Genomic DNA, 112,676 nt, shown 5'->3' with positions numbered 1-112,676 from the left:
ATTTTGGGAAAATATTTTCACGAAAATTAATTGTCACGCACAACGAGTCTGTGTGCAAAATGTCAGCTCGATTGGATCACGGGAAGTGGGTTAAAAAACGACCGGAAGATTTGCACGGTTGTAAGCAAGCAAGCAAGCAAGTGAACTTAATATAAAGGATTTAAAAAATACTACGACACCGCAGGCTCCCAGTTCTGCCACCAGATATCCGCGGAGAGCATGCGAACAGCCGTGGGAGGTGACACGTTTCTTTGTCAACAACAACAACAACATTGCCTACCCCATTGAACAAGACGTCAACGATATCACCTCGCCGCCGACCAAAGTCTCGATCGCCCTTCTGGGATCCACTGCGGCTGTCGCAAATTCCTTGAATCTCAACCAGATCCGGAAGATCACTGTGGCGAGCGGAGACCTCCGAAATGAACACCGCGTTCGAGACAACCAAACGATCGCACCGACTCCCTGGTTCAGTGCCGGATGAAGCTAGTGAAGAACCTGTAGCATACGTCATAAAGGGGCCCTAAATAATAAAAAGCACAAATATTACAAGACAAATTTGAACTCGCACAGTAAAGTCATTGTATTTTTTCATTTGCTATCAAGCCAGATAATACAAAAAATCGCTAACCGTAAACATCCAGACTGTTCTTAAAAGTTGAAGGCGGTATAGTACTATAGTAATAGAGCAAGTGCAGAATCACTGAACCGGAATTGATAGCTTTAACGCAGGACCCGTAGCATTTGTAGCTACTTTTGCCCACTAGGATATTCTGGCACTGGGTGGATACATCGGCCGCGTCGAAAACATCAACGTGGCCGACGCACACGTCTCCTTTCATGAAGGGGAACTTAAAGACACAAGCGACCGTAGTGCGAGTGTGGCCGTGCAACCGACACTGTGGATCATACAGAGTTAAGCCACTGCAGTCTGCGCGCCTTCAACGGGGGAGGAGGAACAGCGAAACGAAGCAAACTCTCTCCTGAAACACTCTCGTGGCTCGCAGACCTCGAACATTGGAATTTAGCTCCTGAACTTATTGCCAATACGCGATAATCTAATCGAGATATTGCATTATTGCATGCAGCTGTATACGTGCGCGTGTGTTTGTGTTTAAATCGCATTGTGCGCATGTTTATCAAATATATCAGCATTCTGTGTTAATTTTCTTACAGGTGTAACTAATTTGCCGATTCATCTATTCAATGGGTCACTACTGACGATGCGCTCCCCAAATTTCACCAGGCTCACTGTTCATGAACTCTTGGAAGTGCTTGCACAAAGGATAGTAACATCTCATCCTGTGTTCTTTGGAATCTGAATGTAGTCTTAAACTCCACTTATAATACCTCCAATCACTTTTTGTGAAGAAAAAAAAAGAACAATCTATGATGTTTATCCATGTACGTTTGTTCCGTGTAATGGGTTCACGTGAATCCTTGCAGCCACGTGTGGCCGCTACGTTCACGGCGTTAAACGAGGCAGACACATCACGCATACGCATGTGCACTGGATCGCACCTACGATTCGCACGGTTGGCTACGTACGGTGCGAAAGAGGTTCAACATACTGTAAGTGCATTCTGTGATGCTTCACAACATGTGTTTGTCCTCGGCGTGATTGAACTTTGATCAATTTGAGCAATTCAAGCATTTTTATACCTAGCGATATAAATGGGCCCACTGCAGTCAGTTGGTTGGCAGGTCACGTTCAGTGGGGTAAAGTGTGCGTACTCCCACATTCTTTCAAAAAGTCAGGCCTAGCATGGAAGAGGACGGGAAAACACATTCCTGCGGAGGGAGCTGGTAGGAACGTTGGGTTGCTCGGTCAATGGCCAGGGTCAACGCCGGCGTGGTGTATTCCGCAAACATGGCCGACTGTGAGAGCGGACACAAGCCGGCGTGTGTAGGTTAAACGTTGAGTTTTATAAGGGCACCACGGGGTGACCAGCCCCTCCCCACCCAGCCCCACCCCTCACACCCCCCACCCAGCCCCACCCTCCCCACCCAGCCCCTCCCCACCCTCCCCACCCACCCAGCCCCTCCCCACCCTCCCCACCCTCCACACCCAGCCCCTCCCCACCCTCCCCACCCAGCCCCTCCCAACCCAGCCCCTCCCCACCCTCCCCTCTCCACCCAGCCCCACCCTCCCCACCCAACCCCTCCCCACCCTCCCCTCCCCAGCCAGCCCCTCCCGATCCACCCAGCCCCTCCCTGCACGACGGACACAATAATCCCCTATGGGCTGATGTAACCAGGAGGTTCCTACCAGTGTAACTTCAGGAATTGTCTCTGGAGCTCCTTCTAGTGGAGGCGCAACAGCGCTGTGGCCCAGCAGTTGCAGTGCTGCTCCTATCCGTACCACTGCGGACGACAATGTGTGGATGTGTGGCTGCGCATGTCAGAATGCGACGGCTAATGCGTGTGCGCTTGCGTCAGAGGTCGCAAACGGGTTTTGATTCCTTACCCGTAACCGTACCCTACCTGTACCCGGCCGGGTACGGGTAGGGTACGGGTATCGGGTACCTGATTGCGACCTCTGGGATGAAGCCATGTTGCAGGCGCAGGTGGGTTGATTCTAGGAACTTGAATTGTAAGAAGAGACAAGACGTTGGGAAATGAGTGACAAACAGTTACTCACCAGTGACTCACGGCCTACCCGTTCCCGTACCCGGCCGGGTACGGGTAGCCGGGTATCGGGTAGGGTACGGGTATCGGGTACCCGGTTGCGACCTCTGGCTTGCGTGCATTATGCGGTGGTACAAGCACGGGGAAGAGTAGGCCAAAAATACCCTCAAGGGAGGGCTTTCTGAAGCTCCCTCTCGTGGAGGCGTTATCAGCCAGCAGCGGCGTTAGCAAGCACGTGACCTTGACACATTGTCACTGACAAGCAAAAAAAATCGCGTTCCAACGTTGGTTTAATCCATCGTATTTCCATCGCAAGTGTTTGCTTTTAGAATTCTCTCCGCAGGGCACGACGACTCATTTGAGCAGTGGTCCAGGTGGCTTAAGTTTTACACCTCTCTGGGTCCCATAACCGAGCCCAGCACACCGCCATCGAGATGCTTAGCGTGAAAATGACGCAGTAAATCACGTACATTAGGGATACATCGCTTTGCCGCAGATGGTGTTCCATTGCAGGTTGTTAACAGCCGCATCATTATAAAGTGGGGGGGGGGGGGGGGGGGTGTGCTGGGCGTGTGTTCTAATTAAGACATCTTCAAGATCGCTCGTCAAGCTAAAATTAGTGGCACGTTAATTTACGGCACTGTACGAGGGGCCGCATGAACGCTTCCTCGATATGGGCCACGCTGGTACCATAAACCAGATATTTCGTTACCCCCCCCCCCCCCCGCAATGTTCGTGTGCCCTGCCCTTCACCTTGAATGGCCGTTTTTCCATTCACAGCCAGTATTTTAACCAGATAATTACATCTTTATATGTCAGCCGTGGTGGTGGTGGTGGGTGGGATGTGTCTAACGTGAGGGCAGGGTTGCAGAAGGGGGTCAGCGTCTCCAAATAGCCACAGCCACGGGGCAAGGACCTGGACCCTCTCCGGTTGCCACCTCTGGGGCTACAAAAACTACCGCACTTCCTGCTCGTGGGAAGAAGAACATCTGCCCAAATAATGGAAGAAGGGAGAACAGCGCGTAAATTGTCGTTTGGTTGCAACGACTACATTAGCGCCGCGCGGTTTCAGCTGAACAAGGACAGGGACGCGCAACTGACGAAAGCCGGGATCTTTAATGTCCCCATGGAAGTCGTGAAGATATCTCTGGACAGCGGCTTCTTCCTCAACAACACACAACAACAGAACAGGTGGCAAACGGAGCTCTTTATAGCTCCGCACCCTCTAGGCAATGCCCACTCGTGCGCTCTGTGCGTGGCCTGGTCTTTGTTTTTGGTCTTGGACGATCGGAGCTGACCGGGGAAGCTGCCCCCGCTGCCACAGAGCGCCCGTAAATGTGTTGGGAGGCCAAGTGCGAATATAACAAATGGGGTTGAAGGTCTGATTTACACGGCTGTTAAAGTTAAGGGCATGTGTAGCCCGCAATTGAGATGGCTGAGTGAATGAGCTGCAGACTGTTGGCTGCCTTCCAAGTTGACCTTTGGCACAATATTTATAGAGGGTCGTGGATTGTGGATTTTTACCCTTAGACATTTCGCATAATCTAGCGTGTTTGCTTACAGCTGTCGTTTAGTCAAAGGATTGTTGCTTTTTTTTTACGAGGGAAAATAAAATAATCCCATGTGCGCTTACATACTCATGAATACTGTGCATATCTCTGGCTGCATATGGTGTGGCAGGGAGGCTATAAAAATAATATGGGAAAGTGGCAGGGCACACGAATCGAATACTGAATTATGAGAAAATCAATCACGCCGCTACACTCATTATCTCACTCTACGAAGGCATGATCGGCTTTCCATCAGGAAACCCTTGGGGAAGGCAGGAGCTTTAAGGCTCCATCGCCACTCAGTCACACTTCACTCTATCGGCTGCATGGAGTGTATGAGAATCTCTAATTTCTACTGTACTGTGAGGGAGGCTGCCTTGTTGCGAATGGTGAGCACGCCGAACTTGCAGTCCAAAGGCTGTCGGTTTGATCTCCCAGAGCGGCAGGTGAAACGTCAGTATAAAATGGGTAGAGCACAGTTACTCTCACTTGATACAGCTATCGTGCTGTGACTGTTCCACCTGAAGACGGAAGCTTGTGTTGCCTCCGAAACGTCGTGATTTTTATTTTATTTTTATTTAACTTTTTATTAATTAAATTTTTTACCTACGTGACTTTACCGAAAAAAACCTAAGAATATGAATCCTTGCAGTCACGAAAGCTTCAAATCTAGAAGAGCACAGTTAGTTTATTGTCAAGTGGTGCTAATGGGAGGTGTGGAAGAGGAGGCCAGAAACACCATCGTGAGGGGGCTCTCCAGAGCTTCCTCGACTGAAGGCCCTTCTGTCAGCCATTGTTGAGCGAGCACTTTCAGGGCTGCGCTTTTACCTGAATGTGCAATTAACTTTTTATCATTCGAGTATTGCAGGATCGGTTTGATGTCAACGTGGAACACCAGTAGAGTAACGAAAAGTGGAAAATTCTAACTGCAAAAATGAAAAAAAATACATTTGTTTGAGCGAGAAAAGAAATTGTCATTATTCACGTATTAAAATATAAAATTGTGCCACTGAAGCCACGCGTACAGAATTGCCTGTGAGGAAATTGCAACGAATTCACATTTTTCTGCGAGTACAATGTATATTATTTAACAGGACATTGCCGAGCCTGTACGTGTGAGTTAATCTTGATTAATGCAGTTACACTGCTACGTCAAAATGTAGCTGATCACATGCTGCTCCTGTCTGGCTCAGCGAATTTCCACCCTGCTTGTGATATCTGGAATTCAGAACAACAAACCCTCAGCGATGCCGTTTTTTGTCTAAAAAAAATAGGTCACCGCCATCGCAAATTCAGGCCACGTTAATATTTCAGCTCTCTGACCCTCGGAGAAGACATTAACAGCATGCATTATATATGCAGTTTGAAAGCTAAACTATTGCTTGGCCTCATAATCACATAATTATTTCCCTCGTAGCTAGAATATATATTTACCGAACTTCACAACATGTTTTTTGTTAAGTTTACAGTTCTGTAATGTCAAATGTGAATCTTAAAAAAATGTGTTTATATCTTTTTTAATTTAAATACTGTAAGTGACCGTGATTATTAATTCACTTGCATAACTTATTAACTTTAAACACTTCGGTGTAAAATCGCTCGGACGCGAGGCAGCATGAATAATGGGACACTTTTTTTTAAGGTAATGTGGCTTTGTTTGCTCAGCTAAGAAAATTGGCATGCGGTGTCCTATTCCTGGAGGATCTTTAACAATGTGCACATGCAGCCCTTTTGTCCCTCTCACATGCCACGCAGGTCAGTGGGGGCCATTTGACTCTACCTCGCCACGATGGTCAGTGTGTCTTCGTGAAAAAGGTGCTGGGAGGGGGAGGACAGAACGACAACGAACTCCGCTCTCCACAATGCCCTCTGGTGTCCACAATGCCTACTACACCTGTCCGCTATACATGGTGGTTGCTCATCCAAGTCCTGTCCAGGATCAACCCTGCCGAGATTTGAAGGTCTGGCTGGATCAGGTTCATTCTAGGTGGCTTGGTCAAATGCTAATCGGGGTGAGTTATTGATAATTGCAGAAAGGTCTTACAACCATACACTGGTAAGACCACCTCAGCTGTACTCAACTCAGCTCACTTGGTATCGTTAATTAAGGACATCTCACTATCTGCAGGTGATTTGCTCGTTAGTTTCGATGTGGTCTCTTTGTTTACTAAAGTTCCTGTGCTTGACACCATTGCAATCATTGAAGATTTGGTCCAATAAGGACTGAATGCTGATGTACCGACCCTGGTGAGACACTGCCTCACCAACACTTACTTCACCTGGAATGGAACATTCTACAAACAAGTTGAAGGTATCCAAATGGGTTCTCCCTTATCTACAGTTGTAGCCAATGTTCTCATGAAAAAATAATTTGAGACAGATGCCATCCAGGCATCCACCCTACATCCTTCCTTGTGGAAGAGGTACGTAGATGACACGTTCGTCATCTGGCCACATGGCCGACCAGCTCTGAACCAATTCCTCAAACATATTAATTCCATACACCCAGCCATCAAATTCACCATGGAGGTGGGAAAGGATGGCACGTTACCATTCTTGGATGTTTTTATTGAAAAGAGACCAGAATTCCCTCATCAAAACTCTACACCATAGAGCTCGATGTATTTCCAACCGTCATCACCTAGCCAGTGAACTGCAAGACGTACACCAAACTCTCAAGATGAATGGATATTCAGACTACACAATCCGTAAAGCTATCACCCCAACTGTTGTAAAATAACCATCTGAGGACCCAATCAAAACCATCACCTTGCCATACATAGCAGGGGTCACTAAAAATATTTCCAAAATCATGAGCAAACACAAGATCCAGGTTCGATTTAACACAGTACAGAAAATTCATTAGCTGATCCCATCTGTGAAGGATGTGAACCCTGACATGCAATACCCCGGTGTCTACAAACTAAGCTGTGTCTGCGGCAGTAGTTACATTGGGGAAACTAAGTTATATGTCTCGGACCGTGTTCGTGAACATAAGGTAGATCTGAAACACGGCAGGACCAATACCTCGGCCGTGGCTGATCATTGTTTTAATGCAGTGGGCTCACACGAAATTGATTTTTCTAAGACGGAGGTACTTTGCAAGCCCACTGACTATAAACAAAGATTCGTTCATGAAGCCATCAATATATATAGACACAGACACAATTTCAACCGAGAAGATGGGTACAAACTGAGCAATCATTGGAAGGACGTTATCAACCAGTTTAAGTCATAACTGGCTATGATGTTCCCATCCTACCACCTAACGATGTTAGTTGTGCTTTACGCCCATTTCAAACCTGCGCTTTTGCAGTCACTTCACACGCCAACCCCTTGGTTGCGGCTCTGCGATCTGCCATTGACATGCTAATTTTCACCTGGCAGCCCTGTGATTGGTGGAAAACCAACCACCGTCGGGTTGGCTACCCACCACTTACATTATCATTGGCTGCTGACGTTTGGGATACGCCCATTTCACACCCTTATAAACAGTTTCCCTCGGAAGCTAACCCCCCATTTCCTGAAGACGACCGCTTGTGTTGCGATCGAAACGTCGTAGTTTTTTGTTATTTTGTTGTTGTTTTGTTTGAACCTATCTACGTGACTTTACCGAAAGACCCAAGCATATGCAGAAAGGCAGTAAAATTCAGTCCATTACACGAGCCTCCTCTATAAATGATGAAGTATCAACTTGGTTATCCAAGCTATCCTAGGATTTTGCGATCTGTAGACATAGGCACATAGAAGAATGGTATAATAAAATAATGAATGTTGCTGCATTGCTATCTGCTGCCAGCAATGTGACCCCCACAGCATATAAACACCGGTCACGCACGGCGTTTGTCCATCGAAGCAGTATCCAGTCTCAACTCTGTTGAGATCCGGCAACATACGTGATGTTCTGGTCATAGGCAATAATATTTAACGTCTCAGAGTAGATGGTGCCTCTGGCTCGTCAGTTCAGGTTCTTTAGCTGCCGTATGTCACGAGAGATTGTGGTTCATGCGAGCCCTCGCCCTTGAACTAGCAAGCCAGACCTCTGGCTGTCAGAAACTTTATTCCCTCCATGATGCCTAATTCAATTCGCGGCCATATGGACGGTTTTGTAGTTGCGTAAAAAGGTAGGGTCACCGCGGCGAAGGTACAAAAGAACCTCACGACATTCCATGGGAAGAATAAGAAAAATAATATCTCACAACACCAGAAGAGGGGAGAGCTACATGTAAATGCAGTCCATTGTTATGCTACTGGCCAAAAAAAATGTGGACGTTTAATGTCCCGGGAAGCCTTACAGATTTCCCAAGAGGGCTACCTCAAAAAGAGAACAATTCTGAGAAAACCGGGACAGGTGGCAACCCTAGTAAAACGTGTGCACAAATACATGTGCTGTCGTGGTGGATTGTAGATAACGTTTTGTCTACTGGGCCTGACTGCTAATGAGATGCCGACAGAGTTTGGCTGCCTCAATAAATGCTGCTGAATAATAATTTGTCCAGAAGGCTGATGGACTAAAGGGCGAATTTATATGGAGAGACACAACATTTATTTATTGTGGAAAAAATGTGCTTTGATATAAACTCGCCAAAACTTCAAGGGGGTAAATCCTTCTTATGGTATGCAGTCCTGCAATTCCTGACTCATGCCCCCGCCGGCAGAAGGGCCTCTACCACAGAGTGTTTGGCCTACTCTTCCACACCCGCCAGATATCTTGAAATCGGTGGGAGTACTCACACTTTACCCCACCGCATGTGATCGATCTGCAGATCGTCCCAGGCGGGGGAGCGGTGGCGGTGGGGGGGAGATGAATCAACTTTCAGCAGCAACCTTTCGATGACAAGTCCGGTGCTTGCTGACATCAAACATTCCATAAAGTGACAACGTCAAATATTCACACACACGCGTGAATGTGTATACGCATTTAATGAGCCGAAAAGATAACGCAAGTATAAAGACTAACCGTACACATGCCGTAAACATGCGGCCGGTTTTCCAATTATTAACACGTCTTTCCTGCCGCATTGGAACATCCAGTAAATATTTCCAACCAACGGGTTAAATTATAATGATGACAGTGAGAACGGCGAACGCTCTGGGACAAAGTTTAAAAGGCCTCTCGCCATTGACTGGCTAAAAGGAAGAAGCCGGTGTGGGAGCACGTGACCCAGCCGTATTAGTAACCCCAAGGGAGTCTTCTGAGGTTTCAGCATATGAGAGAGAGAGAGAGAAAACCCGCACACGCTATCTGTGCGAGCGGAGTAATAAAAAGGTCGTTGCACCTGCCTAATGGAGGTGTCCTATTAAATGACTGCGCGGGCTCCCTGCCCGCTTTCGAGTGAGGGCGGTGGAATATACTCCTCGGCGAGACAATGAACAAAGAGCCATTGCGAGAGGAAACATAAAAGTCGCAAAGACAACAACAACAACAGCAGCACTTTGGTCCCGCCAGTTTCTTGATATTTCCTCGTATTTCCATTTTTTTTTTAAAAATCTCGTATTTGAGAAATTCTGAATATGGAACAGCGTGGCGAAGTACAGTGTGGGATATGTCCTCATCCAGCAGTGGAATAACAGCAAGGGCTGTACATCATGTCTGTTCCATTGGTATGTTCTGAATGAAAGCTGTCACTGCCTGTTGTGCTTTTATATTAAGTGATGCAATGCAACGGGACATTCTGTAATGTCTCCATACATCAATTACAGTTATAAATTATACACATTTATTTTCTTGTTGATAATTACTATGTTTCTGAACCATGTGTCATGTGCAGTAGTACGCGCCGATTAAACGCTGTCTTCGTTTGTGCAAACAAGAATGGGGAGATGCATAATTGGAAGTACATTGGGAGGCAGACGCGAGAAGAGTACGTGGATTAAACTAAACTATTTAAAACTTTTTTTATTTTACCCGGTAAGGCCCACTGAGCTGCAAATCTCTTTTTCAGAAGGCACCTGACCACAAATGATAGCTCAACGAAGTGGCTTATCACGTGGACATTTGTAGCGGCCAAATACACTAAAAGCACGTGCGGCGAAAAGCCGGAGAACATGCAAACTACAAATATGCAGGCGTCAGGGTTAGGATTGAAGTTTACGACCTCCTGCATACCAGGCGAGGCAGGTAACATCTCCCCACCGCGGGGTTAGATAACATGCTCAGGCTAACGGCATCGATGAAACTGTTAATAAACAATAGGCTGGTTGAGGGTGGGAGGAGTCAAGGTAGGCCCTGAATATTATTTTTGTGAGGTTCGGTGCGGCTGAAGCACGCTGTTAGGAATGAGCCTTTGTTGTGTAAACTAGGTGCGGATGATGTAAAGGTGCCTGTAAAAGAGACTGAGCCTTTTTGTTATGTAGAGATGATGCGGCTGAAATCGCTGCCAGGAAATGAGTCTTTGTTGTGTAGAATGGTTGACTGAGCCTATTATTATGTAGAGGTGGTGCGGCTTAAATCGCTGCCAGGAAATGAGTCTTTGTTGTGTAGAGTGGTTGACTGAGTCTATTATTATGTAGAGGTGGTGCGGCTGAAATCGCTGCCAGGAAATGAGTCTTTGTTGTGTAGAATGGTTGACTGAGCCTATTGTAATGTAGAGGTGGTGCGGCTGAAATCGCTTGAAGGGATGAAGGATTAAAGTCCGAGTCCATCGGAGAGATGGAGCGATAAAATCAGCTTCTGTGCAGGTGGATTGTTACATCGCAGGCCAGTGACAGGGTGTCAGCTCGGGGAGGCCTTCATCCAGCAGTGGATTGACCATGGCTGCTGATGATGGTGATTGTGATGACTACAATACAACAAAAACATAACGGGATGCATCGGCAGTGGTGTACAATCACATACATATTGTGGGGGGGGTGGAATCCCACCACGTTCGTCATTGGCTACGACATGTATGTAATAGGCTGACAATTCTGGCGATGGCACTTGATCAGTTGTAAGGTCGTGTTAATGGAGAATGTGATTATATTTGTAGCGTAGTGGTTAGCGCGCTGCGCTGCGAACCCATCTTGCTTGAGTTCGACTCCGGCTCACGGCCAACACTAGTGGCGATTATCTGTGACCGGTCCTGGGCCTTCCCTAGGTCGACTCAGCCTCAAATGAGTACTGCGTGTGGTGTGTAAACATCGCTACTGGGGAGACAAAGTCGGTCGGGCGTGGTGCTGGCAACCCACCCCCTCGGGTATCCTGTCGGCCTTCATAGGTGCTCGCTTACAGCACTTGCCCCAACAGTCTGTTAAGGCTATACGGGGGATCTTTGTATTTATATAATTGTTTAATCTGTGCTTAGAGCAAAGTTAACAAGTGCCGTACCGTACGTATATAACAAGAATTATAATGTACGGACACTGCTGTTTATTGTCCCTGTGCTTTGATGTTATCAAGTTTGAAATGTCAAACTTATGTTTGTTGAACCAGGTGAGAAGTCAGAGAGAGAGAGACCACGACAATCTTCTAATTTCACAATCCAGGTGCAGGACATCCGACTTAGTCATCAGCTGTCACTTTGTCATTTCCGTACTTTCATGATTTTTACAAGCGGTTGACCAATTACGACAAACCCCATGGGCCGTAATTGTGGCATGTCGAATTAGGATTTAGAGTAACGTTGTCCTGTCGCAGCAAGTGACATATTCCTCCCTATAATGTGGAATATTGATCAGCTTAGCACCGTATTCTCATAGTCGCTGCCGGGCACTGGCTCAGCCACTCATGGCTGGGGCATGAGGCTCAGCTCACAAGGAACTCTGCACATCGCCAGCTCAACATTAAGCAACGGAGTTGGGTCCTGCGCGCTTGAGTGAGGGTTAGAGGTCGCAAACGGGGTTTGATTCCTTACCCGTACCCGTACCCGGCCGCACCAGGGTCGCAAACGGGTACCCGTACCTGGCCGGGTACGGGTAGCCGGGTATCGGGTAGGTGACGGGTATCGGGTACCCGGTTGCGACCTCTGGTGAGGGTCAAGCCTCAGCCACTGCCAATTCGAGCCTTGGAATTGCAATGCAGTGGCGGGTGGTGGCTTAGGGGCCGTCCATAAATGACGTCACGCGATTTTGGACGATTTTGACCACCCCCCTCGTCACACGGCGTCACAAAAAGTCAGACCCCCCCCTCAAATATGACGTCACAAAGCTCTGTCCCCCCCCCCCCAAACCATATTTCAATTTTGAAAATAAAACCTGCTTCAAATCGCTTTAAACTATTGTCATTGTAGTGCGTATTTAATGTGGTGCTGCACTCTGATGTTGTAGGAGTGTTGTTATAACAATTAGTGTTGTTATAACAATTCTAGATGTATTTAAAGTTGCGCATTTTGATGTGACGTCACACATCGTCACAAATGTCTGACCCCCCCCCCTCCCTAGGTGCGTGACGTCATTTATGGACGGCACCTTAAACAAAACAGTGCACACATGTTGGTGTTTCATGGGACATGTTTTGGTTGGTATATGAAAAATAAGAATATAATGTTTTGTTTGCACATTCACTACAAATACGTGTGGTTAACGCAGATTTGATTCCTTGCAAAAGGTATCTTATTTGGTCTGTTTAACACGTAGCGAGGGCTTTCGCGACCAATAGTGTTCATAATAAAGGTTTATGGGTTAGATCGCTTAAGTATAAATGTGTCGTAAACCTCCACCACCCGACGCAGCCATTTAGTAAAGGATTTGTCACGGAAACAAAACGCCAATTAGTTACTACTTCAGCCCACCGGTGTGTTGGAGAGTAAATCCACAACATTAACAATTTGAGTAGTACGACGTTTCGCTGGCAATTACATCAAGCATAATTGGGCGATTTGCCAGAATAGTGAAGCCATCCACCTGTTTCCGATCTTAAATAGAACAACAGCAAGACGACGTCATCACTGAACTGACGCGATCGAACCCAAAAAACCTTCATCACGAATCTTATTTGGTGTTTGAACATCTTAGCACCTGTTTTATTGCCAGAATAGGGTATTAAACCTATTCTTATTTTTCATATACAGGCAGTCCTCTACTTACGATGGAGATGCGTTACGACGACCCCATCGTAAGTCAAAAATATCGTAAGTCGAAGATGGCCTAGCCTACCCAGGAGTCTTAAAGAATCGTGATAATTTAGCAAAACAGAGCAATTTACCGTACCGTACTGTATAAACTAAAAACTGTATTTATTAATTACAATACTATATTGCACAGTAAAATGTAAAGTAAAAAAACAAGGTAAATTCTTAGCCTACCTATATGAGCTGCAATTTCATAGAAAGTTTTTTCAGGAAACAATCCTATCTGCATCACACAAGGCGGGAGATGCGTACAGAACATCCCGGCAGCATCCCAACGTACAGCATCGTACCTCGTACTCTGCTGCGTTTGCCTGCCGCGCGAAATTAAAAATATTTTATAATTTTGTCGTATCGCTATCGCCATCGTAAGATCGAAATATCGTAAGTCGGACCGTCGTAACTCGGGGACTACCTGTACATTGTTGGCGGTGGTGGTGGTCCGTGTGGATTTGCCTCGAGTCTTACGTTCGCTGTGCGGTGTTGCACTGCCGCCTTGTGGTGTAAAATGTGTTTCGCGCTTAGCTCACGAGAATACGAAAATCACCATCACAACATGTTTGTAAAATGACAGCAGTGTATTGGAGTTTTCATTGTAGTTTTAATCTGTATTTTATTTCAAAGCATTTACGGAACGGTACATGCATTAACAAAATGCTATTTGAGTGATTCTGCTTGTGTTTTAATTGTTACATATCGTATTGTTTTTTTTTTATCACATAAGCAGGCAGCTTGCCGGACTTTTCCACGAGCCGGGTCTTGGTTACCCCCTGTTAATCTGGGTAGCCGGGCGTCTACTGTAGCAAGGTTGCCACGATATAATGTTTCGCGATACAATAAGCATTTTTCACGATATCATCATGAACGTCATCTGTCCCCTTCCCATCGGCTCATTCGTGACGATGGGACCGAACGCATTGCAGCATCATCCATTTATTTAGCCAGTGTTAGTTTGTAAAAATGGTACTAATTGTATTTTATAATTGTATTGTATTTTTTTTCTGCCTTTATTTACAAGTATGAATGAAGCTTTACTTAAATTTGGCCGTAGTTCACGCAACACAAGCCTACCACGAATATGTCAATCAATACAACTTCTAAATCGACAACAGAGTGCTGATAAATGGAATGCCATGGTCATCCAAGAAATAATCGAACAATAAAATGCATTATGAATGTTTACATAGAGGGTCACCACTTGTCCTGCTGGGCCCATGGTCATTCTCTTGATGAGCTCTTGTTGAGGAAGTTGCTGTTCAGGAAAATCTTTGAGTCTTCCAGGCGACATTAAAAGTCCAGGTTTTGTCAGCTGCACAAAAAAACCCTAAATGATCCATCATGCGTCGCTCTTCCCTTTACCGGCACGAATAAACTTTCATCTTCCCGTGAAACGTCCGTTTTTTTATTATTAATTTAGAGCTCAAAGGTAGAAACTCTGAAATGTGCATGCTGATATTGGCATAGGCGTGATGTTACAGTGTCCATAATTTGTCAAGTGCGTTACAACGCGACATTTTGTAACCCGAATGTTCGCAAATCGAGGGATACCTGCACAATGCATTCTAAATGGTAAGACAACAACGCGCAAACATGGCATCGTCTATCTCAGACTGAAGGTCGTAACATCACTCCCGGTGGTTACCGTGCACTTCATCTCCCCGAAACATAGCACATTTATTGAAACCTCGCATAAACACAAGCGGTATTATGGCAGTGTGCAAAATTTAACTGTGAGGTTTTACGAAGGAGATGCAATTTGCGAGGCATCGTTGAAAGGTCAAATGTGTTTTTAACATCTTTGGAAAGACACGCTGTAATCTCGCCACCAGCGTTTTACACTATTTGGCTCCATCAACAAAGATGATATTAATCACCTGCAAAATTACAACTTATTCAAACTAATTTCCCGCTCAGTTAGTTCAGTTCCAGTTCCATTGATTAGGTGTAACCCTGCGAGCCATGCGGCTCTTGACTTGGGTGAGGCAGTGGTGTAAATTCCACACTCCTTTGGGGGGCTGGGTGCGGTGAGTTGGCGGGCGTGGGGATCCACCCATAGGACAACCACTCGCCCACAAATTACCACTTGTTTTTTTAAATCAACATCAGAAGAATCGTGGGCTAATTTAACTCACGACCAGGATTTGAATTTGCAACATTCCGAATATAAGCCGCTCACTCTATCGAGTTACCAACACAGCATTGCACGCACACAATTTTCAGGCTTATCCAGATCACCAGCTCAAAAGAACTGAATTTGTGGCCTCTTTGTCATTTAGGGCCCACCCACTCGCAGGGTTGAGAAAACGTGGCCGTCAAATTCTATTTGTTTCTAGCCGCTCGCGCTACCACCGAGGGGCCTGATACATGGTTAACATCATCACAGCTTTGGGGTTTAATCCACACGTAAAAAAAACATGGGCCGGTTCACTTGTTGGCAAATGTTCCTTTGTCCACTGGAGCTTGTTCAAAGAGTCTGCCAATATTCATCCCTAACATGAACAATTGGGTAAAATTTCCAAATTGATGTGTTTCGGACACTCTACGTGTTTAATGAAACGGCACACGTCATGGTTTTTATAATGGCGCACTGCTGTGGTGTAACCATCAGCACACTTGACTTAAAATCTGGAGATCGCCGCTTCAATATCCTAGTGCCGCAGATGACACAATGGTGTAAGGTTTTTTAAAATTGTTTTTTCTATTACAACTCAACGCGAGCCTGACACAAAGCGTCGATCGCCGAATGGAAGGGGGGGGGGGCAAAAAGTTCCACGAACAGTGGCCCCCGAGTTCGGTGGCGACAGGCCCCAAATGAAGGGGGGGGGGGGGACTGGGCTCACTGCACGTTGTAAGTTTCTTAAACCCGCCCACGTGTGTTCACCCAGAAGTCTATAAGGGACTCATCTACTTATGAACACTCGACTTACGAACTTTCAGAGATACGAACAAACTTAAATTTCGATTTAAAGCTTTCGTGACTGCAGGGATTCATCTTCTTGGTTCTTTCGGTAAAGTCACGTAGAAGGGAAATGAACGTCATTCAGACGCTGTCTTTCCGACAGCTCTGTTCTTCACCTGAGGACGGCTGCTTGCGTTGTGGCCGAAACGTCGTGAGAATTGTATTTTATTATGTTTTATTTTTATTATTTTTTTATTTCCCTTCTACGTGACTTTACCGAAAGAACCAAGACGACGAACAAACTTGTCCGTATGTCCACATCAGTTGGCTGTTTGGACCGATAATCGTAAGTTCAACCGCCACGCAATAGATGGGGGTGGTGGCACCTACATCTGCAGAACATGAAGAACCAGTGGCATCTACATCTACAGGAGATTATACAACTTTTAAAGCTATTCCCCGTGCTTAGTGTACATGCCGTACAACATGTTTAGAATCGACAGCATTAAAGTTGGACTTGCGAACAAATCGACTTACCAACAGACCTCTGGAACCTAACTCGTTCGTAAGTAGGTGAGTCCCTGTATCGGTACACCACAGTTAGTCGATGAAGGCAGGTCACGCGACATGTGGTGAAATATGGGGTCCTCCCACCACCTCTTCCAAGGCGTCTGGTAAGCTTGGAAGAAAAGGTCAAGTCAAATTCCCTCTAGAGTGGCTAGCGCAAGCTCCCTTGATGGAGGCCTTTCTGCCAGCAGTGACATTAGCGAGCAATTTCAGGGCTGCATCTTTACCTTTTATGCCATATATTTAGAGATAGGCCTCGGCAAGGCAAGGTGATTTACCCTTTTTACCGGGTAAATGGGTAAAGGTGTCGACATGCCAAGGGGTAAGGTAAAGGGTAGGGTAAAGGTAGCGCGGAAGAATTACCCGGTAAATACCTTGTTTACCGCTCGCTAAAAGCTCCGTGGCGCAGTCCGTGGCCTCCATTAAAAATATGAATCATCGAGAGTATTCTATATGAATAAAGCGCTCTACCTGGCATTTGCCCGTTATAAACATTTTTCATGTGTAGTAGTACCCCAGTAATTACCCTGTAATCGGGCAATATGTATGGGGTAAGGGTAAAAGGTAAGGTAAAGGTAGGCTCGTTGTTTTTACCTTTACCTTACCTTGCCGAGGCCTATTTAGAGATTAAAAAAAATCTAGTAATGTACAGGGTGCCCATTAAGTTATAATCCATTAGTAATGAAACTACGTCGATAATATAAAACACACACACAAACTTGGTAGTATGGCGATGTTATATAGATTTTAATGTTATGTCAGGTCCAGTGGAAGGTTCATCTGTTTGTAAAATTATATCATTTAATGCCAGGTCAACCTTTCTATACATTTTCACGTTAAATATAGTAGATACAAATTAAGAGAACACTGTATAAGGCATCCGCGAAAGTATAATCAGTTGGAGAATTCTACATGCGAGATGATGGCAATATTTCTCGTGTGCAATTAACATTTTTTACCAACAATCTTGGGTGATCTTTAACATTTCACGACTGAAGTATTCGAAAAAAACAATCACAAAAGCGATGCTGGTGAACGTCGGGGACTCTCAAATTTCTATCTGATTACAGCAGAGCAGCATCACTATTATCATTACACTTGATTAACCGTGATTTTTTTTAGAAGGGTCCTGGCCATGTTACATTTCAATTCGGTCATTTAAAGGTTAATTGTGAAACTTGGCAAAACTGGATCATGGCGCTGGCACACACTGGCATTACAGGAGCATCAACGTCCACTGTGAAACAAGCGGCGCGTGGTATTTTTACGGTGAATACACTTTTTATTTTACTAGATAAAGCTCAACTGAACTATTTAGCTCATTTTTCAGAAGCAACCTGGCCACAAATGATAGCTCAACGAAGTGAGTTATCATCATGTGGGAATTTATAGCAGCCAAATACTCTTCAGCGCACGTTTATAAATGCGGAGGGCAAAACCGGAGGGCCCGGAGAAAAATCCACGTGACCACGTGGAGAACGTGCAAACTCGAAATATAGAGGCATCGTTAGGGTCGTCATCGAATCCATGACCTGCTGTATACCAGGCGAGGTAGTCAACATCTTGCCACCGCGGCACCGCGAAGCTGCCGCTAGATTTGAACCGTGAACCTTTGCAACGAGCGGCGTACGGTGGACATATATAGAAGTTGAAGGGGTTGACCCTCTCATGCATCATGTTCATTGTGGTGGACTAGGAATGCTATGCAATTATACTAAACGTTTTCAACACATCTGTGGCGTTAATTTGACTCTTAAATTCACTTTCAACAAAGAATGCAAACATTTTGGTTTTAATGAGTCATGCATGAGATAATTATCTTATCTTATATGGATATAAGTAGCGCCTTATCCCAAAGCGCTTGACAACAATCTTAAAATTGTACATATGATGACAGTGGTTGAGATAAAGAGTGGGTTATTAAAAGTGGTGGTGTAGTCATTGTGACAGGAACACAGGTGGGAGTGGTTGGGGTAGTGATAGGGGTTGGGGTAGTGATAGGGGTTGGGGTAGTGATAGGGGTAGTGATAGGGGTTGGGTAGTGATAGGGGTTGGGGTAGTGATAGGGGTTGGGGTAGTGATAGGGGTGGGGTAGTGATAGGGGTTGGGTAGTGATAGGGGTTGGGGTAAGTAATAGGGGTTGGGGTAGTGATAGGGGTTGGGGGTAGTGATAGGGTTGGGGTAGTGATAGTGGTTGGGTAGTGATAGGGTTGGGGTAGTAATAGGGGTTGGGGTAGTGATAGGGGTTGGGGTAGTGATAGGGGTTGGGGTAGTGATAGGGGTTGGGGTAGTGATAGGGGTTGGGTAGTGATAGGGGTTGGGGTAGTGATAGGGGTTGGGGTAGTGATAGGGGTTGGGGTAGTGATAGGGGTTGGGGTAGTGATAGGGGTTGGGGTAGTGATAGGGGTTGGGGTAGTGATAGGGGTTGGGGTAGTGATTGGGGCTGGGGTAGTGATAGGGATTTGGGTAGTGATAGGGGTTGGGGTAGTGATAGGGGTTGGGGTAGTGATAGGGGTTGGGGTAGTGATAGGGGTTGGGTAGTGATAGGGGTTGGGGTAGTGATAGGGGTTGGGGTAGTGATAGGGGTTGGGGTAGTGATAGGGGTTGGGGTAGTGATAGGGGTTGGGGTAGTGATTGGGGTTGGGGTAGTGATAGGGGTTGAAGTAGTGATAGGGGTTGGGGTAGTGATAGGGGTTGGGGTAGTGATAGGGGTTGGGGTAGTGATAGGGGTTGGGATAGTGATAGGGGTTGGGATAGTGATAGGGCTTGGGGTAGTGATAGGGGTTGGAGGGTTGGGGTAGTGATAGGGGTTGGGGTAGTGATAGGGGTTGGGGTAGTGATAGGGGTTGGGGTAGTGATAGGGGTTGGGGTAGTGATAGGGGTTGGAGTAGTGATAGGGGTTGGGTAGTGATAGGGGTTGGGTAGTGATAGGGGTTGGGGATAGTGATAGGGGTTGGGATAGTGATAGGGGCTTGGGATAGTGATAGGGTTGGGTAGTGATAGGGGTTGGGGTAGTGATAGGGGTTGGGGTAGTGATAGGGGTTGGGGTAGTGATAGGGGTTGGGGTAGTGATAGGGGTTGGGGTAGTGATAGGGGCTGGGGTAGTGATAGGGGTTGGGGTAGTGATAGGGGTTGGGGTAGTGATAGGGGTTGGGGTAGTGATAGGGGTTGGGGTAGTGATAGGGGTTGGGGTAGTGATAGGAGTTGGGGGAGTGATAGGGGTTGGGGTAGTGGTAGCGGTTGGGGTAGTGATAGGGGTTGGGGTAGTGATAGGAGTTGGGGTAGTGATAGGGGTTGGGGTAGTGGTAGGGGTTGGGGTAGTGATAGGGGTTTGGGTAGTGATAGGGGTTTGGGTAGTGATAGGGGTTGGGGCAGTGATAGGGGTTGGGGCAGTGATAGGGGTTGGGGCAGTGATAGGGGTTGGGGTGGTGATAGGGGTTTGGGTGGTGATAGGGTTGGGGTAGTGATAGGGGTTGGGGTAGTGATAGGGATAGTGGTAGCGGTTGGGGGAGTGATTGGGCTAGGGCTGGTTGTAGCTGGGGGGTGGGGCAGGGAGTAACGGTAGGATGTGCTTGGGAGAAAAGATGGGTGACTTTACCGAAGGAACAAGAAGAAGGTTAAGTATTGTGGCCAAATGTATTATCAGACGGGTAAATCCGAGCATTGCACATGTATGGAAGCTCAAGGATAATTTTCTATGATAAAGTGGATGGGATGACGAGATAGACTATCTTCCACACAAACGCTTTGTAAAACTGTCATCATAATGTTACCGGTAAGTGAATGTGCAAGTTCAAATCCAACGCTTTCTGTGGATTGTGAGAACATCCATCACGCCAGTAAAATGTGTCCCATGTTCGAAACAAGCAGATTTACCAACACACAGAGGTTTGCCTGGGATGGCCACATGTTCAACTATTTTTAAGTTACTGGCCTAAATAATAATAGAGGCCACCGGCTCCATCGAGCCGGTGGGTTTAGGCAAGACTGAGCGCATTGTACAATTCGCGTCCAATGTGGTTGTCACACGACTTGCATGCAATGCATGATGGGAGTTGTGTCTTCCAGCTGCTTGTGAGCAGCTCACCTCTCTCTGTGTGTTGTTGAATCTTTCCTGCGAGTCGTGGCAGAGACTAGAGGTTCAATGTGCAAATGATTCCGATTTGTTTGCATCCCGTTTCGAGAAATGCAACAATTTGAAACTAGTTTATTCTACCATTTGAACCTCATATGCCAGTAAAAAATATGATAATTGTTTTTTTTACCCTTCTATCTGGCAACAAAACTGACACCTTTTTTTACAAGGAGTCATGTTTGCATAGACCACAATACCTGCAGTCATAATGCAAACAAAAAACATAACTCTGATAATGTGCACTGTCCTTGAAGTTGATTGGTCCACACCCGAGACAGCTTTCCTTAGAGCCTAGTCTCACATGGGTTGGACCAGATGACGCCAAAAGGGTAAAAAAGCAATTATCAGTGTTATTCTACCTTTATTAAAAAATAGATTTTTATATTTTTTTAGAAATACAATATTTTGCGCATTTAATCCTGAATTAGGGGGCGTGATGGCATGCAGTTGTTAGCGCAGTGTGCACTGAAACCGGCTTCCTGAGTTCAATTCCTGTCCATGACTGACATCAGTGGCACATACTATCTTAGCCGGTGCTGGGGCCTGCACGGCTTCTCCAATCTGGTCTGACCAGCGTGGTGATGTGTGTTCAATCAATGCCCACGACCACCGACACATCACGGGGAGGAAATCATCCAGCAGTGAATTGACGATTGACAAAGGGCTGTAATTGATTGTTGTTGTTGTCACGAACATTCCCAAAAAATGAGCAGGCTGCATTATTTTCAGGAGGTGCTGGGTGCAATTTTCGGTTTCGCTTATAAAATATTTATCTGATATACATATTCATCCTTCGTCTCTTACCTGGTCACAGATATATACTGATACACGGATGCCTTCATTCTAGGTGCTTGTACTTGGTGAAGAGATTGTACAGAACCCTCAGTGTGGACTTCAGGTCAAAGTTTACAATATCTGCAATGAATTCAACACAGGTCAGAGGTTACACTATCTGCAATGAGTTCAAGGCAGGTCAAAGGTTATAATATCTGCAATGAGTTCAACGCAGGTCAAAGTTTACAATATCTGCAATGAATTCAACACAGGTCAGAGGTTACACTATCTGCAATGAGTTCAACGCAGGTCCAAGGTTATAATATCTGCAATGAGTTCAATGCAGGTCAAAGGTTATAATATCTGCAATGAGTTCAACGCAGGTCAAAGGTTACACTATCTGCAATGAGTTCAACGCAGGTCAAAGGTTATAATATCTGCACAGGTTTACATGTTATTTTTACTACCCCTACCCCCCCCCCCCCCATTATTTCGAAGTGTTGGGTAGCCGTTCTGGCTCACCCAAAATCCTATATTACTTGAATGTTGCTTAGAGGCGTTTTATTGTGTCTGCATTGTGTGAACCACAGGTCAAGTTTGGCAATTATGTTTTTTCCACACACGGGTGAGATTCGCAGAGGGCACAGAAAATGTGAACACAAAGTTGCCGATAACAGAATTTACAGAATTTACTGATGCGCCCAAGGGAAATGCACACAAATAAGAAACGCTTTCTTTAAATCGGATTCTACTCCAGAGTCGTCCGTGAACGCGATGATAAAAACAAAACTGCCACGTTCAGACTTTGGAGTTGTAGCCTTCGACGTGTGGTGTACCCAATGCAGATATGGGAAAAAGCCTCACGAATATAATGTCACAGGTGACCCTCCGCGCACACTTGAAAGCCGAGTTTGAAATCGCAGTACAAGGTTGCATATTCCATCGGCAACACGGTCGTCCTCACCGATTAACCGCCCGCACCCAGTGTGGTATTTGCACTGAGTGGTCACCTCTGTAGATGCTTACAAATCCGATAATTTCACATAAGAGCATTGCCATCTAAATCTCACGAACATTCGCATATTTTGTAAAGCACAGTCAAGCATTCCCCCTCCCACCTCCCACCGGTCCTGCCTCATCCACCCCGTTTAAAACAGTTTGCTCTTCATTGTTGGTCCAGTCCTCTGTGTATTGCACGGTTTAATTGTCATTATCATTGACGTTCACACGTATCCGACCTTGTTCGCCGGAGGCAGATCTAAAACCTTCCCCAAGGAAGAGGGGGTGGGACAGGAGCAATCCTAATATTTCAAACTTCTTAAATATGGCCCTACAATAAATGTAATATTTTTATCTGGTAAAAAAAAACCCCAACTTTATGAATGCTGAAAGTGGGGGACTGCTGCCAAGCCATGCCCTCGCTCCACCACCCAGTTGCCAGAAGATTGTCTCTGGACAGACGCTCCCTTCCTTCGACTCTGATTTCCGGATATGTAAACGGCCTCCCTGATGAACACAATGTCAGCGAAATCACCGATTATGGCCTCTGGGCCTTCAAATGCCCCCTGAGTGCGCACATACACACGAACATCTCCTAACTTCACCGCACGCCTCGTAGAGACCGAGTCTTTGAGCGGTAGTGAACCAATGATTACACCGATTGGGTGTACTAATGTCTGATATGGCTATTGTTCACAATTGCACCAAATAATAAAGGGGGTATGTGGGGGGGTGGTCGTGCAATCGCTCCCCATCGCCCGCACGCTCAGATCGCCACTGCTGCTGCTCACACATCCGCCTATACCCACGGTGAACACAGCGAGTCGTCTATGCGATGCCGTACCTACAACGCAGGGGAGCGGTAGCGTAGTGGTTAGAGCGCTCATGGCCAACACCGGTGACGATTGTCTGCACCGATTCCTGGGCCTCGCTTAGGTCGACTCGACCTCAAATGAGCACCCGGTGCGGTGCGTGAAAACATCGCCACTGGGGAAATAGAGGCGGTGTTGCCCACCCCACCCCCTCGTGTCCCACAGTGGCGGCCTTCATAGGTGCTGCTCGCTAACAGCACTTGCCCCAACAGCCTGTTAAGGCTACACGGGGGATCTTTGTGTGTTCTCACCTTCTGGCCGAGCCTTGGGCCTGCACAGTCCGCCGTCTTGCATCAGCTCGAAGGAGAAGGAGACATTGTGCACCTGTGCAGAGGTCAGCGGCCAGGCAGTCGTGGGACATCAGCCACGTGGGTTCCTCTACCCCCCCCCCCTCCTCTACCTCTACCCCCCCCCCTCCTCTACCCCCCCTCCTCTACCACACCTCCTCTACCTCTACCCCTCCTCCTCTACCCCCCCTCCTCTACCCCCCCTCCTCTACCCCCCCTCCTCTACCCCCCCTCCTCTACCCCCCCCCCCCATCCTCTGTCCCAGTATCATCGTCCTCTTGTCGAGGAAGCTGTTGTCAAGGGAAATCGTAGAGCACGATTTAAATCAAGACTTGCACTGGAACAGGAACTGAAACTCGATAAGGCTTCCCGGTTTGCATTAATCATTACATATTTCGATGCACTTCCTGCCGCTTGTTGAAGGGTCACTCTCAAAGTGAGTGTTAGGTTACGTTGGGGCATTGCCGCAAAGCAGAATTGATCGGTAAAGACCATTGGCTTTCGTTATTAGGTTACTTAATTAATGTAGGCAGTGGGTTGTGGGATAAGCAGGAATTGGAAGTTGTTGGGTGTTACCTGCTGGGATTTTGGACTTTTTGTGATTTTAGTTTTCTTTATAATTTGCAAACCGTTCATCTTTGATGTACAATTAATTTGTTTATCGTGAATCCTATTGACTGTGATAACCTACGTAACACGTTGATCTCAGCGTTTAGCCACAGGCATAGAAATGCAACCAATGAATCGCTCATCCGAATGTTCTCATCATGGACAAGGTGCTCTTAGGGGTTCCCCGAGGCTAAAGATCCGCGCTCTGGGATGTCTCGTTACATTATGGGCACTTTTGTGTAACCGGGTGGGAACTTCAAGGGATGGTAATAGTCTCATTTGCAAGAGCGACCCAGGACACTTGCCTACCAGAAGGGGGCGATGCGATGAGTACTCTGTATAATCCCAATTCAGCAATTTGCGTGCAATTTTGGGAGTTGGCAAATTTGGACTCTTGACGCCGGCACACAAGGGCCTACTCTTGCGGATGACATCAAGGGCATCTTTAATGTCCACTGTGCAGTAGAGGGGGTGCGTAGTATTTCAGTTATTAAACACCGCGGTAATAATGAGGGCGGCCGCTGAATTTGCACCGTGAACATCTTCAACAAGTGGCAAATGTTGTACCATTTGGCCACGTAACGGTCGCAGTATATATGCAAGTACTTCATTTTATCATCATCAATGCCGTAAATGAACGCCACGATGATACTGGATGGGCCCTAAAGGTGTCGCGTTCTCACCTTCTGCTCGAAGCCGTCTGGGGTGAGGAAGAAGTTGTAGAGGGGAACAAAGTAGCCTTCAACCAGACCCATGAGCAGCACCAGGTACACGCCGTCCGCAAACTGCGTGGGCAACGACAACGGCAACGGAGTTTAAGAGGATGGCCCCCACACTGACCGGAGTCTGGGTGCACCTTTGGCTTTCGTGCTGCAGGGATACAAGGGGGCAAACTGAATAGTGTGTGGTGTCGTCGAACACAATGAATGAATGACCCCCGTGAAACCGCGTTATTTTCTATGTGGCCACGCTGTAGTGAGATCAGAGGTCGCAATCGGGTACCCGATACCCGTACCCTACCCGATACCCGGCTACCCGTATCCGTACCCGGCCGGGTACGGGTACGGCTATCCGTTTGCGACCCTGGTGCGGCCGGGTACGGGTACGGGTAGGCCGTGAGTCACTGGTGAGTCACCGTTTGTCACTCATTTCCCAACGTCTTGTCTCTTCTCACAATTCAAGTTCCTAGAATCAACCCACCCACGCCTGCAACATGGCCTCATCCCAGAGGTCGCAATCGGGTACCCGATACCCGTACTCTACCCAATACCCAGCCGGGTACGGGTAGCCAGGTATCGGGTAGGGTACGGGTACGGGTACCCGATTGCTACCCTGGTGCGGCCGGGTACGGGTACGGGTAAGGAATCAAAACCCGTTTGCGACCTCTGAGTGAGATGCACTGGGTTCCTTAGACGTTGCAATGCTTGAATCCCTAAACGTGTAAACGCTTCACACGTAACTGTAGTGTCACCGGTACATTTACTCTCCACGCAAGTGATTCCTGCATTGTGGAGACAGTTGGAAAGTTATCAAGGTCTACATCCTGTGTGGTGTGGGTTTCCCTCCAGATTTGCTTGGAATTTCTCTAATGGAATCCTCCTTGTTGTTGTAATAACAAATTACATGCTTTTTTATATTTTGCTGGAAAGCTCTGCGAAGGTCGTTGTCAGCCTATAACGTCTCACCTGTGGGCAAAAGCCTCCCCCACATTCTCCCATTACTTCCTTTCCTCAGTTGTTCTTGTTCAGTTTTATCAGTATCCACTCCAAAATTAATTATGTCAGTTTGTTCTCTTTACCTAAAGTAATATTTCTTACCTGAGATAATATTTAGTTAAAATATATAATGCACTAAACTTGTGGCTGTAAATGTACTTTTATAATGGCCGCTCCTTTTATCCCAGGCCACGGACTTCTTGCAATCGCACGCCATATCAAAATATCTAGGGGTGGTCAAACCGCAGCTTGTGAGCCGTAAGAGGGTCTTGGGCAGTCAAAGTGCGGTTTTAGGTAATGCAATACATTTTATAACACAACTTTGTGGGAAATAAGAAAAACATCTGCAGAAGCAGCAGCGGCCCAGGCCACTCGTCTGTGTCACCGGAGCCAGACATGGGTACTCCCAGGGATTTATCCCGCAGATTTTTACATTCAATGTATGCATGTATGTTGAACTTCTTTCGCACGATACCTAGCGACTTTGATAATCAGTTGGCCACCACCTTGAGTGAACTGGCCACGTGACCACCCCATGTGATCACCCCACGTGATAGATGTGTGCCTTGCGACACTCGGTTGTATCCATATTTTGGTGTACCTGCTTGTAGGGTCAGGAGCTTTGGCCACCCCTGTAATAATCATTGTAATAGCACCTATGACAGTCTATGTAAATAGCACCTACAACACTTGTAGTAGTCATTGTAATAGCATCTGTAACACCTGTAATAGTGATTGTAATAGCACCTTACCTGGGTCTCTAGTTCCGTGACCTCCAGGTTCAGCTTGCTCAGATGTTTGTTCACAAATGTGATGAGAGACTGAAAGAAAACTTGATGTTAATTATGGTCACAGATAACACTTATTCTAATTCAGCTCAGATGTTTGTTCACAAAGGTGATGAGAGACTGAAAGAAAACTTGATGTTAATTATGGTCACAGATGTCACGTATTCTAATTCAGAAAAACAATACATTTCTGAACGATTTCAATAATGTAAAATTAATGTTCTGCTATTTCTCTTAATATCCTCAATTAAAATCACGAAAGATTATCTGCAAGACACTGAAATATGAACTCTTAAGTTCTAAAACTCTTAAAATGGTTAATGTCGGAGTTCTCTCCCATCGTCTCTTCTGCTAAGGTCCTACAACCTTGCCCAACTCACCAAACGTGTGAAAAAATAAGAGTAGGTTTTACCCTTTCTGGCACTAAAATACCAGAGTCACACTAGAGAACGCCAAAAGGTGGACAGCACAAGGACAATGCCACTATCAGAGCATCGATAGCTCGGGGTGAGTAGCTACAAAATGGGACCTTTTTGCCAGTATCAAAGTATAAAACATAGATTTTACCCTTTCTGACACCATGTTCATCATCACACCGTGTTAAACCGACCGATAATATTTCAAGCAATTGACATTTTAGCCGTACCTCTGGGAGGCTGATTTAAAAAATTACCTTTTTTACGACGTTGAGTTTGTCCGGAGCGTGGTCGAACAAGGTATCGAAAGCGTCGCGCTCTGCATGGAAGACAAATTAATCGACGTTACCGCCAAAGGGATTAAGCGCTGCGAGATTGCGGTGTGGCGGCCGTGCGTTGCCGGGCAAATGGTTCTCTGTGCGCCACTTACCAAAGTGACCGGCCATCGATCTGCAAGCACAAGTTGTAAATGTTACCAAAATGAATTCGATTACATTTAGAGGTTCAACAAGCTGCGAGTGTGTAATACTGGGCCCTTGGTTAATGCATTGATTTTTGTTAAATTAAATATTTATGCTGGATTGTGTCTCATTAAAATACAAGCTGACGCGCTAGTCCACTAAGCAACCCTCAATGTTGTTCTGTGATTCCTAGTCTATGTTCTTGTATGTGTACACATAAATATGTTGAATACTTTAACAAATTAATATTTTCTGGGTGCGAGCAGGCTGGAGTAGGCAGCACGTGGCTGGTAGCCACAGCCACAGTGATTGGTATACAAGATGTGGTGTGCAGGGAGTGGGAATATTTTCTGCATCACTGACCCAGACAGCCCTGGCTGGAATTGGCTGGAATTGAGGCCCAGGTATACATTTACTCTGCATACAACTTGCCCAAAAACGATTGCTCTTGGTCAGCTGTGTCATATACATTTCATAACGGTTGGCTCGTGGGGTTTGTAGTTTTCATGAAAACTCTAATCAGTGTTCTACGGATTTACGGATGGGTGGACGTGAAAATATCGATGCTAGCTATCAGTATCCTTACGGCTCAATGAAAAATATCCCCCCAAAAATACACAAAAATAAAGCAAAAACATACTTTGTAGTGTTGTCTAATATGGGTTTTGTTTACTGCAATTATTTCAAAATGTTGACCATGAATGGCAATTAGCACTCTGCCTCACATTAAATAGCTAGAGACATTTTACCTTTTCAACTTTTTCCTGCGGCCACATTGCCCTAAATGTGCCCCATCTCGACAGCTAAGCTGGGCCGAGAGTCTGCGTGACCCCCACCTTCTCGCTGCATCTCAAGCCTCCCGCAGGCTTTCACCACCGAATATATAACCACAGTCAATATCTCCTGTCTGTACAAACAGCACCCGTTCATCCGCCGCCGCTGAATGTCAGCCCCCGTGCTACGCGACCTGTGACCCCCCCGCTTTGCGCCCTGCGTCCCGGTTCACGTCGCTTAATCTCGTCGCGGTCTCGGAGGCTAAGCACCAGAGGTCGCAATCGGGTACCCCATACCCGTACCCTACCCGATACCCGTACCCGGCCGGGTACAGGTACAGGTACCCGTTTGCGACCCTGGTGCGGCCGTGTACGGGTAGGCCGTGAGTCACTGGTGAGTAACCATTTGTTACTCATTTCCCAACGTCTTGTCTCTTCTCACAATTCAAGTTCCTAGAATCAACCCACCTGCGCCTGCAACATGGCTTCATCCCAAAGGTCGCAATCGGCTACCCGTACCCTACCCGATACCCGGCCGGGTACGGGTAGCCGGGTATCGGGTAGGGTACGGGTACCCGATTGCGACCCTGGTGCGGCCGGGTACGGGTAAGGAATCAAAACCCGTTTGCGACCTCTGCTAAGCACGCTCGAGTCTGACGAGTATTTTGGATGAGAGGCTGCTTGGGATACCAGGCTTGGTCTGCGAGGTGGCTACCTGATGGCAGTGCACCAACAGATTCTGCAATCTGTGCCACGTGTTGAGTGTCACTCCCTCGTAATGTGTACATTTTCTCCAGCTTCTACGGTGTCCAGCCTTATTACAAACGCTCATTAATTGAATTGGTCACACGTCCCAAGACAGGATCCTCCTGACAAAGAGTCTCAGCGTCTCCTAGATAAATCATCATAGTCGTGATGTTATGGTGGAGGTGTGTGCTCTTACTCCATGGTGGTCGTTATAACCTCCTGTGATTTCTGCACGAGTACTTTCCCTCCACGTTTCTGTAACAAGTAAGCATAGAGTGTATTCAAAATAATAGTAGTAGTAGGTTAAACACATACATTTTCATAATTGAGAAATATATATATTTTTTTATATTATTATTCTAAAATTTTGGTTGGTATAAGGAGCATTCCAATTGTATTGTTTGTAAGTTCCTTGGGTAAATTATGTTGAAAACGCTCATTTAACTGAACATTTCGATTTAAAGATTTCGTGACTGCAGAGATTCATCTTCTTGGTTCTTTCGGTAAAGTCACGTAGAAGGGAAGTAATAAAATAAAATAAAAATAAAACTACATTATTATATTATTTTATTATGTTTTATTTTTATTATTTTATTACTTCCCTTCTACGTGACTTTACCGAAAGAACCAAGAAGATTAACTGAACATGTTATTGAACAGTTCATACAGAACACTCCCAACCAGAGGTGGTAGCCTCCATAACCGAATGCAAGTGCTTGGCTTCAGAATGCTTGCGGAATTGATTGCAATTGGCTCTCGCGTTGACCATGAAAAGTCGTTATAAAAGTGCATCCCTGCAATTGCTTGCTCGCACTACTGCTGGCGGAAGAGCTCCTACTAGTGGAAGTGCAAGAGACTTGCCCGCCCCATTTAGAGGGCACTTGGCCTCTCGATTCCACGCTGGCCAGACTTCGAAAATTTGGAAGTACAGTACCCACATTTTACCCCACTACACGCTGGCCTGCCGATCGACTATAACGTTGGCGTTCCCCATTTTATACTGCTTTGTCAACAAAAGTGTGGGGTTTGGGGGGGTTTAAGAAACTTGCCCCAATTGTGTCTTTCAACTGCCACTCTGCCAGATTGAACCGGCGATCTCTAGATTGTTGCTAACCATTATAAACTATTTATTTTATTTTACCAGGTAAGGTCGACTGAGCTGTATAGCTTTTTTTTCAGAAGCCACGTGCCCACAAATGATAGCTGAACGAAGTGGCTTATCACGTGGAAATTTATAGCAGCCAAATACTCTAAACGCATCTTTATAAATGTGGGGGGGGGGGGGGTATGAAACCAGACGACCCGGAGAAAAACTCATGCGACCACAGGGGAGTAACATGCAGACCTCCTGCATACCAGGCGAGGGAGTTAACATCTCGCCACCGCGACACCCGCAGCAGCAGCATCAAAGTTCCGTAGCGTGTACGGTACCCAAATCTTTTTTGGGGGGGGGGGGGGGGGTGTGAGATGTGAAGCCTCCCACACGTACACATCCATGAGATACCTGTGGGTGACACTCACCTGGACGACGACGAGCTGCACCGTCACGTGGTCTGGCAGGTGAATGGGGGCGCGGAAGTGAATTGCGAGCGCGACCAGCAGGTGCAGGATAGCGACCACGTGCTTCGAGTGAATCACTGCGGGACAAATCAGCCACGGGCACCCCATGCAGCGTTTCGCGTGCGAATGAACACGATGTGAATATGAGCGAATTTGTATTTACTTAATTAGTTGGTCAATGTTATTGCACTCAATATATTGGGCCTAGCGAAGGGGGGGGGGGGCACAGCTTCCGATCTCTGAGATACAAGAAAAGTGAGACCATATGACAAGAAGGATATCTCTCAATATCGGATGAGGGGAGAACCATACATAATTGAATTGTGTTGATTGGTGTATTATCAGACAGCTGACAAAAACTGAACTTTTAACTTCCTTGAAAGACTTAGATATTTCCTAGGACACCTGCCTCACATAGAGGACTCATCATCGGAAAAGTAGGACAGGTGCCAATCATATGTGCACCCGGCAAGCCGAGTTTTATTCGCAGCCACGGCTAACATCAGTGGCGAGTGACATCTGAACCGATCCTGGATCCTCTTCCACCCCCTCCTCCAGTCCGTACCTTCACCAACCCGCACTGACCAGCCTGGTGAAGTATGCTCAAACGATCCTCCGTAACTGACACTACATCCAGCATCAGATCGATGTATAGGACTGTGCATCAATATTAGTAGAAAACAAATATTAGGTCCGATTCATATATCGATGAGTTAGTTCCTTTTTGTAATTTTTTTTCGTGAAAACGTAGCCACGTCTCAATTACTAAAGAAGAATTGGGCAAGTTGCCAAGGAGATTTGCAGTAAAACAGGTAAAGGTGCTGCCCTGAAATCGCTCGCTCGTGCCACTGCTGGCGAGAGGGACACTGCAATGAGCTTTAGAGAGCTATAGAATGTATTTGGCCTACTCTCCTCCACACTGGCGAGACATCTTAGAAGAGGTGGAAATACCTACACTTTACCCACAGCAAGCGGGCTGCCGATACCGCAAACCACATTGTAGCCATTCATACAGCTGGGTGAACAGAGGTGGGCAGATTTAATAAAAACTCCCCCAATTGTTCCAGCTGCCACACCAGGAGATCGAACCTTTAAATCCTGTGGACTGCAAGTCCAGCGTGCTAATCGTCACACCGCAGCAGTCGTGTTGACGTAACGCAATTAAATTTCGATTTAAAGCTTTCGTGACTGCAGGGATTCATCTTCTTGGTTCTTTCGGTAAAGTCACGTAGAATGGAAATAATAAAATAAAAAAAATAAAACATAATAAAATAATTTTCACGACGTTTCGGCCACAACGCAAGCAGCCGTCCTCAGGTGGAGAGCAGACTCTGTCTACTCGACAGACCTGCTCTCCACCTGAGGACGGCTGCTTGCGTCGTGAGAATTATTTTATTATGTTTTATCTTTATTATTTTATTATTTCCATTCTTCGTGACTTTACCAAAAGAACCAAGAAGGTAACGCAATTATTTCGGTCATTTCATAAAAATGCGAATCTGCCGTTTGTTCTCTTAACAAAACTCAAATGACTCCGGGTGCGTGGCGGGTGAGGAGGCGGGAAGTTGCCCGGGGAAAGTAAAACACGACAACGCTCGTTGCCGTTACGTACGCTCGACAGACCACCTGACGCCGCCCCCCCACTGCTGGGGCTTGAGTGTCTGGTTGACGGCCTGCAGCACCATGTGCAGCTTCTGCTTCTGCGTGATCTCGCACTGCGTCACCTCGGCCACGTTCAGCTTCCTGTGCTCCAGGGCCTCTGCGGCGATGAGCGGAGACGCACCGTTAGGACGAGGGGTAGGGAGCTACGGCTCGCGAGGACCGGTCTTTACAAGCGCTGCCTTAGGGGAATAAACTATAACACTTAAAAAAAAATGTACAAATTATTTTACCAGGTAAGACTCACTCAGCTATATAACTCTTTTTTCAAACACGACCTGGCTATCACAAATGATAGCTCAACGAAGCGGCTGATTGTGCGGAAATGTATAGCAGCTAAATACTCTAAACGAGTGTTTGCAAATGTGGAGGGAAAACGCGGAGGACCCGGAGAAAAATGTACACGAACACGGGGAGAGAGACAAGAAAACTCCAAATATACAGGCATCAGAGTCGGGGTCGAACCCACGACCTCTTGCACACTAGGCGAGGTGGTTAACATTTCGCTTTGATCTGTTCTTTTTTACATTTGGCATGGCTGCGTATAAACAGGGGGCGCGCGGTGGTGGGTCGTGTGGGGCGTGAGAGTAATGCACGCACGCGTAAACAAGCAGCAGCGAACACGGACGCGACTCGCACATGTTTGCGATAACGAATCGCTCAACTGGCTCTGCCGTTCGGCACCCGCTGGGAGCGTCGCTGCGTCGGTGCAGGGCACGGTGTGGAGCCGACGCATCCTCTCAATTACCGAGCAGCTTTTGCAGGACTTGCCCATCGTAGAGGTCGTCCTCCAGGTCTTTGACGATGATGCGGTCCTCGACCAAGACGTCGTTGATCCAGTCCTTGAGAACCTGCGCTGGGACCGGCGTTAGTTTCGTGGGGCCTACGGGGAAGGCCGTGGTCATCTGGGTTCCAAAGGTGGTGAAATGTTAACCACCTTGTCTGGTGTAGCAGGAGGTCGTGGGTTCGATCCCGACCCTGATCATTGTCGTTTATTTGGAGTTTGCGTGTTCTCTCTCTGCGAGGTCACGTGGATTTTTTTCCTGGTCTGCCAGGTATTTCTCTCCACATTTAGAATCATGTATTTAGAGTATTTGGCTGTTATCAATTTCCACATGATAAGCCACTTCAATCTTGACTTAAAGCTTTCGTGACTGCAGGAATTAATATTCTTTGGGTCTTTCAGTGATCGAAACGTTGTAGTTTTTAGTTATTTTCTTTGAACCCATCTTCATGACTTTACCGAAAGACCCAAAGAATAAAAGCCACTTCGTTGAGATATTGTGGTCAGGTTTCTTCTGAAAAAGAGCTCCATTACCTTGTTTTGTTTTGGTCGTCGTACAGGAATTATAATTGTAATTTACATTATAATTAATAATTATTATAATTTACATTATAATTTACATTATAATTATTATAATTTACATTATAATTATTACTGTAAGGCGCATTTCATCCTTAGATTCCAATGCGTGCTGTGTATGGAAAACAGGAAATAAACAGAACCATCATAAACGAGCAAAACTATGCGGGAAGAGGCCAGTTTAAAGAGGTTAGTTTTCCAGACTGACTTAAATATATCAAACAACTCAACTTGGTAGTCTTTGTTTAACTCAAAACGGTGGCTTTCGCAGCCAATGCTACGATTAACAACATTTTTTTTTTAGTTTGGCCACATATACTAAGCTGGCCACATTATCGTGATAATTGTCGCTCAGTTTACCGTGTGAGAATAAACAATAATATACAGTTGGCGAGTTGTTAAACACGTGCATGAGCGACACATTCATCTTGCTTAGCTCTGTCAGGTGGTGGAGGGTTTTACGACAGAAACTTGGGTCCAGGTAATTCAGTGGCCTATCCCAAAAATCTGTTTTAAATCAGTGTTAGTTTAGTCGACAGTTACCCATGGAATTTTAGACAAACTTTATTCTTCATAAGAAAGGTTTTATTCTGTGGATTTAATTTCGTCTCAAAGCAGAACACCTTTACTTATATAACAATGTCTTCTTTGTAGCTATTTAACACAAAAGATAATGAGAACCTGCGAATTGAGGATAGCAAAATGTAAACCATACGTGTATATGATCTTCATAAATGAGCCAAAGTTACCAGATTAACAGCACGGAGATATCAATAGCTCATATGAAGCATCCTTCACCGACCCGCGTTGACCAGCGTGGTGAAGTATGGTCAACAAACCGGCACGGTGTGTGGGGGGAGGCCCTCAGCCAGCGATGGATTGACGGGCTGTTCGTATGAATATCCTGCACAGCGGCAAGAGTGTTTTTTCCCTCTTCTGTATTATATCTATTCCCACTTGGTATTGTTCCAGTAAGCTTCAGACCGCACACACATGCTCAGGCGCACTCTAAGAGATTACTAAGTGGATTAATATTCCACATAAAGGTCCACTTGAAAGTACAGATTAAGCACTATTACATAAGGAACCTGCGAAACATCAGCGTCTGCGAATGCCGTAACGTACAAGCACCCCCACAACAGTGATGTGACTGAAGTGCGCGCAGGTTAAAGCATTGATTTTGGCTCGTGTCACCTTTCAATCCTAATTGATTCCCTTTCGTTTTCACAATGTGTTCCTTCTCCAACTTTTTAAACTGTCACTGGCCCACATTGGAATTCTTATGACTTTGGACACTTGCGGATGAGATATGGGTGTGTCATGCATCGTGCTCACCTTGATCAGTTCCTGCAGCTTTGGATCGTCTTTGTGCTTTGGATTGATGATGCTACGCTCCTCATTCTCTTCTGAAAAAAAAACAATGAAAAGTATAGACCATCATTACCATCATCATTGCCATCAGTATTACCATTATCATCATCATGATCATCGTCATTCTGAATCCTGAGTTGGAGCATGATGATCTATCTCCTTACTGGTAACAATTAAATTGCTTCCAGTGGTTTGATGAATAGACACTATTCAGGGTCATTATTCGTTTCAATAATCGATTATTTCATGCAACATTAGAGTGAATGGGTGTGCTACACTGGTCGAATGGTTATCACACTCGACTTGGAAGGCAGAGGTTGTCGGTTCTATCTCCCTGCATGGTAGTTGAAACAATGGTGCAATATTTTTAAACCACCACACTGCAGGTCACAGCAACTCACTCACCCACTCACCACACTGCAGGTCACAACAACACACTCACCCACTCACCACACTGCAGGTCACAACAACACACCCACCCACTCACCACACTGCAGGTCACAACAACACTCACCCACTCACCACACTGCAGGTCACAACAACTCACTCACCCACCCACTCACCACACTGCAGGTCACAACAACACACCCACCCACTCACCACACTGCAGGTCACAACAACACACCCACCCACTCACCACACTGCAGGTCACAACAACACACTCACCCACTCACCACACTGCATGTCACAACAACTCACTCACCCACTCACCACACTGCAGGTCACAACACACTCACCCACTCACTACACTGCATGTCACAACAACTCACTCACCCACTCACCACACTGCAGGTCACAACAACACTCACCCACTCACCACACTGCAGGTCACAACAACACACTCACCCACTCACCACACTGCAGGTCACAACAACACACACACTCACCCACTCACCACACTGCAAGTCACAACAACACACACACTCATCCACTCACCACACTGCAGGACACATCAATACACTCACTCACTCACCACACTGCAAGTCACAACAACACACACACTCACCCACTCACCACACTGCAGGTCACAACGAGTCACTCACCCACTCACCACACTGCAGATCACAACAACACACTCACCCACTCACCACACTGCAGGTCACAGCAACTCACTCACCCACTCACCACACTGCAGGTCACAACACACTCACTCACTCACCACACTGCAGGTCACAACAACACACTCACCCACTCACCACACTGCAGGTCACAACGCTTCTCTTTCTGTGCCTTTCCTCTCACGGCTCAAATTTGAAATGCTCTCCTCTCATCGTCTCTTTTCCCGAAACTTTTCTAATTTTTGCTCAATTCAAGAAAAGTGTTACATTAGTATCCATGGCAACATTAAAAGTGCAGTTTGTTGCTGACTGCTTGTCGTTTTTCAGGTATATCGACCTATGCTCGCCAGCGGTGAGTTAAAAAAACGTGCATGATTAAACAATTAACCATTGAAGATATAATAAATAAAACATTCATACTTAAAAAAAGATCAACAAGACCTGTAATCCAACATGCATACACTTGTAGTCAAGTGCGATTTACTTTTTGTACGCATCGCATTCCATCCTTAGCCTCGAGGGTGGAAAGACACTGCATGAAATAGACACGTGTAGCTAATTAAATTAGCGAAGAACATTGCCAATTTTGTGCTTTGTCAAGATATCGAATTGCAATAAAAAATATCAAGTAAGCTAATAAAGGAACCCAGTAAAGGGGGGTGTGTGGGGAGGGGACAAACGGGATTACTAATGATTGACACATCTGTGCAATGAAAGAGCTCTCACCAAATGGGATGACACTGTACTCAGTCAACCTGACTGACAGGATTTAGCTTTTAAAACACAGAATGCGTCACACACAGAGACGTACTAACAAAAGGTTCTCCCACCTTCTAAACCTGTGTCTCGATTCTCTGCTGTCACCTCCTAATGACCCTGATTACCACAAACCAGCGCACAGGAATTACAACCTGCACCACCGGGGCAATATCCGCATGACTAATCAATTTTAAAGGTCAAAGGTTGCCTGCCTATTTCTCCCTTGGCAAGCAGCTGCCTCGTTTTAATAAACAGATTTTTTTTTAAATCTTCCAGTGAAATCCAATTTGTATCGTCCTTACGCCCTCTTCAAATTACAATTCACGAATGAACGTTAAACGGTGTAATTCAATCTGAAAGCTTTCTCAACATTTGAGGTGCGATGTGTTTATATATCATGCTTCAGTGTCGAGAGGTCGATTGTTTTGCTCCATTGCCACTCAGTTCCATGATTGCACACGTGCATTGCAGACAATTGAAGGAACTGGGTCATCATTTAGGTAATCATCAAGTGGTGTTTACTCGGCCACAGTCTGCCAACAAATTAGGACTGGAACTCGGATGGCGACATAAGGGGGACCCTGCTGATAATTTTTCATGGTGCTGGATGTACTCAGACAAACAGCATTCTGGGATAGTAATGGAGTGGTCATTTTCAATTGCGTATTCTTTGGTTCTTTCGGTAAAGTCACGTAGATAGAAAAAATGTATAAAAAATAAAGTGAATACAAATAATAAAAAGAAAATATTAATTTTAATAATATTTTGGCAGTCTATATATATTCTCCAGGTGGTCTATATATAGACTGCCAGTACACTCACTCCGATTAAGAACAGTCTACATTAGAGTTGTCTCTTTTTGTTTGCATTTTGGCTGCAAGTGTTGTGGTTATTGCAAACATGACCCCTTGCATAAAGATGTCAGTTTTGGTGCCAGATAAAAGGGTAAAACCCTATTACTCTATCTTGTTACTGGCAAAAAGGTCTCGTAATGTTTTTTTGTTGTTTATTGTTTGTATTTTATTTGCATTATTTTAATTCACTTTATTTTTTTATTACTTTTCTATCTACGTGACTTTACCGAAAGAACCAAAGAATGTGAATTCCTGCAGTCACGAAAGTTTTAAATCAAAATTTCATTTGTGTGTCAAGCCACATTCTTCGTCTATAAGTAAAAGTGTATATTCTAAAATTATTGATAATTATTTCATATAAATAACCCAAATGGCAATAAATACCCATAGTCATTTATATGCATTCATTAATCCCCCCCTCACTTCGTGCAAGAAGGGCACACAAGTGACGTAATTACATCTCTCCCTCTATTCAAGGAATGGAACAGGAGGATTTCTCCACAAATCTGGCTGTCGCCTGATGAAGCTAGTTGTAATTACTGGTGAAACGTCGTACTCAGAATGCAAATATTGTGGCTTTGCCCTCCAACACACTTGGTTGTGCTGTACTAGTAAAGAATTGGCATATTTTTTTTCTCTCCGCCTGATGAAGGCCGCTTCTGTTGTGGGTTTTTTTTGCTTTTATTATTTTCAATTGATTATTTTCATTGAAAATTTTTATTTTATTATTTTTATTTTTTAGTTTCTATATACGTGACTTTACCGAAAGAACCACGAATATGGCATGTTCTGTTTACGTGACAAACCTTACTAATTTTCTGTGTTGGGTGGCGGCGGATTTAACGACACCTTTATATACAGAATGCTTCAAAACAATGTTAACACTTAAATGTGACTATCGTTTTTAATGGCAAAATAACGGATAACACACTGTAACATGATAACAAATGTAATGTTAATAGCTTCAAAAAGTCAAAGAGTCTCCACTTGTTCGCCATCATTGTCAACACGCGCCTGGAATCTTCTCCAGGTGGTCTCTAGAGGCACATTTCTTGCAGCATTGTTGCAAATTCTCAGAAGTGTTAAAATATTTTATTTAAGCACCCTGTATTTACGCGATCTAACCCCAAAAAACTGCATTATTAATTACTTCATAGCTCGTCGGATTCCTCATGTCTACGTTATTCTGATTCCGGAATGCTCCGTGCTCGTTGGAGCCGACGTAAATACTCACGGACAGCGCTATCCGCCAGATGTAAGCGGCCTTCCGCCAACAAGTGAATTGCGCACATGGTCCCTCAGCAGTTCTCCTTGGGTGTCTCCAATAAAGAAAAGTTAATTGAAATGTTCCAATACACAAAGTGAATTGAATTGTTCCAAGAAACAAAGTGAATTGCATTTTTCTCAAATAAACAAAAGTAAATTAAGTTTTGCGGAAGGTAAAGGTTAAAGCCCTGCAACTGCTTTCTCAGGCTACTGCAGGAGGAAGGGCCTCCACTAGACGGAGGTCCAGGAGATCTCCTCTCCAGAGTACCTTGGCCTACTCTTCCATGCTGGTCAGATGTCCTGGAAGGGGTGGGAGTACCCAGACTTTCCCCCACCATGTGACCTACCGATGTAATAACCGTGGTGCATGGTTATTACATCGGGGCGAGGGGGGGGGGCGCTGTTTATGAAACTTGCTCAATGTTTCAACTGCCACGCCAGGAGATCGAAATGGCACCCAATGCATTGCGAATAAATTTTGCCAACCCTGAAACTGTGGCAGCATTCCTCAATTTGCTGAAGACGTGCAATGGAATTGCGTTTTCTTTTTTAAATGTGATATGAGTCTCGAGGTGACTTGTTGCTGGAATATTAAACATAAAAAAATATGTTTTAAATATACAACAGCAAATGGCAATTAAATTTGGAAATAATTTACGTAAGCAGGTATTTCAAATGATGATGCAAGCCCAAAAAAGGAATATATCTTACCTTGTAGTAATGTACTGTAGATAGACTATGTTGATGAGGCTGTCTGACAAGTTTTAAGCTTCGTCAATGGCAACATATTAAAACCAGGGTCTGTGAGCTTTGTAAAGATGTTCACGGCATCAATGCGTCGATGTATTGAAGTCTATTGGAATGGCATCAGTGACATCACTAGTGCCATAATGACACGCCTGACCCAAACTTTTAGTATTCTCTCACTAATGAAATGTAAAAGTCATGCCGAACAACCAAGGACACACACTCCAATTCCGTGTTTATAATTTGTGAGCTGTAGACTTTTTGAGTTGCGTATTACTTTAAGTGACTCTATAAAAAATCATTATTAATGCAAATAGACAAACCGTGTTCTTTTTTTTTTTACTGACAGCCATTTGTCAATTATGCTGCTGGAAGAAGGCCTCCCAATGCCATATCAGTCACGTGGGGATGCCGGTCAGTGCCAGGTTGGTGAAGGATGGGAAGAACAAAGACGAGTTCGGATATTACTCGCCACTGAAGCGAACCATGGTTAGGAACATGAACTCGGGCCATCGGGTTCACTGCGTAGTGTACGAACCAATGCGACACCAACGAAGTGCTCCCTCCCATTGATTATTATTTAACAATTGGGGGTATTAAAAACAAAATCTCTCTGATGGCTTTTTTTAGATTTTACTGCTGAATTTTTAGTTCCTGAAGAAGCTCCCCAGTGGGCTGAGAGCGAATCTTCGGACACACGTGAGACGACCCGACAAAAAAAAAACATACACTTCGGAGAGGCACAGAGCACGGCAGCGGAGCAATCTCTGACGCCAGTGACCTCGGAAATGAAGAGAAGCCTCGTCCCACTGGTGGATGACAACATTACCGAGTCGGGCGCCCTCTTGGTTGATTTCCTCGCTTGTTGGGGAGAGCGCTGAGCCAGTTGATTTCATCGCCTCTTCCTGGAGCTCTGCGACTGGAGAGGAGCAGAGGGGGGTGGAGGGGAGCCGAGGGTCACGTCCGTCCATGAGATGGGCAGCGGTGGCAGAGGGAAGCCCCCGAGCGAGCCAGAAGTCAAAAGCGAGGGCAACCCCCCCCCCCCGTTTCATGAAGATAACAAAAATAAAAAGTGGAAAGTACCACGCAACAAAAATCTGCTCAAAGTCGTAGCCTATTTATACACCTATATATATGTGTGTGTGACAAAAAAAAACATTTATAGAACAAAAAAAAATACAATTGTAACGAGAAAAAATCAACGCGACCGTTTCACACAACGGGAATACAATTTAAGTTGCGTAGCTGCTCCAGCGTACAAAGTGTGCAGTTTCTGCTTAGCCCCCCCACCCCCCGTAATGGGTTAGCACCGTCGTCCCAGCGCAGTGATGGTGAGCAGCATTTTCCGGGCTAATTTGTGGAGGCCCGTGTGGCAAGCTGTGCCACTGGGGTGGTTTCCGCTGTCGCTGTGAATAATTCCACGAGCGCGGGACGTGGCGTGTCGTTGACCGGGTTCACGGAAAGGCAAACGAAACGAAAAATGAGTCTGCGTTTTTACAATTCAGCATTTTCAAACTAACAATAATGCTACCGAGCCTTACAGTTCACAACATTATGACGTTAAAGTCATTAGTTGATCAAGGTTCTGTTTGGCAAAATTCGTGTACTCTCCTTGCTAATTATTTTACGCTAATTAATACATATTCTTGGTTCTTTCGGTAAAGTCACGTAGAAGGGAAATAATAAAATAATATTAATAGAATGAAAATGTTCTTGCTGTGGATTTCACACCTGATGACGATTGCTTGTGTTGCAGTCGAAACGTCGTGAGAATTTTTATTGTTTCATATTTATATTATTTTATCATTTCCCTTCGACGTGACTTTACCGAAAGAACCAAGAATATGAATCCCTGCAGTCACGAAAGCTTTAAATCAAGATTTAATTAATACAGTTTCATTCAAGTACTGACAATCGGGATTTATCTTATTCCTCAGCATCATAATTTCCACAGATCCATATATGCTTTGTTACATTTTGAATGATACAGTGAGTTCACGGAAAAGGTACCAGCGACTGAAAGCTACATTTTTTTTCACAATTCAGCATTTCCTGGAACATAATCACATTATTTCCTTCAACAATTGAAAATGTAAGACTCGGCAGTGCGATTGTGGCCATGAAACCCAAACTATTGGGCCGTATCATGAACCACTGTACTCAACGGAGGAGGAAGAGCGAAACGACACGAACTCTCTACTGAAGCCCTCTTGTGGCTAGCAAACCTCGAACATTGACATTTAGCTCCCAAACATTCCCACTCACAAGAGTAGAATAGCTACAACTGAGTGCACCACAGCCTGACAATTCACAATGATACAGCACGAGTGAGAACATTTAACTGTAGAATTTTAATACAATAAGTCCGTAAAATTATTTCAACCAATTTTGCCTGAAATTTACATTTCATTGACATACTGACGGATACATTTAAAAATATATATATTTTATTCCACAGCAGTTATTATTTCTGTTACATTTTTCTCTGCAAGATAAAACCAATTATTTTATGCTTTGCTGATTTATTTTGCAAAATTGGTACAATTCAGCAGGAAGTCGCAGCTGACATTACATCACACATTCATAAATACTTATCAACTTATCGAACGCTACGCTGGTGTTCCATAATTGCCAGCAAAAACATGGATAAGTACTTACACATTATTCACCACATTAACGATTTGCCGCAAAAATGGGAAAGAAAATGTAATTTGCTCTTCCATCACACTTAACACTGTTTAACATCATCGCACTCAAGCTGTCACGCATCTTCCCCCAGATCACTCCCTAATTGAGCTCCATTTTATACGTAGCCGAACAGCTGTATTTAAATGCCATTTCCATCTCAGCTATAAATCTTTTCACACTCCCCCCCCCCCAAATGTATTTTTCGCCCGTGTAAAACTGCAGCCACTGCTGCTGCTGCTGCGTAAAGCCCGAAGGACACTGTTTATGACCGTTACGCACCGTTACAGCAAATGCGGCAATCCATTTCGACGATTCTTTGCGACAGCAGCATCAGCAGCCAGCAGCAGCAGCATCAGCTCCGGCTGCTCTGAATGCAGCCGGAGCGAGTGCAAGGCACACCTGGCTCGCCTTGCCAGCGCCGCTCGCTTGCCGCATGCCGTTGCCAAGGCATCCGAGCGCATCAACCATGACCGACAACTACGGCCAATTAGGAGGAGGAGGAGGCTTCCCTGGAGACGGCCGGTGAACGTGATCGGAGCTCGCTTCGTGTCGTATCGCAGGCAGAGCCCTGTCTTGGGATGGCTCCTACAACCGCCCCCACCCACCCACCCAATGCCTCCCCCGCCCCCCACCCACATGCTCCCCTCCCACACACATCCAACCATCACAATCACAATCCCACGACATTCACAGAACGACCCAGCCTGGAGCGAACGTCTCGCGACTGGAATGTCGTGAGTTAGAATCTTGGGCTGGGTTGGTTGATTCGGACCGTCGTCCCTTCGAGGTCGATAAATAGGAGCCACCTTATGGGGAAGTCAACATCGGTTGTCCGATGGATAGACTCTTCGCCGTCATAGGAATGTGGAATGTCCACTATTGGCTGAAGGTTGTAAACAGGAGACGAGCAATTGCTCGCCGCTTATTGAACAGGAACTCACTTTGACCTGTGTATTCTTGAGACTCGGTAAAGCTTTCCTGCCTTAGAGATATATATATGTACATGCATGTGTGTTTGCACAAGCACACGTAATAAATAACTCAACACATTTGTCAATAGCACTGCCCTAAAGATGACCAACAATACTCTACATTAGATCACATGTTGTCCAATGGCCCTTCTTCATAAAATAAATGTTGACAAACATATTGAGGTTTTGTTCATAAATAAATGTCACTAATATGTGTGGAAGGAATGCCACTTAATAAGGACATGCCACTTGTGAGATATATAAATATATATATATACAATTTAAATTAGCAATGTTAAGAATTTACAGCACAATTTTCTCCTCTCTTAATCCACTTCTGGATGAGAGGCCTCCTGAGGCCGTGTGGGTCGTGGGGATTGTTTTGACCGTGCATCAGTGTCAAGAAGGTTGTTGGTGGGTGTTCTGGGCCATCACTGATGTTAGCCCTGGCCGGAAATCGAACCACAGGTCACAGAGTTCACTGACCACTGTGCAGTTGAAGCAGCACTGTATCTTTATCGTGCCATTGTGGGTTTTTTTAAAATCAAGAATCACGGTTGCAATGGTCACACTGGTCAACACATTTTTTTTTCTGGCCTGGACTTTTGCAGCTGTTTTAGACTAATTTCAGAGTGCTGATTCCAAATCTGTTCTCAGATTTGCTCTATCACATCTCATTTTTATGCTATCGGCATACCCCATTTTCATTGATTTTACCCGAAATTAACTCTGTCACTTATGATTGCAAGTTGTTGCGAGTCAGTGACTGCTTTAGTGTTAAAATATGGTGCTGTATTTTTAGGATAGTGTGTTTATAATATCATTTTATGTAGATATCCACATTTAATTAATATTTTTCTTCTGCAGTTTTTTATTGAAAATGCAATATTTGATATCTCAAAAACCTGATGTGATAGACAAAAACTGATGCCAGATTTGGAATCAGCACCCCAAAATTACCTTTAAACCGTTGGAATACCTTATGGCAGAAAAAGTGTGTTGACCAGTGTCATCAGATGTTAAGGGGGGAATGCAATGTCAGTTGCACCTTATAGCTCTCGTGGGATTCTCTGTCAGCAGAGATGGAGAGTATAATAAAGGTAAAGGTGCAGCTCTGCAATTGCTCGCTCACGCCAATGCCGACGGAAGGCTTTCCACTAGAGGGTATTTGGCCTACTCTTCCACGCTGGGCAGATGTCTTGGAAGAGGTGGGAATACGTACACTTCATCCCAGAATCAGAATCTTTATTTATCCTGCAAAAATCCGATGATCTATGAAGCGAGGGGATTTAATTAAAGTAACCATTGTTTCAACATTCACACAGGGAGCTCAACCCGGTAAACACTGCATTGTGAGTCTCAAGAGTGATAAACATTACATCATCCCAGCATCCGGAAAGTTTCGCCGGAAATTGATGTTGCTCTTGTTTTCCATACCTGCATTCGGCATGCGTAATTGCCGCATTGACACAGCTCAGTGATAAATTGTAGCATCTTACGCAACATACATACGCTTGCCATTTATCTAATCAATGAGTACATACATACGTACGTAAATAATATATGTTTTTGTTAAGAAACGTGAAGATCAGGCCAGTTTAGATGTATTATATCAGCGCTGATATTCATGCAAAGTGCTATCTTTAATTTAAGACAACATTCAGAACGGTTTGCTAATTTCCGTGTGAAAGAAGTTTACCATATATAGCTACGTACAATTAATTATCACACTAGCTCGAATGTACATCCACTTGGACTTTAAATATTTTAATTATGCAAACACTGTCACTTATGAATCGTTGCTTCGAGGTGTGTCTGATGCATTTTACAACGTGCATTACAGTAAATCAACGTCAAAGTAAATAATGAAAGGTTGAATGCAGTAATTTTTTATCACGGTGATATTAATAACGACAGTGTGGCAATCACGTGGAAATATTTGGGAGGTATCCAGGTGGTTCAAAAGTCAGACACCTGAGCCAGCGCAACTGAAATCCTGGGTTAGAATCTGGGTTTCAGTCAACAATTATTAGCCTGAGTTCGCAAGCGGAGTAAGTTGATGGTTTTTTCGGTAAAGTCACGTAGGTAAAAAATAAAATAAATTAAAGTGAATAATTCACTACAGTAATTTTGGCTGTGGCGGTTCCATATGAAGACGGAGGCTTGTGTTGCTTCCGAAACGTCGTGATTTAATTTAGTTTTAATTTTAATTTATTTTATTTTTTACCTACTTGACTTTACCGAAAAAAACTAAAAGTATGGATCCTTGCAGTCACGAAAACTTGAAATCTAGAATTAAGTTTATGGTTTTAGGCATGCGACGAATGACTGGTCAAAAAACTCTATCATTACGTTTCCTTATCACTTAATTTGACAGAACTTCCAGCTGTGAGAATTAAAAATAAACTTTTGAATCGCCTGCCATGTAGACGAACATCAATATGAAGGCAAATGGGAAAGGACACCCCCTCGCGTGGCTAGGTGGTGACGTGAAAACATTTCAGAAGTAGTTCTATGATATCACCTTCCACGGGAGGTTATCTTGCAGCAGGAGATATCACTAATCTGAGAGCGTTCTGGATGGACATGCAGTCACCCAATGACATGCGGACCAATATAGCATCACTTGAATATAAGTAGAAATTGTAAAACATGATACATCATGGAAACGTAATTTTAATAATGCGTCATATTTTACTGGAGAAAATTCATCTAAGGCATTCGAACATTTATTAAAAATGCATGACTCCCTTAAAATATTTGCAGGGTACAGAATACGACTAGATGCAGGGAAATCGTGTTTATACTGTACGAGAGCTGGTGGTACTCATTCAGAACAAAACGATAACGGAATCGCTTCTGTTATCATACATCGCGATGCTAAAACCCATTAGTCGGGTAAAAAAAGAAACTTTAAAAGTCCTTTCTGTGCTACAATGTCAGATAAAATATTTATTAAACCGATATGTACTTGTTTTTCATCTCGTCTTGCTCACTAATGTAACTTTTGTTCCCTGGGAGGCACCTTCAAACGTACTGTTAAATAAGTAATCACCTGATAATTAGTCAAAAAGGAAACTCTTCTGTAATGCATGACATAGCCCTCCTTTTAAAGTGCTCAACTGCAATTTAAACGCTGTCCCAGGCGGCTCAGTGGCAGAGAAAGCGGCCCGCGAATGAAAATGTATGAGTTCAAATACCGGTTGGAGTTTGATTCAGCCCGTTATTTTTCTCGGCTAAATAGAATGATTAACACTTTTATGGAAATTGTTTCCATCACTGGCTCAGGGTTGTAAAGAGGAGATGCCTCGACGCTCATTGAGCAGGAAATGACTTTTAGCCTTTACGTTTATTTACTTTTTTATTCAGTACACGTAGTTTGCTGGAGCAATGCGCGGTAATTCGGCACGCGCATGCCATGCAGGTATGTAAGCGAAATAAAACAGCAATCTTACCTTTTTTACTTTTCTGCTTTCCACACAAAAGTCCATCCATGTTGGCCGTACTTTATTAACGTTATTCGCTTACGAATCTACCTTTTTCCAAAAATAAAAACGCACGTGCGGTTTTTTCCCCCGACACCCTACGCGGCACAAAGTTTCAGCAATAGGTCTCAAATCTATCGACGCTGAACGCCGCGCGGCTTTGCTGCGTGTAAGTCAAAAGGCGCGCATCTGAGCCGGACAAGTCGGAGCGTAATACTGACTCTGGGTCTGCCAGTAGTGCCAGCGTGCAGGCGTGCTCGCGCGCGTTCCTTCTTCTATCTTAGGCAAGAGGGTGGGGTGGTGACACGTGGGTTACCCCACTTGCAGCGTGAGAACAACGCTGCGGGTGACTTCGCCAAGCGGCGGCAATAGCGGGAGGCGACAGCTGAGAAAATCTTTTGAAAATTGCACCGCTGTCGTGGTCTTCTATTTGCGTCGGGCTATTTGGGAGGTCGTTTGGGAATCCGTGGGCAATGTGACACCGCCGGGATGAGCCGAGGCTGCTCTCTGGCCGAACGCCGGAATTTTTAGACGCCGACAAAAGCCTCCGAGGCACGAGCCGAGCGTGGCACGAGCCGAGCGGTCCGTTCGTGTTTGGGAAGGTTCCGTTCCATCGTCAGGCCGATGAAAGCACAAATCGGATTAACACCCAAGTCAGCGGCGGCTCCGTCATTGCTTAAGGGTGCATCGATTCACTCTTTGCAGTGATTCAGTCATTTTTTATGGCCTCTGTTGTTCTTGCAGAGAGGCGGGGGTCACGTAAACCCCTTACATACAGCATAGACAAGTATGACGACAATGTACAGCGGTTGGTCATCCACTGCTGGATAAAGGCTTCTCCCACCCTGCTCCCACCTCTCACTGTGGAGGTCGTTTGAGCGTCGTTCACGGCGGCCGTCAGTGCATGATGTTGAAGGCGGTGGGGTGCTCAGGAAGGGGACCCCACATCGCTCGCTTCCAGTGGCTTCATTTGCAGCAGCAAGAATGGTCTGGAACCCACTTGGCCACGCCAAATCCGTCCCGTGTTCCGAATCAACGACAGACCACTCCAAGAAAACAACTCAGTCACTCGGTAGGACGATGGCACAAGACCGACTGACTCGCACGCTGTGAATGTCCACACACCCCACAGTTTTGGAATCTTTATTTATCCTGAAGACATCCGATCAGCCATGAAGTCCTTTTTCACAGACGTTCAGTAAGGGGGGCCATCCATTGAGTAGGTACGCAAAAATCTGTCAAAACTTGACCCCTCCCCCCCTCCCTGTACGCACGCGCACTTTTTACACACACCCCCCCCCCCTCACCTGAATCCTATAGAACGGCCGATATCTAATCCACGCAGAAGCGATCAAGGATTCATAATATGAACGTGTTTAAGCAAACAGATCGTCCACCACCGGACTGTCTAACTCAATTGAAGGCCAATGTAGACACATTATTATCGAGGCTTCACCCTACCCCCCCGCTTCCTATGCGTACATTGTCAGTAGACCCCCCATACGCAAGCGTACACGTTTGGGTTAACCCCCCTCTCTCCCCCCCATGCGTACGTACTAAATGGATGGCCCCCAGGCTGTTGGTAGTCGTAGTTGTGTCCGCATGATGCTGTGGTATCACTGGATTACAGCATTACAACATTGTGGAAAGGCGTTACTTGTGCTCTAGTGGTAGTGCCTTATGCCGAGACTCCCTGCTCCAAGGCAGCCTAGCGGCATTGTTGAAAACATCGCGTGAGAAGTGAATCTCTGCTCGCCGCTGATGTTGGCCATGGCGTTTGTAAGTTACGAATAACGAACGAATGATCCAGTGCGCGCAATCATGCGATTAGGAATCGACTTCAATGTCGATGCATTGATCGCTGCGCCTCTCATCACTGCCATCACTTGGAGGGGGCAGGCTGGACAGCAGCCACCTTCCCCGCTCATCCGCATACGACGTGCTCCCACGCAGCTCGTGTTTGTGTTGATCGTGTTTGTCGTGTTTGTGTTTGTCGTGTTGATCGTGTTTGCCGTGTTGATCGTGTTTGTCGTGTTGGTTGTGTTTATTGTTTCTAGATTTGAAGTTTTCGTGACTGCAAGGATCCATACTCTGTTTTTTTCGGTAAAGTCACGTAGGTGAAAAAATATATATACGCTCTAAGCCTGGTGGTGTTTCATTCAGACGCTGTCTTTCCGACAGACCTGTTCTTCACCCGAGGACGGCTGCTTGCGTTGTGGCCGAAACGTCGTGAGAATTATTTTATGTTCTATTTGTATTATTTTATTATTTCCCTTCTACGTGACTTTACCGAAAGAACCAAGAAGATGAATCCCTGCAGTCACGAAAGCTTTAAATCGAAAAATTATGACGGATGCTTGTGTTGCTTCCGAAACGTCGTGATTTAAATTTGTTGTTTTATTTTTTAAATATATTTTTGGTTTTCACCTACGTGACTTTACCGAAAAAACCAAAGAGTATGTGTTCATTGTGTTTGTGTTTATCGTGGGTGCTGGCGAACAGTGGACGAACAATTCGGCCACGAAAAGCAAAGTAGCAGATGTGGCTCTCGCCATATCATTAGGCGAAGCTTGGCCTTCCGTATGGCAAAGTCCATCACCCAATTTGCCTCCCCCCACCCCACACATCAAAGCGTGCCTTGAAGTGCAATTTGTTCATGAAATGCTACTGTGACCAGGGGCGTCTTTAATGTCCACACTAATGGACAGTGGGGGCGGCAGGGTCATGCCGGGCAAGGCCGTGATTATAATATATATTGGGGGGGGCACATCCCCCCCCCCCCAATATTCAAATATGCTCAAAATGTCCCCTCCTATATTGCTATAAAATAGATTTCTGTTTATATGATTGTGGTTATGGTTGTACTTTATTCATCTCTAATCTCTGTCAGTACATACAATGAAACAAGAAAAGGTAAAAAAAGAAAAAACAGAGCAATGTAATACAATACACTATTAGACATTATTGTAAAAAAATTAAATAAAAAAGTCCATCTTATGTGTTAGTGATTTTTGAAATATTTTAGGCAGGAAATTTGTTTTCAAATTTAGATTTTCTTCTGGGGGGGGGGGGGGACCCCCAGACCTGGACGATTTGATCCCCCCCCCCCCCCAATGTTGACTCCATGGCTATGGCCTTGTTGCCAGGCCCCCGTCGATACAAGAGGGGAATGAAAATACTTGCCAGGCAGGCTCTGGAAGGAGACAAGGAGAGGCCCTGGGCATTTTGACAGATGGTGGTTGAGGGGCTATCACGAGGGGAGTCGGGAAGAGGTGGGAGGGGGGGTAGTAATGTGAGCTTTGGGTAGCAGAGTGGTTTTCAGTTAAAGAAGTCGTGATGGAACTGTGCTTAGTACAGAGGCAGCACATGCTGGAGAATGCAAGAACAGCAGCTGTAAGTGTGGCGAAGCCTTGGCTTATGATGCATTCACATATCATGGGAGATAACCTTTGAGCCCATTCCATCACTTGACACAAGGGCATACGAAAGCCAAGATATCCCAAGTCCAACTCTCTCCTTGCCCCGTTGAACTATATGTGCTGCTCATCTCTGTTAGTTACCCTGGGGCAGTGATGGAAATTTCACATTGCTTTGGCCTGGGAGCAGTCTTTCTATAGAACAGCTACCGTCAATACCCCCCATTAAGTAATACTCATCGCACTGACCCTGTTCTGATGATGTGCTTAGGGTCCGTCCATAAATGACGTCACGCGATTTTGTCAGACCCCCCTCGAATATGACGTCACAAAGCTCTGCCCCCCCCCCAAAACCACATTTCCATTTTGAAAATAAAACATGCTTCAAATCGCTTTAAACTATTGTCATTGGAGTGCGTATTTAATGTGGCGCTGCACTCTGATGTTGTAGGAGTGTTGTTATAACAATTCGTGTTGTCGTCACAATTCTATATTTATTTAAATTTGCGCATTTTTAAGTGACGTCACATTTCCAACCCCCCCCCCCCCCTTGTCACACATCGTCACACATCATCACAAATGTCTGACCCCCCCCCCTAGGTGCGTGACGTCATTTATGGACGGCCCCTTCATTCTAACATGGTTTTGAACCGACACATTTTCCGTTTGTCAATTACAAGTATTATACTGAGCCAGCGAAGCTCATATTATGGCTTTGAATCTGAAGTTCAGCAACCCTGATTAAACCTGGACCCTCAAGGGTATAGTCAGTTGATGGTGTCAGCCGAGTCACCTATGAACTGTTAAAAAGGAAAAACCCCACCACATTAATTGTGTGCGTTCACTTAATTTGACCTATCCCAGTTCAGACAGTTAAACATTTTCCTTTGACTGCCACGCGACAAACATGTACCAACAATAGCATGCGGGAAGGTGCGATGAGCACGTGCGCCCCCTAGTGCGTCGATAAAGAGGTCACGGGCGGAGACGACCGGCCGGGTGGCTCAAGAGGTCAGAAGCCCCGTGCTGCCACTGACACTTCGTTGAGCTTCCATTCGTGACCAAGGCCGCTTTTGAAGAGTAAGTGAACACCTCAGTGGGCTGTGTCTGGTAGGATGGGGGTGGTTTAGTTTAATGTGTCTCTGTGATATTTTGTTTGTGGGGGAGCGGTAGTGTAGCGGTTAGCGCTACGCACCCGGCGACCCGGGTTCGATTCCCTGCTCACGGCCAACACCGGTGACGATTATCTGAACCGGTCCTGGGCCTCTCCTAGGTCGACTCAGCCTCAAATGAGTACCTGGTGCGGTGTCAACATCGCCACTGGGGAGAGAAAGGCGGTCGGGGGTGGTGCTGGCCAACCACCACCTCGTGTACCGTTCCAGGCCTTCATAGGTGCTCGCTAACAGCACTTGCCCCTACAGTCTGTTAAGGCTATACGGGGGATCTTTGTCTTTTTTTGTTTACCTTTCCTCTACTTTGCGCGCCTATCGTGTTTTGTATTGTTTGTTATTGTAACGCTCTTACCCGCCCTCACTCGACATATGTGAAAAAGAGCTTTATAGCTCATCGGATTCCTCCAGTATCAATACATATTCAGATTCTGAATGCAGGATCTCAGCCGTCATGCGATGAACATTAATTCCCACAGTGCACTGCGAGTGGGAGAGCGTTTCCCTCGACTCTGTAGACGACTCGAAGGAATCAGAGGCAGCTCTGTAATATCCCACTCCTTGTGGACAGCCGTCGAACGCACAGGGTGGTGACGCACCGCTATTTGAGACTTCCCGGACAGGTAGTTAATCTCGTCACATGACACCGGCAGCAAGATTGGAAGATGGGAAAAAAAGATGGGAGTATTTAAAATTAGCATGTGGCTCACAATCACAGAAGCCTAAATACACGAGTATCTGGGAAACCTCAGACCCACTCACCGCACATGCCATTTAGAGTCCACGAGAGAAGGATATGGGCACATTGGGATGTGATGGTGGAGTCTGGGCAGCGAGAGCATTGGAGAGGTGACTGCTAACAACGTGCACTGATGCCCCACAATTGTACATTCCAGTGTGCACGGCAGCTACATTTCTGAGAGCTTAGCATGATAGCGCACGCTGTCCACTTATTCTTTATGTGCTTGCGATGCGATGGATAATTAAAATCGCGAGGATTACAGACAAATTAATGGTGGGTATAGTGAAGGGCTTGAAGGTTGGGAATAATTCCAATGGCTCTTCCTTTAATTATGCATTATTTCTTCTTCGTTTAAACAGCGCTGGTAAGACCACTTGTGATGTCACAATATGCTGGTGCCTAAAAGCTGTAATTCCACGGGGTGAGGGAAATAATGCAAAGTAAAATATTACATCTGACGAGCACTCCATGGAATCGTCTACTTGTCACCCTGCATGTGTACAGAAATAGGCACTTGTGATTACCGAAATTAGTAGAAATTAACATTTTTTTCTCTTTACTGATACACGTGCATGCATGCCGGTGTTACTTTCGTCTGCATTGTCTATTTTAGTTGTGGTCTTAGTATAGTCGATGGGAATTTTAGCCGAGTCTTATCCGCCGGGTTTCAATCATTCATTCTCTCTGTCGAGCTGACTAAAGCAGTGAAGGCTAAAGCAGCCGAGACTAAATCTGTCTAGCTTACTAAAGCAGTCTGGCTGACTAACCAAATCAATTGACACATTTTCCCACGTGACAATTTTATTTTTGAATGGCTCCATCGGGTGGTGGAGGGTTATTGTAAAAAACATTTTTTAGACCATACCTAGACAATCTCACCCAAAATAAACCAATTATACGTATTAACAACCAAAAATCAGAGTTATTTCTGCAGTAGTAAATGTAATGTATTATTAACCAAGGACAACCCCCCCCCCCCCCACATATGGCGTTAAAATGACAGCAATTAACTTTTTATACCCAGGATAATACCCAAAACCGTCGTGAATTTTAGACACGAGACACGGTTAACTGTGACCTCACATAAACGTAAGAATTATTCCACAATTTGGGCAACATTGAGCCATTTGTAAAATACTTTCTAAGCGTTTATTAGTTTTTGTTTTGCCAGTCAGCGTATACTCTCTTTAATGCATTTCTATATTTATTAGATGCATTTAATAGCCAAGAATGTTTATTTGTTCGCCTCGGAGGGCGTGATGGGTTTATTTTTTCATTCCTTATGCTCCGTGTCCCCCCCACCCCGTACTGCTCCCGTTCTGCTATAATGTTCACTGGATGCCTCCGTTACTGAGGGAGATATTTGCACGCAAAATAACGATGGATTGTCCTTAAATAGTTTGTGCTTCAAATTTAGAGCCCTTTGTCAATCCGCTTCTGGATTAAAACCTTGCCCAGAGCTTATCGATCATGGGAGCTGTGTGGGGACTTCATTTCGCCACTGTGCCACCTTCCCTCCCCGCCCACAGTGTGCGATCGCACGGATTTAAAATTAAATCACGTTTGAAAAACTCTAAATTTGTAATAATTTACTCTCATCTCTTCTTGCTTGCTTGTACATATGCATGTTGCACTTCTTTCGCACCGTACGTAGCCAATCGTGCTAAATCAGAGGTGCGAGAATGGCATTGAGGGCCCATCTTGATCAATACGTCCCATAGGTAAATGCCCGTACGTTTTGTCAACATCAGCAACGGGATGCAAAGACATCCACGTTATTTTCCAGTCATAACTGCCCACTGATAGAAATATCTCCAAACAGTCCACATGTACATCCCAATATCTCCAACAGCCTACATGTACATCCCAAGTTCTCCATAAGTCTGCATGTAAATCCCAATATCTCCAAACAGTCCACATGTACATCCCAATATCTCAGTCTACATGTAAATCCCAATATCTCCAACAGTCTACAATCCCCCTCTTTTCAATCCACTGCTGGATGAGGCCTACCCCACGCCGTGCCGATCATGAGGGTCATTTGACCGTATTGGTGAGGTGAAGTGGAAATAAACGGGAGCATCTAGACCCAGCTGTGCATCACATGCACAGTGGTGATGTCACGTGTCATGCAAGGCATGATGGGAGGACTGATCACATGGTCACAATCGTGCCCTTTTGCCGTCTACAAATCACCTTTTGCAGGTTTTATTATTATGCCTCTCATTTGCTTCCAGCCTGGATATACTTTTCTGTTTGGCGAGCTTCTCCTCATTTACAGAAACGTGCTCCAATTGGTTTTATGTCACCCACTCCCCTCCCCAGAGCCTTCCTTCGACGATCCCCTGCAGAAGGAACTTCATTGCCACCAGTTGTGATTCGTGCTCGTGCCGCGTTACAAAAATTCTCAGCTATGGGGATGACTCGATATCGGTAGCGAGACGAAGTTACGTCATATTTGCACCGGAACCAAACGTAACCTCTCTCTGCCGTTTTAGAGTTCATCACGAACAGACTTAGTTCGGCATGCCCAGGGTCTCGGAGAGCTGCTTGTCTTCCTCTTTCTCCAAGAGCCTCTGCTCCTCCAGAAGGGACACGAGAGTGTTCCTCTGCTCCACAACCTCGATCTTCTCCTGCAACAGTCGATCCAGCTCCTGCTGCTCCTCTTCATCATAATCCGACGCTGTCCGACACAGAGAGAGAGACAGGACCAAGACATTAATACCTCTAATTGGAGTAAACGTCGCAGCCCTTGCGATTTGTTTCTTGCACGTCTGCTGGCGGAAGGGCCTCCCGCTAGGGGAAGCTCGAGATAGAGCCCCCTCTAGAGCAGCGGTTCTTTACCTTTACTGCCGCCTTGCACCCCTCTGGTTCTCAATCGTAACAAAAAAAATGTATAATGTTAATACATTCATAGGTTTGACGAAACTAGGTAGTTGTACTTACGTGCCCGCGCTTAATTTGTTTAGATGATTTACCTTCTAAAAAAAATCTAGCATGTCTCGCACTCCCAGAAAGGGCTTCTCGCACCTAGGTTTGATGAAACAAAGTAGTTGTACTTACAGTGCCCATCCTGAATTTGTTGAGATGATTTATCTTCCAAAAAAATCCTGCATGTCTCCCACCCCCATAAAGGGCTTTTCGCACTCCCAGGGGGGTGCGTGCACCCCAGGTTAAGAACCACTTCTCTAGAGGATATAATGAAAGGTAAAGGGGGAGCTCTGCAATTGCACACTCACGTCACTGCTGGTGAAAGGGTCTCCAGATGGTATTTGGCCTACTCTTCCATGCTGGCCGGACGTATGGGAAATGATGGGAATAACCAACACTTTAGAATAATAGTCTTAATTTAGACTGGAGGAATCACCATCAAACACGATCTGCTGATCGACTGTGTTGTACTCAGCTATACTGCTGGGCAGACTAAGTCGGTGATTTAAGAAACTCGCCCTGTTTATTTCAACTGCCACGCCGGGAGATCGAGTTGAACCGGTGACCTGCAGATTGTAGGTCCAGTAAGCTCACCATTGCAACACAGCAGCGTCTGTATTTATAATAATAATTATTATTATTCCACCCTTTATTTACCCAGACAGGTCTCGAAGGCTTTTAGGAGGAACCTACTAAATTGAGATATTTGGCCAATTCCATTCCTGTGTGTGTTTTTGGCCATGTGCAGAGAAGCAGTAAAACCTGAAGAAAAATACATTCATACAAGGAGAGAACACTCAAAAGCTCTGCACAGGAAGATTCAAAAAGGCAGCGCTGTGTGCTTCCATCTCCTCGTCACCCCGCAACCTTGGCCTACAATACTGGGCATTCCGAGGCAGGCTCTTATCCGAGCAATAACCAGGCCCAAGCTGCACTTTGCTTCCAGATTTCGACAAGATTGGGCACCGTCCAAGGTGATTAAAGGCAGAGGAATCAAGATTATTGCGTTGTGTCTGCCTCAGCGGTTTGTTAGTTAGCAGGAGTGCGTGGTCGGCGTACCATTTAAGGCGCTGAGGGTGTCAAGTCTTTGCTGCAGACGTCCTTGCCTGTCTTCCAGCTCCAGCTCTTGCATCCTGCAGCACCGACAGACCCATTATGCTTGCACTTGCACATGCCACGTGTACACAAATGTTGAAGGTGGAATGACGCATTGATGATGCAGCGATTAAATATTGATTGAATTAATATCGAGGATATGTGCAATCTAAGGGCATGTGAAAAGACATCAACGTTCGTCGCTGGGGTATATGTTGTGTGCAATGGGGGAGCGGTAGTCTAGTGGTTAGAGCACTGCACTACAAACCCGGCGAACCAAGTTCGATTTCTGCTCACGACCAAAACAATGCCGAATTTCTGAACGGGTCGTGGGCCTCGTGTGGTGTGTAAACATCTGCATGTAGGGTGACAAAGATGGCTGAGCATGGTGTTGGCCACCCACCCCCTCACAAGCTGTGCTGGCCTTTATAGGTGTTCGCAAACAGCACTTGCCTCAACAGTCTGCTGAAGGCTATGTGGGGGATCTTTGCCTTTTTGCTGTATGTAATGCGTGGGTTCAGGTATCCTTCTCCACTATTGTCAGCCATTATTGGGAAACACACTCAGGTCGCGAGGTTTGTACTGCTCGCCGTGTTGCCCCATAATGCACTGCGTAGGTTAAATGAGTGTTTGCTGGAAACTCGTATAAAGGAGTTCCAGTCAGGCGAGTCTGGGACTTTGGCTTTATTGCGCCTTACGCACGGCGCGTCGTCCCACATCAGGGAATCGCTCCGTTCGGGCGGTGCCACGAAAAGCTCCTTCTACCCCTCCCTCTATTCTCTTCCCCATCCTTGCTGGAACGTTCCGTGACTCTCCACCAATCCCCCCTTCATTTCTCCCCAAGTTCTCCCAACCACCTACTCATTTTCCATTTAATGTTCCCTGACGACCAAATCCGATTTCAAAGGCTCTCCACCTTCAAATGGAATCGTGTAAACTATTGTAAACTATTTTTTATTTTACCAGGTAAGGCCCACTGAGCTACGTAGCTCTTTTTCAGAAGTGACCTGGCCACAAATTATAGCTCAACGAAGAGGCTTATCACGTGGAAATTTAAAGCAGCCAAATACTCGAAACACGTGTTTATAAATCTAGAGAGGAAAAACCGGAGGACCCGGAGAAAAATCCACGCGACGACCGCGAGACAGAAACACGCAAACTTCAAATATACAAGCTTCAGGGTCGAAATCGAACCCACGACCTCCTGCATGCCAGGCGAGGGAGTTAAGATCTCGCTCTGTGTCGGCTCCGCTCTGTGATAGCTCCTGGCTAATGAAAGTCGGGGAGCGCGCCATTCGAGCTCACGACGAACCGTTAGAACCCGGTGAGTGTTTATTTATCGCCTAAAAACAGGTTCGCCTCTTGGCATCCCCGTACACACGTTGAAGAGACAAATCAACACAGACATGGCACCCTCCCGAAGGACTGACTGAGTGGCACGGCAAACTCACATGATCACGATCTCGGACTCCTTGCGCAGCAGCAGGTTCCTCTCACCGATGAGCTTGAACCACTCCTGCATCAGCACGGGGTTGTCATTGTCCACCCCGTCTGCACACACGCAGACAACGCGAGTGTGACAACAGAGAGAGAGGGTGAGAGAGAACTCGCACAGTCGGTACCACTACCCTTGACGTGAGCGAATGCGGCAACGCGGTACGATGAGATATGACGGCGCAGGCTTTCGCGGTTGCGATTGTGGTGTACGCCGATTTTATTGACGCTGGGAGGGTTGATGGATCTGACTTACCAGGATTCGAACTTGTCATTTTCACGACTGGGAATCTTCCTGCTCTACCACCTGACCTACATCCCACCCATTACGTTACGGAAAGTGAAGGATATTATAACGGAGTAAGCATCATACAAAGGATGAGTTCTGGTTTTAAAAGTAATAATAAATCTAATTTCGTATTTTTTGATGTTGGAGAATTTTTGCATCATTATTAATATGATGCAGTCCTTTGACATGTATTTGCGCTGACAAAACTAATGTCACAAATGCCACGTGATGCAACGTTAGGTGGGACAACATGTTTTTCTGATCAGTCTGCAACACTTATTTTTTGGATCGTCCGAAATGTTATACCCAGACCTGATTTTCCGAAAATCGGAAAAAGCCATCCGTACAGCATCGCCGGGCGGTAATGGCTATGCACACCTGTAACCCGGCAATGTGGAAGCAAGTGTTGCTGGATCCCAGAGATGTCGTGCAACTCCATTCCCGTGGGCGCTGAAGTGCTACACCATGATAATTGTTTTTTTACCCTTCTATCTGGCAACAAAACTGACACCTTTTTTACAAGGAGTCATGTTTGCATAGACCACAATACCTGCAGTCATAATGCAAACAAAAAACATAACTCTGATAATGTGCACTGTCCTTGAAGTTGATTGGTCCACACCCGAGACAGCTTTCCTCTAATTGATTGGTCCACACCCGAGACAGCTTTCCTCTAAGGAAAGCTGTCTCGGGTGGTGGACCAATCAACTTTAAGGACAGTGCACATTATCAGAGTTATGTTTTTTGTTTGCATTATGACTGCAGGTATTGTGGTCTATGCAAACATGACTCCTTGTAAAAAAAGGTGTCAGTTTTGTTGCCAGATAGAAGGGTAAAAAAACAATTATCATATTTTTTACTGGCAAATGAGGTTCCAATGGTGTAAATGCTTACCCGAGCTCTCATACTCTGATGGTGCATTGTCTTTGAGTTGTGCGCCTTTTGGCGTCATCTGGTCCGACCCATGTGAGACTAGGCTCTAAGGAAAGCTGTCTCGGGTGTGGACCAATCAACTTCAAGGACAGTGCACATTATCAGAGTTGTGTTTTTTGTTTTGCATTATGACTGCAGGTATTGTGGTCTATGCAAACATGACTCCTTGTAAAAAAAAAGGTGTCAGTTTTGTTGCCAGATAGAAGGGTAATAAACCAATTATCATATTTTTTACTGGCAAATGAGGTTCCAATGGTGCTACACCCTGGTTCGCCAGGAGAAGGCGTTGCAGCAAAGCGAGGACAAATATAATGTCTCCCTTCGGAATGGGATATTGTGTGTTGTCCCCTCGCCTTCCATGGGTTTTCTCAGAGTGATCCGGTTCATTCCCACACGTATAAACACTTAATGAGTTGTCTGAATACATCTTGATATGTATATATGTACCTCCGCGTTTGTGGATTGTATATCACGGAGATGCAGTTTGCGTGAATTAAGCTGTATAAAATTGCTCGCTGTCACATGTTGTAATATCTGCCAGTGATACATATTACAAAGATAGGATGAAAATAAATATTATACTGATAACAAAGTTATCCGAGTTAGATCGCGTACTTATAAATGTAGGATTAACCCACCACCACCCGACACAGCCAATTCGTAAGGTCTGTCACGTGAACAAAACGTGCCGGTTAGCTATTACTTCAGCACATCGGTGTGATGGTCAGTAAACCCGCAACATTTACAATTGTAATTGTGCTCACCTCCTCTTAATGTCTTCTCTATCTTCACCCCCTCCTCCTCCAGGATTCTCTGCTTCTCCTCCAACTCCTGCAGTTCGCGCTGCATCATCTGCGAAAGGTGAAATAAAAAAAACGAGATCTTACGCAACTTTTTCAAAAAAGAAAACGCATCATAAGTGTATGAAGCTCTATGGGTAGGGCAGTGGTGCAGCGATTCGTGCATTTGTGCAGTGAGCCCAGCGACCCGAGTTCAATTCCCTTCCGTGGCTAACACCAGTGGCAAATGATATCTGGACTGGTCCTGGCCAACTCCCTTCACCAACCCGCGCTGATCAGTGTCGTGATGTTTGGCTAAATAGTGCACAGGAAAGACACGGTTTGGGTAAGCCATCATCCCCAGCAGAGGATTTACCGAGCGCTATAAATTGTGTTATTTTCCTGAAGCTCTTACAAAATATCTGATGATTTATCAAAACAATAACAATTTAATTTCCATACATTTCCATAAGCTGCCGGAGAGTTGCAACTTCAAACGATTGCCCGACGTTCGCTTGATGTAACGTACATTGCATCGATGAGCATTTGAACGTGAATAGCTGTAACTGTAATGGATTGCCCTTCCCACGAGTTGAGTCGAACGTGATTGAGGGTTGTTAAGTTATTGTTTTTAATAACATCAAAAGTTCTTGTTACAGAATGTTAAATTGTTGTAACGTTGTACAGACCCATCTGTACGTGCCAATGCTGTACTGCATGTGCAGCCAATACGACTGTTGCAATACCCCTGTTGTTGTTATTATTATCAGCAAGAGCTGAGTGGGCAATTGACAACACCCCTGTGTGGCCACCATTTAACTTGTGGCTCCGTTAATCCTCCCCACGGGTTTTACTTTATTATCATCATTATCATTGTGATTGCTATGCTCGTCTGCCCCTGGAAAGCCTCACGGAGTCTCATGGCGCTTAATCAGGAGGGAAGTTTTTTGGAATTGGCAGGGGAGAGTGGGGGTGGTGGGGTGCAATCAGCAATGAAAATTGAGTCAATTTGCCGGTACATTTTTTGCCGTTTTTTGGCAAACCCGGCACGTGTTGCCAGCGCACAACGACCCACTCTTGCGATTGACGTCACGGGATCTTTTGACGTCCACTGTGGAACCCGCAGTAGCCACTGGAGCTTTGCACTTTTAAATCTGGATTGAAAACTCATTTATTTTAGAACTGCTTTTTGTATTTCGTTTGTTGTCCTTCCCCCGCACCTCCGATAAGCACGGTTGGCGACAGAAGTTCAACATAGATACATATACGTACAAGCAGGGTGGGCGCTGCATTCGAACCGTGAACCTCTGCAACAAGCGGCGAGAACGCCTCGTCACCGCCACTGGTTTCACCACCAACTATAACCACAGTCAGCATCTCCTGCCTGTACAAACAGCGCCTGTCCCATCTCGTGCTTCTAAATGTCACCCCTCGCGTTATGCGATCTGCGACCCCTGTGTGCGTCGTGCTCTGCGTCCCGCACCTCCGATCAAGCACGGTTGGCTACGTATGGTGCCAAAGAAGTTCAACGTACGCACGCAGGCACCCCGTTCAACCAGCCAGGTAAGCTCAGCGATGGAGTGAGCAGCTCAAAATTGGAAGGTTGCGAGTTCCCATCCTGGTTGGCGGGTGGTGTACACCACTTGTGGGTGGTTCTATGTCGAGACTCATCGTAGCCATAGGAATGTGGAATTTCCCGCCACTGACTCAGGGCTGTAAATATTAGATGAGCGGCACGGCGAATCGTACGAGGCGAGCGTCTGCGTTGTTCACCTGCGCCTTGTTAAGCCGCTGTTGCTCGTGATGCCGAGAGCTTCGCACCGACTGCAACACCGACATCCGGTGCTGGCGCTCCATCTTCGTCAGCCGTCTCTGAAAATCCAGCGCAAACATTTCACTGGCCACCCATCCATTCCAGGCGTCATCATCGATGTCATCGTCAGCAGCCACAATCAACCCACTGTCGGATGAAAGCCTCCCCCCCAAGCAGAGGTCGCAACCGGGTACCCGATACCCGTACCCTACCCGATACCCGGCTACCCGTACCCGGCCGGGTACGGGTACGGGTACCCGTTTGCGACCCTGGTGCGGCCGGGTACGGGTACGGGTAGACCGTGAGTCACTGGTGAGTAACTGTTTGTCACTCATTTCCCAACGTCTGGTCTCTTCCCAAAATTCAAGTTCCTAGAATCAACCCACCCACGCCTGCAACATGGCTTCATCCCAGAGGTCGCAATCAGGTACCCGATACCCGTACCCTACCCGATACCCGGCCGGGTACGGGTAGGGTACGGGTACGGCCGGGGAAGGGTACGGGTACCCGTTTGCGACCCTGGTGCAGCCGGGTACGGGTAAGGGATCAAAACCCGTTTGCGACCTCTGCCCCCAAGCCACCGCCATCTCCCACAGTGAAGCGCGACAACAATTATTGCCACATCCATCCCGGTGGATGTCCTTGGAATTACATTGGAAGACAAAGAGGAACATGTGGATTAGAGAACAGATTTAAGATATAATTCAAGATGCTGAGAAAAGTGAGTGGGCTTGAGCATGACACGTTGCTGGTAGGAATGATGGGTCGATGTTTAAGATTAGCGGCGGCCAAGGATTGTTATGTGTGCATTGGATGACGGCCTAGGAGATGGAGCGATGAAATCAACAGGAGTGAAGGCGGTGCTATAGTTGGACTGTTGCATCGCATAACTGTGAAGGACGGTAATGACTTTGGGAGGCCTTTGTCCAGCAGTGGATTGATCACGGCTGACGATGATTAAATGTATAGAATACAAATAGGCATCACAAAGGGCTCCGTAAAATCGTTCACTGTAAAGATGGCTCTTTGCTGTGCCTGGACTGTTAGTCTCAGAGCGAAATAATGAGATTAAAGAGCATTTAACTACCAATTCCACTTCATTATAATACATTTTCCATTAACAATCAACACAGACTATCTATATTAACTTTATTAAGCCAAAGGCCATTACATTTATTTTGGCCACTTTTTTTTTTTGCAATCTGTAAGTTCCCGGCAGTAATTTATTTTTTACGGCTTTCCGGCTGAAAATCATTGTTCAATTAAAATTAGTGCCATGTGCGATTTTTTTTTACCTCGCCAAAGTCATGATTAAATGCCCCCAATAACCCATAAATGTTTTAGCGTGAACATGGGTGCAGCCACCATGCATATTCATGTGACACGGCACAGTGCAGACACTAACGGGGGGGGGGGGGGTTGAGGCGGGGGGGAAGTGGGGGGCAGGGGGGTGGGGACAGTCACACGGACAACGGCACAATGGAAAACGGGATTGCAAAAATAGCCCGCAAATAACTAACATCACTGCTGTCAATAACAGCACTGGGGCGTGAAAGCCATCCATTGCTTTTCTCCGCACCTCCGATTAGCACGGTTGGCTGTGTACGGTGCGAAAGAAGTTCAACGGACATACGTACGTGCGACGTGCATACATCCGCGTAGAACAAAACGATTGCGCAAATTACGAACAGGGGGGGGGGGGGGCGCTTACCTTTGGTCTCTTGTCTTCTCGCTCGTCGCCCGACTCAGAGGTCCCCATCGAGTCGCTGTCTTGATGCGAGAGAGACGAAGCTTCTGCGAAATTCAAGCAACGGCCGCGTGCGCATTAAGCATCGGGAGAAAGTTTAAATCGCACCGCTCTTGCGAAAATGCAGTTCGGCAAAGGTTTAGGGTAAAAATAATTAATCGTACCCATCGGTTCACTAAAAGTTGAATCCCGTAAGGTCGTGTTTTTCGAACCGAGAATCGATATTTCGTCCCATTACCATCTCGTAAGGTACCGTTTCTCACCTTGTCTCTCGTCTCCAGTGACGTCTGCCCAATTAGCCTAAATGTAATATGAACATATCATTTGCATATTTTGTTCATTACCAATGCTCATGCTCGCAATCCAACGCGTGCATCGTGAGCCTCGGAAACCTCTTTCAATTGTCGAATCGATGGCATCGGTACACGCCTGATCGCGACAATGCGACACGTTTGGAAGGGAAAAAACTAGATTTGAAGCTTTCGTGACTGCAAGGATTCATATTGTTAGGTTTTTTCAGTAAAGTCACGTAGGTAAATAATGTAAATTTAAATTAAGAAAAGTAAAATAAAAATAAAATAAAAATCACGACGTTTCGGAGGCAACACAAGCTTCCGTCTTCAGTTGGAACCGTCACAGCACGATAGCTGTATCAAGTAAGAGAAATTCCAAGAAAACAGTCCTTGTATATATACTGGTTGAGGGTGGGAGGAGCCAAGGTAGGCCCTGGATATTATTATTATTGAGAAGTTGGTGCGGCTAAAGCCGCAACAAAGGAATGAGCCTTTGTTGTGTAAACTGGTTGAACTGGGAGGTTCCAAGAGTTGTTAAGGTGCGGCTGATGTAAAGGTGCGGCTGCTGTAAATGGGACTGAGCCTTTGTTATGTAGAGGTAGAATAGGGAAAAAACTGCTCAAAAGCAGCGCTCGGTATATCACCTTCTTCTTTTACGTCAGGTGGGAGGACATCCATCTCCGCGCTGTCCTGGTTGAGAAAAATCTTGGACCTCGTCGCATTTTTGCGGCGAAGCCCGGACGCCGACTGACGCGCCGATTGCTTCCACGCGGAACTGCCCTCCTCCTCCAACAACTTCCCGGCCCCGAGTTTCACGCCGTTCTTCTCCTCCGCGTCCCTCTCGCTCCGTGGCGGGCTGACCGACAGCGGCTTCTTCTTCTTCTCCTGCTCGTCGTCGTCGGCGGGGATGTGCAGCGGCTTGCAGACGTCCGCGACCACCTCCACCTTTCTTGGGACGGCGTTTGCGTGCTCCTCCGCGTCATTCCTCGCGGCTGCGTCTCTCGACTCCGCTTCTTTAATTCTGGGCGACGTGGGACTCGCCAACGACAGATTGCGGGGGGGTTTCGGAGGCGGCGTCGGTCTCGCCGGCAATTGGGGCTCCTCTCCCGGAGGCCGCGTCTCCTTCGGCGGCTCTTGGGCATCTCTCACGGACTGCTTCACTGCGTCCAAACTGTCGCTTTCTACCGCCTTCCACGGAGGCTTGCGCGACGACGCTCCCGACATTCCCGCATGCACCTCCGATCTTCTCACCGAGGGGCGAGAGGGGAGGGACAGCGTCCGCTGCGAGAGCACCCACACACGCACACGCACGCACGGTGCACCGAGCCAAAAGGTTACTTTGTGCACGCGCCAACATGAAATGGAAGCTGTGCTGCCGGGGAGGTACGACTACGTGGCCCCGGCGTGTTTTCGGGTTGTGCCGCCTGTTGCTCCACCTTGCCGGAAGCCTTAGCTACTGAAGGCGGATCCAGGCGAGGGCAGCGAAACGTCGGACACCGCGCCGAACAGCACGCGGTACAACCCGAAAACACAGCAGAGGGCTGTACGGCCACATCTGCGAAAACTTACGCACGGGTTGTGACTAAACAGTTATTGTCCTTTTTATGCCTTTGCGCCTGCACAAAGAGTTTATCGCAAGCTTTGCTGCATTATTGTGAACTATTTGTATAGATGGCGTAAAGGCATCGCCGAGTTTAATGGTAGAATTATTGAAACCCACAGCTTGTCATCTGTGCTCGAGCCAAGGTGAGTAATACAATTAAATAAAATATTTGTTGTCGGCGAGTGTGTCGCTGTAAGGTGTGAAAATTATTACAAAATAGTCACTTACACGCAACCTCTTCCGTGTCCCTCGCATTGAAAACCGACGTGGAAGCTTAGCTTCTGAGAAGACAAAGACAAAGATCCCCCGTATAGCCTTCAATGGACTGTTGGAGAAAGTTCTGTTCGTGAGCACTTATGAAGACCGGCACGTGCATTTACGAGGGGGGTGGGTGGCCAGCACCAGGCCCGGCCGCCTTTGTCTCCCCAGTGGCGATGTTTACACACCGCACCAGGTGCTCATTTAAGGCTCAGTCGGCTTAGGCGAGGCCCAGGACCGGTTCAGATTTTCGATGCTGTTATTGGTCTTAAGCAGGAATCGAACTCGTGTCGCCGGGGTTGTAGCGCAATGTGCTAACCACTGCACCACCACTCCCCACAAGCACACACCTTTTTTTTCCTGAAAACAACTGATCACATGCGTTAAAAAGATGTGTACACATACACACAGTATCCGTCTTAATCAGCATAATTTACTTGATGAGGAACAAGTCTATTCATCATTTGGAATTATTATTACGATAATTCTCGCCTACCCAGCAGGGTCCTGCCATGTTTTTGCACAGTAGGGGGCGATGTTGCTACATGTTTCCGACCTGTAAGCCCAAATGAGTAATGATGTTGCGTTTCAGCATTCCGATGTTTGGCCAACCGGTTAGATTGTCTGTGTTTTATTTAGCTTTGGGGGGGGGTGGGTAAACCCATGCAGAACAGCAGGAAAGCATTTTAACATTTGCTTATGTATCCAGGAAAGCCACACTGGGTCGTAGGACTATTTTTGAAGCAGGGTCCTGCACGGGGGCGTTTTATTATTAAAATGTTTTCAGCCACATAATGACGGAGTGTTTATAACCCAAGTTTTACAGCCACGCACGCGAGGCTGCAAAACTCCATCCCCGTAGAAAAATGAAAAATAGATAGCGATTAGTCAACTTGCTGCACTGTCTTCTGGTAAGTCAGAGTGGGGAATCCCGATGCCCACGGGAAGGGAGTTTCACGACATCTGTGCCTCGCTGGAGTAGAGACCACGTGCATCAACACCGCCTGGCAGACAGACTCCACGCGGAAAGGCGCCCGAACTCGGAGTCGAACCCGGGACTTGGTGACGATTAAAACATTAATTCCCATCCAATTATCACGCAGTGTGTGAAGCACTCTGTTTATGAACCGATGCATCAATGATATATTGTAAAGTCCAATCTTGATTTGAAGCTTTCGTGACTGCAGGAATCCATACTCTTTGGGTCTTTCAGGTAAAGTCACGTAAGTAGAAAAATAATAGATCAAAATAATAGTGATCTATTAATAGATCAAAATAATAGTGATCTATTTTTTTCTACCTACGTGACTTTACCGAAAGACCCAAACAGTATATTGTAAAGTGTTGAGTGAATGCTTTTTTTTAAACAGCCTTTTGTTTTGTTATGAACAACATTAGAATACAATCCGGGGAGGTTGCTACGCACGCCTGCAATCCAGCACTGTGGAGGCAGTGAGGGTGCGGCACCTTAAATATCTAGACTACACCTGTTCCATCTGCATGGGATAGTGTTTCTCCCTCGCATGCGTAGATTTTCTCCGGATGCTCCGGTTTCCTCCCACATGTAAACAGTCATTCATTGGCTAATTACAACACCTTAACATTTAGAGCACAGCAGAGCTTTGGAAATTTTTTACGTTGCTGCCTTTCTGCCTGTCTGGCTCATCATGCCCAGGGCCGGATCAAGGTACTTGTAGGGCCTTGTTTCACGCGGTATTTCGTCCAGTCGCTGGACCGATGTCGTTACTGCCGTTACGTCTATTACTTAGTCCGTGCTCTGTGCCACAGAGAAGAAGATTTAATTTGATACACTGTGCCTATCCTTGCTGCATAAAAATACTTATTCAAGAAGATATCTTGGATACATTTTTGATCATACAAAAAAAAAACTTTTTTTCGTAGGCCCTTTTAGTTTTCGTAGGCCCTAGGCACAGTGCCTTTTGTGGCCTATTGCACTGGTCAACACACTTTTTCTGGCATAAGGTATTCCAACGGATTTAATGTAATTTTGGGGTGCTGATTCCAAATTTGGCATCAGATTTTGTCTATCACATCAGATTTGCTCGCTCACGCCACTGCTGGTCAACATTCCTACAATCTAGAGAGGGAGATATCAAATATTGCATTTTCAATAAAAACTGCAGAAGAAAAATATTTAAAAAATGTGGATATCTACATAAAATGATATTATAAACAGACTATCCTAAAAATACAGCACCATATTTTAACACTAAAGCAGTCACTGACTCGCAACAACTTGCAATCATAAGTGACAGAGTTAATTTCGGGTAAAATCAATGAAAATGGGGTATGCCGATAGCATGAAATGAAATGTGATAGAACAAATCTGAGATCAGATTTGGAATCAGCACCCTGAAATTAGTCTAAAACAGCTGCAAAAGCCCAGGCCAGAAAAAAATGTTTTTTGTTTGTTGACCTGTCGTTATCTCTCTTCGAGAGTGATGAGTGTGCTTTATAACTTGAAATTATTGCTATTATTACGTTCCTGACATGTTTTTTTACCTTTGTCACCATTCACTTGGTCATCTTGCTCGTTATCAGAACAAACAGATTTATCATGTATCTTTTGGTGGTCTCTGAGATCTGTCAGCGACCTCGATCTGGAATGCAAAAGAAGGGAAAAGCTTGAGCGAGTTTACGTTTTTTAACATTTCCAGAGACACCAAGATCTAGACCATAAACCTTGCTCTTTTGCAGAATGCTCTAAAATAGCTCTGTATTTTTTCTTCCGGTTGCACCATATTTTGTTCTGCATGATGTCTGACATGTCACTCCACGTGCCGACAGCATCTCCAGGAACCAAATAAGCTTCTTTTCCTCAAGAAGCTCTCGGCAGATGGAGCGAAACGTCGGGCGCCGTGCAGAAGAATGCGCGGTAAGACAAAACAACATGCTGAACTTAACATCATTCACTCGCCTGAACATTCTTTTAAATCTTTTCCAAATGCTCTTCGACTTCTTTGGTTGTTCCACATCATCGGCAGCATCTTCTGAACCAGGGACCGTGTCCTTGTCCTTGCCTTGTGGCTCCTCTGTGACGCTTGTGTCTGGTCGGTGTGGGACATCTAAAAAGATGAATGCGAAAAATGAAAAACAAAAACATACTTTCTGCAAATAAAGAATCAGAAGTGTTTTTTTCTAGATTTGAAGCTTTCGTGACTGCAAGGATTCGTACTCTTAGGTTTTTATCGGTAAAGTCACGTAGGTAAAAATAAATAATAGAAATAATAATAGAAATAAAATAATAAATCACAACGTTTCGGAGGCAACACAAGTCTCCGTCATCAGGTGGGACCGTCACAGCTGAATTTACTGTATTAAGCGAGGAAAAAATACAAGAGGCAAGCTCTTCAATACAAGTTAAGGGAGGGGAGGGGGGGGAGGGGCTTGTCTGAATGTGGTAGCCAGGGGTATGGCCTGATGGTCCTCGGGAGCGTTCACAAATAATAATAATTAAATATCGATTTAAAGCTTTTGTGACTGCAGGGATTCATCTTATTGGTTCTTTCAGTAAAGTCACGTAGAATGGAAATAATAAAATAATAAAAATATTAAATAATTCTCACGACGTTTCGGCCACAACGCAAGCAGCCGTCCCCAGGTGGAGAACAGGTCTGTCGAGAAGACAGAGTCTCACGTCGTGAGAATTATTTATTACGTTTTATTTTATTATTTTATTATTTCCATTCTACGTGACTTTACCGAAAGAACCAATAAGATGAATACTTAAATACCTGGTTTTGCATTTTCCTCAGCTTTTGTCGTCTTCTCAACGGATCCTTGTCCCACTGAATTTTCATCTTCTGGTTGAGATTGTTCCGGTGTCAGGCGGTCACCTCCCGCCGGAAGGTTTTCCTCGTTCTTCACCGTTCCCTGAAGTGGTTTTTGCTCGCTGGGTTTTTCCAATTCTGCTTGTGATTTTTCTTTCGACTCTTCTGCACTTTTCTCAGATTCCTTCTTTTTCTTCTTATTGTCCAGAGATATTTTCTTTTGTTAAGCATTGCACAAAAAAAAAACCCCAAAAAAACATTCTCTGGTTAGGGAGCATGTAAATAAATGACACCGCGATTCAAAATAGATTTTCGTGTCGCATCGTAAAATTTAATTACGAATCATAACGCGAATCACCAAAGGCTACGTGTTAAATTAAACAGTTCTAAAAGCTGAGTGTACTGTAATTCTAATGTCATTGTCAATCTCTGCATAAAATAACTTATTCATGAGTCAATATTAACTTCATGAAGGCAATACATTAATATTATACAGCCTCCTCCTTTATTAGAATGATTACCTCATAGGCGGGTCATCCAGATGATTTCTAGCATTTTCATAACCTTGAAATTTAAGTATATGAGTAAAATCGAAGTATATTCAGGCAACATACTTCCTAGAACCAATACGATCCTAGAAAGTACGTGACTGATTTCAGCTGCATGAAATCAGTTTTTTTTCCAGGTATTTTGCTAAAAATGTGTGGATGCCTCTAAAAGTCAACAACAATGGGGCAAATTGCCAATGTGATGCATTTCAGCTTTTTCCCCTCTCAATTGTGAATGTGGGCCCACTAAAGGCTGCATTGACCTAAACTGTAAATTCCACTCAAGATAAAATCAGGGCAGATGCGTCACATTCTTACAAATTTTTTTTTTAAACCGTACCGCGGTGCACAAACACTCTTACAAAAACACAGAACAGGTTCGGTCAACTCTGTCGAGTTTTCTCACTCGAAGTTTGCTGGACATTGCAGCCCAAGCCAGTATCTGCAGTGCACAAACATTCTTACAATAAATGTTAAATACCGTACCACAGTCTGCCGCATCTTCTCAAACATTCTTTTTCTCGTGCTGAAGGTCGGACTCTTCCGAAAGCAGAAATGTGGTTTGCAGTAAAACTTTTCTGTGGTAAAACAAAAAGTAAAAACTCGTCCAGAAAGAAACACAAACATTAAGTAACTGAAGTAAGGCTCAGTTGTGGCAATGTGAAGGTTTAAACAAGGAATAAAAATTATGCACAGGCATGGCTTCCGTAACACTTTGCAAACGTGCGTTTGTCCCCCAGTATTTAATTAGACGTGACAAAAATGCTGTGACAAAAGTGGCGTCATCGGTTATGGAGGCGCGAGCGTGGTGCGTGATGTCGTCGCATTGGTAGCAGAGGCTTCTTCATCATTACTGGGTTTATTTTTTTACTTATCATCAAGTTTTGGATAAGCCTTTGATGATTTTTCCATTGTTTTCTTGAAGGCAAGTCCCTAATTCCAACGCAACTTTGCACTCACGTTTAATTTACACTTTATCTTGTTCATGAACGCGATTGTGACCGCACGTTACAGAGAGACGGAGAACAAGCAGGGCTAACGCACGTCCCACACAGCTGTGCAATTAAAGCGTGAAGAAAACACAGAGTGAAATACACGCGCTCATAACGACGGTGCTTTGGTGGATATACCAGCAAGAGGAATTCTGTGCAGGATACATTTATAGAACACGTGCCAGTTAGACATCGTACGGATGACGATGAGGATGCTGCTTTGATATACGGCATAGTTCAGAAACATGGTCATTCACATTTTGATTTAAAGCTTTCGTGACTGCAGGGATTCATCTTCTTGGTTCTTTCGGTAAAGTCACGTAGAATTATGAGGGTTTTTTCTTTTTATACAAAAGCTGAGAAGCATGCAAACGTAGCATGGATAGATGCTTGCTTGAAATTACATTGAGAGAGAGAAAAATATAAACACGTGGCTTAAAGAGCATACGCAGGTCAAAGACATAATTCAAGATATTAATCCAATTTATATTTCTAGAGTGACTTCACTCAAGGAGCTTGACATGGCTTACCAAACGGTGACAGAATGGAATGGTGATGTAGTTGGCAGGAGGATACGAGGATTGAACAATGCGTGACAGCCATAGAGGGATACTTAGGGGTCACGAAAGGGTGGGAGAGGGGGGACGAGGAGGAGTGGAGGAGGGGCGAGGGAAGAGGAAGAAAATGGGCAATAGGGAAGATGTGATCTGCTTAATGTACAGGGGAAGTTGATTCCACTGGAGGGGTGGCACAGAGGTAGAAGCACCGTAACACGTGATTTGGTACAGGGAGAAGGAGGGACAGAGAGAGAGAAGATTGGGAACGAACAGGACGAGAGGGGACACGGAAGGAGATGAGAGAGGCAAGATGAGGTGGGGGCAAGGCCATGAAGAGAATTAAAGACTGTCGCCATGAAATTAAGTGCGCTTGGGCAGGGCACGTCAGGGCCAGCGGTGGCGATGATCGCCGGTGGCCGAGACTAACGAGGGAGTGGAAGCCAAGGGAGGGAACACGCCCGGGGGCGGTGAGGGGGTATCATCCGCGAAGATGCCGCGATGAGACTGGGGACCTCTAGAGCGGGACCGCGTCCAAGGAGGTCACCTTCCTCGTCGTCGAAGGCAAAGTCTCCGAGGTGCAGGGCGGCCTCGCAGTGGCTGCACCGGAAGCACTCGCGGTGGAAGAACTTCCCCTCGGCGCTCAGTCGCTGCAGCACGTACACGTGCTGCTCGCAGAAGAAGCACACGCTGCTCTGCGGCTCCCTCCTCAACGTCTTCTGCGACGATGACGACCGCTCGATGGAGGACTGCTGCGGTGGCTGTGGCTGTGGCAGCGGCCGAGCAAAAAGGACTCGAGTTAAAAAAAAAAACACCGAGCACTGTTTTATGTTCCACCATCCACCCGCCGTCCGCCACACAGAGGGGTCAACTTATTCTCTCAACACAAAGCCAAAGGGGGTGACGCTTGCCGCGGTGTTAACGGTCAGCGCACTGGACTTGCACTCACTCCGGAGGTCGCCGGTTCGAGTCGATCCCCCGGAGGAGCGATTCAAATGATGGTAAAAGTTTCTTAAATCTCCGGTCGGTACCCACCCCTCCCCCCACCACCATTCTCGCAGCCTCTGTCCACCCGGTAGCGTAAATGGGTTCAAGCGCAGTTGCTCGATCGGTAGGTTGCATGCAGTGGAGGTAAAGTGCGGCTGCTCCCGATTCAAGAGCCGAATGGCTCACAGGGCTATACCTAATAAATGAACTTGAACTCCCACTTCTGCCATTAGAGATGCCTGGCCAGTGAGGAAGAGTGGGCCGAAATTTCCTCTCAAAGGGCTTCCTCGGGCTCCCCTCTCTAGATTGGAGGAATGTTGACCAGCAGTGGCGTGAGCGACCAATTTTCTGGGCTCCACCTTTACCTTTTTACGAAGCCAACGCAACATCCGTCAAAATAAAATTGAGGGGCGTACACACGGTGCTTTTAGCGGACACGTCATCAAGGAACGAGCGATGCTGTCCAAGGATGCGCTTCGGGAACATCGACGGGTTAGAGACAATCGGATGAAACGTGAAGAAGAGGAAGTGGGGGCTTGGGCAGAACGAGTCGCGGGAAAGAAGCGATGGCCGGTGGCTGAGACTAACGTCTGCAGAACTTATTTTCGCCCCGTATGTAGCCAACTGCGTTAAATCGGACGACAGAGTGGCAAAATAAAAATCGTGCGCCGCTGGTGCGGTGTGTTGATTACACCGCACCTCCGATTAGCATGGTTGGTAACGTACGATGCGAAAGAGGTTCAACATACATACTGCTCAGAGACGGTCTTGAATTACGCGTTGACAATTGGTTTCCCTTGCTGCAGCTGAGAGCAACACCATGATCACCATGTCCATTCGAATCACAATACCAGCTACAAGCACACGTTACAAGTAACACAATCTGCCCTATACACACACCAAGGATAAAAGCATACTTAGCTAGAACTTTGTTCTTTGCCTCCACATATAAATGAAAATGTCTCAGCCTAGCAGTCTATTGGCTTTCCAGAACAATATCAGCAAGCACCACGTGTTTAAGCAAGCAAACTCTTTAACCAGTTTCCCGTCTTCGGCATCTCATCAGCAGTCAGGGTTGTTAAGCAAATGCTGCTGGACTACTAGATGTAGGGGTGCTACGGTGGCGAGATGTTAACTACCTCGCCTGGTATACAGGAGGTTGTGGATTCGATCCCGATGCCGGTATATTTGGAGTTTGCATGTTCTCCCCATGCTCGCATGGATTTTTTTGTCCGGGTCATCTGGCTTTTCCCTCCACATTTAGAATCATGCGTTTAGAGTATTTGGCTGCTAGAAATTTCCAAATGATAAGCCGCTTCGTCAAGCTATCATTTGTGATAGCCAAGTCGCTTATGAAATAAAGCCATATATAGCTCAGTGGGCCTTACCTGATATGAAAAAAATTTTACTTGCAAGAAAACTCCCAATAAACAATGGTTGCCTGGCTGTCTCAGGCAGCGAGGTGTGGCGCGTGACACTCTACCTCGCCAGAGTCGTCGTCCTGTGTGGCTCCAGCCTGACTGGAGGTGGACGGCAGCTTCTTACGGATCGCTGGGACAGGTTTTACGTTGTCCTTCGTTTGGCTCGATGTGTCCGCGCCGATGGCATCCTTTACGCAACAGCGCAAGTGCATGCGTGTGTGTGTGCGCGAGCGAACGGTTAGACTCCTGCGGTAGCGTCGTGCGAATTACGTTCACGATTGTCAAAGGGGTGCACTGCGCGATACGTTTGTTTGTTTGTTAATCCACTGCTGGGACGACGAGGGGGCATCGCCCACGCCCCGAGAGTCGTGCGGCAGGTTACGTCACCGTACTTCACCGTGCTCGTCAGGGGGGGTTGGTGAAGACCGGGAGTGTGGATGTCGGAACATTGCACAGAACAACAATGCTGCAAGGACCTCAACAACGACTTATCCCCCACGTTTTGTAAAAACTTTAAAGTTTTGTTGAACAAAAAGGTGTGTTAAAGGCATTTAACGGTGTACTCCAATAGAATTCCCTCCCCATCGGAGGGAGGGGGGGCTCTTTATTCTCGAGGGAATCTCTCGTGCTCCGACCAGTGGAGGGCCAATTCATTTCGTGGCTGCGCCGTTACAAATGATCTAACAATCAAAACGCCACCCGTACCTTCATGGTTGGGGGTTTGTGGCAGCGTTGTGCGACGCATAGGGGCCCAGTCGGCCACAAGGGGGCCCCGAATCAACAAAATAAAACAAAATTTAAGAAAAAGTTTAAAAAATATAAAAACATGTGCTCATCAAAAATAACCTGCGGTCTACTATGGACCAAGCCCAATCAACCCATCTGGCTATCGTATCAATAGAGCAGTATAAAGTTGCGCTATCCACCCCCTTTGAGAAAATCCTAGACCGATGGGGCCGGCATGAATGTAAGATGCACGATAACTTAATTGTGAGTATTGTTACCTTTAAATCAGTTTTTTTTATTAATTCCTGCCACTGAGACTTGTCTTTCTCTAGACCCTATACACGGTGCCACTAACATTATATACAGGGCGCTTAAAAAAATATTTTGCAACAACACCACAATAAATGTGCCTCTGGCCTCTGGAGACCACCTGGACAAGATTCCAGGCGAACACGTGGAGACTCTGTGACTTTTTGAAGCTCTTCACATACATTTGTTATCATGTTACAGTGTATTATACGTTCTTTTTCCATTAAAAACAATAGTCCCATATAAGAGTTAAAACATTTTTGAAGCACTCTGTATATAGCCTACATATTATTGTATATGGGTTAAAAACATCCGTAGCTATTTCGTAAAAGTGAGTCGGGAGAAAGGAAGGGGGCCCACAGTGTTATCGTGCATACCTTTGTTATTTTCTTTGAACCTATCTACGTGACTTTACCGAAAGACCCAAAAATATTAATTCCTGCAGTCACGAAAGCTTTAAGTCAAGATTCATACCTCCCCCGTTGAAATTGGGAGTGGCGCCCCTGCATACCTTATTTGGAGTTTCCTCGCCACGTTTCGGCTTCCTCACGGCATTTCTCCGTGACCCCTCCTGGGAAAGACAACATCAATAGGAATTCAGTATCTCCACGATATCCCTCTAGCACGCTGCTTCGTCCAATTGCATCCGTTCGCGAACAGTAAAAAAAAAACAGAGTGGGAAAAAAGTAATGCATTGGTTCGTGGAAAATCTGCTGTCCTGGTGGTCTCATTTTAAAATGCATGGGTGTAATTGAAAACTCAATGCAGTATTAACACTTTGGGTTTTGCGACCAATATTATCCATAATGGAGCTTTTTTTGGGTAGGATCACGTAAATATAAATGTGTTATTAAACCTGCCACCACCCAACCGAAACAGGTTTTCTCCACAATTCTGGCTGTCGCCTGATGATGCTAGGTTGTAATTTGTGGCGAATGTTGCGAGTTTACTCTCCAACACACCAGTGTGCTGTACTAGTAACGAACTAGCATGTTCTGTTTACATGACAAACCTTTATAATTGGCTACATCGGTTGATGGCGGATTTAACGACACATTTATATTTACATGATTGAACCCAAAAACCTCTATTATGGATCACTGTAGTATAACGTCGATTAAACCACCACATAACCGACCGCCACACATCCGACCGCCACAAATCCGACTACCACACGTCCGACCAACTAACCGCCCCTCAACACAGTTCTGGGAAAATGGCTTCCTGCCACGTCTGCAGCAGCTAGGCAGAGGCAGCGGGCAGCCCGAGGCAGGCCCAGCACTACGAACATCTCCGTTCCGTCGTGGGTTAACGTGGCTGCAATACCACAGAGATGCTTCATGCAAAGCACACGGGTGACTTCTTGAAGAGTCAAGAAGCCATTAAAATGTAACTTATTGTTGCTTTTTTTCATATATACCTTTTTATCTTTTATAGAAGGCTGATTGAATAATATTGTAAACCACGAAGTATTCTTAATAATTGTATTGCAAACCACACAGTATTCTTCGTAAGCATTTTGCCACATTCAAAACGGTTTGCGCTTTCGGTTTTGTCCAGCAATCCTATTTGTGCAAGGCGTTACCGCCATTTTCAATGGATGTTCACGCATCTGACCTTTTCACATGGCACGCCTAACACGCAACTCAAAATCCACACCGCAGACTCACAATGCTTCGTCACAGTGGGCAGGTGCACCCATGTAAACAGATTTCCATGGCTGAAGGGATAATGTTTGGTTGGGCACTGTGGTCGATGCGCTCCGCTGTTACATTTTTTCACGCAATCAGTGATGAATATGCTCGTCGACGGAGTGAGCTTTTTCTTTTTACAGTCAACGGTGACTGCGAGTGGATGAACATCATCAAGGCTGGCGATGAATGCAACTACCGAGCGAAGATGAAAGCGCGATCAAAAGTTAGAGACAAAATTAACTAATCAAGACGGCAGATCGAGATAACTTGGTCAAGTTTGCAGAGACTGCATGGCGCTGAGAGAATGATCAAACATTTTCATCGGATGTACATCATAATTTTTTTACCGAGTTTACTAACTGTCTAGGATGGGGCAGGAGCAATGCATGCCCCTCACACCGACATTTAATAACTGAGAGTGAACTGCATCGTTGACCTGCTTCAATCGTGGAAACCAAACTAACCAAACTAATGAATCCACAGACTAAGACTACGACAACCATTGGGAATGATGACTACTTTACCCACCGGCGTTGTTGTGCCGTGTTGGTCACAAGGACCCAGCCTTACCAACGACTTCCGCCTCTTGTAGAAGGTCTGCCTGAGCTTGCTGGCGAGGACGAGCGGCGAGTTGGACTTGATGGTGGTGCGCTTCCTGCTGATGGCTGGCAACCCGCCGGCACAACAACGTGCAGAGACGCACAACACAAATCGTTAACACTTGCAGCCGATGTGGTCGGCACTTCCTGGACTATTCACACACCGATTATACACTATGTAACACGATTTTTGTTCCTGGGTAGTAAGTGTTATTTTCCAAATGCTTATGCCTCAAAAGTATAGAAAATACCAGGACTTTATGTGAAGGAATAACACAAATGCACACGTTTTTTCATTGAAAATAGGGACATTTCAAAATATCACTGTCCTGGTCACAAAAGCAAAGTTTGCGAGGAATAATAGCCATTTTCCGTACTTTTGAGGCATAAGCATTTAGAAAATAACACCAGGAACAAAAAATAAATCGCTAAGATGCGGATATCGATGCAACCGGTTGCCAGCGACCGGTCTCTTGCAGTAGAAACAGCCTCTCCTCGCGATCGAGCACAGTCGCGACCGCGACCTCTCCGTTTAATGTCCTCGCTGCGCGACTCCACCTCGCTCAGATGTGGACCCGGCTGCCGCAGGACATGAATCCTGACTCTTTCCCCGTTCCGATGACGTGCGTGTACGTCATCGGTTTTTCTTCCGATTCCGTTCCGGTGACGTACGTAGGTGTACATCATCAAACACGAAACCGGAAGACAAACTGACAGAAAACAACTTTATCGGTGCCGACGCTGCCACAAGGCCACTGCGGGAGCGCGTGCGGCACAGTTTGGCACCAGCTATCGTAGAGCGCGGTCGTGTCGCTACAGTTCTCTGCGGTGAGCACGATGTTTGTAAAAACAACGGCGTTACTGCGCCCCTCTAAGTAAAACGAACGAGACACCGCGCACCCCGTGACGTATAGATGTCCCGGAACGGCAAAGAGTTAATTTTTTTCTCGGGCGGTGTCTAGGGGCCCGCGGCGGGCGTGGGCTCAAGAGACCTGCGGTCGGCGGAGGGGTGTTGCCCAGCAGGTTGTAGAAGCGGGTGAGGTACGCCACCATGGCCAGCAGGTCAGGCCCGCCGTCCTGGCACCCCATCTCCTCGGCCGTGGTGATGGGCGCGATGCCCAGCTCCCGCTCCGCCACTTCGAACGCCTGCCGGTTGTTCTCCACAGCGTTCTCCGCGTCTAGTTTGATGAACTCGCTGCGGGAGAGAAACGCCGGGGGGCATGGGGACGGGGGTGTTATTTTTTATTGCCGCTGATTTTTAGCCAACGTGCTTACGTACGTGTTGAACTATCTGTCGAACCGTGCATAGCCGACCGCGCTAATCGGAGGTGCGGGATATTATGCTCGTGTTTTTTATCTGGAGAAACCCCAAGGAGAGGACGTGCAAAACTCTACACGGAAAGGCAATCCCCGAGTCGGAAATCAAAACCCAGGCAGTTCTTGTTGTGAGGCACAAGTGTTACCACTGCACCACCCTTCTTCCTACGTGGGGCCTACGGGAAGGCTGCATCATCTGGTTGCCATGGTGGCGAGATGTTAACTACCTCGCTTGGTATGCAGGATGTCGTGGGTTCCATCCCGACCCTGACGCCTGCTGTATATATGGAGTTTACGTGTCTCTCTCGTGTAAGTATGAACGTGTCATATCCCTCCACCACCCAACACAGCCAGTAAAGTTTATCACATAAACGTGCCAATTAGTTACTACTTCAACCCATCGGTGTGTTGGAGAGTGAATCCACAACATTTAAAATTTGAGTAGTACAACGTTTTTCTGGTAATTACATCCAGCATCATCGGGCAATTTGCCGGAATAGTGAAGCCATCCACCTGTGTTACTGATTGGCCGTGTCAGGTGGTGGAGGGTTTCGACACATTTATACTTACGCGATCTAACCCAAGAAACTTTTATTATGGGCGGTAAATCGTTAGGATATTCCGTAACATAACGGCAGGCGGCACTCACATGAGGTCGGGATGGAACCTGTGGATGAGGGCGCAGAGCGCGAGGCCGTCCTGCCAGGAAGTGGTGAGGTCCGTGATGTTCACGCCCGGGTAACCCCGAGTGCACTCCTGGCACCACCTGATCAGCTTGTCGCGCCGCAACGCCGGCACGGGTTTTGGCCTCGCGGGGTCGCACACTGGGACGGTGGGAGGAGTCGGCAGGGGGGGGGGGGGCAGCCGTGAATGGAATTAATGTGACGTGCAATTTTTTGAGTGGAAGCAGCGTGAAAAGCTACCGGCTTGAGATCAAGAACAAGCTGGGCTGCTCGAAACGTTTTGGACAAGAGTGGTGGAATATAAGGTGCGTTATTCGAGGCGTCTGGGCATCAATCGGTAAGTTGGAGGTTTAACCGTGTAGTTACGAGTGGATTAATAGAACCCAGGAGAATTTATATTTGTAATCGTGTGGCAGCTAATCTTAGCTCGGGTGGTTTGTAAAATATAATAATGCACAAGCACAAACAAATAGCCGAAGGTCACATCAGCCATAATGTGCCCGATCTCGTCATTTTTCAGAAGCTAAGTAGATTTGAGCCCAGAATGAATGGTTGACCACCATGCATAACTGGTGTTACAGGCTGCCGTAGGACTGCATTGTGGGAAATACACTTCAATCCCCCCACGTTTACGATCCCAACCTTCACCAACCCGCACCTGACCAGCAAGATGAAGTGTGGTCATACAACTCCCAGGAACGATACGGCCTAAGGAGGCCTTAACCTAGGAGTGGAAGACTTTTACTCACCGCTTTCGGCCGGTATTGGTTCTTCAGTTTTCTTCAGCGCCTTGTCGGCGCCTTGCGATTTTTTCTGACCGATGTACAGAGGAGCGACCTACAGACAACGGGGAACTCTCTGATGTCGTTTTTGAACCAGGCGAGAACGAGAGAGCAGGAAAGAGTCTCATTTTTGCCAGTGAAATGGAGCATTCGTCTGCTGGTAGGAGGCGGTGATTGCTGCTGCTACGTGTATAATCCCCGATGTAGTAAATTGCAGTTGTAATTCACACATTTTTTGTCAAGTGCTTTGACCCAGACGCCGGCGCACAAGTGGCCCACTCTCGTGACTGGCGTCAAGGGATCTTTAACGTCCACCGTGAAGCAGACGGCACGTAGTATCCTGAGTATTATTACAGTAAATCACACACCGCAGTAATAACCAGGGCGGCAGGCTGGACTGGAACCACGAACCCCCGCAACTGGGGGCTCCGAAAAGTTAACGATTCGGACCACCTCAGACTCACGCGGCACCGACTTGTGATCACATTTGGTTGAGATAAATCGCACGCAATGGAAATTGCAAATCGTTGCACACCATCACGACTGATCTCGTGTTTCTAGACATTTCCATCTCACTTGAAAAGCAGACACATCCACAAGTGGAAAGAAGGTCAACCCTCGATTATCCGACATGATAATACAAAAACACTAATAATTTCAAGCAATTTAAACACGTAGGATTTCTCGACCAATATCCATAAGAGGTTTTTGGGTTAGATCGCGTAAATATAAATGTGTCGTTAAACCTGCCACCACCTGACAGTGTTGTGGGTTTACTCTCCAACACACCGGTGTACTGAACTCGTAACGAATTGGCATGTTTTGTATTGAATTAAATGATGACGTCACCCTGCTGCTGCTCTATTTAAGACCGGGAGCAAGAGGAGAGCCTCACCATTCTGGCAAATCGCCCGATGAAGCTGGATGTAATTACCAGCGAAACGTCGTACTAACATTTTAAAATGATGTTGATTCGCTCTTCAACACACCGGTGGGCTAAAGAAGTGAATTATTTTGTCCTTTGTAAACGTGACAAATGTTTTACTGTTTGGCCGTGTCAGGTGGTGGAGGGTTACGACACATTTATAAATAACGCGATCTAAACCTAAAAACTTTATTATGAATGTTTTGTTCACATGACTAACCTCACTAATTGGCCGTGTCGGGTGGTGGCGGGTTTAACGACACATTTATATTTCGCAATCTGACCCAAAAAAACGTCTATTATGGAATTTCAAGCAAATGTAATTTAGGCTATAGCAATATATTTAGTTCATATTTATTTCTTACTAACAATAAATACAAAATATTGCGTACGAACAATAGATATTATTCATCTATCCAGTTTTTATTCACCGAATGCTATTTATTATTTGTTCTTCATATATTTATTGTCATTTGTCTTCAAAGAATCGGCTTGCTTGCCAAGAATCGTGCGGTCAGCTGGGCATCCGAGTCGCTGACCCTCGACCCCCCGACGAGTCGCGAGCAGCCAATAGGATAAGGAGACGGGCGCCCTTGATCCGCGACCCCGGGTAATTGACGCGCAAGTAAAAGATGAACCGATCGCGCACTCTTGCGTGCGTATCCCTCTGACCTGCTGGGGTCGGCAGGCGTTTAGGTTGAGGTTGGTGTAGCGCATCGCTGGGTTGATGCTGAAGTTCTTCGTGCTTGATTTGATGTTGTTCGAAGATGTCTGTGCCAGCAGCTTGAACACGCTCTCCCTGAAGGCGTCAGAAGAAACAACAACTTACACACTCATACTCTTAGTTGTTTCGGTAAAGTCACGTCATTTTTTACCTACGTGACTTTACCGAAAAAACTAAGAGTATGAATCCTTCCAGTCACGAAAGCTTCAAATCTAGAATTAAAAACTTACACGTTCGATTTGTAATGCCACTCAAGTACAATTTCAGATCGTTTCAGTCCATTATATAAATAAGTTGTATTCTGAGGTTCCCAGGTGGATGTCAACTGAGCTGTACATGCATACGGACGTACGTACACATGTGAGTTTTCTCCAGGCACTCCGAATTGCTCTCACGTTTATAAATACTCGTGAACGGAGTTGGCCAAACATCCCCGAGTATAGGATCACAGAGCTTGGGCAACATTGTTGGCACCGGCTGTGAACGCGCTCCCACTCATCTGTGATTGTCCGCGCGTTACAAATTCTAAGGCGGTTTGAGATGTAAATTTGCATGAATGGCACCATAAATATATATTTAAAAAATCATGATAATTACCATTGTCGTATTTACCTGCATATTACACATTCGTGTGTGTATGTATGTATGTTTTCTTGAAGGAAAGTCCTTAATTGCAACTCAACTTTATACTAACGTTTAATTTATATTCAATCATCTTTAAGTATGTATGCTGAACTTCTTTTAGGCAAGGACAACAAACTAAACACAAAAAAGCAGTTCTGAGAGAAATGCGATTTAAAAAAATCTAGATTTAAAAAGCACACAAAAAACCCACAGAAATACAATCGTAAGGGTTGTGACATGAACTAAAAAAGCCGCCTTGCCTTTCAGCCAGCAGCTTCAGAGGAGGTTTCCCCTTTGCCCAGCCCACCACCATCCAGGCCATGTCGAACGCGGCCAGAAACCCGCGGGCGCAGCCTGTGCCCAGTGGCCAGAAGGGCTGCACGCAACAACGGCGAGACGAAAAACGACGATGGGTGTCAAGTTAAGCGAAGTCGCCCCCCTCCCACGTTCGGAAGGCCGCACGAAGAAGACGCTCCCGAGGGTGACGTGAAGGCGAGCGCACAGACACGTGGGTGGGGGGGGGGGGGTGGTCTCCGTGAGATGCCCATCTTGCGTGGCACGGCGGCACGTCAAGTACGGTGGGACAGCAGGGGGTGACTGCAGGTCAAGGTCAGCGGCCGCCCTGTTTAGTTCTTAGACCGTGAATCGCGTGGTGTCCGCTTTGCGGCGTACGTTAAAACATCCCGTTATTTGACAGAGGGCAGGCAACGTGTGCGGGCCTCGTGACACCAAATTACATGGACCAGTCGCGAATCGCTTCATTGAGAAGCCACGCAGCAACATCACCACCCCCCGGTTGGCAAACTGCCCAATCGCCGGTCACTGCTGCTGTAACCTTTACACTCGTAGGGACAGCTGCCACAGGACGGTGAGGGGAATGGGGCGGAGAGGGTCCCCTGCCACAGGGCGATGATTACGACGCTGGTGGTAGTGGCGGTGGTGGGCAGCATGCAGCTTGGCAGTAAACAGTCTGCCTCAGCAGCAGACCATGCTTTCCCACCTGATGACGGACGCTTGTGTCGCGCCCGAAACGTCGTGATTTATTTTATTTTATACCTACGTGACTTTACCGAAAGAACCAATGAGTATAGTAGTGTAGTGGTCAGCACGCTGCAAAGTTCAATTCCTGCTCACGGCCATCACCGGTGACGATTATCTGAACCGGCCATAGGCCTTCCCTAGGTTGACTCAGCCTCAAATGAGTACCTGGCACGGTGTGCAAACATCACCACTGGGGGGAAGACACAGGCAGGCCGGGGTGTGGTGCTGGCCATCCAGCCCTTCGTGTTTCCGCGCCGGCCTTCATTAGGTGCTACTGGTGTTAGCCACCCACCCCGAAAGGTCCGGTCTAGGGCCTACGTGGGGGGACCTTTCCTCTTCGTCGTTGGTGGGGCAGCCGCGCACGCGCGCAGCTCTGCGCCGCTCACCTCCAGCAAGCTGTCCCCCACGAGGCCCAGCAGCAGCCGCGTGCCGTGCACCTCGCGCACCAGGGACGAGTGCTCGCCCTGGCGCATGCACGTGAAGTCGAAGACGGCCACGTCGGCGTCGCCCCGGCCGTTCCTGGCGAAGTCGAGCCGCGGCAGGCTGTTGTCCGTCGAGTAGTTGGCGGCCTCGAGCGCGAACTTCTGCAGCGCCTCCTTGTTCACGTTCTCGGGCGACAGCAGCTTGTCGGCGTCCTTCTGGTCCTGCGGATTTGGCCGCGCGACGAGCGTGGGTTTCCGTCGGCGTGTGTGTGTGCATGCGCGTGCGCGTGCATTGAACTTCTTTTGCAAAGTACGGAGCCAACCGCCAGTAATCGGAGGTGTGGGGGACGGACAACAAACTAAACACAAAACGCAGTTCTAAAGAAGTGAGTTTTAAACCTAGATTTAAAAGTGCATACGCTGCCAGCAAGGGGGCAGTGCAGTAAAATACATTGTTGTCCTGTACTATGCTTCAACATCTATGCTCCCTGCCTTCGCCAACCACATTGACCGGCATGATGAAGGTACGGTCAAATAATCACCGCGAGCCGCGCAGAGCGGTGAGCCTGTCATCCAGCAGCGGATGACAAACGGTCTGTGCATGCACAGTACATTCGTATACAAAGATCCCACCCCCGTATAGTCGTGAGAGACCGCTGGAGCAAGCGCTGCGAGCAAGAACTGACGAAAGGCCGGCACGGCACACGAGGAGGCGATGTTAGCCGGGCGACGATTTAACTGCCCGCGAAGCGACGCTAACGGTGGTGTACGAGGCGCGTGCGTGTCACGCGTCCCTTCTGTCTGGCCACTTTCTGGTGAAGGGGGAACCAGCTGCAAGACTGATACATCACTCGCCACTGGCATTAGCCACGGTCAGGAATCTAACGTAGGCAAATGGGGTTCACGGCGCCGTTCAGCGCCCCACCTCCACCACCCTGTTAACTTTGACATTTGTGTGTGCTCGTTAACAGCACTTGCCCCAACAGTCCGTTAAGGCTTTACGGATGATCTTTGTCTTTGTATATGAATGTTGGGCAGTGGTAGTGTAGCGGTTGGCGCACTGCCCTACGAACCCGGCAACCCGAGTTTGATTCCCGCCCATGGCCAACGCCAGTGACGATTATTTGAACCGGTCATGGGCATCCCCTAGTTAGACTCAGCTTAAAGTGAGTACTTGGTGCAGTGTTTAAACATGGCTACTTGGGTGACAAAAGGCAGCCAGCGTGATGCCAGCAACCCCCTCGTGTGCCATGTCTGTCTTCGTTGGTTCTCGCCAACAGCGCTTCTGTCTGTTTAGACTATATGGGGGTTATTTGTATATGAACGGATTACATATGTACAGCCCGTTTGTCCTTCACTGCTGGATGAGGTGCTCACCGCTCTGTGCGGCTCAAGATGATTATTTGACCGTACCTTCGCCATACTGGCAGGGGGCATAGACGTCAGAGTGTAGTACAGGACAACAATGTATTTTACTGCACCTTCCCCTTGCCAACTTCCCCGGGGCCTACGCGGTGAAGATCGCGTTCGTACTGACGAGACAATCCTACGGTGGGGACTGCTGCATGAGAAAGCAATTTCCTATTTTAATGGCTCGTGACAACCCAAGCGGTTATTGTTTAACAGACTTTGGCCACCGTAACATCTACAAATGGTCAGTAATAAAACAATGGCAACAATACCAGCTCTGCAACTATTGTAGCTGCTGCTCTGTGTCCTGTAACGCTACGCCAGCCGCCCACGTGAATGCATTGCAGAGCCCTACGTCCGGTATCGACGTTTTCTTACGTAGCAACCTGGGTGCCGCTCACAATCAGAGCGTGCAGGAGGGATTGGAGATGCTCAAGTGCGATGAGAAAACATCCCAAAGCTTCAACGCGAGTGAAATGTCGGCGTACTCACCTGCTTCAAGACTTTTTTTTCCAACAGGCTCTGCTTCTTTGCCGTCATCACAAAGTAGTGAGTGTCGCCCTTGTAATAGACGATGTTCTCCAAGCTGATGCCTGCAGAATTGTACAGGTGTGCAATTATTTACGCGCAAAATGGCGATGGTAACGCCGCGTGCGCGCCTCAGGAAGCGTCACCGAATCTTAAGGTTTTTTGTAAGGCAAAATATATATTTAATTGTAAAATAAATAACGTTTTATACTCGAGAATAGCATGCATTCCATTTTCGTATAGCCTGCAAAGTACCCACAGCTATCAGTAATATTTATCAAGCCTAATAGCAATGGCTGTATTAGTATTACATGGCTAGATAGCCTAACAGCGATGGCTATGGTTGCTGCCAAGGCCTATACGGATCTATCATGAACGCCGCCACATTATTTACCATCATTGGATATTCTGCACTGATGCACCAAACAAATATGCGCAGAAATTCACGGAAGGGAGACATGGGGCAATCTGCGGGGAAGATTTTAACAACCACTGTCAGTGGGCACTCGCAAATGCCCAGTCACAAGCGCTTATTTACATCGGGGGGTGGGGGCGACCTATGGTGCACACAGGCTGCATGCGGCCCACAACTCACCTCATTTAACGTGACCCGCAGCGATACGAGGCCTGAAAAAATCGATTGATTTGTCACCGAACGCGTCATCGCCGCGACAATCGGGTGCCAGAGGGCAATATTTTGAACCTGGAAACAGCGCCGCGTTTCGAAACTTTAGTGCCGTGCTCAGTCACCCGTAAAAGCGATATCTAATTATTATTCATCGCACTGCTATTATTGTTGTTGTTGGACAACGCTGCGTAGCGGGCTAATGTGTGGCCTGCCGAGGGTATTAAAATTCCAATTTGGCTCCGGGTGAGGGAAAAGCTTCGCCCCCAACCCCCTCCCCCGTCATTCTTTTAAACCGGTCGTGCGGCATGTCGAGGTTGATCAGTGTTGTACGAATAGAAAAAAAAGACACAAGCAGCACCACACCGGTGGCTTCGTGAAGTTCGTTGAATAGGTTCTGGTTGTAAATGGAGGCCACGCCGCTGATCTCCTTTGCCGCGATCTCTTCTTTGGTTTTGCGGTTCACAAAGTTTGCCGTGACGCCGATAGCCAGCTGCCCGCGGCACTCCTTCACTTTAAACCCTGGAAATGAGAATTTGAAATACATTAAATAAAATACAAAGATTCCCCGTAGTAGGGAGCGGTAGTGTAGCGGTTAGCGCGCTGCTCTACAAACTTGGAGGCCCGGGTTCGATTCCCGCTCATGGCCAACACCACTGACGATTTTCCGAACCGGTCCAGGTCCTTCCTTAGATCGACTCAGCCTCAAATGAGTACCTGGTGCGATGTGTAAACATCGCCACCGGGGAAACAAAGGCGGCCGGGCGTGGTGTTGGCCACCCACCCCCTCGTGTGCCGTGCCGGCCTTCATAGGTGCTGCTCGCTAACAGCACTTGCCCCAACAGTTAAAATAGATCACCCGCACGCAACATTGTCACACCAGTGACCACAGCTCTCTGAATGCACCCGATCTTATCTGGTCTCAGAAAGGTAATAAGCGACACTGAACATAGGTGATGCTTGCACGGGGTGAGCGCCGTGCATGGAAGAAGACGTCAGGGGCTACGTGGTGGGCATTAGAGGTCAGTTACAGGAAATGTCCATCGTTGTTCTGTACTTCTATGCTGCTACTTTTAAGCTGGAAACCCAGTAAATAACTGAACCTGGCCATGGGCCCAAGAGTCGGCAACCTCATGGTTAAACATCTTAAATCGTCGGAATAGCATATGGTGTGTCATTTTGAGGATAATTATCTATAGTTTTAGAAACTATAGAATGAGCCAGTGGTTTGACGCGGACGCAAATGTATGCAGGATGGATGAAAAATTCAATTAGTCTCGGTACATGAGTATTTTCTCCTCTCTCAAGAAAAGTGAATGCATCATTTCTATCGGACTTACAGCCCTACACAAATAGCAGCTTCACTATTATACTGCTCTAACAATTACCCAGATGGTTACAGCGTCCGAAATGTATGTCTAAAATCGCTTCATCTCCTCTCACGTGAAACAAAAGATAAATTAAATAGAAATATTGGATTGTTACACCGAAAACCCCATCAGAGAGTCTGTCAACTTGGGGAGGCCCTCATCTAGCAGTGGATTGATCACGGCTGCTGCTGATGACGATAGACAAATCCACAAACCAGCAGTGCCAAAAAAATCGGGGTATCAGGACCAATGATTAAAACAAAGTATATTTTCAACAACAATATTATTTGATAATTGGCTTTTTACCCTTCTATCTGGCAACAAAACTGACACCTTTTATTACAAGGAGTCATGTTTGCATAGACCACAATACCTGCAGCCATAATGCAAAAAAAAAACACAACTCTGATAATATATGCACTTTCCTTGAAGTTAATTGGTCCACACCCGAGACAGCTTTCCTTAGAGCCTAGTCTCACATGGGTTGGACCAAATGATGCCAAAAGGCGCACAACTCAAAGACAATGCACCATCAGAGTATGAGAGCTCGGGGTAAAAAAAAAGGTGTCAGTTTTGTTGCCAGATAGAAGGGTAAAAAACCAATTATCATATTTTTTACTGGCAAATGAGGTTCCAATGGGGGAACAATATTATTTGTTGAATGTTTACCGTCCAGTCTTTTTCCACCTGCTCCTCCAGCTTCAATGAGGACATCGAACTCGTATGCAGACACGGCGTGGTTGTCGGGCTTCCAGGAAGCTCTCCATCCGTGCTCTAAGAGAACAACAAAAAATGTTGGAAGTGCTCATTATTTGCATCAATTCTGGTTGACTCTATAAAACGATTCACAGTTAACAGCTGTCAGATAAATTCCCCCTTATTGTACAATGTGTGTTCATGGCATATTGCACAGGGCGTTACTATTACTGCAAAGCCCGTTAATCATTGAGCCATGCAATGCCATTTGTGTAAATATTCATTGCACAATAATAACGGGAATATTCCTGAGCCCATCAAACCCTGGAAGCTAAGCGGGGTTGAGCCTGGATATAACTTAGTTGGGCGACTGCCACAAGCACAGTAGGTAGGAAAGGCCTGTGCAGCAAAATCTGTTGCTGTTCTGTACCACACCACACCTTCACCGAGCCACAGTTACCAGCATGGCGAAGTATTGTCAAAACACATTCCTGCGGAGGGAGCTGGTAGGAACGTTGGGTTGCTCGGTCAATGGCCAGGGTCAACGGCGGCGTGGTGTATTCCGCAAATATGCCCGACTGTGAGGGCGGGCACAAGCCGGCGTGAGTAGGTTAAACGTTGAGTTTTATAAGGGCACCACGGGGTTACCAGCCCCTCCCCACCCAGCCCCTCCTCCCCATCCTCCCCATTCAGCCCCTCCCCACCCAGCCCCTCCTCCCCAACCTCCCCACCCAGCCCCTCCCCACCCTCCCCACCCAGCCCCTCCCTGCACGACGGACGGACACAATAATCCCGTGGGCTGGTGTAACCAGGAGGTTCCTACCAGTATAACCCTCACTATTCACACGGCATGGAGAGTGGATTGACAAAAACAGGCTATACATGTACAACACCAAACTATGTATTCGCATACACTGTGCACCCAAGCGCAGTTTAAAAACAAACGCGTATTTATAATATGCAAAATACAGGTCACATGTAACACTCGCACAACTGAAAGTAGGGAGGAAATGCATTGGTTGAATACTGTACCTTTAGAATTTGATTAAAAACAGAGCAGACACGGTTTACAAGTTTGTAGTCTGCAGGGATTAAAATTATCTAAACAAATTGAGTAATGTGCAGTGTGCCATTGTCTAGTCGTGTCAAAAGAATGCCGCCAAACTGGATTCCAGGGAGAGCAATGGCAACACGAGTGGAGGGAAACAGAGGAAGAGAATGATGGACCTATGTACCAGAAGAGGAGAGGAATGACTTTGACACATCATCAGCATCCGGGATATGATGATGACGATGATGAGGAGGACTGCTGCTGCTGGCAGAAATGCATGGACCTCGGTGAAGAGGCTGAACGTGTAAAAAATTAACCCGTAAAAACAAAGTTTTTCACTATCAAATCTTTATATGCGTGGCGGCTAGAGTCCTCTCGTCCTCTGGCTTGAGATGGCTGCCACCTATGGGTCAGATGATTGCATGCCACCATTAAGCAATTGGTAATTAAATATAATATTTTTGTCCTAAAAAGTGTAAAATTTTGGAAAAAATTTTTCACTAAAAGTAATTGTCACGCACAACGAGTCTGTGTGGAAAATGTCAGCTCGATTGGATCACGGGAAGTGGGTTAAAAAACGACCGAAAGATTTGCACGGTCGTAAGCAAGCAAGCAAGCAAGCACGCAAGCAAGCATGCGAACTTAATATAAAGGATTTAATAAAGGATTTAAAAAAAGGAGCGATTACTGTGCGGGACTTTCTGTAGAAAGATGGGATATCTGAGCGGCCTACTACTCACTCTTGTCCGCCGTGGGCTCCACGAGGCCGACGAACTCGGTGTTGACATGGACCTCGACACCCACCATCAGGCACAGCTTGAGCAGGATCAGCTGCAGCTGTCGAATACCTGCCAGGGATCCCAGCATTTGTGTGTTTTTATTATTGTAAACGTCGAGCAGAATTAACAAACACAAAAAACGCCGCAAAAACTCAGCAGTGCTGGGATATCGCGATGATTGAAGTCGGTGTTCTTTACGAATTGTCAGAAGGGGGCCACTTTCATCGATAAGACATCAGTGTGAGGGCTGCCACACATTTGGAACCATTGGGGTTTAACAGCAGCACGATGATGGGGGGGGGGGGTGTTGTCACGTGTTGTGTATTGTCGAGGGCCGCACGTCGGGGCCACACTAAAGGCCACCAGGGGCCGGCCGAGGCCCGTGGCCTTGCAATGAAGAGCGCCGGTTTAAGTTATGGATTGTGTGACCGATTATCACTTTAATTAGTCGACTAATCGGATGGCAAGAACATAGTTGGGACTTGCCCCAACAGTCTGTTGAGGGCTACACGGTGGATCATTCTCTGTCCTTTGATGGATGCAACTAAATACCGAAAATTATTTTTTTAAATGCGTAAAACAAATTTCACACGAATCTCTTTTCCAATGGAAAAACTACATCACAGAGCATTATAGCGTGCAAAAAGCGAAACAAATAATAATAATAAAACTGATAATTGGTTTTTTACCCTTCTATCTGGCAACAAAACTGACGCATTTTTGTTGCCAGATAGAAGGGTAAAAAACCAATTATCATATTTTTACTGGCAAATGAGGTTCCCATAGAATAATAAAACTTTTGGAGGTTCTATTTATACCAAAACATTAAAATAAATTAATTAAAATGTGATGATTATTGGTGGACTGGCTGGAAGAGCTGAAAACTTGGCCAGGAACGAAAATAAAAATAATTATTTAATTTAGCTACTGCCACTCATTAAAACCTCCCCATGGTGACAAAAGCTAGTTTGGAGCGGTGGATTTGCAACGCTGCAAACGAGATGTGTGTCTTGTACAGTGGTGGACACAGCTTGTATTCAGTACTACTCTGTCGTTGAAAATTGGCATGTGTTTCAGGATATAGAAACATCAACATCAACATATCCATTCACCAACTCCAACCTTGAACACTGCAAATACCAACTTCTGCTTTTAACATAATCGACTGCACGCCTCTCTATGTCAAAGCAAAGCCAACAACAACCGCAACACAAGCATACGTGTGTGTGGCTTGATTATTGAGCACCTTTTATGCCCGTGTAGTTGTTTTGCGAGATAGTTTGTTTATTTCCACGCCTCAAAGGTTTTTTGGCAGGAGGTGTCGGCTTTCCTGCAAGCTGCCTTTCCAATTGTTATACAGTACTACTGTACATTCTGGTCTCCTATAACGTGGTAGTTGCGTTCCTTAGGAATACCGCATGAAGGAAAAATCGCGTTATGATGAATAATATAATAATATCGTGGTATAGCACAGTCCGTGACAACGCGTGAGACGTGTACGCAGTCTGAACAAAGAGTGAGGCGTGTGGGTAGCATCTAGAAGCATGCGACACCGAGGTAGCCGCACAACCACCTATTCCTACTCACGTGACGTAGTTCCATTCACTCAATTGCGTTATATCCAATTCGCAACGCGTTATATCCAATTCGCGTGCTGAAAACACGCTTTATAGGAGAACAGACTGTAATGTGTGCAAGGCATGGATAATATAATGTTATTATTACTGCATTACATTCTTAATCTCAGGGTGTAGCCCAGGAATTATCTGCAAAACCAATATTGGCATCATGTATATTTTGGCATCATGTATATTTGGCTAGGGGCCAAGGGCCAGGGGCAAGGCAAACGACCCGTCAATTGCGTGTCACCCGTCAATTAAAAACTAAACAAAAATATCTGCACACGGTACGGTGAAAACAAATATTTCATATTTTACCAGGTAAGGCCCACTGAGCTATGTAGATCTTTTTTTCAGAAGTGACCTGGCTATCACAAATGATAGTCCAATGAAGTCGCTCATCAAATAGAAATGTATAGCAGCCAAATACTCTAAACGCAGGATTATAAACGTGGAGCGAAATACCGGAGGACCCGGAGGAAAAATCCACGCGACCACGTGGAGAGAGAGACACGCAAACTCCAAATATACAGCAGGTGTCAAGTCAGGGTTGGGATCCAACCCACGACTTCCTGCACACCCGGCGAGGGAGTTAACATCTCTCGACCGCGTCGCCCGTCACTCGAACTCCGCTGCGCGTCCCCGCGTCATCCCACGCGTCCCAAACTCGTCAACTGTGCTCGGTCCGCCTTCCGCGGTGGAAAACAAAAACAAAAAACGACTCGGCGCCCCCTTGAGCCACAGCCCGTGTCAACCGGGGTGAACCGGTGTCGTGCGCGGAGGTGCCTTCAAGTCGAAAAGACGTGGGGGCAAAACAAGGGGGGAGGGGGGACACGTACTGATGTGGTCCAATCCGCCGGTGCAGAACTGCCTGTAGAGCTTCTTGGCCCCGAGCTGTGCGAGGTCGTCGACCGTGAAGGGCCACAGGTGCAGGACGTTGTTGCGGGCGAAGACGTCCCGCTTCTCCACCAGGACGACGCGCGCGCCCAGCAGCGCCAGCTCGACGGCCACGCGCAGGCCGCACGGCCCGGCACCCACCACCAGGCTCTGCCACACGGACGCGTGCCACCGCATTCGTTGATGATGGCCGTCAACCACCACCACCAAACCCCCCCCCCCCCCCCCCACCTATCTGAAGGTCTCCAAGTTGTGCGTTTTCTGGTTTTATCCATGAGGGTTTTTTTGGGGGTGCTTGATCGCGTAAATATAAATGTGTCGTAGTAATAGGTTTTTACCCTTTTATCTGGTACAAAAACTGACAGCTTTATACAAGGGATCATGTTTGCAATAACTGCTTGTGTTGTGGTTATTGCAAACATGATCCCTTGTATAAAGGTGTCAGTTTTTGTACCAGATAAAAGGGTAAAAACCTATTAATATATTTTGCTACTGGTAAAGGAGGTCTCATAGTATAAATGTGTCGTTAAATTCACCACCAACCGACACAGCCAATTAGTAAGGTTTGTGATTTAAACAGAACGTGCCAATTCGTTACTAGTACAGCACTTATCGGTGTGTTGAATAAACCCACACCATTTACAATTCAAGTAATGGTTCAGTTTGTTGTTGTCCTTCCCCCGCACCTCCGATTAGCACGGTTGGCTACGTATGGTGCGAAAGAAGATCAACATAAATACCGCAACGACACATTGGAGGAGGCGTCCCCATAAATACGTATGTTGAATCATCCCGTACCGTCCAGCGTAAAAGAATGGTCAAAAAAACCCACGCGGCATGGCATGGCGTGGTGTGTGGATGCCCTCATTCAGCAGCGTACTGACAAGCGGGTTGCACGTGTGGGTGTGCTTTTTTCTGTGAAGCTAAGGCACACACGTGGGGGCCAGCTCGCATGTCAGAGGAGGAGACCAATGATAACCCTGGCACGGGTCGCAGAGATAACAGAATGCGTAAATGTTCTGTCACGATTAAATATAAATGTATGTTGAACTTCTCTTGCACCGTACGTAGCCAACCGTGCTAAACTGAGGTGCGGGTAAAGGACAACAAACTAAACATAAAAAAGCAATTCTAAAGAAATGAATTTTCAATCTAGATTTTAAAAGTGCATAGCTCCAGCAGCTCCCTCATTTCGGAAGGAAGAGCGTTCCAGACGTCCGCAGAAGCGCATCTGTTAGCGCGTGACACGTTGACCGTCTTTGTTCGATGGGTAGCCAACAGCCGCTGTGAGGATGACCCGAGTTTGCGTGATGATTGATGCTGCTTGATAAGACCAGCAAGGTGTTGCAGTTCATGTTGCGTCAAACACTTTGTGTGTAAGGAGTACGATCTTACAAACTCAACGTGCCAGCATGTATTTCTAGATTTGAAGCTTTCGTGACTGCAAGGATGCATATTCTTAGGTTTTTTCGGTAAAGTCACGTAGGTAAAACATTAAAATTAATGAAAGTAAAATAAAATAAAAATCACGACGTTTCGGAGGCAACACAAGTCTCCCCGTCATCAGGTTGGACCGTCACAGCCAGATTTTCTGCATCAAGTGCTGCATCAAGTGATGCAGCAAATCTGTCTGTGACGGTGTTGCCTCCGAAACGTCGTGATTTTTATTTTATTTTGCTTTCATTAATTTTCATGTTTTACCTACGTGACTTTACCGAAAAAACCTAAGAGTGTGCCAGCATATGTTGCTGCTTATCGGCGGGTGAATTTCACATTCGCGAATTTGGCTTTGATAATTATGGGGGAATGTTGTGAACAAGAGTATACATCTTTAACATCTATTTAACGCAATTGCTTGATCACGCCACTGCTAAAGGTGACACAAAGGTGACGTGCATAGGTGTTAACACCTTCATTTGAGTAAGTTATTTGAGGAAGGCTGCAACAAAAGCAAAACATTTGGAGATCAAATGCTTGACAGGCGGAGGTGACTATTTACTCTTCCATCATGACCTCCGAAGGGAAGTGTATAGTAGGCAAATAGAAACAGATCAATTCCTTCATTCATCACGCATAGTCAGAGAAGGACCTCTTGCGACAGCGTTCACCTAAACCGCTCTTGCTGTCTCGAGTGATTTGTTTGATCCACGGATCACGGGGAAGGGGGAGAGGTGACCACGATGTCAACGCCATTCCTTTGAGAGTCGCAGTTCCCACTGCGAAAGTCCACCGCCGACTGAAACGAGCGAAATTTTCAGCAGTTTGCGCATCAAGGCGGGGGCGGGGGGAGGACGTGTCCATGAACTGACGGCCGTCTCCCTCCAACTAAGCTCTCAATCGCTTAGGAGACCGGTCGCAGATGGTAACGGTGACATTTCTGAAAAAGTCGAACCATCGGATGCGAAGAAGGCGTCTTTGGCATCGCGTGTGGAAGGACTGCAGCCAATCCAAATCAGCTTGGAGCAATGTCCAGGCCTCCACACCATGAAGAAAAACTGATAAACACACGGCACTGGCAGCCTCTCAATTTGGTGCCCAGACTTGAACGTTTCTGTGACTCAATACGGTTCAGACGCTGTCGCCTCGACAGACCTGGTTTTCACCTGAGGACGGCTGCTTGCGTTGTGGCCGAAAAGTCGTGAGAATTATTTTATTATGTTTTATTTTTATTATTTTATTACTTCCCTTCTACGTGACTTTACCGAAAGAACCAAGAAGACGGTTCAGACCGTTCATGATTCCTGAGGCCAAGCCGATCCGGTGCATGACATCCAGTCGACCATCGTCCCTCAGTGGTCTGTACAGATCCTAGGTAGAGAAATTCATCCACTGCCTCGACAGCATTGCCATCGATTACGCCGAAATAGACACAATGGGATTACGATCATAATAACAAAATTACTCGTTTGTTTTAATTCGTTTTGTGCAAGTTGGTAGCATTCTTAAGTGACAGTAGTGTGCTCCGTAAATTATTGAAGAATGGAAATTTACAAACTGTTCTGTTTGGGAAAACTGCTGTACATTAACTTGTGTTGTTACCTTCAAAGCCATAACTTCTACATTTTACAGCGATTTGGACATCGTGTTGGGTTTCCGCATAATGCTTGCATGCAATGTTTGTTTCCGTTGTTTCAAAACACGTTCTTTTCAGTTGCAAGTTTTGCAGGTTAATTAAAATGTACAGGAAGCTTTGTTTGAATCGATGAAAATTAGTGCGCTGCTGCAAACAAAAATATTGCGATATTCCTAACCACACATTATATAATCCACACTCATCAACCATAAGCGATCGACTGCTAGATGAAGGCCTCCCCAAGTCGTTACCGTCTCTCACGGTCCTGCGATCACGAAGAAACCCACCCGTGACCTACAAATTATCCTATTTAATAGTTCCGTCTCCAAGACGGATGTCCTCTCAGTCGTATCACCGCACCATCACACTCGTTTAAAAGCCTTGAACACTGTAGTTCATACTCTTTGGTTCTTTCGGTAAAGTCACGTAGGTAGAAAAAATTATAGATCACGACGTTTCGATCGCAACGCAGGCAATCGTCATCAAGAGTATGGATTCCTGCAGTCACGAAAGCTTTAAATCAAGACTGTAGTTCACGTTGAAAAGTTTTATGGCAGGTGAGTCATCATTAACGGTGTTGAGCTTCAAGGTAACAGGATTTTGACTCTGGGCAATGTACAGTATTGTGCTTCCTGCCCATTTGAAATGAAGCCCTTTCTGCCTGTCAAGCTTAGATGTATATACTCCACCACCCAGCCCTGCCAGTAAATCAGTCTATCAGGCCGAAATCCTGTTGTGCAACTGACATCAATAATATAGATTGCTACCTCCATTCCATGGCAAGGGTTAGACGAGCGGGGATTTTTGTCCATCGACTGCTGAATAATAATAATTTGTTTAATTTGGTATTCACGGCATTCTTCCAGCGCAGGGCTATCATGAAGGTGCAATGCAAGGTTGGCTCCGTACGGTGCCGAAGAAGTTCAACATACAATGCATTGTGGGCAGCAGTTTCACAACATGGAGGGATGTTGTGACGCGTAAACCCTATTGAGTGACTCGGCAGGTGATTTTTCGAATTTGGACCATGACGCCAGCACACAATGGCCAACCCTTGTCGTGATATTGAACGTCGACCATGAAGCACGTGGCACTGATTGCACGGTTAACACACGCGCGGCATTAACCAGGATAGCCTACTTGAGTCGAACCCCCCGAAACTCCGCAACGAGCGGCGAATGCGCTCCCGGCTGGGGCCCGCGTCACCGCCCTGGATGATGGCCTCCCCATGCCGTGCGGGTTATAGGGGTTAGTTGACCGTAATTCACCAGAATGGGCCAGTGCATGCTTGACGGTGTGGGAGCATAGACAATGCAGCAAATAAGTACGGTACTGTACAATAATGAATTTTGCTGCACTGCCTTCTACTCCCCACCCGCCCCCCCCATCGTATTCCCCAGAGCCTCATAAGACAATGACAACCTGGTGCTCATGGTTGGTCACCCAATCCAGGCAATATCCAGGCTCAAATCTGCTTAGCTTCGGAGGTCGCGCAAGAATGGGTACATTTCAGATGATTTTATTATAGGCATTGCATTGGTCAACTACGGAATAAGTCAAGCTGATGATGTTGGCAAGCCGATACTGCAAGGCGTCTTGCTAACGTTAACCATAATCTCTCAACTTCCTCCACGTGGCATCAGTCTGCCGCTTCCGCATGGGGAAACTACGGCGGCGCACACCGAGCGAGCGTTACAACGTGACATTTGAGGCATCGTGTGTTTTTTAATTATCAGAACTCAGTGCTGGGACTGCATTTCGGAATGTGGGTATCACGACATGAGTTGCGCATCCAATACGAATTGCATTGCCTCCGAATGTGTTCTGCAGCTGAAGGTTGACTCTGTAAAAGGAAAAGTGTGCAGCGCCCTGCAATTGCTTGCTCATACCACTGCTGGCAGAAGATCCCCCACTAGAGGGAGCTATCAGAGAGCCGCTCTAGAGGGCATTTGGTCTAAGATTTCAAGCTGACCAGACATATTGGAAACTATTAAACTATTTATTTAACTTTACCAGGTAAGGCCCACTTGAGCTATATAGGTAACTATTTTTCAGAAGCAACCGGGCCACAAATGACAACTCAACTCAGTGGCTTATCATCATGTGTAAATCTATAGCAGCCAAATACTCTAAACCAGTTGTTCTTAACCTGCGCTGCATGCACCCCATGTGAGTGCGAGATGCCCTTTCCAGGGGTGTGAGACATGGCCAGATTTTCTTTTAAAGGTAAATCATAGAAAGAAACATTAAGCACAAGCACGTATCACTTGCTTCGTATCATCATCACAACTACGTCTGTATTAACATTATACAAATCTAGAACCAACGGAGTGCAAGAATATTAAAGGTTAAGAGCCACTGCTCAAAACGGCACAGTGCGGTATTACCCATTTGAACTGCTGGGTGGAGAGCGGCGAATGGGAAATTAAGAAACGCTCCCCTCATTGTTTCAACCGCCGCAATCGAATCACACTGGCGGCATCTGCGTTGCAAGTTCAGCGTGCTAACCGTGACCACCACAGCAAGCATTACGCTCCAAAATAAACAATCAACTAATTTCCCCACCAGCCCCGACACTTACCTTAACTCCGCTACATGCCTTTCCCTGCTCGTATTCTTCCATGTTCGCCCGTTTGTCCACATGTTTAAAGAGTTCCTTGGCCTGCCACACGTTCTGAAGGGCGTCGCGAAAGCGTGGATAAAAGGGGCTTTCTTCTTGATGATCTACCCCCAGTTGTTTGCAGAGTTTGGCGAAGGAACTTCGAATGATCTTCAATGTGCTCGCGCTCTTGAATTCCTCGTAGAGGAGTTTGTTCTCAGCGACGTTAATTTGGTCTTCCGACATGATCGATGAAGGGGCAACCGGTGAAAGAACGAACTCACGGGGGGTTGGGGATGGGTGGGAAGGGGTTCTGTGTGCTTGTTACGTGGCCGCTTATCTGAAGGTTCACCGCACAATTTTAATTGCTGTGAAGAAAATGAAAAACACACACAAACCGGATTGACTTACAGTGTCGCAGTTGTGTTCGCTGTCATGATCACGTGACAATGCCATCCAGTTTTACAAGAAGATTGGTATTCACAGGAACAGGAAAATGCATATCCTTTAAGCAGAAAAACTGGTTTCTTTTTACGGAAGTGAAATAACTCTCAAAGAGCTTTTCCGTCCAGTGAAAGCATGCGCCAGCAAATATGTTTCTGATAAAAATACATTTTCTGAAATTACGAGTTGATCTCTCAGCAAAAAATGTGGAAACCGCAAGCATTAGTTTTATGTGGCAATCAGCAGTTAACCTCAAACAAAAGCGACTCCGGTTCTTATCGTCCAACGCAATCAATTGGGCACGAACTTACTTCCTCACCGAAGCCGACGTAGGCTATGTTCGCCTGTAATTCACCCTGCAAACGTTCAGCAGAGAGAGAGAGAGAACTCTGTACCCCAGCATCCCTTTATATACACAGTCCCTTCCACCCCCGAGGCTGTTAATGAGTTACCAAAGGTGACATTTATAGTGAGTTCCGCATCACGAGTGGGTGAATAAGAACCGTGCACACCCTATATTCCGGGAAAGGCATGTATAGCCACTGTGATGCTCTACCCGTGCTGGTGTTTGTTCTCCATGCAACAAAAAAAGAGTTCTTTAATAATGCAAGTAGACAGATGCATATTTACACTATGAGACCTCCTTTACCAGTAGCAAAATATAGTAGTAGGTTTTTACCCTTTAAACTGGTACAAAACTGACACCTTTATACAAGGCATCATGTTTGCAATAACCACAATACAAGCAGTCAAAATGCAAATAAAAGAAACATCTCTGATAATGATAATGATATGCATATTATTATGATATGCATATTGTTATCATTATCAGAGTTGTTTCTTTTTGTTTGCATCATGTTTGCAATAACCACAACACAAGCAGTCAAAATGCAAACAAAAAGAAACAACTCTGATAATGATATACATATTATTATGATATGCATATTATTATCATTATTAGTGTTGTTTCTTTTTGTTTGCATTTTGACTGCTTGTGTTGTGGTTATTGCAAACATGATGCCTTGTATAAAGGTGTCAGTTTTGTACCAGTTTAAAGGGTAAAAACCTACTACTAGACAGATTAATATTTGTTTTGTTGTTGTTGAGGAGCAGCTGTCATTCGACTGTTTTCAATTAAGCCCACGTTTGTCTTTGTGTGTCTCTCTCTCTCTGCATGTGTGTCTGCCTATGCTGTTCCCGTGTCTGTGTTTTATCATTCATTCTTACCTGATGGTTGCTTGTGGTGCAATCGAAACGTCGTATTCTATTATTATTTAATTTTATTTTCTACGTGACTTTACCGAATGAACCAAAGAGTAATTCCTGCAGTCACGAAAGCTTCTAATCTACTTTTCCAACGTTCACACGCAGCTCTATTCCCCCCCCCCCCCCACGAGATCAGCAACGCGTACGGACTTTGTAATCGTTCGCTTACGGTGTTTGACCCCCTGCACGAACTGTATACGAGTTCTGAGGTCGTGTGTTGTATTTCAATAACAAGTGTATTTACGTATTTCTTGAACCACAATTCAAGGAACGAGGATAGTCAACCTTTACAAGAGTGACCTGGTGGGTGTTTTGCATGCCTGCATCGTATTGCGGCAGTTTGGTGCTGTGCTAAGAAATACCTGCAGCTCAGAAGGTTGTGTATTTTTTGGAAGGAAAAAAAGAAACCTCTTAAAATATTTCGTTTCATTTAATCCACTCATACCGAGGACTCGTTCCACCAGATCGTCTCATTCAGATTGTGTTGAATGCTCTGATCATGGATGACACCTTGATGGGACACCATCTATATGAAACAATTCAGTTGATCTGTACTTTTGATTTTGGCCAGAGGTGAATCCCAGTGCTTTATGCGACTGTATTTGTCTTGTACTCGTGTGTGCACGCAAGGAAGGGCAAACAGCTGAAGTTATCCGGTTTGTTCTGACACGGGTGACCAGCGATGTTAGTGATGTTTGAAGAATGAGTTACGGGTGAAAAAAACAAGACTGCTTTGCATGGAGTGTGAGAAGGTTGGGTATAAACAACCATTTAAACTATTTTGGAATTTTGCCAGGTAAGGCTCACTGAGTTGCATAACTCTTTCTCAGAGGCGACCTGACCACAAATGATAGCTCAACGAAGTAAGCTTATCACGTGAAAATGTATAGCGGCCAAATACTCTAAAGTGTCTAAACGCATGTGTCTAAATGTGGAGGGAAAAACCGAAGGACCCAGAGAAAAATCAATGCCACCACGAGGAGAGAGACACCGCAAACTCCAAATATACTGGGTACTAATCACGACCTCCTGTATACCAGGCGAGGTAGTTAACATATTTCCACCGTGGTGAGTGCTACGCTGCGCTAGGAACCCGGTCACCCAAGTTTGAGTCCCGCTCACGGCCAACACCGGTGACGATTATCTGAACCAGTCCTGGGTCTTCCCTAGGTCGACTCTGCCTCAAACGAGTACCTGGTGCGGCGTGTAAACATCTAGCCACTTGGGAGACAAAGGCGGCCGGGCGTGGTGTTGGCCACCCAACCCCTCGTGTGCCGTGCCGGCCTTCATAGGTGCTGCTCGCTAACAGCACTTGCCCCAAAAGTTAAAATAGATCACCCGCACGCAACATTGTCACGCCAGTGACCAAAGCTCTCTGAATGCACCCGATCTTATCCGTTCTCAGGGAGGTGATAAGCGACGCTGAACGTGGGCTGTGTTTGCACGGGGTGATCGCCGTGCATGGAAGAGGACGTCAGCGGTGTGCGGAGGGGCTCTGTGGTGGGCATTAGAGGCCAGTTACAGGAAATGTCCATCGTTCTGTACTTTTATGCTCGCCAACGGAACTTGGCCGAACAATCTGTGAACGGGTTCATGGGGAGTTTTTACACTATGGGAACCTCATTTGCCAGTAAAAATATGATAACTGTTTTTTTACCCTTTTATCTGGCAACAAAACTGACACCTTTTTACAAGGAGTCATGTTTGCATAGACCGCAATACCTGCAGTCATAATACAAACAAAAGACATAACTCTGATAATGTGCACTGTCCTTGGGAGCGAGAATGGGAGGGGGGGGGCTCAACCAGCAATCTACTCATCGTGTTCCGTGTTGCCAAGCTGTGTTCATAGAGGTTGTTTGGGTAAAGAATGAATCTGGTGGGGATCAAAATGTGTGTTTGTGTCAAGGACCAGATTTTGCCGATATACAGAGCTGTTGGCCCCAAAGCGAAACAATATGACGTAAATATCAAGTCCTGTCCTGTTTGAGAGAGTAGATATGGAAGAGAGAGTTATTCAGCGGACATAAATACGAGCGCGCGATAAAAAGATAAGTATTCAGATAGAGACGCAAGAGATCACATGACATTGGAGAGAGATGAGATTGCTGAGAGAGTGTGGGGTGTGTCCATAACACTGGTCAACAAAAAAAACTTTTTTTTCTAGGCTGGACTTTTGCAGCTGTTTTAGACTAATTTCAGGGTGCTGATTCCAAATCTGATCTCAGATTTGCTCTATCACATCTCATTTTTATGCTATCGGCATACCCCATTTCCATTGATTTTACCCGAAATTAACTCTGTCACTTATGATTGCAAGTTGTTGCGAGTCAGCGACTGCTTTAGTGTTAAAATATGGTGCTGTATTTTTAGGATAGTGTGTTTCTAATATCATTTTATGTAGATATCCACATTTATTTAATATTTTTCTTCTGCAGTTTTTATTGAAAATGCAATATTTGATATCTCAAAAAACTGATGTGATAGACAAAAACTGATGCCAGATTTGGAATCAGCACCCCAAAATAACATTGAAACAGTTGGAATACCTTATTCTAGAAAAAGTGTGTTGACCAGTGTAAGAGAAGAGTGGCGCTGCAACAGGCGAGGCGAAACGAGGTCACGTGCCGCTTAACGCAGCACCGCCGTAACTTTTATTAGCCTCGAGAAAGGTGAAGCGAAGGTTTGTTTGCATTAGGTGGTGGAAACTTCTCAGATTCAGCAATTTTGCTAAATTACTTGATACAGCAATTTTGCTGTGACGGTTTCACCTGAAGACGGAAGCTTGTGTTGCCTCCGAAACGTCGTGATTTAATTTATTTGTTTTCTTTAAACCTACGTGATTTTACCGAAAAAAACAAAGAGTATTCTCAGATTTAGTATCGCGGAACAATGCAAATCACGTGAATCAAACTAAGGCCACCTGTATAAAAGAGGAAGCAGGTCACTGCGTTGCCCCGATTGATCAGTCAGTGGCGCAACTGCATTGTGAGCCCCAGGGGATGCGCTAATCGGTCAAGGTGGAGCCCCAATATTTGATTTGAACGGGAAATAAAACGCGCGTCGTAAATAAAAGCATTTTGCACGGCAATAAAATTATATAAACCGCGTTTTGACGACGCGTCGTTTTTCTTTTACACTGGCTGTAGAACACCATTCTCGTGGTGGTTGCCAAGGGCCCCCTACCAGAGGTCGCAACCGGGTACCCGATACCCGTACCCTACCCGATACCCGGCTACCCGTACCCAGCCGGGTACGGTTACCCGTTTGCGACACTGGTGCGGCCGGGTACGGGTACGGGTAGGCCGTGAGTTACTGGTGATTAACTGTTTGTCACTCATTTCTCAACGTCTTGTCTCTTCTCACAATTCAAGTTCCTAGAATCAACCCACCCGTGCCTGCAACATGGCTTCATCCCAGAGGTCGCAATCAGGTACCAGGGTACGGCCGGGTACGGGTACGGGTACCGGTTTGCGACCCTGGTGCGGCCGGGTACGGGTAAGGAATCAAAACCCGTTTGCGACCTCTGCCCCCTATCCCCCCCCCAACTCGTATCTTTGGCCACGGGAGGGTGGTGGTGGCAAGGCACCTCCTGCCTGTCCCGCCAGAGTTACACCACTAACACGAGGAGATGCACAAGCTGTCCTATACACGAGGGTCGTGTTGGCTGAGCCCCTTCAACTTATAGAATCCTAGAGAGATATATTGACAAGAAATACCGATGTAGTGAAATAAGATACATTTTACACATGGAGGTGTGAACTGTAAGTGAGATGCAGACATGCTAGAATTGAGAGATTAATTGGTTTCTTATGTTAATTATCTTAAGTTTATTAGGATTTGATATTGAGCTGACGTTGCATTATGCACTTCTATTTTATCCACGAATCAGAACCCCGCTGGCAGCTGTAAACGTTCATTTGGTGCGTATCGCCAACACTACAAATACACGCAAACGCTCTGTACACCTAAATTGTTTTACTGGATAAAAATGATTCTAACAAAAAGATGTTACCAGGTAAGGCCCACTGAGCTACGCAGCTCTTTTCCAGAAGCCACCTGGCCACAGATGATGGCTCAACAAAGTGTAAATTTGTCACACGGCAATTAGCGGCGACTAAAATCACGTAGACATCGGACGTTAAGTGAATAAGCGTTAGTGATAGGTTTTTACCCTTTCAACTGGTACAAAAACTGACACCTTCATACAAGGCATCATGTTTGCAATAACCACAACACAAGCGTCATCTGGTCCAACACCAATGGAGACTAGGCTCTAAGAAAATCTGTCTCAGGTGTGGACCAATCAACTTCAAGGACAGTGCATATCATTATCGTTATCAGAGTTGTTTCTTTTTGTTTGCGTTTTGACTGCTTGTGTTGTGGTTATTGCTAACATCATGCCTTGCATAAAGGTGTCAGTTTTTGTACCAGTTGAAAGGGTAAAAACCTATCACTATATTTTGCCACTGGTAAAGGAGGTCTCATAGTGAATAAGCGAAGTTTATAGGCGAGCAGGTGGTGCAGTAACTGCGCGCTGAGCCATGCATGCTAACACCTTAGTATATTTCATCTGAGTTCGAATCACCGGCAAATTATGCCAACCCGCACAACTGACCAGCAAGGTGAAGTATGGTAATAAAAAAAGACATGGCTTGGGCAAGCCTTCATCCAGCAGCAGACTGACAAAACACCGTACATTATTACTAAAGTATATTGTTTACACGGGCCAGTTTCCCGAAACGTCGATATCTAACTTTTCATCAACGAAGTAGAATGTGTATTTAAAATGCTGTTGTATGAATCTGTTCATCGAAGCAGCAACTTGGGAAACAGTGGGTAATGAATGGTCCGTCTACTCATGCTAACACCTTAGTATATTTCATCTTACAAAAGATGATTTCAAGGATGTAAGAATGGTAACCAAAGGATAAATTGAACAGTATTCTGCTCTTATAGGTTATACAACAGCCTGGCGCTTGCTTGTAAAGAGCAAAACGAACGCCTTACCTGAATTCCGGGTTTGGCACCAGGCCTCTCTGAACTCCAGACAGACTTCGCTCCTTCCTTCCCTATCTTGCTCCGTGCGCTGCTCAAAAATAACTCGACGGGGGCATCGATGCGGCAGTAGCAGCAGCAGCAGCCTCTGCTTGCACGGTCAGCCAATGGGCGCTGATGCTACTTTGTCACCGCCTACACACACACACTCTGTCTTCATTCATGCGTGCGCACGTGCGAGCCGGCTATTGCGGCGATGCGGCGCTAGGAGGCACCGTAGCCACGTGGTCGGGAGTGGGTTTTTTTTGTAGAGAAGACTGAACTAAGAAACTCCATTCTCATGCTTTGGTTCTTTCGGTAAAGTCACGTAGGTGGAAAAAAATGTTGAATGAAAAAGAAAGTGAATGAAACGTCGTGATATTTTTTATTCATTCTAGATTTGAAGCTTTCGTGACTGCAAGGATTCATACTCTTAGTTCTGTCGGTAAAGTCACGTAGGTAAAAAATGAAATTAAAATTAATGATTTTATTGTTTTATTTTTATAAATTTTAATTTAATTTTTTACCTACGTGACTTTACCGAAAGAACTAAGAGTATTTTTTATTCAGTTTATTTATTATTTATTTTTTTCTATCTACGTGATTTTACCGAAAGAACAAAAGAATATGAATTCCTGCAGTCACCAAAGTTTTAAGTCAAAATTCTCCCCATTCTCGTTAATGGGGAATGCCGCGTAACACTAGACGTTTCGGGCAATTGCCCTTCAAAGTACAGTACATGAAGAAGGGCTGTTCCCTGAAAGCGCCACGTGTTATGTATATGTGTATAGTTGTCTTCCTTTGTAGGCACTATATTCTTAGGTTTTTTCGGTAAAGTCACGTAGGTAAAAAATTAAATTAATAAAAGTAAAATAAAATAAAAATAAAATAAAAATCACGACGTTTCGGAGGCAATACAAGCTTCCGTCTTCAGGTGGAACCGTCACAGCACGCTTGCTGTATCAAGTAAATGAGAAATTCCAAGAGATACTACTACCTACGTGACTTTACCGATACAACCTAAGAATATGAATCCTTGCAGTCACGAAAGCTTCAAATCTAGAATTTGTCGGCACTGTTGACGAACGCGTTGGGTTTGTTTTGCTCGCTGTTTGTGTTTGTGCGCCGCTGAAAACGCAGCAGCAGCAGTGAGGGGCCGGCCATAAATGACGTCACGCAATTTTGGACGATTTATGACCCCCCCCTCGTCACACGGCGTCACAAAAAGTCAGACCACCCCCCCTCAAATATGACGTCATAAAGCTCTGCCGCCCCCCCCCCCCCCCAAAACTATGTTTCCATTTTTAAAATAAAACATGCTTCAAATGGCTTTAAACTATTGTCATTGTAGTGCGTATTTAATGTGGCGCTGCACTCTGATGTTGTAGGAGACATTTGTGACGATGTGTGAAGAGGGGGGGGGGGGTGAGAAATGTGACGTCACATCAAAATGCGCAACTTTAAACAAATATAGACAACACGTTCTACTTAATTAAAGCTATTTTTTAATAAATGTTTTCTCCTACAACATCAGAGTGCAGCGCCACATTAAATACGCACTACAATGACAATAGTTTAAAGCGATTTGAAGCATGTTTAATTTATATTTGGGGGGGGGGCAGAGCTTTGTGACGTCATATTTGAGGGGGGTCTGACTTCTTGTGACGCCGTGTGACGATGGGGGGGGGGGGGGTCAAAAATCGTCCAAAATCGCGTGACGTCATTTATGGACGGCCCCTCAATGCGCTCAGTGTCATCAAGAGCTCAGAAGCTAAGCAGGCAGGAGCCTGGGCTCAGCGCTTGGCCACGGCTGCCACCGCGTGTTTGTGGATGGCGGTAGAGGGCAGTGCAGCGACAGCTACTCGAGTTTAACATCCAGCTTAAGGAGAGGTTGTGTAAGAGATTCCGAATATTTTGCTGCGTGTATAATGAAGTCGGATAAGTGGACATGGTCGTATAAGTGAACACCCACAGAACAAATATTTGTGACCGTGAACGCTATTATCTTTAAACATTGGGGATTTGTATTTAAGTGAATGTATGAGAGACTCAGAATATTGTTTGTGTGTGCGGGAGGGGGGGGACAGGGTCGAATATGTGAACAGGGTCGGCTAAGTGAACGTATTGAAAACTTCATACACCATGAAACATAAACATGTCTAAAATGTTAATTTAAAACTTTCGTGACTGCAGGGATTCATATTCTTGGTTCTTTCGGTAAAGTCACGTGGAAGGGAAATAATAAATTAATATTAATATAAAACAATAAAAATGCTCACGACGTTCTCACGACCTTTTTTCAAATTTTCTTTCTGTGGATTTCACACCTGGTGATGATTGCAGTCGAAACGTCGTGAGAATTTGTATTGTTTTATATAAATATTATTTTATTATTTCCCTTCTACGTGACTTTACCGAAAGAACCAAGAATATGCTTAAAATGTGTTTAAACATGTTTTAGAAGTGAATGTATAAAGATATTCAGTATACTTTAGTATGTCTGTGTGTGTGTGAGACACAGGGTCGGATAAGTCAACAGGATCGTACAAGTGAACACGTTTCATGACGAAATGAATCAGATATTCAGATTACTTGTGTAATATCGATAGGATGGACAAAGTTGTTCGTGCATGTCCACATGCGGCCCTTTGTCATCCACTGCTAGATGATAAACTGCACACTGGTAGGGGGGGGGGTCATTTGCCCATATGTCACCATGCTCGTCAATTTGACCAGTGAACGTGGCAGCATAGAAGTACAGGACAACATTGCATTTTTGAGGCAGTGACAGTGCCTAACAGTAGGGTCGAAAGAAAGTTAAATGTCCGATATTCAATAGAATATGCATCAAAGCTTTAGCCCTCTGTTAATATCTGTGAAAAAGAGCTTTATAGATCATCGGATTCCTCAGGTATGAATAAATATTCTGATTCTGAATAATGATCCATGACCTACCACTACCAATGGATCATTAGGGGCTGAGCAGTGACCTCCGTTTAGCTGAAGTGGTCGTCCACTTTATCTAAACGTGACAAACTGGTCTCTGCCATGGGAACATGGAATTCACACTGCTGGTTCGGGGCTGCCAATGCTCATTCGAAGAAGGATGTACTTTGGGAGCCGTGGGTCGTTTAGGGTTCGTACCCTGCGTCATGTTCAGCTTGGCTCATTGTCTCCTTCCAGGGTCAGTGGCTTGCTCATGGATGGACTGGGCTCGTCACAACAAACGTGGACAACCACTCTTTGTGCCGGACAGCCAATTTTGAGATGTGACGTATGGAATGCTCAAGAAGCATTGGACAACTCGGACCAGTTACTCATTGACCGTTTCGCGTCAGAGATGGCGTTATTTTCCGCAACACGATGAGACAATGGACCACCTGTCACTGTTCGCCCTGGAAACTAATTCTTACGAATCGGACGAGCTGATAACGTCACTCGCGCGCAGTTTGTGACGTTTTTAGATAATTTTGGATCAGCGGTCATGCCTAAAGCTGTTTAGATATTCACTGAGGTTCGAGATTACTCAGGACCTTGAATGCGAGGGGGAGGACTCTGAGATAAATCTCGAATTTATCCGGCAATTAGCAAAGTGATGGAAGAACAGGAGTGATATCTTCAACAGGGGTGATATTCTAGATTTGAAGCTTTCGTGACTGCAAGGATTCATATTCTTAGTTTTTTTTCGGTAAAGTCACGTAGGCAAAAAATTAAAATTAATAAAAGTAAAATAAACATAAAATAAAAATCACTACGTTTCGGAGGCAACACACCTGAAGACGGAAGCTTGTGTTGCCTCCGAAACGTCGTGATTTTTATTTTATTTTTATTTTACTTTAATTAATTTTAATTTTTTTACCTACGTGACTTTACCGAAAAAAACCTAAGAATAGGGGTGATATGTTTATTTATTTGAGGGGTGCGCCACGGTGGTGAGATGTTAACTACCTCGCCTGGTATGCAGGAGGTGGGAGGTTCGATCCCGACCCTGACGCCTGCTGTATATTTGGAGGTGTTGCCCGTTCTGCCTGTGGTCATGTGGATTTTTATCCAGGGTCCCTCCGGCTTTTCTCTCCACATTTAAAAGCAGGCTTTTAGAGTGTTTGGCTGCTCTAAATGTCCACTTGATAAGCCACTTCGTTGAGCTGTCATTTGTGACCAGGTCGCTGCTGAAAAAGTGCTATACAGCTCAGTTGGGCCTTCCCTGGTTAAAAAAAATATATTTATAATTTTAATTTTCGATTTAAAGCTTTCGTGACTGCAGGGATTCATCTTCTTGGTTCTTTCGAAAAAAGCACGTAGAAGGGAAATAATAAAATAATAAAACATAATAAAAATAACAAAAATACAATTCTCACGACGTTTCGGTCACAACGCAAGCAGCCGTCCTCAGGTGAAGAACAGGTCTGTCAGGTGAAGAACAGGTCTGTCAGGTGAAGAACAGGTCTGTCGGACAAACCTGTTCTTCACCTGAGGAAGGCTGCTTGCGTTGTGGCCGAAACGTCGTGAGAATTGTATTTTATTATGTTTTATTTTTATTATTTTATTATTTCCCTTCTACGTGACTTTACCGAGAGAACCAAGAAGATTTATAATTTTAGTTTATAGTTTCATAGCAAATCCTAATAATTTCGATTATTTTGCTTCCATACATTTCCAAATCATACGCCACTTTGTTGAGCTATCATCTGTGGCCAGGTCACTTCTGAAAAACAAGTTGATACCTCAGCGGGCTTTGTCTGGTGGGATGGGGATGGTTTAGTTTTGCTTGTACTCGTTTGGGTGGTTTGTTTACCTTTCTGGGAAGCGGTAGTGTAGCGGTTAGCGCGCTGCGCTATGAACCTGTCGACCGGAGTTCGATTCCCGCTCACGGTCAACACCAGTGACGATTACCTGAACCGGTCCCGAGCCTCCCCTGGGTCGACTCAGCCTCAAATGAGTACCTGGTGCGATGCGTAAACATCGTCACTAGGGAGACAATTGCGGCCGGGCGTGGTGTTGGCCACCCACCCCCTCGTGTGCCGTGCCTGCCTTCATAGGTGCTGCTCGCTAACAGCACTTGCCCCTACAGACTGTTAAGGCTAATTGGGGGATGTTTTTTTTACCTTTCTTGTACTTCGCATTCCTGTCATGTTTTTATATCGTTTGTTGTTGTAACGTTCTTACCCGCCCCGACTGGACATCTGTGAAAAAGAGCTTTATAGCGTATCGGATTCCTCCAGTATAAATACATATTCTGATTCTGATTAAGGAATTAGTATTGATGGAGTGAAGATAAACAATGTATGATATGGGGTCGATACGATATTTATGGAAATTATCAGTTATCAGTCAGATCCAACTAAAATATTTAAGGTGACTAACGAGAATGCGTGGCCACAACTAAATGTGGTAAAGACAAAAGTAGTCACGATGTTTGGAAACAAAAGCGAAACATCGCAGCAGGTAGTGAAAATAATAACGCAGTTAAATAATGATATTATATTTTCTTGGACCGTGAAGCGGGAAAGAGATTCACTCAGCCCCAAATGTAAACAACACAGTCGATGTGGTTGAATGATATATTTGTATTCTCAGGAGCGGTTTAGGGATGTGAAACCAGGCCACGTAAGTAAATGGACATGTCAACAATTAATTATATTCTTAGTTTTTTTCGGTAAAGTCACGTCGGTAAAAAATTAAAATTTTTACCTACGTGACTTTACCGAAAAACCCTAAGACTATGAATCCTTGCAGTCACGAAAGCTTCAAATCTAAAGCAATTAATTAATTTACATATGGTGTTGAAGGCATTCCCTGCAGGTTTTATTGACCTGAAAGAGGAAGTTACGTTGCCGGTGCAGGTTGGAGACACAGAGGGCTTAGTTAACTTACGATTTCACGGAAAGTTAAAGTGCGTCGGAGATATGATCTAGAACTGGAAACGACCTGCAGAGAAATTGGTCACGCGACGAGTAATAAAGTTAAACGAGCTCTCGGTGGCCACAAAACGAGATGGCTGGCTGAGAAAGAAGATTACCGGGAAACCGGAATCGTTGAACAAAGAGGAGGAATGCCTGAACCCCCGTGAGCTGGAAACATTCCGCCAGAGTTATCGGTTACATTTTGATAACGGCCTCCAGAGAAGGAGGGACGGCTCTTCGGTGACATCTGAACAGGGCAGCCCCTTGACCAGCATGGTGAAGTATGATCCAACAACTCTCATGGACCGAGGCATAATTGTGGAGGCATTTATCCAGTATGGATTGACAAACGGATGTAAAAGGTTATATCTATTTTTCACAAAGCCTCTTCTTATGTGAAGTGGTCTTTTGTTATGTTACACGTACAGGCGACTGCTCTGGACAATGGCGTATGCAACGCAGCCACAATGGAGCACGCTTGCGTACATGGGTAGGAAAAATATTGCCATTTTTTTCTTTTGTGACCTAGGCATTGCCACACCCAAGCGAAGAATCGCTCCTGATTGCTTAGAATAATTGCGTTCTATAGCAGCCCGAGTTTGTCACCAGTCTGGCCCCTACTGCACAGTGTTGACACTACCTCCAACTCCACTCCCTTATTCATGGTGCAGCAGCACTTCACGTCGGATTGAGAGTCACAATGGGAGAAACTGGGGTGGAGTGGTGACTCGTTGGATAACGCACTGCGGCCCTTGCTATTAATTCCGGCCACATCGGTTTGATATCAAACCACGGATAAGACCACTGGCGGTACAAGTCAGGTCAAAACCGATCTTGGGCCCTCTTCCTAGACCAACTGACCGGCGTGGTTCTGCTCTTGCGTGATGGCAAAATGTTCAGGCGCCGTCAGAGGGCTTCATGGGGGAGTTTTGCTATTCCTCTGTTGAAGGAGCGCAGGCCACAGTGGTTTACGATATGGTCCAAAGTTTAGGTTGCATGGCCACAATCGCACTTCTGCGGCTTGTCTTTTAATTTTCTATTTATAAAGGAGATGTGTATGTGTGTGTGTGTCGGGCCAGTCGACGTTCATTCTGGGCGTCCACATTGTTCCACTCCGTTGTTCCATTGTGTTCGGATCTGGGCGAATATCCAGGATGGTGACGGCAGCGCGGTCCCACAAGTTGGATGGGTGCTCGAGTTTGGTGGCGAGGTGAAGTTTGGTCAATTGACGCCACACAGCCCGCAGGGCGCGAAGCCCTCTGCCAGCAGTGGCTTGACACAAAAAAAAGAAACGGCGAATGTCCAACGCTCGACGCAACGACGCGTGTTGACTCTTCACGTTCTGGACAGAGTCATGTCGACGATGTGTTACGCCCGTGCTGACACACACGGACATAGTTTGTTCCGAACAATGCGACGCCATGGGCCGCCTCTTGCAAAACCCGTTCGGTGCTCACTTGCGCATGAGCCGACAGCAGCAGCAACAACGCTTGATTACCGCCATTTATAGTGGAGCGGTGGCGCAGTGGTTAGCGCGTTTCGCTCTGACCCCGGCAACCCGAGTTTGATACCCGGTCATGGCCGACATCAGTGGGCACGTGATTAAATATGAACTGGTTCCTGCCCTGCT

At 45.9% G+C, this 112,676-nt stretch overlaps 2 protein-coding genes across 7 annotated transcripts; both read right to left on the bottom strand.

Annotated features, from left to right (window-relative positions):
• Window positions 1–19,692: 19,692 nt before the first annotated feature.
• Window positions 19,693–47,461, bottom strand: LOC133351540 (beta-parvin-like). 3 transcript variants are annotated; one of them, XM_061566836.1, is made up of 13 exons: window positions 47,019–47,461; window positions 40,734–40,823; window positions 35,185–35,255; window positions 33,235–33,337; window positions 32,440–32,586; window positions 30,789–30,904; window positions 29,464–29,522; window positions 27,717–27,736; window positions 27,544–27,605; window positions 26,835–26,903; window positions 25,051–25,152; window positions 23,723–23,795; window positions 19,693–21,741 (listed from the first exon to the last, which is right to left on the bottom strand). In XM_061566836.1, the coding sequence occupies exons 1-13, from the start codon at window positions 47,056–47,058 to the stop codon at window positions 21,665–21,667; spliced, it is 1,029 nt and encodes a 342-aa protein (XP_061422820.1). In that variant the 5' UTR covers window positions 47,059–47,461; the 3' UTR covers window positions 19,693–21,664. The 3 variants fall into 3 exon arrangements, with proteins under 3 accessions (XP_061422820.1, XP_061422819.1, XP_061422821.1); XM_061566835.1 differs by lacking the exon at window positions 47,019–47,461 and adding an exon at window positions 42,872–42,982; XM_061566837.1 differs by lacking the exon at window positions 47,019–47,461 and adding an exon at window positions 42,563–42,701.
• Window positions 47,462–53,471: 6,010 nt separating this feature from the next.
• LOC133351535 (F-actin-monooxygenase MICAL3-like) lies at window positions 53,472–105,225 on the bottom strand. Of its 4 annotated transcripts, none has more exons than XM_061566822.1 (30): window positions 105,117–105,225; window positions 99,152–99,196; window positions 98,379–98,764; window positions 92,667–92,874; window positions 90,170–90,277; window positions 88,352–88,456; window positions 86,679–86,834; window positions 85,652–85,752; window positions 83,714–83,971; window positions 82,547–82,662; window positions 81,611–81,737; window positions 79,981–80,068; window positions 79,198–79,372; window positions 78,224–78,426; window positions 77,203–77,297; window positions 75,450–75,509; window positions 73,966–74,091; window positions 72,043–72,262; window positions 70,436–70,527; window positions 69,366–69,618; window positions 68,549–68,696; window positions 68,134–68,231; window positions 65,581–65,633; window positions 64,394–65,030; window positions 63,421–63,503; window positions 61,670–61,768; window positions 59,882–59,969; window positions 57,853–57,952; window positions 56,366–56,439; window positions 53,472–55,058 (listed from the first exon to the last, which is right to left on the bottom strand). In XM_061566822.1, the coding sequence occupies exons 3-30, from the start codon at window positions 98,640–98,642 to the stop codon at window positions 54,892–54,894; spliced, it is 4,302 nt and encodes a 1,433-aa protein (XP_061422806.1). In that variant the 5' UTR covers window positions 98,643–98,764; window positions 99,152–99,196; window positions 105,117–105,225; the 3' UTR covers window positions 53,472–54,891. The 4 variants fall into 4 exon arrangements, with proteins under 4 accessions (XP_061422806.1, XP_061422810.1, XP_061422808.1 ...); XM_061566826.1 differs by having other exon boundaries at window positions 72,043–72,256; XM_061566824.1 differs by lacking the exon at window positions 99,152–99,196 and having other exon boundaries at window positions 105,117–105,205.
• Between the last annotated feature and the right edge of the window lie 7,451 nt (window positions 105,226–112,676).

Source organism: Lethenteron reissneri, chromosome 37 (assembly GCF_015708825.2).
Source record: "Lethenteron reissneri isolate LAM-NWPU_2019-01 chromosome 37, ASM1570882v1, whole genome shotgun sequence".
Taxonomy (NCBI): Eukaryota; Metazoa; Chordata; class Hyperoartia; order Petromyzontiformes; family Petromyzontidae; genus Lethenteron; species Lethenteron reissneri.
Note: the sequence above shows the minus strand (reverse complement) of the source record. Positions and strands in the feature narration are given on the sequence as shown.

What these genes read in the sequence shown, in the direction of transcription:
- LOC133351540 (XM_061566835.1), bottom strand. Translation starts at nt 42,923, where the DNA reads ATGCTGCTGTCGCAAAGAATCGTCGAAATGGATTGCCGCATTTGCTGT. An exon ending in AGCTGCAGGAACTGATCAAG is followed by an intron (nt 33,338 to 35,184) that starts GTGAGCACGATG and finishes GTCCCAGCGCAG; the next exon opens with GTTCTCAAGGACTGGATCAA. An exon ending in AGTCCTGCAAAAGCTGCTCG is followed by an intron (nt 32,587 to 33,234) that starts GTAATTGAGAGG and finishes TCATCGCCGCAG; the next exon opens with AGGCCCTGGAGCACAGGAAG.
- LOC133351535 (XM_061566822.1), bottom strand. Translation starts at nt 98,642, where the DNA reads ATGTCGGAAGACCAAATTAACGTCGCTGAGAACAAACTCCTCTACGAG. An exon ending in CTGAAGCTGCTGGCTGAAAG is followed by an intron (nt 81,738 to 82,546) that starts GCAAGGCGGCTT and finishes TGACGCCTTCAG; the next exon opens with GGAGAGCGTGTTCAAGCTGC. An exon ending in AGATTTAAAAGAATGTTCAG is followed by an intron (nt 68,232 to 68,548) that starts GCGAGTGAATGA and finishes TTTGCATTCCAG; the next exon opens with ATCGAGGTCGCTGACAGATC.